Below are 144,179 nucleotides of genomic sequence, written 5' to 3'. Positions count from 1 at the left end.
CAAAACAAAAAAAACCTGCAAAGAAACAGCAATACTAAATGAACCACTATATCAGATGGACTTAATGGATATCTTCAGAACATTTCAGCCCAAAGCTACAGAATATAAATACTTCTCAAGTGCATATGGGAAATTTTCAAAGATAGACCACATAGTAGGACACAGGGAAAGTCTCTTCAAATTCAAGAAGATTGAAATTATATGAAGAATTTTCTCAGATCACAATGGCATATTATGAGAACTAAATCACAATAAAGACAATAAAAAAATCAAACACCTGTAGGCTAAATAGCATGTTATTAAACATGATTGGGTTACCAAAGAGATCAAAGAAGAAACAAAAAGCATCCTGGAAACAAATGACAATGAAAACACAACAATCCAAAATCTATGGGACACAGTAAAAGCTTTCCTGAGAGGGAAGTTCATTGCATTGCAGGCCTACATAAAAAAAAGAAAATATGGTAATAAATTATCAAACTCTACAACGTAAAGAATAGAAACAGAGCAACAAAAAAGCCTAGAGTAAGCAGAAGGAAGGAAATAATAAAGATCAGAGTGGAAATAAGTGATATAGAGATAAACACACACACACACACACACACACACACACACACACACACAAGATCAATATAACCAAGAGTTGGTTCTTTGAAAGGATAAACTGGAATGATGTTGGCTGTAGCCAGGCTCACCAAGAAGCAAAGAGAGAGGACCCAAATAAAAACAGAAATGAAAGAGGTGAAATAACAACAAACCCCACAGAAATACAAAGGATTATTTTTTTAAAATACTATGAACAACTGTATAGAAACAAACTAGTCAATCTAGAAGAAATGGACATATTCCTAGAAAAATATGACTTCTAAAGCTCAATCAGGAAGAATAAAAAAATCTAAATAGGCTGTTAACTGTGGAGGATATTGAAGCAGTAATAAAAAAATCTTCCAGCAAACAAAAGCCCTGGGCAAGTCAGCTTCCCAGGGGAGTTTTACCACATTTTAAAAGAAGAACTAAAACCTATCCTCCACAGACTATTGCAAAAATTTCAAGAGGAAGGAACACTTTCCATCTCTTTTTATGAAGCCAGCATTACCCTAATCCCCAAACCATATAAACACACTACAGAGAAAGAGAATTACAAGCCAATAACCCTGATGAACATAGATGCTAAAATCCTCAACAAAATCCTAGCAAACTGGATCAAACATTACATTAGAAAGATCATACACCATGACCACGTGGGATTTATTCCAGGAATGCAAAGTTGGAACAATATCTGCAAATCAATAAATGTGATACATCACATAAACAAATTGAGAGTAAAAAATTACATAATCTTATCAATTGATGCAGAAAAGTCATTTGACACAATTCAATACCCTTTCTAGATAAAACTCTCAGAAAAGTGGGAATAGCAGGATCATACCTCAACATAATAAAAGCCTTATATGACAAATCTACAGCCAACATCATACTCAATGGGCAAAAACTAAAGCCATTTCCCCTAAGAACAAGAACAAGACAAGGATGTTCACTCTCATCACTCCTGTTCGTCATAGTACTGGAAGTGCTAGCCATAGTGATCTGACAAAAATAAGAAATAAAAGGCATCCAAATTGGAAAAGACATAAAACTGTCATTATTTTCAGATGACATGATATTATACATAGAAAACCTTAAAAACTCCGTAAAAAAACCCTACTAGACTTAAAAAATGAATTCAGCAATGAAGAGGGTACAAAATTAACACCCAGAAATCTATGGCTTTTTATAGATCAACTAGAGGCCCGATGCATGCATTTGTGCATGGGTGGGGATCAGCTGACCCACCCCGATGGGGCCCCATTGGGTTGGACATGCAAGGGAGGAGGGGCCACAATTGGCTGTCTGGCCCCACCCCAGTTCAGGGTTTTGGGGGCCGATCTGGGACTGGATCAGGCTGGTTGGCTGCTACAGTGCGCATCATAGCCACTGGTCATTCTGGTTGTTCTGGTCCTTCTGCCATTCCAGTCACTGGGCTTTTATATATATATAGATAATGAACTCACAGCAAGAGGATTTAAAAAACACACACACACACAATCTGATTTACCATTGCACCAAAAAGATTAAGATACCTAGGAGTAAACTTAACTAAGGAGGTAAAAGACCAGTACTCGGAAAATTACAGGACATTGAAAAAAGAGATAGAGAAAGAAATAAACAAATGGGAGAATATACCATGTTCATGGATTGTAAGAATCAACATCATTAAGATGTCCATACTACCCAAAGCAATCCATAGATTTAACACAATCCTCATTAAAATACCAATGGCATATTTCACAAACCTAGATCAAACTCTTCAAAAATTTATCTGGAATTAAAAAAAAGACCCCAAATAAACACAGCAATCCTGAGAAAAACCAAAGTTGGAGGAATCACAATACGAGATATCAAGCTATATTACAATGCCACTAATCTGAAAACTGCACGGTGCAATTATGTTCAATTACTATCTGACAAAGGAGGCAAGAGCATACAATGGAGTCAAGACAGTCTCTTCAATAAATGGTGTTGGGAAAATTGAAAAGATACATGCAAAAAAAAAAATGAAGCTAGACCATCAACTTACACCATTCACAAAAGTAAACTCAAAATGAATAAAGGACTTCAACATAAGACAGGAAAACATGAAAATCTTAGAAGTCTTCATAGGCAGCAAAATATTAGATATATGTCATACCAATATCTTCACAGATACAGCTCCTAGGGCAATGAAAACTAAGGAGGAAATAAACAAATGGGATTAGATAAAAATAAAAAGCTTCTGCACAGCAAAAGAAACCATCAACAAAACAATAAGAAATCCCACTGCACTGGAGAACATATTTGCTGATGTTATATCTGATAAGGGCCTAATTTCCAAAATTTATAAGGAACTCATAAATCTTAACAAAAGGAATATAAACAATCCAATCAAAAAATGGGCAAAGGACTTAAATAGATACTTTTTAAAAGTGGACACACAGAACGCCAAGAGACACATGAAAACATACTCATTGATCTATTCCAACTTTGCTGGAAATTTTTATAATAAAGGGGTGTTGGATTTTGTCAAATGTTTTTTTCTGCATATTGATATGATCATGTGATTTTTGTCTTTCACTTTGTTTGTGGTAGGTATATTTATTGATTTGTGAATATTGTACTAGCCTTGCTACCTTGGAATAAATCTTGCTGGATCTGTTTTGCTAATATTTTGTTGAGGATTTTAGTATGTATATTCATCAAGTTTATTGCCCTGTAGTTCTCTTTCACTGTAATGTCTTAATTGGTATTTGAAATTAGACTAATGCTGGCCTCATAAAAAGAGCTTGGAAGTGTTCCCTCCTTTTAGATTTTTTGGGAATAGTTTGAGGAGTATAGGTATTAGTTCTTCTTTGAATGTTTGGTAAAACTGCCCTGTGAAGACATTAGGACCAGGGCTTTTGTTTGCTGGGAGTTTTTTTTTATTTTTTATTACTGCTTCAATTTCATCAGTAGATGCAGGACTATTCAGGTTTTCTGATTCTTCCTGATTCAATTTTGGAAGATTGTATTATTTTAGGAATTTGTCCATTTCATCCATATTGTCCAGATTGTTGACTTATAGTTTCTTAGCATTTTCTTACTTTCCTTTGTATTTCTGTGGTGTTAGTTGTTACTTCAACTTTTTCATTTCTGGAGGCTAAACAGCATGTTATTAAACAATGAATAGATTACCAATGAAATCAAGGAAGAAACAAAAACCTTTCTGGAAACATCAAAAAGGAACACACTACAACCAAAAATCTATGGAACACAGCAAAAGCAGTTCTTAGAGGAAAGTTCACATAGCATTACAGATCTACCTCAAGAAACAAGAAATATCTCTAATAAACTATATAACACTACAGCTTAAAGAATTAGAAAGAGAAAAATAATAAAATCCCAGAGTAAGTAGAAAAAAAGGAACTAATAAAAACCAGAGCAGAAATAAATGACATAGAGACTAAAAAAATATACAAAAGATTAATGAATTAAAGAGCTGTTTTTTGGAAAAGATAAAAAATATTGATGAACATTTCAACAGACTCATCAAGAAACAAAGAAAGAGAATCCAAATACATAAAATCAGAAATGAACTAGGCAAAGTAACAACTGAAGTACACAGTACAAAGGATTATAAGTAAATACTATGAACAAGTATATGGCATATACAGTGGTCGGCAAACTCATTAGTCAACAGAGCAAAATATCAACAGTACAACAACTGAAATTTCTTTTGAGAGCCAAATTTTTTAAACTTAAAGTATATAAGTAGGTACATTGTTTTTAACTTAATTAGGGTACTCCTAAGGCTTAGGAAGAGCCACACTCAAGGGGCCAAAGAGCCGCATGTGGCTCGCAAGCCACAGTTTGCCAACCACGGGTATATGTCAATGAGCTGGATAATGTGGATGAAATAGACAAATTACTAGAAAAATACAACCTTCCAAAACTGAATAAGAAAACCTGAATAGGATAATAACAACTGATGAAACTGAAGCACTAATTTAAAAAGCTCTTAGCAAACAAAAAAAGGCCGAAACCGGTTTGGCTCAATGGATAGAGTGTCGACCTGTGGACTGAAAGGTCCCAGGTTCGATTCCGGTCAAGGGCATGTACCTGGGTTGCGGGCACATCCCCAGTGGGAGATGTGCAGGAGGCAACTGATCAGTGTTTCTAACTCTCTATCTCTCTCCCTTCCTCTCTGTAAAAAATCAATAAAATATATTAAAAAAATTAAAAAAAAAGGCCTGGCACTGATGGCTTCACAGGGGAGTTTAACCAAACATTCAAAGAACTAACACCTATCTTCCTCGAATTATTCCAAAAAGTCCTAGGGGAAGGAAGACTTCCAACCTCTTATCATTTATTTATTTAGTTAGCTAGTTATTTAATTTTTTATTGTTTAAAGTATTACAAATACTAGTACATATGTCTCTTTATTCCCCCATTGTCCTCCCCACATCCTCCCCAATCCCCAGCACATGCCCTCACTATCCCCCGGCCCGTCTCAGTGTCTGTGGCCATTGGTTATGCTTATATACATGCACACAAGTCCTTTTGTTGACCTCTTACCCCCCACAACCCTCCCCTGACTTCCCACTGTAGTTTGACAGTCTGTTTTATGCTTCTTTGTCTCTGTACCTATTTTTGTTCATCAGTTTATGATGTTCTTTATATTCGACAAATGAGTGAGATCATGTGATATTTATCTTTTGCTTAGCATATTGCTCTCTAGTTCCATCCATGCTGTTGCAAATGGTAAGAACTCATTCTCTTTCCATTGTGTAGATGTACCACAGTTTTCTAATCCACTCATCTGCTAATGGGCATTTAGGCTGTTTCCAAATCTTAGACATTGTAAATTGTGCTGGTATGAACATAGGGGTGCATATATCATATCTGATTGGTGTTTCTGTTTTCTTGGGATATATACCTAGAAGTGGTATTACGGGGTCAAATGGCAGTGCCATTTTACGTTTTGTGAGGAAATGCCATACTATTTTCTACAGTGGCTGCAACAGTCTTCATCCCCACCAGCAGTACAAGAGGGTTCCTTTTGCTCCACATCCTCCCCAGCACATGTTGTTAGTTGATTTGTTGATGATAATCATTCTGACAGGTGTGAGATGGTACCTCATTGTTGTTTTGATTTGCATCTCTTGAATGATTAGTGACTTTGAGCATGTTTTCATATGTCTCTTGGCCTTCTGTATGTCCTCTTTTAAAAAGTGTCTATTTAGGTCTTTTGCCCATTTTTTGATTGGATTTTTTATCTTCCTTTTGTTAAGTTGTATGAGTTCCCAGTAAATTTTAGAGATTAAACCCTTATTGGAGATAACATTGGCAAATATGTTCTCACATGCAGTGGGCTTTTTTGTTGTTTTGTTGATGATTTCTTTTGCTGTGTAGAAGCTATTTGTTTTGATGTAGTTCCATTTGTTTCTTTTCTCTTTAGTTTCCATTGCCCTTGGAGCTGTATTGGTAAAGATATTGCTATGACAATATCTGATATTTTGCTGCATATGGTATCTTCTAAAATTTTTATGGTTTCCAGCCTTATGTTTAAGTCCTTTATCTATTTTGAATTTATTTCTGTGAATGGTGTAACTAAGTGGTCTAGTTCCATTTTTGTGCACATATCTAGTCAAATTTCCCAACACCATTTATTGAAGAGACTGTGTTGACTCCATTGTATGCCCTTGCCTCCTTTGTAAAATATTAATTGAGCACAATGGCTTTTGTCAATTTCTGGGTTCTCTCTTCTGTTTCAGTGGTCTATATGTCTGTTCTTGTGCCAGTAACAGGCAGTTTTGAGACCTGTGGCTTCGTAATATAGCTTGATATCTGGTATTGTGATCCCTCCAACATTGTTCTTCTTTCTCAGGATTGCTGTGGCAATTCAGGGTCTTTTTTTGTTCCCAATGAATTTTTTGAGAGTTTATTCTAGGTCTTTGAAATATGCCATTGGTATTTTAATAGGGATGGCATTGAATCTATAGATTGCTCTAGGTATCTTAATTTTTTTGGTGCAATGGTAAATTGGATTGTTTTTTCAGTTTCTCTTTTTGTGAGCTCATTATTTGTGTATAAAAAGGCCATAGATTTCTGGGTGTTAATTTTGTATCCTGCTACATTGCTGAATTCATTTATTAGGTCTAGTAGTTTTTTTGATGATGTCTTTTGGGCTATGTATAGTATCATGTCATCTGAGAATAAGGGCAGTTTAACTTCTCTTTTCCAATTTGAATGCCTTTTATTTCTTCTTCTTGTCTGACCATCATGGCCTTCTTTATGTCCTCTTTTAAAAAGTGTCTATTTAGGTCCTTTGCCCATTTTTGATTGGATCATTTATCTTCTTTTTGTTAAGTTGTATGAGGTCTCTGTAAATTTTGGAGATTAACCCTTATCCGAAATAGCATTGGTGAATATGTTCTCTCAAGCAGTGGGCTTTCTTGTTGTTTTGTTGATGGTTTCTTTTGCTGTGCAGAAACTTTTTATTTTGATGTAGTCCCATTTGTTAATTTTCCTTTAGTATCCATTGCCCTAGGAGCTGTGTTGTTAAATATATTGCTATGACATATGTCTGCTATTTTGGTGCTAATGAAGTCTTGTTGGATTTTTATGCTTTCCTGTCTTACATTTAAGTCCTTTAGCTATTTTGATTTTGTTTTTACGTATGGTGTATGTTGGTGATCTAGTTTCATTTTTTTGCATATATCTGACCAAATTTCCCAGCACCATTTATTGAATAGACTGTCTTGACTCCACTGTATGCTTTTGCCTCCTTTGTCAAATATAAATTTAACATAATGGCTTGGGTCAATTTCTGGGTTCTCTGTTTTGTTCCATAGGTCTACATGTCTGTTCTTGTGCCAGTACCAGGCAGTTTTGAGAACCGTGGCTTTGTCATAAATCTTGATATCTGGTATTGTCATTTTTCCAACTTTGTTCTTCTTTCTCAGAATTGCTCTGGCTATTTGGGGTCTATTTTTATTCCAGATGAATTTTTGGAGAGTTTTTCTAGATCTTTGAAGCATGCCATTGGTATGTTAATGGGGATTGCATCGAATCTGTAGATTGCTTTGGGTAGTAGGAACATTTTAATGATGCTGATTCTACCAATCCTTGAACATGGTATATTCTTCCATTTGTTTATGACTTCCTCTATCTCTTTTTTCAATGTCTTTTAGTTTTCTGAGGACATGTGCTTTACCTCCTTGGTTAAGTTTATTCCTAGTTATCTTATTTTTTTTTTCTTTTTGGTGCAATGGTAAATAGGATTGCTTTTTCAGTTTCTCTTTCTGTGAGTTCATTATTCATGTATAAAAAGGCCATAGGATTTTGGGTGTTAATTTTGTATCCTGCTATATTGCCAAATTCATTTATTAGTTCTAGTAGTTTTTTGATGGAGTCTTTGGGGTTTCCTATGAATAATATCATGTCATGTGCAAATAAGGACAGTTTTACTTCTTTTCCAATTTGGATGCCATTTATTTCTTCTTCTCGTCTTATCACTGTGGCTAAAACATCCAGTACTATATTGAACAGGAGTGGTGAAAGAGGGCTTCCCAGTCTTGTTCCCATTTTTAGGAGAAATGAGTTCATCTTTTGCTCATTGAGTATGATGCTGGCTGTAGGTTTGTCACATAAGGCTTTTATTATGTTGAGGTATGATCTCTAGTCTCACTTTGCTAAGAGTTTTTTGTTTGTTTTTTTATCAAGAAAGGGTGTTGGATTTTGTCAAAGGCTTTTTCTGCATTGATTGATATGATGATGTGATTTTTGTCTCTCAATTTGCTTATGTGATGTATCACATTTATTGATATGTAGATATTGTATCATCTTTGCATCCCCAGAATACATCCCACTTGGTCATGATGTATTATCTTTCTAAAGTTATGCTGGATCTGATTTGCTAGAATTTTGTGAGCACTTTAGCATCTATGTTTATCTATGTTTTTTTGTGGTGTCTTTATCTGTTTTTGGAATTAGGGTAATGCTGACTTCATAGAAAGAGTTTGGAAGTGTGCTTTCCTCTTGAATTTTTTGGAATAGTCTGAAGAGGATAGGTTTTATTTCTTCTTTGAATGTTTGGTAGAACTCCCCTGTAAAGCTGTCTTCACCAAGGTCTTTGTTGGCTGGAAGATTTTTTGACCACTGCTTCAATTTCTTTGGTGGTTATTGGCCTATTCACGTTTTTTTTAGTCTTCCTGATTGACTTATGGGAGCTTGTATTTTTCTAAAAATATGTCCATTTCATCTAGGTTGTCCATTTTGTTGGAATAGAGTTATTCGTAGTATTTTTTCATAATAATTTGTATTTCTGTAGGATCAGTAGTTACCTCATGTCTTTCATTTCTGATTTTGTTTATTTGGGTTCTCTCTCTTTGCTTTTCAGTGAGCCCGACTAGAGGTTCATCAATATTGTTTATCCTTTCAAAGCACTAGCTTTTGGTTTTGTTGATCTTTTGTATTGTTTTATTTATGTATTTATGTATGTATGTATGTAAGTATTTATTTATTTTTGTTATCTATGTCATTTATTTCCATTCGTATCTTTATTATTTCATTGCTTCTGCATACCTGGGATTTCCTGTTGCTCTCTTTCTAACTCTTTAAGTTGTTCAGTTATATGATTTATTACCATTTTTTCTTGTTTTTGGAGGTAGACCTGTAGAGCTATGAACTTCTCTCTCAAGACTGCTTTCACTGTGTCCAAAATTTTGGATTTTTGTGTTTTATATGTTGTTTGTTGCCATGATGCTTTTTATTTCTTCTTTGATCTCTTTTGTAACCCAATCATTGCTTAATAGCATGCTATTTAGTTTCCAGGTGTTTGATTTTTTTCATTGTTTTTATTGTAGTTGATTTCTAATTTTATGCCATTGTGATATGAGAAGATGTTTGGTATGATTTCTATCTTCTTGAGTTTGAAGAGACTTTGCCTATCCCCTAGTATGTGGTCTATCTTTGAAAATGAGCCATGTGCACTTGAGAAGAATGTGTATTCTGCAGCTTTGGGGTGCAATGTTCTGAAGATGTCAATTTATTCCGTCTGACCTAGTTAGTCATTTAGGATTGATGTTTCTTTGCTGATTTTTTGTTTAGAGTATTTATCCAGTGGTGTTAGTGGGGTATTAAAGTCCCCTACTATGACTGTATTACTGCCAATCTCTCCCTTGATATCCTCCAGAAGTTTTTTATTTTTATGTATTTGGGTGGTCTTGTATTGGGTGCATATATGTTTACCAGAGTTATGTCTTCTTGTTGAATTGCTCCCTTTAGTATTATGAGTGGAAGAATACCGTGCAAGGAAAAATATCCTGTAACTAATTACATCTAAAAAAAAAAATTTTCCTTCATTTGTAATGCTAACAGCAAGACACCCATGAAAAACATATGTGGTGTCAAAATAAGCCAAAGGAAAATCATTTGGGCAAATATAAAAAGGATTCCCCAAGTAAAATTTCCTTTATTAACCTTTGGTCGAGAATACATTTGTATATTTTCAGAGAACAACGCCAAGACCATCTGGATTCCTGCAACAAGAGATCCCAGAGAGAAACTGACCAGATTGCTCAAGCCACAAAGACAGGAGAGACAGTTCAGAGATGGAGATGGTGAAGACGCCTTGCCATGCTAGCAGTCAGCAGCTGTGCGGAGCTGCAGGGTGCCCAGGACAAAACCAGAGAGGACCGGACCTGCATTTGTCCACCATCCAGAACCAGCGTTTCATTGCTGGCATGTACACATGAACTGTCGGACATTGAAACTTGGACTCAGAACTGTTGGACATTGATTTTGGGACTTAAACATTTTTTGTTCTTATATGTTTATTTCTGTTTTTTTAAGGAAAAAATAAGGGGGAGATGTGGGAAACTGTTTATTGCCTTCACTATCTGATAGGCATAGATAGAGAACCCCCCGAAATATGGGTGCCTTTGAAGCCCTAGCAAAGATTGGAGCTAGGCGCCACCTCTGTTTGTCCAGACAGTGGTGGCTGAGACTACTCCCCCATTTATTATTATGTAAATCTTTGCTGATGGGCTAGTCTGCTTATTACTAGGTGGTCACCTGCCTAAGGACTATGCTATGGGTGCATCCCAGAATCAATTAAAGCTTGGTGAGGCCTGAGCACAGGTGATTCTATTAATGGAGAATTAAACATTTCAGGATTAGGACATGGAGGTGGAGGGAGCCATGAAGGCCATTCCTCCCATTTTTTCTTTTCTTTCTGCTCCTCTTAAGGAGCAGAGGGTTCAAGGGGAGGAGATATATCCTCCTTGACCTCTCCTAAAGGCTCTAGCAAATGAAATACCATTTTCCACAAGGGGAAACAATTTTTGGCTAGTTCTGATTAACTTTTTGGCAACTTTTAAGATCTAATGCACCTTTTTCAAGACACAAGGGTTATGTTCTATAATAACATGCAAAAACTATAAGAGATTACCTTCTAAAATTTTAACTCCTTAAGCACGCAAATCAAAAATCTATAATAAAGTTTCTTACTTTTTTAAAAGCCAAATCTACTTTTATATTAAAGGCAAATCCTGCCCCTGGCGAAAGAAAACGTTCCCAGCCTACTTACAGCTCGCGACTTCTGAAGTTGATCCTGGGCATTGCGTGTGGTGAATTTCCCCCACCTTTTTTCAGTGAATTTTTCCACACCTTTTCTCGGTGAATTTTCCACACCTTTTTCGGTGAAACTTCCTTTTTTCGCTCTAGCGAAACCTTTACTTCCAGTTTTCCCGTGGGGTGCCAGATGTTGTGTGTTTCCTTCCCACGTCCCGCATGGGTCAGGGTTCAGGAACTGGAAGCAGAGCCGCACACAAATGAAAATGAAAAGACAAGAGATAATTTGCGAATATTGGGGGCCAGACGAGCAAGCCCAACTCAAGGGGAAGGACTTCCACCTGTGCTCAGGCCTCCCCAAGCTTTTATTGATTCTGGGATGCACCCATAGCATAGCCCTTAGGCAGGTGACCACCTAGTAACAAGCAGACTAGCCCATCAGCAAAGATTTACATAATAATAAATGGGGGAGTAGTCTCAGCCACCACTGTCTGGACAAACAGAGGTGGCGCCTAGCTCCAATCTTTGCTAGGGCTTCAAAGGCACCCAGCCTTTGGGGGGTTCTCTATCTATGCCTATCAGATAGTGAAGGCAATAAACAGTTTCCCACATTATGAAGTGGTCTTCCTTATCTCTTGTTATGGCCTCACTTTGAGGTCTAATTTGTCAGATATAATTATTTCTACCCCAGGTTTTCTTTCATTTTCATTCACCTGAAAAACCTGTTTCCATCCATTCACCATCAGTCTGTGTCAGTCCTTTGTTCTGAGGTGGGACTCCAACCCTTCACTATCAGTATTGTGAGTGCTTTTTTGTCAGGTGAGTCTCTTGCAGACAGCATATATATGGGTCATGTTTTCTTATCCACTCAGCTACCCTATGTCTTTTAATTGGGGTATTTAATTAATTTACAGTTAAAGTTATTTTGGATAAGTACTTGTTTGTTGCCATTTTTATTCTTTATGCAGGTGTTCCTTATTTTCTTCCTATTTCTTCTTTTCACAGCAGACCCTTTAGCATCTCTTGCATTTCTGGTTTGGTGGTAATAAACTTCCTTAGTCCTTTTTTGTCTGTGAAGCTCCGGATTTGTCCCTCAACTTTGATTGATAGTCTTCCTGGGTACAGTATTCTTTTATTCACACCCTTGCTTTGCATGACTTTGTGTATTTCATTCCATTCCCTTCTGGGGTGATGTGTTTCTGTTGAGAAATTAGTCAATAGTCTGATGGGAGATCCCTTATAGGTAACTTTCTGTCTCTCTCTGGTAGCCTTTAAGATACTTACTCTTTCATTGGTGTTTGCCAGTTTAATTATACTGTGTCTTGGTGTCAGTCTTTTTGGGTTTATATTATTTGGGACTCTGTGATCCTCTTGGACTTGTGTGAGTGTTTTCTTCTTCCCAATGTCAGGGAAGTTTTCTGTCATTACTTCTTCAAACAGGTTTATATTCTTTGCTCAATTTCATCTCTTTCTAGCACCCCTATTATGCGGATGTTGTTTCATTTCGTGTTGACCCAAAGTTTCCTTAGGGTCTCCTCCTGATTTTTAAGTTTTTTTTTCCAGTTTCTGCTCTGTTTGGTTATTTTTTTCCTATCTTGTCTTCTTGCTCACTGATGTAGTCCTCCACTTCCTCTAGTCTACTGTTGATGCTTTCTATTGTGTTCTGTCTATTTTTCTGCGGTCATTTTTCATTTCTTTTTGGTTCTTACACATATTGTTGAATTTATCTTCCATCGTTTTTAGCATTCTTATGACCATTGCTCTGAATTCTTTCACTGACATATTGCTTGCCTCCATTTATTTTACTTCCTTTTCCTGTGATTCCTCATTTACTTTAGTACGGGGGCTGTTTCTTTGTCTCCCCATGTTCACCTCTCTCAGGGTGTCTCATTATGTAGCTCTCTCTCTCCTGAGTTGACTTAAAGGCACAAAATACAACATGACAAGACACAATGCACAGGACTATATTACAAAGACACTGTTCTAAAAACTGTGGTACTGGAACAAGAACATACATATAGACCATTGGAAGAGAACAGAGAACCCCCAAATCAACAAAAGCCATTATGCTCAATTAATATTTATCAATGGAGGCAAGAGCATACAATGAAGTCAAGATAGTCTCTTCAATAAATGGTGTTGGGAAAATCGGACAGATAAATGCAAAATAATGAAACCAGATCACTAACTTACACCATACACAAAAATAAACTTAAAATGGATATAGGACTTAAATATAAGACAGAAACCATAAAAATTATAGAAGAATCTATAGGCAGAAAAATAAAAGACATTTGTCATAGCAATATCTTTACTGATGCAGCTCCTAGGGCAATGGAAACTAAGGAGAAAATGTACAAATGGCACTACATCAAAATAAAAACTTCTGCACAGCAAAAAAATCATCAACAAAACATCAAGAAAGACCACTGCACTGGAGAATGTATTAACAATCCAATCAAAAAATGGGCAAAGGACCTAAATAAACACTTTCAAAAGAAGACATACAGAAGGCCAAGAGACATATGAAAGCATGCTCAAAGTCATTAATCATCCAAGAATTGCAATTCAAAACAACAATGAGGTACCATCTCACACCTGTCAGAATGGATAGCATCAACAAACAACAAGTGCTGGAGAGGATGTGGAGAAAAAGAAACCCTCCTTCACTGCTGGTGAGAATGCAGACTGGTGCAGCCACTGTGGAAAACAGTATGGTGATTCCTCAAAAAATTATACTTCCATTTGACCTAGTGATCCCACTTCTAGGAATATATACCAAGAAAACAGAACAACAATTCGAAAGGATATATGCACCCCCATGTTCATAGCAACACAATTTACAATAGCTAAGGTTTGGAAATAGCCTAAGTGCCCATCAGAAGATGAGTGGATAAAAAACTATGGTGCATCTACAGAATGGAATACTCTGCTGCCATAAAAATGTAGGAATTCTTACCATTTTTAATAGTATGAGTGGAACTGTAGAGCATTATGCTAAGTGAAATAAGCCAGTGTGAGAAAAATAAATATCATATGATCTCACTCATTTGTGGAATATAAAGAACATCATAAACCGGTAAACAAAAATAGATATAGACATAAAGAAGCATGAAACAGACTTTCAAACTTTGTGGGAAGGTAGAGGAGGGTTTGTTGTTTTTTGGTGTTTTTTTTTTTGGGGGGGGGGGGTTAAGAGATCTACCAAAAGACTTGTATGCATGTATATAAGCATAACCAATGGACACTGACACTAGTGGGGTGTGGTCATGTGCCAGAGGGTGGGGTAGGTGTGGGGGGAGTAAATGGGGTAAAAAGGAGACTTATGTACTACTATTTGTAATACTTTAAAGAATAAAAAAATGGGAAGATATTCTGTGTTTATGGATTGAAGGAATTAGGGTTGTTAATGTCCATACTACTGTTAAAGATAAAACCACAGGCCCAGCGTTGCATCACTGGAGCTAAAAGCCCATCATGCCAAATATAAATTTCATGCTGGACTTCATGGAAGTTTCAACATCTTCCAGAAGCTTAATTTTAATCAACCAGTCTTGAATTTTCTGGTCAAACACCAGCAATATTATCTGTCACATGGGCCCTCCCCATCCCCCACAGAAAGAAGAGGGAAGCTGTATGATTGAAATCCTTCCCCACCCCTTACCCCAAAGAAAAGATGTAATGGTCCCCAAATAATCATTTCTTTTTATTTTATTTTATTTTATTTTTTTTAATTAAATCTTTATTGTTCAGATTATTACATTTGTTCCTCTTTTTTACCCCCCATAACTCCCCTCCTCCCAGTTCCCGCCCCACCCTCCACCCTCACTCCCCACCCACCGTCCTCATGCATAGGTGCTCGATTTTTGTCCAGTCTCTTCCCGCATCTCCCACACCCCTTTCCCCCCCAAGAATAGTCAGTCCATTCCCTTTCTATGTCCCTGATTCTATTATAATCACCAGTTCATTCTGTTCATCAGATTATTTATTCACTTGATTCTTAGATTCACTTGTTGATAGATGCTTATTTGTTGTTCATAATTTGTATCTTTACCTTTCTCTTCCTCTTCCTCTTCTTAAAGGATACCTTTCAGCATTTTATATAATCCTGGTTTGGTGGTGATGAACTCCTTTAGCTTTTCCTTATCTGTGAAGCTCTTTATCTGACCTTCAATTCTGAATGATAGCTTTGCTGGATAAAGTAACCTTGGTTGTAGGTTCTTGGTATTCATCACTTTAAATATTTCTTGCCACTCCCTTCTGGCCTGCAAAGTTTCTGTTGAGAAATCAGCTGACAGTCGTATGGGTATTCCCTTGTAGGTAACTGAGTTTCGTTCTCTTGCTGTTTTTAAGATTCTCTCTTTATCTTTTGCTCTTGGCATTTTAATTATGATGTGTCTTGGTGTGGTCCTCTTTGGATTCCTTTTGTTTGGGATTCTCCGCGCTTCTTGGACCTGTAAGTCCATTTCTTTCACCAGGTGGGGGAAGTTTTCTGTCATTATTTCTTCAAATAGGTTTTCAATATCTTGCTCTCTCTCATCTTCTGGCACCCCTATAATTCTGATGTTGGTACGCTTGAAACTGTCCCAGAGGCTCCTTACACTATCCTCGCATTTTTGGATTCTTTTTTCATTTTGCTTTTCCGGTTGGGTGTTTTTTGCTTCCTCGCATTTCAAATCATTGACTTGATTCTTGCGCTCCTCTGGTCTGCTGTCGGGAGTCTGTATAATATTCGTTATTTCAGTCCGTGTATGCTTAATTTCTAGGTGGTTCCCCAATATAACATCGAGGGCCTCATTAGTTTTCTTGTAGATCTCATTAAGTTTATCGGTGGCTTCTAAACAGTTCTTGAGAGACCTTAAAAGTGTGGTTCTGAACTCTATATCTTCCATTGACAATTTTGTCCTGTTTCTTTGTCTCCGCATTTTGTTATGCTTCCTTGGTGCACCCCCTAGTGGTCTTTGTGTGCAGTCTTATAGTTAAACCTTGATTGTTGTAGCTAATACCAGGGAGGGTTTGACCTCCAGGCCAAGTGGCTATGAGAATCAGCTGTGTCTGCAGTGAGAGAACTTCTGTCCTCTAGGGAGGTGCTAATCTAGCCTTTGCCTGAGGCTATCTGGCAAATGCCTCTGTTCAGGGCTTGGGCAGGGCAGGTCGCACAGGATCAACAGGGTGGGCCAGAGAGAGCAGTTATGGCGGCTCTCAGTCCTGTCCCCAGGGGCTCTGCCTCTCTGAGTCCCAGCACCCGCTGCAAACCTCGGAGAGAAAGCTGCACTCGCTCTGACCGAAGCCAGACAGTCCCGCTTCTCCCGTTTGAGTCTGGGTCCCTAAAGACTCGCCTGTATCTGGAGCTCAGAGTCTGCGACTCCCTCCCGATTGAAAAAGCCAACCGTGCCCTCCGCTGCCAGCCCGCTCAGCTCACTCCACACCTCAGAATTTTACTTCATCCCTGCGCCTCCTCTGAGTGTCCGTATGCGTTTCTCTTTCCTCCTAGTTGTAGGACTTCCACTCAGCCAGCGTTCCTGTGGTTCTGGGTGATGTCCGTTCCGTTTTTTAGTTTCACTTTTGAAGTAGTTGTTCAAGGCAGCAAACTCCGGCGTTAACCTATGCCGCCATTTTGGTTCTCTCTCTCTTTTTTTTTTTTTTGTATGTTAATAGCTCTTGGTCCTTCTTCCTATAAAAAAGTTCTATTTTCTATATCCCTGAGGAGCTCCCTTTTAGTTGCCAGATAGGATGCTGCCTGATTCATGAATCACTTAATAAAGGTAATTAGATCTTTAAATTTACTTGGTTGAATTTTGTTTTTTAACATACCCAAAGTGCTAAACAGATTCAATTCAATCTCTATCAAAATTCCAATGTCATTTTTCACAAAAATAGAACAAACCTAACATTTGTGTGGAACCACATAAGACCCTGATTATCCAAAGCAATCCTGAGAAAGCCAAAGTTGGAGGCAACCCACTCCCTGATTTCAAACTATATTATAAAGCTATAATAATTAAAGCAGTATAGTACTGGCATAAAAACAGACACATAGATCAATGAAAAAGAATAGAGAGCCAAGAAATAAACCCACACATATAAGGTCATAAATTTAGGAGAAAGGAACCAAGAATGTTAAATGAGGAAAGTACAGTATCTATATACTAGAGGCCTGATGCAAAAATTCATGCAAGAGTAGGCCTTTGCAGCCAAGGCTGCCTCGATCCCTCCCTTGCAGCCATGGATGGCTGCCTGGATCCCTCCCTTGCAACTGCAGCAGGTGCCTCGATCCCACAGCTGCAGTCCAGCTTTGTCCCGGAAGGATGTCCAGTCTAATTAGTATATTATGCTTTTATTATTATAGATTATATATATAAAAGCCTAAGCTACTGTTAAGACCGAATGACTGGAATGACCGGAATGACTGGTAGAACATTCACTATGATGCACACTGACCACCAGGTGGCAGATGCTCAACCCAGGAGCTGCCTCCTGGTGATCAGTGGGTTTCCACAGCCAACCTCCCACAACCCCTCCCATGCACTCCCCTGGCCAACCAACCTCCTGTGGTCCCTCGCCCAGGCCTGACAACCTCCCAGGGTCCATCCCCCCAGCCAGCTGGCCCTCCAATAGGCCTCGATCGCTGGCCAAGCTGAGGGACCCCACCCATGCACAAATTCATGCACCAGGCCTCTAGTCTCCAATAAACTGTGCTGGGGAAACTGAGTAGCCACATGCAAAAGAATGAAACTGGGTCACTATTGTAAGGGTTCAGAATGAGTCACCCCAAGACTTGTTATTTTTTAAAAATATATTTTTTCATTGATTTCAGAGAGGAAGGAAGAGGTAGAGTGAGATAGAAACATCAATGATGAGAGAGAATCATTGATTGGCTGCCTCCTTCCCCTCCCCACTGGGGATCAAGTCCGCAACCCAAGCACGTGCCCTTGACCGGAATTGAACCTGGGACCCTTCAGTCCGCAGGCCGATGCTGTATCCACTGAGCCAAACTGGCTAGGGCAAGACTTGTTATTTTTGAACTGAAGGCAACTGAGATCCTCGGAGTCCATAGGAAACATTTATCTTCCTTAAAGAATTTATATTTTGGTCCTTTCCCATTATAAGAATTATCATCAGAAATAAAATTTTATGACCTATATATAGGGCAGGGAAAAATTCTAATTACTGAACATCTGCTCTTATTGTCTTGTAATGTCCTTCTTCCTTTCTGAAGTGTCAAGAGTTTTACTTCACCTTTAGCTCAGAATGCCATATATACGGTACTTCACTGCTCTTCCTTTCTCTGAACCAATCACATATGTTTCAAAGTAGACTCCCCTGGGAGATAGATAATCAAGTTTTGCCAGTAACTATGGTAGCTTTTCTGGATGCTCAGCTAAATACAAAATTGAAAGCTGGAAATTAGGTATAAAATACAGTAGCATGTTTGATTAAGCTTTTGTTTCAAATACATCCATCACAAATAATCATATTGCTAGATGCATGGCACAGCTACTACATAAGCACTGATGTAGCTCTTACCCATGAAGTTCCCCTTTTATTTTTAATTTGATTTAATTATTTTATTTTGGAACTTGAAATATGTGCAATTTTATTTTTAATTAGAAGCATTTTTCAATACAAACAAAAGGAGAAAGTCACATTAGATAATGCATATATCTAGGGAGCAAAGTTCATTTGGAATTACATACAGGAACATACACAGAATTTTTGTGATATTTACACAATAATTAACATGTTATAAAATTCCTCTTTTAGAAAACTCCTAGTAAGCTAGACAACTGACCACATGAATAACCTTGCTTTTCCTTCCCCTGCCCTAATTCCTGCTCTTATGTTTTAAATAAAAAGTATACACAAAATATACAAAGTACTCATACAACTCAACAAAAGGAAGACAAACAAAAAATGGGCAGAAGACCTGAATAGACACTTCTTCAAAGAGGACTCAAAAATTGCCAAGAGTTATATGAAAAAATCCTCAACATCACTAATCATCAGATGCAAATTAAACCACAATGAGGTGCTTCCTCATACCCGCCTTAATGGCTACTATCAATAAATCAACTAACAAAAAGTGCTTGCAAGGATGTGAATAAAAGCGAACCCTAGTACACTGCTGGTCGGAATGCAGACTGATAGAGCCACTATGGAAATCAGTGAGGAGTTTACTAAAAAAATTATCAGTAGAATAATATGAATGAATTAATGTTATCCACATGTTCTATGACTTGTTTACAATGTTATTATTTAAGCCATGTTTTGTTTTGTTTTTTAAAAGACCACCACTTAGAATTACCATAGTTAAGATTAAATCTTGCTTAGATGACGGGTCTTCCCACTCTGGCATTTAAGCCATTTATTTCTAAAACGAAGTTATTTCATTTCTTGTCATCTCATAGCCATGAAAATTACAGGCAGTCAGAAGTTAGCAATGACTGCTTCACAGACCCATAGCAATACGTAGTAACAGATTTTTAAAGCAGTTCAAAGAGCTCAGTTTTCATCTGTGTTTGGTGAAGGGTGCACAAACCTTGAGGCCATCTGAAAACTCAGCTTCATCTCTAACACTTGGAATAACAAAGGTGTTATTTTTCAAAGCTGCATTCTCCCCTCTTGGGGTGGCTGTGCCCATTCAATTGAGAAAAAGTGGGAAACTTCAGAGCAGGTATTCTGCTTCTAGACTGTGTGGAGTTCCTTTGAGCATATCACAAGGGTGGCATCCTGAATATGCGTTATTGTCAATAGAGGCCCAAAATTAATGAACCTTATAGAAAAATCCTTTCTGGTTTTCTGAGCAAAATATCCACATAGAACCATCATCTCCTTTCTTCCAGGTTAGGGTTGCTACTTAATCAGGAGACGGTAGAGGGTGCTCTCTACTCACATTACACTGAAGAATGCAGCATGAATACAAAACTCCATTTATTTCAGCTGCATTTCTAAAACTAAAGAAATTGTTTTAGTCACTGTTGGTCAGTGCACATAGGAAAGGGATGGTTGGATATCTTACCTGTGGTTTGTTACAAATAAGTGTAAGATTTCAATAGCATATGTATTTTTTTTTTCTACTTACTTAAAAAAACTCATGTATTGCCTCACACATTTTTATATAGTGTCATTATAAAGACTACCTAACATAAATTACATAAATGCACAATTAACTGGATAATAATGGAAATACAGATATGTGTGATTTGCTATCTTTTTGTGATACATTTCTATCATTCTAATGAAGATGGAAAAGTCAAAAGCAATGTGAGCAGTTCACTCAGAAATGCTCTTTAATTTTTTGACTTAATGAGTTACTCTGATATCTCAAAAATTTATAAAACATGATGTTCTAAAATCCTTTTAGCTAATTCAAAACCACACCAAATTATTCTTCCATTTACTCTAAATTCCATTACTATGTGGGTAGTTTTATTTGAAAATATGTTACCTAAAAAATATAAATCTTCCATAAAAGTTACTGATTAATAGAGCATAACATAAGTTTATAAGAACGAAAACATGTATTTTAAAAGGTTGACAAAAAAGCACATTGTAATGTGATAAAAGTGAGATTCAGTGATTTAGGTAATATAACATATAGAAAGACTAGAGGCCTGTTGCACGAAGAGATTCGTGCAATAGGCCTTCCCTTCCCTTGGTTGCTGGCATCAGTTTTCCTCTGGCATCCGGAACCCAGGCCTTTGCTCTGGCTGGGATCCAGCCAGAGCCCCCCGCCAACCATCAGGCCTCATGGCTCCGCTGATCCTGGGGCTGTCAGGCTTCACGGCTCCCCTGATCCCAGGGATGTGAGGCCTCGCGGCTCCACTGATTCTGGGGCCGTGAGGCCTCACTGCTCGGCAGGCTTCGGGTAAGTTTGGCTTCGCTCCACTGCTTGGAGCCTCATATGCAAATTAACCACCGTCTTTGTTGGCAGTTAATTTGTATATTGCCCTGATTAGCCAATGGGAAACATAGCAAAGGTATGGTCAATTACCCTTTTTGTCTTTTATTAGATAGGATGATGTCCTTGTTATATCACAATTTTCTTATTTTTAAAAATACTTCATATGTAAAAACACTTAATAAACAAAAGTTTACTTCTTTATTATAATAAAGTAAAATAAATAACCAAAATTCTCAGTTAGTGAAAAAATGTGCTTCTGACATCACAATGAAAAGAAATTATTTTGATACTAGAGGCCCAGTGCACAAAATTCATGCACTCGGGAGGGGGGGGCGGGTGTCCCTCAGCCCGACCTGTGCCTTCTTGCAGTCCAGGAGCCTTCAGGGGAATATTTGACTGATGGCATAGGCCCGCTCCCCAGACATCCTTAGCAGACATCCTTATCGCTGCCATGGCACTCCCCCTGTGGGAGCACACTGACTATCAGGGGGCAGCTCCTGCATTGAGCATCTGCCCCCTGATGGTCAATGTGCTTCATAGCAACCAGTTGTTCTGCTGTTTGGTTGGTTTGCATATTAGCCTTTTATTATATAGGCTATTAAATTAATTGGCCTGTGGGATTGGGCAAAAACCGGCTCTCCAACATCCCATGAGGGGTCCTGGATTGTGAGAGGGTGCAGGCCAGGCTGAGGGACCCCACTGGTGCACGATCGGGGCCAGGGAGGGATGCAGGAGGTTGGCCAGCCGGGGAGGGACTGTGGGAGGGCTCCAGGATGTGTATGGCCTGTCTCACCCAGTCCCCATCAGCCAGACCCCAGCAGCAAGCTAACCTACGGGTCAGAGCATCTGACCCTGTTGGTCAGTGCACATCATAGTGAGCAGTTGAGTGGCCTTAGCATATCATTAGCGTATTATGTTTTGGTTTGTTGAACGGCAGACCAGATAACCACGCACTTAGTATCTTAGTATATTAGGCTTTTATTATATAAGATGTCAAAGCATTCTGTCTGAAGTTAAAGAAGAGATCTTTCATAACATTTTAAGTTAATTAAGATGGAATATATATATATATATATATATATATATATATATATATATCATTATCAAGCAGTGGGCTTCTTCTTTTGGGGGGAAGTTGGAATAGAGAGGAATTCAGCATGGCTCTACTGCTTCCTGTCAAGTTTCCAATAATATCCCCACTCACCCTAAGGTTGGGTAGAAACAGCAATAGTCCTAAGTATGGAAGGCAGAGAACAAGACTGCTGTGTCTAGAGAACAAATATGAAAGAGAATATAATGGCCAATGCATTGCTGCTGTTTTTGCCTGTGAAGCTTGCTTTCCTGTCTTACCAATTCTTCACTATCAATGTTTGTACAAAGAACAGTAAAATAAAGTAGAAAGCCATGGCATAAAAGAAGTCACAAACATATACATACATAAAAAAAATGGGCCACAATAAAACAATGCAAGATAAAGTACCTAAAAGCTGTTGATATATTGTGTATATAATCATCTTCAAGGTAGACATGCCTTCTCTCTCATCACTTACAGTTTAGTTAGGATGGAAACATTAAAAAAATAATAGTGTTGAGTATAGTAATAGTAGAAATAGTAAGGGAGCACATAGAAAGAGCACCAATCTAAAGACATTTGGGCAATGTAATTATAGAAAATGGATTGTCATTGGAGAGTCCAATTTTTTAATTTCAATCTAAGCTAGACCAGTTGATTTGAAGGTATCATTTTTCTACTTGCTGGATATTTTTTTATATCCCACATTTCTGAGACCTATTTTCTTAAAATTATGATCTCTGCTCATAAACCATTTTTATTTAATCATTCTGACAGTAAAGACAATTAAGAATTTACTTCAGTAATACTCTTAGGTAACTCATATTTATAACCTCTTATGAATTGTGACCTTGATTAGGGTAAAGGTTGTTGCTTAATTTTTTGCCTCTGTAGCTCCTGGTAAAAATTATGAATATATTCATGAATCAATCAATAAATCAATTAACATTGGAATTTTAGAGATGGAATTTTCATTTGCTTAACTTTGCAAAGATTCAGAAAAGTAAAGTGCTGCCAGGAGTGAAGCAAAGTGACAACCAAGGTCACAGAGGGAGTTTTGAAAGTGATCCAATTAAAACCTAAAGTTCTAAACTAACTGAGTTTTAAGGTAGTAGGCATGTATAAATTTTCATGGAATGATGCTTCAACCCAAGAACATAGACAAGATCAGTTGAAATTAGTTTTGATCTGTAGCACCTTCTATCAGGTTATGCACACAGCTTACTGACAAACCCATTTGTAAATATGGCCGGTTGATTTTCTTTCACTGATGCAATTTTTCTGTAGCTATGGTTCTCAACACTTGACCATTTAGAAATAGTGAAGACTTTTTATTTATCTCAATGACTGGAGTATGCTACTGGAACTTGGTAAAAGAGAACCAGAAATGCTACAATTCCTGGTAGTCCAGCCCAAAGTGCACATGTTTCTCTAGAAAATATTTTTAAAGTCTTTTTTCACTTTACTAGCAGAGTTCAATAATTTTTATTTATTTGCTATATTTTTTACATTATAATGCATATTTAATGCCACAGATCTATAAACATTACCCCATATAAAATCTATGGCATATTTTTTGTAAGCTCAAGTTTTATGCTTATGAGTTATTTTTTCCCAGTTGCAAAGATACTGCATTTCATAATAAAAATGTACAAATAATAAAATTAAAAGCAAATGCAATTTCTCCTCCAGAAATTCACTCTATTAACATATTTATCCTTTCAGGCATGTATGTTTGTGTATATGCATTTAAAATATTATTAAATTATATATATTGCTTATAGTATGTATTTAACTACAATATAAGTCAAGAATATTTTTCAAACCATAAGCATAGCATTTCATCATGTAATTATATCACATTTTTTCATGTTAAAAATCATGTTGAGTATATCATTATATCTAAGTCACTGAGCTTGCCTCATTTATATTCAAAGGGTAAATTCTAGAAGTAAAATTTGTGAAATTTCACAACAAGTTAATGGCAATTGTAAATTATTTTTGCCTTCTCATGCACTTTTATACAAATTAAATCCCAAATATTTTCAATAGCACACTTGATGTCAGTAATGAACTATGGCCAAAGCAAAATGATGAACAAGTGATAGAGAGAGAAGGGAGGAAGACAGTAAGAGAGGTAGAGAAGGAAGAATAAGGAGGGAGAAGAGGGAGGGAAGGGGAGAGAGGGAAGGGGAGGGAGAGAGAGAGAACAAGTTTTTCTCTTTGTTGGAGACTAATTGAAGTAAAAAGTATTCTGTTTTGTTTTTATTTGTCACAGTAATCTTTGATTTGTAATATTTAAACATTTAATCATTAACTCAAATAAAGATAGAGTGATGTTTGAAAAATGTGGAAAAATATTATGACTAAGAATTGAAAAAAAGAGCTGAAGAGTGGGGTGGTAAGGTTATTGGTTCAGGCTAAAGATCCGCAGATCCACTCATCTTTTCTTCTGTGGGGGAATACAACTCAAGATAGATTGAGGAATTTGACAAAAGATCAGTGACAGAAGCAGAGTTAGAACGAAGGTTTCCTGGTTTCATGTTTCAGGTTGCTCCCACTCTCAGCATATACTGGCTCTTTGGCTCATCACTTATAAGAACAAGTTTTTGGAGAGCAGCCACTATCTCTCTTATTTATTCTTTTTTTTCTAAATATATTTTATTGATTTTAGAGAGGAAGGGAGAGGAAGAGAGAGATAGAAACATAAATGATGAGAGAGAATCACTGATTGGCTGCATCCTGCACGCCCCCTACTGGGGATCGAGCCGGCAACCCAGGCATGTGCCGTTGGCCAGAATCGAACCTGGTCTCTTATTTATTCTTAATTCTTGGGATTATGTAATTAAAGACACACAAATTATTGCTGCATGGAGAAATACACACATAAATAAAAAGGTGATTGTACTATGTAAGTGTAAGAGGAAGCTTGAAGAAACCAAATGTAGAATTTATATTGTGTATAAATCTTGGCTGGGTCAACGACTAGAGTGCGCCTGAGTTTTGAACCGCATGCCAGAGGTTGGAGGGTGCTTCGCCTGGTTGCCTGGATTGCAGATAGGGATGACCATCCCCTCCCTCGAGGAGCTGGAATCATTCAAATACAGTGACTTGCAGAACTTGTCCAAGAGTCTGGCCCTCCGGGCTAACCTGAGGGTAGACAAGCTGCTAAAAGCCTTGAAAGCCCACCTGAAATGGGAAGCAAAAAAGAAAATGGAAATCAGGATGAAAGCCAAACTTCTGCATCCTCTTGTGATGAGACTGAGCTGCAAATCAGCAGTCAGAAACAAGCTGAGTGGGAACCAGCTGGCCATGTCACCAAGAAAAGGAGAAGGCGCAGGACTGTCCACAGCAATCCTGACTCCCATCAGGATCATTCAGAGATAAAAACAAGTGATCCCACTGAGTTCCAGAATCAAGAAAAGCAGGAAAACCAGGCTCTCAGACCTGTTGCAGAAGTTCCATCTCCACCAGATGAGAGACAAGGAAACGAGAATGCAGTGTCCTCGGGAAATAGTGGAATAAATGGTAATGAAGATTCAAAGGTACCTTCAGAAAGAAAGAAGTCTGCCTACACAGATGGGTTTTCTAAATCTGGAAAAAATAAAAGAATTGCAACCAGTACTCCAAACTTTAAGAAGCTTCATGAGTCCCATTTCAAGGAAATGGAGTCCATTGATCAATATATTAAGAGAAAAAAGAAAAATTTTGAACAACACAATTCACTTAATGAACTGAAGAAGCGGTCCATAACTAAGGAAGTGGTGGCAACTCCAGTGGGTCTCCAAAGAAGATTTTCTATGGCTTGTACTCCCTGAAGCCAGCAGCCCTCACAAGGACGGGCCCAGGGTGCTGCAGATCTGAGCACCTTGTATATGAAGGGGTTGGTCAAGCATTCCACTCTCTCAGCAACTAAAATGAATGTCAGGTTTTCAGCTGCTACTAAAGATAATGAATACAAGCGTTCACTGACCAAGACTCCAGCCAGAAAGTCTCCACATGTGTTCATATCTGGGAACACCCCAAAAGGCCAGGCTGTGCTTGGGACAAACAAGTTGAAGGCCACAAAGAGGGATTCTGCTACAGTTATTACCCCATTCAAGTTTTCAGCTGAAGCAGCACGGACTCCAGTCTTCAACAAGAAACCAGTTTTTGATCTCAAAGAAAGTTTGTCTCATCCCCTCAACTATGAGCCACACAAAGGAAAACTGAAACCATGGGGACAATCTAAAGAAAATAAGTGTCTGAATGAGCATGTAAGCAGGGTTAGCTTCCACAAGAAAACATACAAACAACCTCGTCTTCAGACCAGGGAGGAGCAACGGAAGAAACATGAGCAACAACGAAAGGAGAAGAAAGCAGAGGTGTTGGGAACTTGAAGGGGCCTTATTATGGCTGCAGATTAAGAGTTTAACATTCTGTAAATATTCCTTTATTCTGAACCTTTTTTGTAAATATTTTTATACTGTCCTTCCTACTTTAGTCAAAAGATCTTTTTCTGCTCTTAACTTTGTTCCTAAGTCCTTGTACAACTCAGTATTTTAATGAGATCTATCCTATACTTTTTTTCCCCATCCTATAGATTTTTTACCTAGATTTTTTTTTTAAATATATTTTATTGATTTTTTACAGAGAGGAAGGGAGAGAGATAGAGAGTTAGAAACATCGATGAGAGAGAAACATCGATCAGCTGCCTCCTGCACATCTCCCACCGGGGATTGTGCCCGCAACCCAGGTACATGCCCTTGACCGGAATCGAACCTGGGACCTTTCAGTCCGCAAGCCGATGCTCTATCCACTGAGCCAAACCGGTTTTGGCTTTTACCTAGATTTTTCATGTCAATTCCCCCCGCCTGGCTCTAATATTAACAGAATTGCAATCCTCTTCTAGGCAAGAGCATTTACCTAAAGGTAGCTTATTATAACACAAGCTTTAGTAGAAATTGAACAGTAATAACTTATGGATAGGGTAAGCTGGGAGAAGTCCCCTTTTTATCCTCCAGAGAATCTAGTCATCTTAATAAAACAAGGGGCCATATGGATTGGTTATGGCATCAAAATTTTACCCATGTGGTTTATTTCAAGCTTACACACCTTTTGTTCAACTCAGTTCTTGTAATTGTCATCTCACTCAATATATTCTTAAAAACAAAAACTCTGTAGCTCCTTCTAGCCTTGCTTATTTAACAATATACAAGGCCATGTTGAAATTTCAGGATTGTTGCTTTAAGGATTACTGTGCTGTCAAACTTAAATTTTATTCAACTTATGGAAAAACTAGAGTTTCTTAGCATCATATCCATGTTTGTTGCACCTAAGTGGAACTTCTGAGTTTTGTACTGCTTCAGATTTGAAATTTAAAAAATTTAAAAAAAGAAACCAAATGTACAAGTCTAATCCAAGTATGACACCTTACTGGGCACTCAAATTTTATTTCCTGTCTGTCAGAGTAACTGGGTGATTTAATTATTTGATTTTTTCCCTTATATACCTGTTTTAGGAAATGACCAAATGAATGTAAACTCTTACAATAATGATAGAAAAAGACAAATTTTTATGCATTGTGATTCTAGATAGTCTAGACCATCATTCCTACTAATGCTGAAATTTTGTATATTTCCAGATAGACAATGAACTAATCTTCTAAGGAGATACAGTACTGTGCAGTGAAAAAGATTACTAGATGAGAAATCAAGAGTTGGATGCTAATCCCATGTCTACCACTAAATTACTGTGTGACACAGAATAAGTTTCTCTTTTTTTCTGAATTTAAATTTCCTCAGTACTTAAGTAAGCAGATTAAATAGATTCTTCTAATTTTTAAAATCCCCTGAATATAATAGTTAAAAATAACAACATGAACAGTTTGGATTTTCCACTTTTCCTCCTTGAGAACCTTATTGCTTGATGCTCTTCAAAAATATCTCTACAAGCAAAAACTGAATCTCTCTGTTAATTAAAGAATCCATATTTCTAGTATTATCTAATTCCATTGGAAGCAATTAAGGAGTTATTGAAACACCTAACACCATGCTCACCTATCTATAACTGTCTCTGTCAGAGACAAATTATGCTCATTAAATATCCATGTACTGCTCTATATTGTCTAGCATGTGTTGCAACTGGATTATGTACATGTGATTGTGTTCTAGGAAACCAAAAGATAAGTGGAAATGAAGAGTTACTCCTGATATGTACCTGTTTCAGACCATGTTTCTCCTTGGTCTTTCTTTTTCCTGCCTGAGCAACATAGGAGACCACAGATTGGGATTGCAAATTTCAGACTACCATGAGAGTTGTCTGGATAGCTATATCCTCAGAAGGGGGACATTTTCTGTTTACCCACAATGGACTTTGTGTGAGTGAGAAAATAATTTTAGCTGTGCTAAGCAACTGAGAAGAGTATATTTTATGATAGTGTAAACTAGTTCATCTTGATGCATATAACTTCTATATTATAACATTCCTAGTATATAATCCTTTGGAAAATTGACAAAAAATTAACAAGGACAATATAAAATATAGATAGCTAGAGAAGTATTAAAAATGCTAATTTTTTGTATAGTTTCTTAGGGTTATCCTATTAATCTTTCTTTGTTAAATTTATTCTATTTTTCCCATCACGTTTATCCCCTCTATGACCTCTTTTACCTCCTCAATCCCTCTCCTTCTGCAATCACCACACTATTGTCCATGAGTTCTCTCTCTCTTTTTAAAAAATTTTCACTCAATCCCTCCATACCCTCCTCCCAACCAGAGCTGTCTGCCTGCTCTCTATCTATGAGTCTGTCTCTATTTTGCTTGGCAGTTAACTGATCATGGTTTCTGGGACTTTTACTTTCCTCAAGAATATTAGTCTCCTAATTGCTTACGTATTTCCTTGAGCACTCATGAAGTTATTGATCTGTGGAACAGGACTTAACATAATGCCATTTTATTTTATTATTTGAGAGAGAGGGGGAGAGAGAAAGAGAGAGACACAGAGAGAGAAAGGGTGGGGGAGAGAGAGAAACATCTATTAATTGCCTCCCATGCCCATCATAATTGGGGATCAAACCTGCAATCTCGATATGTACCCTGACCAGAAATCGAACCCAGAATCCTTTATTGCACAGGACAACATTTCAACCAACTGAGCCATATTGGCCAGGGCATAATGCCATTTTAAAGAAAGGAAAACTCTAGTTAAATATAAACTTTTAAAACATTTTTCTGCTTGAAATAATATAGCAACTGTTTGCCATGAATGACTTAAACATGGTGATTTATAGAGAGTATTTTATATGAAAAACATTTGTAAGTGAGCATTTAATTCCAACTAAATATTTTTCTAATATCCATCTATATATATAAAAGCCTAAGCGACTAGATGACTGGATGACTGGATGACCAGATGACTGACCAGTAGCTATGATGTACACTGACCACCAGGGGGCAGACGTTCCATGCAGGAGCTTTCCCCTAGTGGTCAGTGAGCTCCCACAGTAGGAATGCAGCTCAGTTGATCAATGGGCAGCAGACATCCGGCTCATGGCTGGCTGGAAAGTGCAGCTGCGGGGGCGAGAGCTTCACCCATGGACACTCCCCCTACACGCCCCTCCCCAATATGGACCGGGACCGGGATCAGGACCTAATTCCGGACAGACTGGGCATGAGCCTGCGGCTCCTTCTCTAGTGCCTGCACGAGGAACGAGGTTGCAATGATAAGAGGCGGCTGTGTGATCATGGGTGTGCCGGTATCACCCTAGGATGGGCACAGTGGGGCCAGGATGAGCGGGAGTGGTGTGGCACCCGGCCAGGGCTCAGGCTCCTCCCCAGCTGCCTGTTGCTTCCTGCACTACTTCATGCTGTGCAGATCGAAGCGGACAGCAGGCTGGAGTCTGATGATCCGGTGGGTAAGGCCAGGCTGTGGCAGTGCGGAGGTCCACTGATCCCCGCAGGCCAGGCAAAGGGACCCAACAGAATTCATGCACTGGGCCCTAGTCTAATCTAATAAAAGAGAAACGTGCAAATTGACTGCACCTCTGCTATGCCCCAAGCCATGCCCACCAGCCAATCACAGTGACTATATGCAAATTAACCCAACCAAGATAGTATCTGGCAGCCACAGAGCTAGAGAAAGCAGGAGGCTTGGTTGCCCTGGTGATGGAGGAAGCCAAGCTTCCCACCTGCCCTGGCCGACTGTGGTCTCCATGCAAGGCAACAAAGTTTCAATAATAGAAGATAAATAAATCCCAGATACCTGCTTCCAGCCAGCCTCCACTGGGAGCTTGGGTGGCTGGGGGTTGTGGCCAGCCTGCAAACAGTCATCAGCCCCTCAACCAGGATGGCCACTCCCTCATGGGGTGAGGGTACCCACAGGGTGGCTTGGCCAGCCTGCAACCAGCCATCAGCCCCTCACCCAGGCTGACCAGGCACCCCAGTGGGACCCCCATCCTGATCTGGGACACCCTTCAGGGCAAACCAGTCGGCCCCACCCATGCACCAGGCCTCTATCTTATATAATAAAAGGGTAATATGCAAATTGACCCTAACAGCACAAAGACTGGGAATGACTGGTCACTATGACACACACTGACCACCAGGGGGCAGAGACTCAATGCAGGAGCTGCCCTCTGGTGGTCAGTATGCTCCCACAGGGAGAGCTCTGCTCAGCCACAAGCCAGACTGATGGCTGCCAGTACAGCGGTGGTGGTGGGAGCCTCTCCCGCCTCAGCAGCACTAAGGATGTCCTACTGCAGCTTAGGCCTGCTCCCCGCTGGCAAGTGGAGATCCCCCGAGGGCTTCTGGGCTGCCAGAGGGATGTCTGACTGCCAGCTTAGGCCCAATCCCCCAGGAAGCGGGCCTAAGCCAGCAGATGGACATCCCCCGAGGGGTCCAGACTGCGAGAGGGCACGGGCTGGGCTGAGGGACCCTCTGAGTGCACAAATTTTTGTGCACCGGGCCTCTAGTCTATATAATAAAAGCCTAAGCAACCATACAGTGGAACAAACAGTTCCTATGATGCACACTGACCACCAGGGGGCAGACACTCAACACAAGAGCTGCCCCTTGGTGGTCAGTGTGCTCCCACAGGGGGAGCACTGCTCAGCTAGAAGCCGGGCTCATGGCTGGTGAGTGCAGCAGTGGTGGCGGGAGCCATCTGAGTGCCAAGGAGCAGTGTGCAGGCGGGCAGTAAGAAGCAAGGAGTCCAGGACTGCCAGAGAAATTTCCAACTGCCAGCTTAGGCCTGATCCCCATGGAGAGTGAGCCTAAGCCAGTAGGTGGACATCCCCCATTGGGTCCCAGACTGTGAGATGGTGCAGGCCAGTCTGAGGGATACCCCCACCCCTGTGCATGAATTTCGTGCACCAGGCCTCTAGTATTGTATAAAATTGAAAATAGCCTTATGAGGTCATTCCAACTATATACTGGATATATACCTTTACCTGGATATCCTAAGTTTAAGTGTTTTGAAATCCACCTTTTCATCTTATTTCTTTCATTTTCTCCCTGCACAACCTTGTTCTCTCTTCCTCTTTATCAAGTAGCAAAAGTATTGTTTACAGTCTACCTAAATATCAGTTCTGTTGATTCTACTTCATAATCTCTATACTAATTACTTTAGATACACCTATTAACAACTTCTACTTGGATTGTAGAAATAGTTCATCTTATTTCTACTACTGGATCCATCCTGCATAATTCTGCCTGAATACTTGCATCATAACCTCTTTCCTCTTACTAAAAACTTCCCAGATATCATTGTCATTTTGATAAGAATATTACAGTTTTACAATGATCTATGTGTCACAATCTATGTAGACAGCATTGGTTCTTGTCACTCTTCCCTCTAATACTCAGGCTTCAGTCCCATCCTGTGTTGTGCTAATTTTCTGATACACATGCTTGTTCACAACTCCACACTTTTGCCTATGTCCTCTGCGTAGATGCTATTCACTCCTTGTTTGGCAAAAGTCCTCTTGTCCCATCAAGATGTTGCTCACTGTATCTATGCTAAGTTATCACAAATTCCTTTAGACATTATAGGTTCCTTTTTTGTCTAGACTCCCAAGGTGCATTTCCCATACTTCCATGAAAACATTTAACTTTTAGAAATTAGCTCTTACAATATACTTTACTGTTTTATTATGACTCCTAGAGAGCAGGGTATGCATATTTATCCTTGCACCCCTAGCACCAATCAATAAGAATACTTCACAAAAGAATAAAATGTTATCTTACCCATGTTTTTAACAAGCAACTGACAACTGGAAATTTCAGTTGAGGGAGGATTAGATTTACTTTTGGGAATAGGTATTTTTGTGTAATTTTTATTAGAAATTGTGGCAAAAGGGATTCTGAAATGTCTGTTGGAATTTAAGGATGCAGTAATTATTGATTGGATATTGTTCAAATAGTGTCCAGTGGAATTTGGGGCTCAGCTTATATATTTTATATAAGAATACATTGTGTATTGCAAAAATGACTTTTAACATTAGCTTCTTGGGCAGATAAAATAAATCCTGAAGCCATAACATTTCTGACAACAATCTAAGGGTATAAATGGAATGAAGAGATTCTGGCTAAGAAAATCCTAGAAGCACTAAGCAGCCACGATTACCAAAGTGAACTAATCTAAAATGGGGTATAACATACTGAAAGCTCCATGAGTATATGGCAGTGCTAACATTCTTTGTGAGTAGGGCCAAACTTGGAGGGAACAATGAAATTTGTATTTAAATTGCATCAATTATAGTGGTAGTGTATCTCTGGAGGATTTAGGTATTAGGTCTTCAGACTAATTGAGAATCACTATAATCAAAAACCCTTGAAAATTCCTTATAAAAATGCTACCTTGGAGCCGAAACCGGTTTGGCTCAGTGGATAGAGCATCGGCCTGCGGACTGAAAGGTCCCAGGTTCGATTCCGGTCAAGGGCATGTACCTGGGTTGCGCGCACATCCCCAGTGGGAGATGTGCAGGAGGCAGCTGATCGATGTTTCTCTCTCATCGATGTTTCTAACTTTCTATCTCTCTCCCTTCCTCTCTGTGAAAAATCAATAAAATATATTTTAAAAAAAAATGCTACCTTGGAGCTCAACAAACAATCTATAATTATTTCCGACCTAGTTAATTTTCCCGCATTAGAATATATTGTTGTTTCTTCAGTTGATACTGAATGAAGTATTGGATGTTCATTAGGGGGAATTTTGTATGAAACAAGAGCTGAATTATGCCTTTAATTTTACATTCATAATGGTACACATAATCATTGAATAGAACTGCGAGCTGAATTTTCTTCACTACTTAAATTATTTTTCTTTCCCTTTTTAAGTAAAATATTCATTTTATGACATTCATAATTTATAAAATTTAATGCTTTTCTTATTTGTGTGCATACTACCATTTCTTTACTGTTATGGCAGAGGCCATGATGTCAAACTCTTATAAAATGCATTCTTCCCAGTAACATGAAATTGTTATAATAAAAATTCTTGATAATGAGGGAGTAGAGCAGGGAATTGTCCTCTAATTCAAGTCAAGAGCCATTCTGAAAACACTAGTTCAACCATATCATTGGAATAGAAAAAGGACACTGTAATTATTTAAATATTTTTAATGAGTACTTTTTTCTATTTGGGAATCACAAATTTTCTAAATCAAATTAACCAATGGCATTCAAACTTTAAAAAGAGATAAACCTACCACTTTTAAAAAAAGCACAGTTGACATTTACTAATGATCTTGTTTTAAATATGATCCTTGCCTGAGGCCAACTTACTACTCTCTTTTCTCTAATTAAATTTTAATTCACATTCAGGGGATTTTTACATAACACCACTTTCAGTAAATTATTTGGTTCTTCTTATCTACTCTAGGCAATTGTTTTTGTTCTTTTAATAATATACTCACTAGAAGAGAAGCAGAAAGAAAATAATGAAGTTAGTATTATTATAATGCTTTATTATTTTAAAGAATTAATATATTCCTAATTTATGTAATTAAAGTGGAAACCATATGTGGAAAACCATGTAATACATTAATAAGGTATAAAGTGATTAATATTAATCAAACTTTTAATTTAAAATATTACTTATTTGAATTTAGTATGTTCTTTGTTGGAAAAATGCTGATAATATGACTAATGAATTTTAAAAGAATTTTATATAAACAAATCAAATAATCCTGGGAGGTTAGATGACATATGTGGAATCATCAGAAAGAGGAAAGTGATAATTAGTTCTAGACCAATCCTAATGATTACTTAAAAGAGCTAAAGTCTAAGTTTATTCCTACTCCTGCGATATTATGAGGTCATGTCAGTCACAATTTGACAGGAAAAAATGACCAAGATTTAGTCTGTACAATTGTTAGAAGGGATCTTTCAGAAGCAACAATATATTTCTGAAAGCTTTGAGAAAATTATAATGTTAGGAATTCTATGAAATCAAAAACATTTGGAAAAGATTTAGGGTGGAAATTGAGCTTGTTTTAGATGGGTTATATAACACAGATGGACGCAGTGACAACAGGTAGTAGTTAATATAAATGTGTAATTACATATATTTGCTGCTTGAAGTCATAAATCCTAAGAAGATTTGAGAATTTTGTCCTGAATTCTTCTGCTCTTCCTCATTATCTATACTAGTAATTTCTACTTGAGGTAAAGAAGAAGAGGGCAGTGGGATGAGTGGGGAATAAAGAGGAAGGAGTCAAGGAGAAGGTCCATGATGCATTCATTCACCTTTATGTGATTTCAGTGGAAATCCTATATTTCTAATGATGTAAGGGAATTTATTGTTAATTTATTTAGTTGGAACTAACCTGTCCTTCAAAAGTATATAACTCATATTTTCATTTCTGAAAGTTTGTTGTTGTTGTTAAGTACCAAATAGAAATAAAATATCAATAATATATCTAATATAAATTAATTAATGATAATAAATACATTTATTTATTTTTATATTACCTGGAACCTTTTTGTGTATAACATATTCATAAAGTAATATCTTATATGATTTATAGATAAATAAATTAATAAAATGTGTAGATAGAGGTGGTACTCAAAGACTTTATTGCTAAGGATTCAAATATGAATGAAGTTTTTCTTAAAGATAAATATAATTTACTAGTAGCCTGGTGCATGAAATTCATGCACTGGGGTAGGGGGGAAAAAGGGGGCCCACAGTCTGGCCTTCACCCTCTCCAATCTGAGACCCCTCAGGGAATGTCCAACTACCTGTTTATGCCCACACTTTTAACAGATAACAGCTCCATTGTTGTTTCTTTCTTATGCTTAAAACCATTGGAATTAGTAGGTATTCAAAGTGTGTAAACATTTTGGGGGGACACCCTGTATATCTCTAGTCAGCGGTGAAAGAAACCAACAGCAGATTTGGAAGCCCCAGACAGGGAACCTCGCTCATTTTCCGCCTTCGTGGGCAGCAGGAGAATCAATGTTTTCTCTCATTAATTTGGAAAAGCAAGTCCTGTCACCCACTGCCTGGCAGGAGTGCACTAGGACCCAAGCAAGCGAGACTCAGTCAGGGCAGCCTTCGCTCATGGATTCTAGCACCCAAAGTGCACATTCCTCCTCTACAGTAGCCCCGACTATCCCACTGTTTCACTGAGAGGACGGAATTCCTCTCTGCCTCTGGGTTCTTGATCTTGAACACTGACCAAAGGCACCTCAGCGAGGGCCGCCCGCGCCCACCAGGTGTGTCTGTCTGCACCTGCTCCTGCCTCAGCACCTGCATTAACCCCCCAGAGGTGATCTTGTAGCTGCACTGGCCTCCATGGGAACAGAGCATCACCACTCCGCCCTTTCACTGTCATCTCACAGGCGCCCACCCTCAGCACCCAGAACACCCAGACACACTCCAAAGGACGTGAGCACATCAGAGGGGATGTGTGCACATCCTGTGGGGGTGTTAGGCATGCTGGGTTGATGGAAGTGCCGTGGAGAGGCAGGGGGAACTTGTGCACGCCTTGGTTTCCAACTGTTGCAGGTGTGGGAGGGTGACAGTGTGCTGGAGGATGTTCGCATGCCAGGGGGAGATGTGCACATGGTAGGCCTCTGGCTTTGCAGCTCCGCAAACCCCCGTGGTGTGGCCAGGAGGACGTCAGTCTGACCTCCCACGGTGGCTGTCTCTGCAATCCTGCACCTTCTGAGCCAGGAGGCGGATCTTGCGCAGCCACTCCTGGGCGCTGATGGCCTGTAGGTGCTACTTCAGCTCAGCCTGCAGGCTCCGCTTGGCGCGCTCACAGCTGTCACCACCTCCATGTGGGGAGTACAGGCCGCCCTCCCCCCGCCTACCTCCCCTGTCCAGAGACTCTGCGCTGCTCACCTGCCCAGAGTGACTAGGGCTGGGTGGAAGCCAGGCATCCTGCCCTGCCCAACCCCTGCCGATCCGCCCCTGTGCGAGCTGCCGCCCCGCTGGGAAGGGTCATGGATCTGGGTCCCAGGACCATGGACAGCCTCAAGCGCTGCCCCCCGCCCGGCAGGGTCACAGATCCGGGTTCCGGGACAGCAGACAGCCTCAAGCACTGCCCCCCACCCGCCAGGTCACGGGTTCGGGTCTGGACTGCAGACAGCCTCAAGCAATACTCCCCCGCCCGGCAGAGTCACAGATCTGGGTCCCGGACTGCAGACAGCCTCAAGCACTGCCCCCCACCCGGCAGGGTCACAGATCTGGTCCCAGACCGCGGACAGCCTTGCCTGCTGCCACCCGCCTTCAGTATGCAAATTAGCCGCCATCTTGTTGCTTCAGGGTCGGGGTCTCCACTGGGGTACCTGGCCAGCCTGGATGAGGGGATGATGGGCTGTTTGCAGCTGGTCACACCCCCTTCAGGATGGGGGTCCCCACTGGGGTGCCTGACCAGTCTGGGTGAGGGGCTGAGGGCCGTTTTCAGGCTGGCAGGCAACTGAAGCTTCCAACCTCTCTTTTTTTACTTTTTTTTTTTAAATTCTGGGATTTATTTACCTTCTATGGCTATCACTGGAGCTGAGAGCTAAGGTAAATGGTGAAACCAGAATTCAAATTCAGGTCTCTGAATTCTGAGAATAGAATGTTAGTCATGTAATATACAACATTCTCTAAAGTCCAAGCTCTTAGGATGCCTGACATTTCTTGTCCAGCCAAATGGAACTTCAGAGTGTCATGCGTTTACTCCTGGACTTGAACATGCCATTACTTATGCCTGAAACACATGTTGTGTCCTACCTTCCCCCTCTTATTTCTTGGGTAATTACTTATACATTCTGCAGAATTCAACATCCATGTCACAGCTCTGAGACCTCGGCTGCTGAAAGCAGGTATCTGCGTTTGTTCTATAATTGTAACACTGTTGCGATCCTGCTAGCTGAAGCCCAGCTGGCTGAAGCCGGGCTGGCTGAAAGCAGGTTTCTGGAGCCTGTTTACCTTCTATATTTGCAACATTGTTTCTTAAAGTTGCAGCTCAGAGGGCCCAGCAGCAGGTGGGGAACCTTGGCTTCCTCCATCACTGGAGCAAGCAAGCCTCCTGTTTGCTTCAGTTCCCTGGCTGCCAGCTGCCAGCCACCATCTTGGTTGGCAGTTAATTTGCATATTGCCCTGATTAGCCAATGGGAAGTGTGCCAGAGGTTCGGTTAATTGCCATGTTTGTCTATTATTAGATTGGATAGGTTTACTTGTAGAAGAAACAAAAATGGTGGAGCGAATATGTCACAATGCTAAGGTAAATGGTGAAACCAGAATTCAAATTCAGGTCTCTGAATTCTGAGAATAGAATGTTAGTCATGTAATATACAACATTCTCTAAAGTCCAAGCTCTTAGGATGCCTGACATTTCTTGTCCAGCCAAATGGAACTTCAGAGTGTCATGGGTTTACTCCTGGACTTGAACATGCCATTACTTATGCCTGAAACACATGTTGTGTCCTACCTTCCCCCTCTTATTTCTTGGGTAATTACTTATACATTCTGCAGAATTCAACTTCCATGTCACTTTTCATGTTTCAACCTAAATGTCACTTGCTCAAAGCAATGTTAAACTTGTTTACCCTAAAACCCTTACAAAACACACCCTGCTAGCTGAGATTGAGTGCAACTTCTATAATCCCTAGACCTGGTTACTATCCATATCATACAGGAAGCACTTAACTATATGGCAAACATCCAATTTTTTTTTTAGCTCTACTCTAAGTGCTTTAGAATTGTGTATCTTTTTCATTATACCATTCTTGTGACATAGTGCAGTGTTGGATCTTCAGTATATCTTCAATAAATTCATTTTAAATGAAGAGATAGGAAACAGTATGAGACTGCTCTACTAGATTTCCACATGTCCACCAGACCCCTACCACCCCCCTCTAATTGGCTTAACTGAAGGTGCATTAACTGTGTGTAAATAGCAGACCACTGATGTAACACTGAAAGCAAAGACCATGACTGACTCTAAATTGTAAGTAAAAAGGACACAGTTACTGGTATAAAACCTTGCACCCAAATGTAATTTCCTCTTGGCTCAGATTAGATAAGAAATAGTGAAAGGAAATAGTAGAACTTACAGGAAATATAATCTAGTTAGAAGAAATGTGATGTTTGGGCAATTTTTCTGTCATCCCACTAAGCTGGAAAAGTGGGATGAGAAATAGGGGTTTGGGGAGGGTAAAAGCCATGTGCTCTGTTTTCCACTTACAGGAGCATCCTCAGCTTTGTATCCTAAAGGAAGTGACAGAGCACTAGAAGTGGTCCAGTAATGTTTCTGTGTTTGCTATGAATTTGGAAGAGGTGTTAATGTTTCCACAAATCTAGGACAGACTCAGAGGTGAGCTGGAGATAGGGTCAGTTCAACAGGGCAAGGAGACATCCAATAGCTGGATGCCAAGGATAATCTTTTGTGTGGACTTTCTATATCAGCGTCCTGACACAGGCTTTGAGACAGTTCTAAACAGAGACTCGAAACTGGGCAGGATAGAGGTAAAGAAAACCCTGCAAGTGGGAGAATTTAATCTTGGAAGAGGTCAACTGATTAATCCAGAAATTACAAAATTGGACTGAATATCTGGTATGAACCAGTTTACATGTATGAAACCCAGGTGAAATAGGAACTTGTGAATACATACTACATCCCTGACTTGTGAATTTACTTCTCATTGTAATATGAAGCTTATGTCAATGAGACAACCTAACTAGCTCTGACAAGGAGCCATCATTACCACAGCATTTTAAAGAAAACTGAGTTTGAAAATAGCAGATAATTCAGGATATTCTAATGCTCACATGTACATATATATTACTTTGGTCTTTTAACTTACTGTTATATCATTGATAATACCCTTTCTGGGGAAAATTTTTATGACTGTAAATAACATTGCATTTAAAGTTTTGGTGGAGGAAAACCTGCTTTTCAACCTATATATAATTCTACTCATAAAAATGTATTTGAGGTGGAAATATTTTTTTAAACCTGAAAATTGTGTCTAGGTTATCCACAGGTTAAAAAGTGTAAAAATTAAAAGAGTTAGTCTATCTTCATCTTCAACCAGCTGTTTCTATTGATGCAATATGGAAATAATAAAATACATGTTAAAAGTATCCAATGTGTTCCTAAAGGGTTTTATTTCATTTTGATTATCAAACTTAGAATTCTAATATTGATCCTTTTGAAGCCTATGAGTGAAGATTAAAGCACTCTCATATGCTATCTACAGGTGTGCCTCAGTAAATTCTGATTCTCAGATAATCAAGGGAGTAAAAAAGCTATAGTAAATAAGAAATTGTTAATCAGTACAGTGACACAGAAGATCAATCTTTGATTATTATATTTACAAACCCTGTTTATTTGCTCACATTAGAAAAAACAGTCTAGGATGTTGGAACGGATTTCTAGAAATGATAGATGTCATTGTCAAAACTGCCAATGTCAATGTATAATGTTCATAAAAGAACCAACCCAATTTAAGCACCTTCCATTTATCATTCATGCAGTTTTACCCCAGTTCTTTTATAATGACAACATACAAGGGAGGAAAAACTGCTGTGTTCATTCTTGTGCACTTTTCACTACCATCCACCTTTCTTGGGCAGGATAATTTGTATACAAGTTTCCCTTCTCTGAAGATGTTGGAACTATTAGATGAAATATGGATTTGATAAAGTAAATGAAATAAGGATCTGCATATAATTGCTATGTTACTATGTAGAATGTTTTGAAATTTTAAACCACAATGATCTATATGTTCTGAATCATCACCTACTTACTCTTGGAATACATTCTCAACTTTGACAATACTTTGTTAAAATTTTTAAATATTTATTTATTTATCCTTACCCAATGATATGTTTTATTGATTTTAGAGAGAGAGGAAGATAGAGAGAGAGTAAGAGAAACATCAATGTGATAGAGAAACAACTATCAGTTGTCTCCCATGTGTGCCCCCATTGGGGATTGAACCTACAACCTAAGTATGTGCTCTGACTGGGAATTGAACCCACAACCTTTTGATGTATGGGACAACACTCCAACCAACTAACTCACCTGTCCAGGGTCCCAATGCCAGTATTTTACAGATGGTTTTTTTTATATATATAAAAATTTGCAAGTGGTAAGGTGTTGCGTGTATTTAAATTGGAAAAAACTCAACTGTGTATTACAGACATTGTCAATTGAGAAAAATATAAGGGATTGTCCCTTATTTTGCTTAAATAACTAGTTTTCTATCATAATTAATGAATTTATGAACACTGTCAGATATGCTGCCAAGTCAAATTATACATATGTTATTTCTGTAATTTTACTGAAGCAGCTATTTAAAATTTCTGACTCTTTCTTGGTCTTTAAATTTGACTATTTACAACACTTTCCTAAAAGTGGGCTCATACTTGATATTGCCACTAGAGTGTAAACCCCAGGAGGGTAAGGTTTGGTTATGGCTATATCTCAGATTCCTGAAAGAATTAGTATATTGTTGATACCCTATAATTGTTTATTGAAAGAAGAAGTACAAAGATAAATTTTTTAAAAAAATTATAGAGAGGAAAAAGTAAAATGTATAATTATTGTAAAATATGTAAGTATTAAAATGAATGTGGGGGGTATTACCAAAATTACAAATAATTTATTATGAGATTAGTAGCAGTGAGATGACACTACTCAAGTTTTCCAAAAATAAAACACTCTATTCCTTACATTAGAATAGATATTTATCACTTAAAAAGAAGACATAAGATGATATCAGGAAAGATGCAGCTAACATATCACAAAGAAACAGTACCAACTAAAATTGTATCAGATAACTTTGAAGAACACCTTAGTGGTTCTATTTTCCTCTTGAGGATAAATATATTAAAATATACTTTAAAAATGTTAATAAGACAAAGTGCTTTTACACTTACATGAAAACCACATTACAGACATTGAACCAAGTGATAGTAGAAATGCCAAGATGGGCCTGACACTCTATAAGATGCTCAGAAAAGCATGGCCCTGCCTTTATGTAGTATACAGCTCCAACAGAAAAAGAGAAATGAGAAAAACAATAATGTGTGATAACTGCTATCATAGGCCAATACAAGAAACACATAGCTGAAGGCAAGGGTAATGGTTTTCATAAATTTAACATTAATAAATAATTGAAACTATAAAAAGAAGAACAAATGTCCTGCTTCATTGGCTGACATGATCATAAGGAGATATAACAGCTCTCATTTGTATTACTTATGCTCCATTTTCTCCTTTATAAAACAGGGGTTTAAAAATTCTTTAGGTCAAATGAGAGTATTTGATAATCTGTGAAAACTGTCAAGTGCTACACAAGTTTTAGTCATTATTCTTACAGTTATCTCCAGCACACGCATGTCACATAGTTAATGTGCAATTCTTATATAAGAAAGCTTGAAAATACTTGTTCAGAGGAATTTTTCTATTATATATATTGTATGTCTATACATATTTATGTAATTTTATATATTTATAATATGTGTTTGAGGGGCATTTACATTTTAAAAAAGAAAGATTGAAAAAGGATGATTAAATTATGAGACTATAGTCAATAATTTTTTAAGTAATTTAATTGTAAAGATTTTCTTAGACATTCTAAAATGCTGCACATCCATTTGAAATTGTTTTAAAACTATTGCTTAGGGTTGAGTTAACTTTTACAAGTTAACTTATAACCGTATCTTATCACTGTTATGATGCATTGATATTTCCATATTATAAATAGTGAAAATAGAATTTTTAGTGTCACTTGATCTTATTAGAAATAATCATAAAATTTAAAATGAATTTTATATTGAATTAAATTATTTTTATCACCTCATGCTTGAGATGAAGTATTTATTTATTTACATATTTATGTAGTTAGTTATTTTCATGCTTCTCTTGGTCCTCTATAAGAAATCACTTGATAAAGTCATAGCACAATTATCTTTTAGTTTTATTTTTATCTCTTCCAAAAGAACAGAGGATAGAGTCATATTTGTGCTTGTATTTTTCACCAACCTTATGTCAGCTAATGATGCATATATTACTGTAGAAATCAGTTATACAATTCCAAAGAGAGGTGGAGAATATGAAGAAGAAAGTAAGCTTCAAAGTGTCTGTTCACTACATTAAGAACTCAGCACTTATTGTCAAATCAAAGAGTGATTATACTCAATTTGATGTAGATCTCAACTGCAATATGAAACCTTAAGAAGAAGTTAAGATAACCAGTTCAAGCAAATAGATATTTTCCCATATAAATTACATTATCAGCAATTTTAACTAAGGAACATATACAAAATTCAAATTTTATACGTACATATAATTTTTATTTATATCAATAACATACAAAAAACAAAAGAACATGAAAGTACAAGAAAATAAAATACAAGAATATTTTAGTTTCAAGAAGTAAAACAATTGAGACTTAATTTTATGAAAACTATAAAGAACTTTTCATTTAACTCTGTTATATAATAATTTTTAATACTTTATTTATATTTGAAATATTCAACAATTTAAATGTAAGCCTTAAATATTGGTTTTGCCAATAGTGTTATTCTACTTGAAATCTCTTTTTTTATAGCATTATTTTTTAATATACTTTAATATACTTTAATAATACTTTAATAATAACTAACCACCTATACCTTCCTACATTTCCTCCACCCCACTCCCTCAGGCAATCACCACATTGTTGTCTAAGTCCATGAGTTTTTCTTTTTTGTTTTCTATTTTGCCCCATCCTTCCACCTCCTCTACCCAATACCCACCCCACCTACCAACAGCTGCCAGCCTGCTCTCTGTCTATGAGTCTGTCAATATTTTGAATTTTTTTCAAATACAGTTTACATTCAATATTATTCTGTATAAATTTAAGATGTAAAGCATAGTGGCTAGATAATCATATACTTCACAGTGGTCCTCCTGATAATTCCAGCTCCCTCCTGACACTATACATAGTTATTACAATATTATAGGTGATATTCCTCATGCTTTAATTTATATCTTTATGACTATTCTGTAACTACCAATTTGTACGTCTTAATTTCTTCATTTGAAACCTCTTTAGATTACATAGTTTTAATAAAAAATTAAGAATATATTTCATGGACTAATTTGTGTTTAAATTCATGGACTCCTAATTTGTGCTCTAGGTGAAATCATTCTTTCATATCCATTGTGTTATCTAGATTCACTTCCTTCTCATTTATAGAACTTCTATAACACAAGTGTTATCCTTTCCTTGCTACAAACATAATGTTGTTTTACCATATCCATATATTATGTGCCTCCAAAGAGTACAGTTTAAAGAGATGGAAGAAGAATATATTTGATAAAATTCTAGGAAAGGGAATAGTAAATTGGAAGAATCATTTCTTACTTTTCTAACTCTGGGTCAATGGATTTGAATGCATTTAAATATATACCAATTGTGACAAACTTTGTCACAATGTGTATACATATATTTATTTGGTCTTACCCTAAACATATATATTGTATAACCAATTTATTAATCCACAATTTACCTTTATGGAATCTGATGAAGGACTACCTTATCTGTGCTGAATTTAAGGGAAAGCTAGTGAAACATCTGTCCTTTTCATTAATCTGATAATATTAACTACTGAGGATGGCTTTATTCTCTGTTTCCTGTTGGCAACCTGAAAGGCAGTTCTCACTCTAACTCAGCTCCCAGGGTTGCCATGTGCAATAGATTTTCACCTTTCTGTGGCTTGTGACATCTGACCCTGCCACTTTCTTAGCTTAACACAATTACCTTTGCACATTTAATGACCTTTGTATAGAGTTAAAGAGATGTCAGCACAGAGAAATGTTAGATCCTGATGTGAAAAGTTCCATTGTTTCCATACATCTAATTGACCTTTTACATTATAGAAGACAATAAAAAAATCAATTGGGTTTCTTAGTAGCCAGCCAGCCCAACGCAATCTTTAACATTAATATGCAAATTACATTGCTTTCAAAGCATTGACACCTATACACTGCTAGAAGTATCAAAATGACTTTTCATTAATAACCATTATATTAATCACTGTTGCCAAGAACTAGAATCTGACTGCGAAATCCCTTGGTGGAAATTGCTATAATCGTTCAAGCTACAGGAAAGAACATTTTTCAGTATAATTATTGCTGTCATCTTATTGAAAAATATCCCATTAGATGTCAACTTTTAGTTATGGAAATTGTGTTGATTAATTTTTAATTTCTAGCATTTATATGATGTTGCACAAGTAAAGATCTTTGATAATTTAAATGGTTAGCTGAGCAATTATTAAAATAACTTACAGCAATTCAAACATTCATTTGCTTACTAGAAGTGCAATACATCATTAACTCCTGATTAAAATAAAGTTTGGGAAATGCAAGTACTGAATTGATCACTGAGGTTTGTATTTCAGGGTGTTTTATAAAAATATTCATACTATGTAGGATGCCGCAGCTACAGTGATAAAGCTCTAGTATTAATACTTCAAAGCAAGAGATTCTAAATTGTACTGGTAATATGGCATCCCAGCCATGTGCTCAAGTATATTTGTGCCTCTAGGCCAGCGGTTCTCAACCTGTGGGTCGCGACCGCTTTGGGGGTGGAACGACCCTTTCACAGGGGTTGCCTAAGACCTTCGGAAAACACATATATAATTACATATTGTTTTTGTGATTAATCACTATGCTTTAATTATGTTCTATTTGTAACAATGAAAAGACATCCTGCATATCAGATATTTACATTACGATTCATAACAGTAGCAAAATTATAGTTATGAAGTAGCAGCAAAAGTAATTGTATGGTTGGGGGTCACCACAACATGAGGAACTGTATTAAAGGGTAGTGGCATTAGGAAGGTTGAGAACCACTGCTGTAGGCAGACAATTTAAATGCACTATAACATTGCAATTTTTAGACACTCCAGTATCTATTTTATTTAAAACAAACCAAAAAAAGTTGCAATACTTGCAAGTGAAGAAGGAATTCTCAGTCTTACTTGTGCCTTTTAAGTTTTTTATTGACTTGTTGAATCTTCGTATTAACTGTGAATTCTTATACAACCCTCAGTTTCTTTATCTGTATATTGAAAAAATAACTATACTTACCTCATAATGTTGTACTGTGGGTAACATGACTCAAGGAATATAGAATATCTAGATAGTGTGTTGGATATGTTAAGCAATAATGTATCTCATAAAATAATATTTCATATCATAATCCTATCATAAATATATGGCCATTATATGAAGATAAATGTTTTTATATGCAAATTAAAATGTTTTTTGATCCTTAATATCTCCTAATATTAGTATCCATAATTAACAACAAAGATAAAGGGTTAATATCCAAAATTTGTAAAGAACTCATAAATTCAACAACAAAACAACAATCCAATTAAAAATAGGAAGAACACCTGAACAGACACTTCTCTCAAGAAGACATACAAATGAGATCCAAGATGGCAGCTGATGGAACTGTAGACTGCAAGAGAGTGTGACCGTTGGGGACTGGCAGACCAGGCTCCCCTGACTGGGCAGCCTCTACTAGTGCTGAAATCTCTCCCAGAGCTCCTGGCTCTGTGGCTGTGATTGGAAGCCCAGCCTAACCTACCACCAGGGAACCGCAGATACCTCCTGGGACCCTACAACCACAATGCCCAGGGACCAGTTGCCTCAGCTGAGAACCCACGGACACCAAGACTCCAGCCTCCCTGGCAAAGAGCACATAAAAAGTTTGACCAGGGGGAGAAAAGGTGGTGGCTGAATATGCGGTTGGGTCCTGCAGCTCTCACAGAGCGATAGAAGGAACAGCTGAATCGAATAACACCCATCCGGAATTGGCAAATTAAACACAGCTGGTGAGGCAATCCATGGACAGAAAGGTCAGAGATCGCCTCGAGAGCGAAATAAGCTCTGCCGCTTCAGATTAATTTGGTATTTGTTAATTGGGTGTTTGTTGTTTGCTTTTTTTTGAATTAGTTGTTTTTTGTTATTTGCATTCTTCTCTGGGTGTTTGTTGTTTGCATTTTTTGGATTAGTTGTTGGTTTTCGGGAGTTTTCTTCCCATATACATATATATTTCCCCCATTCTTTTTTCTTCTCTTTCTTTTCTCTCTTACATTTTTTCCTTTTCTCAATATCATTTTTGCACTCTTTTCTATCCCCTAATTCTCTTTTCTCTGGAGGTCACTTTTATCTGGAGTCATTAGTATTGTGAATACATTTGTGTTTGGTTCCCTGTGTGTTGTGTCTTGTAATGTTGTATTTTGTGCCTTTAGTAAATGCAATAGAGAGAGAGAGCTACATAACGAGACACCCTGAGAGGAACAAACATGGGGGGACAAAGTAACAGCCCCCATATGAAAGAAAAGGAGGAACTACCAAAAAAGTAAGTAAACAAAATGGAGGCAAGCAATTTGTCAGAGAAAGAATTCAGAGCAATGGTCATAAGAACCCTAAAAATGATGGAAGACAAATTCAACAATATGTGTAAGAATCAAGAGGAAATGAAGAAGAACCAAGAAGAAATGAAAAATGACATCACTACAATAATGAACACAATAGAAACCATGAACAGTAGACTAAAAGACGAAGAGGACTGCATCAGTGAGTGAGAAGACAAGGTAGGAAAAAATACCCAAACAGAACAGAAACTGGAAAAAAAAACTTAAAAAACAGGAGGAGAGCCTCAGGGAACTTTGAGACAACACAAAATGAAACAGCATCTGCATAATAGGGGTGCCAGAAAGAGAGGAAACTTAGCAAGGAATAGAAAACCTGTTTGAAGAAATAATGACAGAAAAATTCCTTGATATTAAGAAGAAGAAAAAACTCACACAAGTCCAAGAAGCTTACAGAGTCCCAAACAAGATGAATCCAAACAGACCGACACCAAGACACACTATAATTAAACTGGAAAACACCACCAATAAAGTAAGAATCTTAAAGGCTGCCAGAGAGAGACAGAAAGTTACCTACATGGAATCTCCCATCAGACTATCAACTTATTTCTCAACAGAAACACATCAGCCCAGAAGGGAATGGAATGAAATATACAAAGTCATGCAAACCAAGGGTGTGAATACAAGAATACTGTACCCACCAAGGCTATCAATCAAAGTTGAGGGACAAATCAGGAGCTTCACAGACAAAAAAGGACTAAGGGAGTTTATTACCACCAAACCAGCAATACAAGAAGTGCTAAAGGGTCTGCTGTAAAAAGAAGAAGTAGGAACAGAAGAAGGAACATAGGCATAAAGAATAAAAATGGTGACAAACAAGTATCTATCAATAATAACTTCAAATGTAAACGGATTAGATGTCCCAATCAAAATACATAGGGTAGCTGAGTGGATAGGAAAACATGACCCATATACCTGCTGTCTACAGGAGACCCACCTCCGAACAAAGGACTCACACAGACTGATGGTAAAGGAATGGAAAAAAGTTTTTCAGGTGAATGAAAATGAAAAAAAAAGTAGGGTAACAATACTTATATCTGACAAAATAGACCTCAAAGTGAAGGCCATAAGCAGAGATAAGGAAGGACACTTCATAATTCTAAAGCGAGGAATTCAACAAGAAGATATAACTCTGATAAATATATAAGCACCCAATACAGGAGCACACAAATACATAAAAAAAATTCTGGAAGATATCAAGGGAGAGATTGACAGCAATGCAGTCATAGTAGTGGAATTTAATACCCACTGACACCACTGGATAAATCCTCTAAACAAAAATCAGTAAAGAAACATCAATACTAAGTAACTCACTAGATCAGATGGAATTAATTGACATCTTCAGAACATTTCACCCCAAAGCTGCAGAATATACATTCTTCTCAAGTGCACATGGGTCATTTTCAAAGATATACCACATATTGTGGTACAGGCAAAGTCTCTCCAAATTCAAGAAGATTGAAATCATATCAAGCATCTTCTCAGATCACAATGGCATAAAATTAGAAATCAACTGCAATAAAAACAATGAAAAAAAATCAAACACCTTGAGGCTAAAAAGCATGCTATTAAACAATGATTGCGTTACCGAAGAGATCAAAGAAGAAATAAAAAGCATCATGGCAACAAACAACAATGAAAACACAACAATCCAAAACCTTGGACACAGTGAAAGCAGTCTTGAAAGGGAAGTTCATAGCTCTACAGGCCTACCTCAAAAAACAAGAAAAAAATGGTAATAAATTAACCCTACAACTCAAAGAGTTAGAAAGAGAGCAACAGGAAAAGCCCAGTGTAAGCAGAAGGAACAATATTATAAAATTCAGAGCAGATATAAATGACACAGATACCCCCCAAAAATATAAAAGACCAACAAAGCCAATTTTGATTTGTCATTCATTTCCAGGATGTTTATAATTTCTTCTTTGATCTCTTTGGTAACCCAATCATTGATTAATAGCAGGCTACTCAGCTTCCAAGTGTTTGAATTTTTTTGATTGTTTTTATTATAGTTTCTTTCTAATATTATGCCATTGTGGTCTGAGAAGATGCTTGATATGATTTCAATCTTCTTGAATTTGGAGAGACTTTGCCTGTGATCCAATATATGTGGTCTATCTTTGAAAATGTCCCATGTGCAGTTGAGAACTTATATTCCCTGGCTTTGGGGTGAAATGTTCTGAAGATGTCAATTAAGTCCATCTGATCTAGTGAGTCATTTAGGATAGCTGTTTCTTTGCTGTTTTTTTTTTTTTTTTTGTCTAGAGGATTTATTCAGTGATGTCAGTGGGGTATTAACGTTCCCTACTATGATTGTATTATTGCTGATCTCTCCCTTGATATCTTCAAAAATTTTTTTATATATATTTGGTTTCTCCTGCATTGGGTGCATATATGTTTACCAGATTTATATCCTCTTGTTGTATTGATCCCTTTAGTATTATGAAGTGTCCTTCCTTATCTCTGCTTATGGCCTTCACTTTGAGATCTATTTTGTCAGATATAAGTATTGCTACCCCAGCTTTTTGTTTTTCATTACCATTTGCCTGAAAGTTATTTTTCCATCCCACTGCTTTCAGTCTGTACAAGTCCCTTAGTTTGAGGTGGGTCTCTTTTAGACAGCTTATATATGGGTCTTGCTTTCTTATGAATTTAGCCACACAATGTCTTTTGATTGGAGCATTTAGTCCATTTACATTTAAAATTATTGATAGGTACGTGTTTGTAGCCATTTTTATTTTTTGTGCTTGTGTTCCTTCTTCCCTTTTTATTTGTTCTTTTTAGACCAGTACCATTAGCATTTCTTGCATTGTTGGCTTGGTTGTAATAGCCTTTTTTTTCTGTAAAGCTCCTTATTTCCCCTTAAATTTTAATGATAACCTTGCTGGATAGAGTATTCTTGGATTTAGTCCCTTGCTTTGCAGCACTTTCTAAACTTCCTTCCATTCCTTTCTTGCCTGATGTGTTTCTGTTCAGAAATTATTTGATAATCAAATGGGAGATCCATATATATAATTTTCTTTCTCTCTCTTGCAGCCTTTAAAATTCTCTCTTTGTCCTAGACATTTATTGTCTTAATTTTGAAGTGTCTTGGTGTTGGTCTTTTCAGGTTCATCTTGTTTGGGACTCTCCATGCTTGTGTGACTTTTTTCTTCCCCACCTCAGGGAAGTTTTCTGACATTATTTTTTCAAATAGGTTTTCTAACTCTTGTTTCACTTCCTGTCCTTCTGGCACCCCTATTATTCATATGTTGCTTCATTTTTTGTTGTGCCAAAACTCCTTTAGGCTCTCCTGCTGTCTTTTAATTTTTTTTTCTCCAATTGCAGTTCACTTTGGGTGTATTTGCTTCCCTGTCTTCTAATTTGCTAATTCGGTTGTCCGCTTCTCCTAGTCTTCTGTTGAAACTTTCCATAGTGTTTTTTATAGCAGCTATAACAGTCTTTATTTCTTCTTGATTCTTACATAAGTTGTTGATTTTTTTCATCCATCTGGTTTATGAACTGTATGATCCTTATTCTGAATTCTTTTCTGACATATTGCATGTTTCTGTTTCTCTTAGCTGCTTTTCTGGTGATTCATCCTTATTTTTGTTTTGAGTGTTTTCTGTCTTCCCATTTTTGCTCTCACCAAATGATCTAGGTGTTGAGTTGTGTGGTATCTGCTCCTCTAGTGGTAGCAGCAGCAGCTGCTCCTCAGTTGTCAACGGCTCCTTTGGTGGGCACTGCTTGCAGCAGTGGTGACTCCTCTAGCTGGTTGGGGCAGGCTCTGTGCGACTGCTGCTCCTTGTACAGGGTCAGGCTACTCACAAGCTGCTGGTCCTTGGACGGGGGCAGATTGCTCATAGGGCTGCTGCTCTTCAGATGGAGACAGTCTGCGTAGAGGGTTGTTTCCCCTTGGATGGGGGCAGAATGCTTATGCAGCTGCTGCTCCTCTGACAAGGGTGCTCTGCATGCAAGGCTGTTGCTCCTCAGATGGGGGAGAGCAGCTCACACAGCTGCTGATCCTCCAACAGGGACGGGCTTCCAACAGGGGTGCTTCTCTTTGGATGGGGGCGGGCTGCTCACAAGGCAGCTGCATCTCAGATGAGGGTGGGCTCTGCATGGCTGCTCCTCCGCTGACCAGGGCTGGTTGCACACAGGACTGCTGCTCCTCGTACAGGGGCAGGCTGCTCACATGGGTGCTGCTCCTCAGATGGAGACAGACTGCTTGCATGGCTGCTGCTCCTCAGACTGTGAGAGGCTGCTTGCGGGGCTGCAGATCCTCAGACTGCAACACAATTTCTTGATAAAAACTCTCAGAAAAGTGGGAATAGAGGGATCATAACTCAACATAATAAAGGCCTTATATGACAAACCTACAGCCAACATCATACTCCATGGGCAAAAACTAAACTTGTTTCCCCTGGAATGGGAACAAGACAGGGATGCCCACTTTAATCACTCCTTTTCAATATAGTAATCAAAGTGCTAGCCATAGTGATCAGACAAGAGGAAAAAAATAAAAGGCTTCCAAATAGGAAAAGAACAAGTAAAACAGTCCTTATTTGAAGATAACATGGTACTGTACTTATAAAACCTAAAGGACTACATCAAAAAACTACTAGACCTAATACATGAATTCAGCAATGTACCAGGATACAAAATTAAGACCCAGAAATCTATGGCCATTTTATACACCAATAATGAACTCACAGAAAGAGAAACTAAAAAAATAAATCCCATTTACAATTGCAACAAAAAAATTGAAATACCTATGAATAAACTTAACTAAGGAGGTAAAAGACTTTACTAGGAAAACTGCAGAACATTAAAAAAAAGCGATAAAGGAAGACATAAACAATGGAAGAACATACCACGTTCATGGATTGGTAGAATCAGCATCATTAAATAGTCCATACTACCCAAAGCAATCTACAGATTCAATGCAATCCCCATTAAAATACCAATGACATATTTCAAAGATCTAGACAGCCGTGGGCAAACTACGGCCCGCGGGCTGGATCCGGCCCATTTGAAATGAATAAAACTATTGAAAAAAAAGACCATACCCTTTTATGTAATGATGTTTACTTTGAATTTATATTAGTTCACACAAACACTCCATCCATGCTTTTGTTCCGGCCCTCCGGTCCAGTTTAAGAACCCATTGTGTCCCTCGAGTCAAAAAGTTTGCCCACCCCTGATCTCCAAAAATTCATTTAAAATAAAAAAAGACTCCAAATTGCCACAGCAATTCTGAGAAAGAAGAACAAAGTTGGAGGGATCATAATACCACATATCAAGCTGTATTACCAAGACATGGTTCTCAAAACTGAATGGTACTGGCACAAGAACAGACACATAGACCAATGGAACAGAACAGACAACCCAGAAATCGACCCAAGCCATTATGCTCAATTAATATTTGACAAAGGAGGTAAGAGTATACAATGGAGTCAAGACAGTCTATTCAATAAATGGTGCTGGGAAATTTGGTCAGATACATGCAAAAAATGAAACTAGATCACCAACTTACATTATACACAAACACAAACTCTAAATGGTTAAAACGTAAGACCAGAAATCATAAAAATCCTACAAGATTCCATAGGCAGCAAAATAGTAGACATATGTCGTAGCAATATCTTTACTGACACAGCTCCTTGGGCAATGGAAACTAAGGAGAAAATAAACAAATGGGACTACATCAAAATAAAAAGCTTCTGCACATCAAAAGAAACCATCAACAAAACAACAAGAAAGCCCACTGCGTGGGAGAACATATTCGCCAATGCTATTTCAGATAAGGGTTTAATCTTCAAAATTTATAGAGAAGTCATATAACTTAACAAAAGGAAGATAAATGAGCCAATCAAAAAATGGGCAAAGGACCTAAATAGACACTTTCAAAAGAGGACTTACAGAAGGCCAAGCGCCATATGAAAACATGCTCAAAGTAACTAATCATCTGAGAGATGCAAATCAAAACCACAATGAGGTACCATCTCACCTTGTCAGAATGGCTGTCATCAACAAATCAACAAATGGCAAGTGCTGGCGAGGGTGTGGAGAAAAAGGAACGCTCGTGTACTGCTGGTGTGAATACAGACTTGCGCAGCCACAATGGAAGACAGTATGGAGTTTCCTCAAAAAGTTAAAAATGGAACTCCCATTTGACCCAGTAATCCCACTTTTAGGACAATATCCCAAGAAACCAGAAACACCAATCAGAAAAGATATATGCACCCCTCAGTTCTTAGCAGTACAATTTATAATAGCTAAGATTTGGAAACAGCGTAAGTGCCCATCAGCAGATGAGAGGATTACAAAACTGTTGTACATCTACACAATGGAATACTATGCCACTATAAAAAAGAAGGAACTTTTACCATTTGCAACAGCATGGATGGAACTTCAGAGCATTATCCTAAGCAAAATAAGCCAGTCAGAGAAATATAAATATCACACGATCTCACTCATACGTGGATGTGGGATTTGATGAACAAAAATAGATCCCAAGACAAATAGAGGGGAGGTTGCGGGGGGGGGGGTGGGGGGGGGTTAAAGTGCAACCAAAGGATGTCTATGCATGCATATTAGCTTAACGAATGCACACAGATACTTGGGTGGTGGGGGCTTGCCTGGGGTGGGAATGGTTGGGCGGGGATAATTGGGGAAAAAGGAGACATATGTAAAACTTTAGACAATAAAAAAAAACATACAAATGATCAATAAATATATGAAAAGATGTTTAATTTTTTCCCCATAACTAGTAGTTAGGTAAATGCAAATGAAAACTATGAGATATCACCTCATACCTGTTAGAATGGCTGTTACCCACAAGACAAGTAATAAGTGTTGGAGAAGTTGTGGAGAAAAAATAAACCTTCTTGACTGCTGGTGGGAATGTAAACTGGTATAACCACTATGGAAAATGGTATGGCAGTTCCTCAAAATTTAGGAATAAAGGCATGGAGACGGAAGATGGCGGCGATGTAGGCAGATGCGTCCCAGGTCGTGTCCCAGAACAAATGGAGTGAGCAGCTGAAACTAATAACACCCACCCCGAATTGGCGAAATTGCTCAGCTGGTGAGACGGTTTGTAGCCAGGAAGGACAGAACTCCCCTGGAAAGGTAAAAAAAAAAAAAAAAAAAAAAACAGGGATTTCGGCAGGAAAGTTTGCCAGACCTCTGAGCCCAGAGGGTCGGAGGGAGACCGCGTGGCAGACAGCCGTGTCCCTTGGACTGAGCCTAAACTGGGCAGCCTGAAGAGCTGACCAGACCATGCAGTGCCTGTAAGAGAAGAGCTTACAGAAACCAAGCCTTCCCCGTTTCCGCGGCTGGTGTTTGTTTGTTTGGTTGTTTTCACTGAATCTGTTCATGGGACATTTCGGATACGGACACTCACCTGTGCTGAAGAGAGGGAGAGGGTGCGGAGGAGTGGAATCTGGGGAGAGACTGAGGAGAGAAGGGGGGCCGGGAGAGGTGGCAGCAAATTGAGCGCTGAGACACCCCTGAGCCCAGGACTGGGACAGCCATTCTCTCTGGAGAGTGAGACTCTTCACCCCAGCCCCCAGGAAAGGAGCACAGCCACACCCAGATTCCACCCTGAATGAGATCAAGGATTAAAATAATCTGATCAGTCCCTGGGAGTTAACAGGGTCTGGCCTATAGAGGGATTTTCAATCCCAGCAACAACACAGAGCGGGTAACTATTAAGGAACCAGCTCTGGATAGTTGACCTCCCCAAATCAGTTTTAAGTGCGATAGAGAAGCCTTATAGCCACAGAGGCCAACCCCAGAACACTGCCACCCAGAGGCTGAGCCACAAACTGTCTCTTTGCTAAACACAAAATAAGGCAGTCTGGGAAACAAATACGGCCTGCTTTAAAATAAGGACTATGGTTTACAACACAGAGGAACAGTGTATCACAGGGAAACTCAAAACTCAACACTCTCCTGAATACGTGGCAGGACTAAGGCGAGCCAGACTGAAGAATAAAAGAACCAAAGGACCTTCACTACTGAAAATTTTTTTTTCTTTTTTCACCTTTTAACTAAGAAACCAATTTTTTTCCTTCTTTTTTTTTCTTTTTTTCTTTTTTTTTTCTTTATCCATCACCTGATTTTACCCTTATAATTACTACCTTCTTATTTTTAACCAGTATTATTACTGCTACCATTTTACCATTTTTTAAAGTGCCATTTTATTTTCTCTTTATTTTATTTTGGGATTAGTGTTCTCCATTCTATTTTCATCATTATATTATTGGTTGTTTCTAGTTGCATTCATCTCCAGGGAGCTGTTGCTGGAATTTGTTGGGATTAGTGGCGGTTCTACAGGAGTATTCTCCTCATATAAAAAGTCTCTTCCCCTCTTCCACTTCATTCTCTCTTTTTGCTCTTTTTTTTTCTTTTCTTTTCTCGCTTTTATTTTCCCCCCTCCTTTTCCCCAATTTCATGTTTGCACTCCTTTTTTGGTCCCTACTTTTCTTTTCTTTTTTCTATTTTATCTTTTTCTCTTCCTTCTTCATTGTCCCCTAATTCTCTTAATTCTGGTGGTCACCTTTATTTGGGGTTATTAGTATCATGAATATATTTGTGTGTAGTGCCTGGTATGTGGTGCCTTGTTGTGTTGTATTTTGTGCCTTTAAATCAACGCAGCAGATCCAACCATCAGCAGCCTCCTGAGCACCACACCCTCTGCTGAGGAACAGCAGCTGTACGTGAAACCATCCCACCAGCCAGAAGAGCCACCACAGCTGTGAACAGCACCCACCAGAGGAGCTGCTTCCAACTGAAGAGCAGCTGCTACCGCAACTGCCCGAAGAGCAACCACAGCCCAAGGAGTCACTGCCACCCAGGGAGCAGCCACTGAACGACTCAACATCTAGATATGTCAGTGAGATCAAACATGGGTAGACAAAGAAACCCCCAAAGGAAAGAGAAGGAGGGCTCTCCAGAAAAGCAGCTAAGTAATACAGAGGCATGCAACATGACAGAAAAAGAATTCAGAATAAGGGTCCTAGAGTGCATAAACATGATGGAGGGAAAAATCAACAACTTCTGCAAGAAGCAAGAAGAAACAGATGAAAAAGTCAACTACCTATGCAAGAAGTAAGAAGAAACAGATGAAAAAATCAATAACATATGGAAGAAGCTAGAAGAATCAGATGAAAAAAATCAACAACTTAAGTAAGACCCAAGAAGAAATGAAGAGTGATATAACTGCAATAAAAAACACCATTGAAGCCGAAACCAGTATGGCTCAGTGGATGGAGCGTCGGCCTGTGGACTGAAGGGTCCCAGGTTCGATTCCGGTCAAGGGCATGTACCTGGGTTGCGGGCACATCCCAAGTGGGAGATGTGCTGGAGGCAGCTGATCGATGTTCCTCTCATCGATGTTTCTTTCTGTCTCTCACCCTTCCTCTCTGTAAAAAATCAATAAAATATATATATATATATATATATATATATATATATATATATTTACATGTATATATATATATATATATATAAAAAAACACCATTGAAAGTGTCAACAGTAGACTAGGAGAAGTGGAGGACCGAATTAGTAAATTAGAAGACAAGGAAGCAAAACACACCCAAAATGTACTGCAATTGGAGAAAAAATTAAAAGACAGGAGGAGAGCCTAAGGGAGCTTTGGGACAACATGAAACAAAACAACACACGAATAACAGGGGTGCCAGAACAACAGAAAGATGAACAAGGATTAGAAAACCTATTAGAAGAAATAATATCAGAAAACTTCCCTGAGGTGGGGAAGAAAAAAGTCACACAAGCCCAGAGAGTCCCAAACAAGGTGAACCCGAAAAGACCCACACCAAGACACATCATAATTACCATGGCAAATGTTCAGGACAAAGAGAGAATCTTACAGGCTTCAAGAGAGAGACGGAAAGTTACATACAAGGGATCTCCCATTAGATTATCAAATGATTTCTCAACAGAAACACATCAGGCCAGAAAAGAATGGATGGAAATTTACAAAGTGATGCAAGGCAAAGGACTGAATCCAAGAATACTCTATCCAGCCAGGCTATCATTCAAAATTAAAGGGGAAATAAGAAGCTTCACAGACAAAAAAAAGGCTAAGGGAGTTTATCTCCACCAAGCCAGCAATGCAAGAAATGCTAAAGGGACTGGTATAAAAAGAAGAAATAAAAAGCTCAGAAAGAAAACAGCTACACAAAAAAAGAAATGGCTACAAACAAGTACCTTTCAATAATAACTTTAAACGTAAATGGACTAAATGCTCCAACCAAAAGACATAGAGTGGCTGAATGCATAAAAAAACGTGTCCCATACATCTGCTGTCTACAAGAAACGCACCTCATTAGAAGGGACTCACACAGACTGAAAGTGAAAGGATGGAAAAATATCTTTCAGGCAAATGGAAAGGAAAAGAAAGCGGGGGAAGCAATACCTATATCGTACAAAATAAACCTCAAAGTGAATGCCATAACAAGAGATAAGGAAGGCCACTACATAATACTAAAGGGATCAATACAACAAGAAGATATAACCCTGGCAAACATTCATGCACCCAATGCAGGAGCACCCAAATTCATAAAAAAAAATCCTGGAAAATATGAAAGGAGAGATCGACAACAATACAATCATAGTAGGGGACTTTAATACACCCCTGGCAGCACTGGATAAGTACTCTAGACAAACAATCAGCAAAGATACAGCAATTCTAAATGACTCACTAGATCAGATGGACTTAATAGACATCTTCAGAACACTTCACCCCAAAGTCTGGGAATATACATTCTACTCCAGTGCTCACAAGACATATTCAAAAATAGACCATATGTTGGGTCACAAGCAAAGTATCGCCAAATTCAAGAAGAGTGAAATCATAAAAAGCATCTTCTCAGCCCATGATGGCAAAATATTAGAAATAAACTACAATAAAAACAACCCAAAACACTCAAACACCTGGAAGCTGAATAGCATGCTATTAAATATTGATTGGGTTACCAATGAGATCAAAGAAGGAATTAAAAACACCCTGGAAACTAATGACAATGAAAACACAACAATCCAAAACCTATGGGACACAGTGAAAGCAGTCCTGAGAAGGAAGTTTATAGCTCTACAGGCCTATCTCAAAAAACAAGAAAAAATGGTAGTAAATCATCTAACTCTACAACTCAAAGAATTAGAAAGAGAGCAACAAGAAAACCCCAGAGTGAGTAGAAGGAAGGAGATAATAAAGATTAGAGCAGAAATAAATGTCATAGAGACAAAAGAAACAATACAGAAAATCAATGAAACCAAGAACTGGTTCTTTGAAAGGATAAACAAGATTGACAAACGTCTAGCCAGACTCATCAAGAAGCAAAGGGAGAGGACCCAAATAAACAACATCAGAAACGATAGAGGCGAAATAACAGCAGACCATACAGAAATACAAATGATTGTTAAAAAATACTATGGACAGCTCTACTCCAACAAACTAGACAACCTGGAGGAAATGGACAAATTCCTAGAAAAATACAACATTCCAAAACTCAATCAGGAAGAATCTAAAAATCTCAACAGGCCAATAACTATGGAAGAAATTGAAGCAGTCATCAAAAAGCTTCCAGCAAACAAAAGCCCAGGACCAGATGGCTTCACAGGGGAGTTTTACCAAACATTCAAGGAAGAACTAAAACCTATCCTCCTCAGACTACTACAAAAAATTCAAGAGGAAGGAACACTTCCAAGCTCATTCTATGAAACTAGCATCACCCTAATACCAAAACCAGGTAAAGACAACACAGTGAAAGAGAATTACAGGCCAATATCCCTCATGAACATAGATGCCAAAATATTTAACAGAATCTTAGCAAATCGGATCCAGCAGTACATCAGAAAGATCATACACCATGACCAAGTAGGATTTATCCCAACGATGCAAGGATGGTACAATATCCGCAAATCAATAAACGTGATACATCACATAAGCAAATTGAAAGAAAAAAACCACATGGTCATATCAATTGATGCAGAAAAAGCATTTGACAAAATTCAACACCCATTTTTGATTAAAAACTCTCAGTAAGGCGGGAGTAGAAGGATCATACTTCAACAGAATAATCGCCATATATGACAGGCCCACAGTCAACATCATACTCAATGGACAAAAACTAACACCATTTCCCCTAAGAACAGGAACAAGACAGAGATGTCCACTCTCACCACTCCTGTTCAACATAGTACTGGAAGTGTTAGCCATTGCAATTAGGCAAGAAGAAGAAATAAAAGGCATCCAAATTGGAAAAGAGGAAGTAAAACTGTCCTTATTTGCAGACGACATGATATTATACATACAAAACCCTAGAGACTCCATCAAAAAGCTACTAGACTTAATACATGAATTTGGCAATGTAGCAGGATACAAAATTAACCCCAAGAAATCTGAGGCATTTCTATACACCAATAGTGAACTTTCAGAAAGAGAGATTATAAAAACAATCCCGTTTACCATCGCACCAAAAAAATTAAGCTACCTAGGAATAAACTTAACTAAAGAGGTAAAAGACCTCTACTCAGAAAACTACAGGACGTTGAAAAAAGATATAGAGGAAGACATAAACACATGGAAGAACATACCATGTTCTTGGATTGGTAGAATCAACATCATTAAAATGTCCATACTACCCAAAGCAATCTATAAATTCAACGCTCTTCCCATTAAAATACCAACGTCATACTTCACACATATAGAACAAACTCTCCAAAAATTCATCTGGAATAAAAAATGACCCTGAATAGCTGCAGCAATCCTGAAAAAGAACAAAGTAGGTGGGATCTCAATACCAGATATCAAGTTGTATTAAAAAGCCACTGTTCTCAAAACTGCCTGGTACTGGCACAAGAAGAGGCATACAGATCAATGGAATAGAATAGAGAGCCCAGAAATCGGCCCGAACCAATATGCTCAATTAATATTTGACAAAGGAGGCAAGAACATACAATGGAGCCAAGATAGCCTCTTCAATAAATGGTGTTGGGAAAATTGGATGGATATATGCAAGAAAATGAAACTAGACCACCAACTTACACCATACACAAAAATAAACTCAAAATGGATAAAGGACTTAAATGTACGACAGGAAACCATAAAAATTCTAGAAGAATCCAAAGGCAACAAAATCTCAGACATATGCCGAAGCAATTTCTTCACTGATACAGCTCCTAGGGCACTTGAAACTAAAGAGAAAATGAGCAAATGGGACTTCATCAAAATAAAAAGCTTCTTCACAGCAAGAGAAACCATCAACAAAACAACTAGAAAATGCACTGTGTGGGAAAACATATTTGCCAATGTCATATCTGATAAGGGCCTAATCTCCAAAATTTATAGGGAACTCATGTAACTTAACAAATGGAAGATAAACAATCCAATCAAAAAATGGGCAAAGGACCTAAATAGACACCTTTCAAAAGAGGACATTCAGAAAGCCAAGAGACATATGAAAACATGCTCAAAGTCACTAATCATCCGAGAGATGCAAATCAAAACAACAATGAGGTACCATCTCACACCTGTCAGACTGGCTGTCATCAACAAATCAACAAATGACAAGTGCTGGAGAGGATGTGGAGAAAAAGGAACACTTTTGCACTGCTGGTGGGAATGCAGACTGGTGCAGCCACTATGGAAGACAGTATGGAGTTTCCTCAAAAAACTTCAAATGGAACTCCCATTTGACCCATTGATCCCACTTCTAGGAATATATCCCAAGAAACCAGAAACACCAAACAGAAAGGTTATATGCACCCCTATGTTAATAGCAGCACAATTCACCATAGCTAAGATTTGGAAACAGCCTAAGTGCCCATCAGTAGATGAATGGATTAGAAAACAGTGGTACATCTACACGATGGAATACTATGCTGCTGTAAAAAGGAAGGAACTCTTACCATTTGCAAGGTCATGGATGGAACTGGAGAGCATTATGCTAAGTGAAATAAGCCAGTCAATGAAGGAAAAATACCACATGATCTCACTCATTCATGGATAATAGAGACCATTATAAACTTTTGAACAATAATAGATTCAGAGGCAGAGCTTCCTCAAACAGATTGTCAAACTGCAGCGGGAAGGCCGGGGAAGGTTGGGGGGCAGGAGGTATGGGGGTAAGATATCAACGGAAGGACTTGTATGCATGCATATAAGCATAACCAATAGACATAAGACACTGGGGGATAGGGGTGGCTAGGGGACTGTCTAGGGAGGAGGGGAAAAATGGACACATATGTAATACCCTTTGTAACACTTTAAGCAATAAACAAACAAACAAACAAACAAAATAGGAATAAAGTTATCATAAGACCCAGAAACCAATCTCCTGGATATCTACTTGTACAATTTGAAAACTTTTATTTGTAAAGATAATGTACCCCTATGTTCACAGCGGCATTATTCATGGTGGCCAAGATATGGAAACAAGCATAATGTCCTTCAATATGTGATTGGATAAAGAAGATGTGGTAAATATATAAAATGACATTTGTGACAGCATGGATGGATCTGGAGAATATGCTAAGCAGGATAAAAGTAAGATGGAAAAAGTCAAGAATCATATGATTTCACTCACATATTATATAATAAAGAGCTAATATGGAAATGGTTGTCATGTCCTCACCTCATCATGCCCTCATGCCATCACACCGTAACTGCTCAGATACTCAACACTGGGGAGAGAGAAAGGGGGACCTGTCAAGCTGTGACCTGGGAGAGAGATAAGTCACCCGCCCCATGACCCCAGGAGCCAGCAGCTGCACCTGCACCTGCACCTGCAGCCTGGGAGAGGGACAATCCTCATGCCCCACAGTCCCCACAGTTCTGGGCACCAGTAGTGTGCCTGCAGCCCTGGAGAGGGACAAGCCACCCACCCCATGGTCCCAAGCACCTCTAGCTGCGGCCCGGGCGAAACCGCCCACCCATGGTCCCCTGTGGCTGCGGCCATCCTGAGTGAAGCCAGCCTGGGTGTTAGGTGCCTGTGGTCAGCCAGAGGGAGTGAAGCCTGGGACCCGGGTATCTGCAACCGGCCAGAGGAGGGAATCCTGCGTCCCGGGTACGGGCCAAGGCAGAGGTGGTTAGGGGCAATCAGGCCAGCAGGGGAGCAGTTAGGAACAACCAGGTAGGCAGACAGAGGGGTTAGGGTTTATCAGGCAGGCAGGCAAGCTCTTAGGAACCAGCGGTCCCGGATTGCAAGAGGCAGTTGGACATCCCCCAAGAGGTTCCAGATTGGAGAGACTGCAGGCCAGGCTGAGGGATACCCACCCCCCCCGCATGCACCAGGCCTCTTGTTGGAATATAATACTGAATCCAACAAATGTACAAATAAAAGCTTATAGACACAAATAACAGTATTGTGGTCACCAGAAGGAAGGTGGTATGGGGCAAAATAGTAAATGGTAAAAGGGGTCAAATATGTGGGGATGAAAGGAGATTTTATTTGAGTGGTAAACATACAATGGAATATGCAAATGTCATATTATAGAATTGTACACTTGAAACATATAATTTTATTAATCAATACCACTTCAATAAGTTAAAACAAAAATACTCATGCACTTGGTGTTGAGTTGCCTGCCAATTCTTATGGTTTAAGTAAACAGAATAAAGAACGAAAAATGACTATATATAAGAAACCACAGTTTTTCACCACTAATAAGTAAGTACCCTTGGAACTGCAGAGAAACTTGAAGGAAAAATTAAGTCCAATATATTACAATATTCCAAAATCTAAAATTTGTACTTTGAGTTGTTATTTGGAAGCTTGTGTAAGTGCTCCAAAAAACATAGAAAGTTTTTATAGTTGAGCAATTTAGGGGGAATTGGCAGGGACAGAACTACAGACTCTCCCCCCAAAATGTATACACACTTTAATAGCTGATATCTCAATTTTGCAAATTAAATGTATTTTAATAAATACTGCCTTAATAGTCATTCAAAGTCTGTGCATACATTTGGGGACCATATATTTATCATATTTTATTATCCAAAAATTAGAAAAAAATACCTACACTTTGTATACCAATCTTATATAATAAAGAGGTAATATGCAAATTAACCCTCACACCCTCACAAGATGGCTGCCTATGACCAGGCCAGCAGGGGGATTAGTGAGGGACAACCAAACAACTGAACAAGCAGTCGCATGGCGTGACCAGGTCGGCAGGGGGGTTAGTGAGGAATGACCAAATAACTAAACAGCAGGCTGCGTGGGGCGACCAGGCCAGTGGGGGAGGAGGCATCAGGGGTGACCAGACTGGCAGGGGGGCACAGTTGGGGGCAACCAGGCCAGCATGGGGGGCAGTTGAGGGAGGCCAGGCCGGCAGGAGGGGGCAGTTTGGGGCAACCAGGCTGTCAGGGGGTCAGTTAGGGCTGATCAGGCTGGCGGGGGGGGGGCAGTTAGGGGCAACCAGGCAGGCAGGCACATGAGCGATTAGGAGCCAGAGCTCCAGGATTGTGAGAGGGATCCCGGATTGGAGAGCGTTCAGGCTGGGCTGAGGGGACCCCCCCCCTCCTGCGCATGAATTTCATGCACTGGGCCTCTAGTCTCTAATAAGCTTTTATAAAACAAATCCTCACAAATGTCAAGAAGTTGTCTTCATAGTTTTTCCCCTGAAAATATTCATAGCTCAGTTGGAGAAGAAAGATGGGACCAATAATTGCAATGCAAGTGCTAAAATATATACAAAATTAATATCTTAAATGAAGAGGAAGAAAGTTTTTAACTGAGTTCAGAGGTGCTTTATAAACCTTCTAGCGCAGAGACAGTTCACTAGGTCTTGAAGGATAAGAATTTGCAAGAATGTTTGGGAAAAAATTGTTCTAAGAAAAAGAAACATAGTGTACAAGTGAATGGAATGATAAGGGTGCATATGAGCTCATATATTTAGTTCCTGGAAGATTCTAGGTACTCAATATTTGTTGAGTGAATCCATGAATGAAAGAAAGTGGGAGAAAGGTCCAGAGAGGATAAAGAAAAGTATCCTAAGAAGGGAAGATAAAGATCTATGACTTTATAATTTTGCCTGTTTTCCTCTACATTCTTGTGATTTTTTTTTTTTTATTCCACAAGCTCTGTTTTACGCTTTTGATTCTTTCAAAAATGTAATTCATATGTGCTTCCTGAGTCCATTCCTCTTTGAATACCCGGATGTTAAGTTCATATCTGATATTTCTTTGTGTTTGGCCCTGGACCTACGTGCCCAAATGTGTCCTTCACCTCTCTCTGGCCCTGCTCTGTATTACAGAGCTGTGAAGTGTGGTTACTAGGCTCACATGTAAGTTACATTCTGGCTGAGTTCAGCTAAGGGGTGACACTGGGGGAGATCAGAGAGCAAGAAGATGAGAGAAGCCAGAGTGTGTCTCACCCTCTGTGTTTGAAGGAGTTATGCTGCCACCATATTTCATATGCTGCTAGATAGGTTCATCATGTTTCTATCTTCCATGTAGTGACTCTAACCTGAACTCCAATAACACTATTTCCTCCACTTGTCTCCTTTGGAGAATCTTGAGATTATTTTTGGAGATTTAAATGTAAATACTTAGTATCTAGTTCAATTATCATGTATGAGGTGAAATTATAGGTAAGACATATTAAATTAATTCCTTAAAATTTAATATCTTAATAGATATTAAGAAAGTAAAACAAACTCCTTGATTTCCTATGCAGTATCCTTTTGACAATACTATAGTATCATCTCATGTGTTAAGAGTAACTAGATAGACATGAGCCTGAGCCAGGATAGATGGCTAACATCAAGGGGAAGATGTGGGAGACATGACAAACAAAAATTAACCAAGAGTTAGCATACCCCAAAGTGAGGAATGTGGGGGAGACTTTAAACCTCCTCCAGGATGTGGTTTAACAGATAGTTTAATATCTGGGTAGGGTAGCCTTGAAATCAGAGGAGGTTTTTTGTTTGTTTGTTTGTTTTTCACAACCCAACACCAGAGTATAAAATTTTAAATGCCCAAATGTGTGGGGCACTTGGTTTAGCTGTGGCCTGGCCAGCTAAGCTGCTCACTCAAACTATATCTGAGTGTATTTCTTTTCTTATATTTTTTCCAAAAAAAACTCTTACATGCTTTGCTGTTATTTGGTACTGTCTCTTGTTTGGATTCCTTCATACAAGCAAGGTAAGAACTGGGGGATGAAAGACCGCCTCCAACAACTGAATATATTTGAGAAAGAAATTACATATTACAAGTAATTAATGTGAAAAGATAAGAGTGTTGTGCCCAAAAGGAATGCTTTTGACTTTGCATAACAGAAAACTAACCATGGATTTTAGCAAACAGGAATCTGTTTTCCTCACACATGACCCAATCAGAGGTAGGCAGTTACTATCTTTGGCCCAATTGCTTCACTGACTGGTGGTAGCATCTCAGTGATTCTCTTGCTGTTTTCTCCATGGAATGTACAACTCCAAGTATTATGACCATGTTTAAAAAAGGAAGAAAGGGATAAGAGCCTCTCACATTGAATGCATCCCTTTTTATCTTGAAAGTAAAAGCTTTCCTAAGGTTCTCAGTAGGCTTCATTTAAATCTTATTAGCTAAAAGTGTGCCTGGTGACCACACAGTTACAGTGGAGACTTAGAAAGTAAATGTTTAGATTTTCAGCCACTTTATAAAGCTGCAACTGAAAGGAAGTTAAGAATAAGTGACACATTAGCTGGACAACAGGGGGAGAGAAAAAAAAAACCCATTTTAATTACAGATGAGTGAGTGTTTTGAGAGAAGTAAATGGTCATGTTAAAAGACTTCATATTAGCCGAAACTGGTTTGGCTCAGTGGATAGAGCGTCGGCCTGTGGACTGAAGGGTCCCGGGTTCGATTCCGGTCAAGGGCATGTACCTGGGTTGCGGGCATATCCCCAGTGGGGGATGTGCAGGAGGCAGCTGATCGATGTTTCTCTCTCATCGATGTTTCTAACTCTCTATCTCTCTCTCTCTTCCTCTCTGTAAAAAATCAATAAAATATATTAAAAAAAAGACTTCATATTAATAAAATATATTGGCTAGGGTCCTGGTTTGAGACAAATACAATTGAAAAGTAATGAACAAAACACAAGTTATCACTGATATTTTCATATGTATAAACTGCGGCTCAAAGATGAATAAATTGTCCAAGTTAAAGCACCTGCTAAAAGGCAATGCCAAATTTCAGAACTTTGTTTTAACTCCAATGCCTTCAAACTTTCTACTATCCAGGTATGGTTTGTTAGCTGCTACCAAAGAATTCCTGAAGTTCATATATGCACATAATTAATTATGTACTTTGTATCATCCCCCACCATCACAGAACTCATGATGGTTTTTGTACTTTAAAATTGTTCCGTGTGCCGAAACCTGTTTGGCTCAGTGGATAGAGCGTTGGCCTGCGGACTGAAAGGTCCCAGGTTCGATTCCGGTCAAGGGCATGTACCTGGGTTGCAGGCACATCCCCAGTAGAAGATGTGCAGGAGGCAGCTGATTGTTGTTTCTCTCTCATCGATGTTTCTAACTCTCTATCTCTCTCCCTTCCTCTCTGTAAAAAATCAATAAAATATATATTTTTTTAAAAAAAGCTACGTATAAAATTGTTCCCTGCACTTTAAAAAAAATAGGATGTTATTTCTATGAAATGTTTATAGAAAGCAAAATAATAATAGTTCAATTTTTCCTAGGACCCAGATCTATTAGGAATGATACTGAGTGATACAATCTAAGAAAATAGATTTAATGACAGGCAAATTTCAAGACAATTTAATGATAACATACTAGTAGTCTGTGTTCACACTTTGATTCACTGTTGCTCTCAAAATATTTTTTTTGCAATAAATTGGTATAGTTTATGCCTTCTAAGTGCATTAAACATAGTTCTGATGATTTCTAATAATGTCTGCCATTGAATATCATAGAAGATGTAACTAATATTTTGTTAATTCTGCCTAGTTGAATGTTACCTAAATATTTGTGTGTTTTTTTCAACTTGGCATTCCCTACAGTGTTCAGTCTGGTATTCAACACAGAACAGAGGCTCACTTACCATTCTTTTAATGATTCTTTTCCTTAGTCCAGGTTGACATTTTTTTCCTCCAACATATCTCCCTGATGACCAACAACACATGTTTTCTATGTACTTATCTCCTTTTAGTACATTTTATTTATGGAGGCAAGCTAAATACACTTTATTTAAGAATCATTGAAAGTTTAAATTGTAAAAAAATTATACGCTATATCAATTTCTCATTCTTTTTTTTTGTTATTGTTAATCTTTACCCAAGGATATTTGTATTTTTTTCACTGATTTTTTAGAGATAATGGAAGAGAAAGGAAGAGACCAAGAGAAACACCAGTGTGAGAGAGACACATTGACTAATTGCCTCCCTCACGTGCCCAGACCTGGGATCAAGTCTGCAACTGAGGTATGTGCTCTAGACCTGAATGGAACCTGAGATTCTTCAGTTCACAGGGCTGGCGATCTAACCACTGAGCAAAACTGGCGAGGACCAATTTCTCATTCTTTGATTAATGTTGCCTACTACATTATGGAAAGTTGACGCTCCATTTTTGCTTGAATGCCCAAGTGAGAAGAGGAGCATTGGCTATTCTATCTGTGAATTTTCTTTTTTTTTATAATTTTTTTAAAAATATTTTTTATTGATTTTTTACAGAGAGAAAGGGAGAGGAATAGAGAGTTAGAAACATCGATGAGAGAGAGACATCGATCAGCTGCCTCCTGCCTACCCCCTACTGGGGATGTGCCCGCAACCAAGGTACATTGCCCTTGACCAGAATCGAACCTGGGACCCTCGAGTCCACAGGCCAACACTCTACCCACTAAGCCAAACCGGTCAGGGCCTATCTGTGGGTTTTCAATTGTGGATGCCTCTCTATGAAAACTTTTTCCCTGAACTTCTTCCTATTGGAATTGGTTCTTCATTTGACTAGGCTTTTGTCCAAATGACACTGTGACTTAAAGATATCACAAATCTATTTATTTACCTGTTTAATGTTAAGTGAAGAGATTTGGCTATATGCTCTTTGAGGCTAATACAGTTCTAGTATTTGGTGTTTACGTAATCTTTTTGTTGACTATTCAGCAATATACTTTAGCTATTCCATCCATGATTAGTCTCTAGATCCTTTATCACTGAAGTAAGAGGTAATCCTATCTAATAAAGAGGGAATATGATAATTGAATGCTCCACCCTCAAAGATGCCAGCGCCCACAGCCACAAGGTGACTGGCAGGGGAGGGCAGTTGTGGGTGATCAGGCCAGCAAGGGAAGGCTGCTGGGGGTGACCAGGCCTGCAGGGGAGAGCAGTTGGGGGCGACCAGGCTGGCAGGGGAGGGCAGTTAGGGGCAATCGGGCCGGCAGGGGAGTGGTTAGGGGGTGATCAGGCTGGCAGGCAGGCGACAGGTTGGGAGCCAGCAGTCCCGTATTGTGAGAGGGATGTCCGACTGCAGGTAGTCAGACATCCCACGAGGGGTCCCAGATTAGAGAGGGTGCAGCTGGGCTGAGGGACACCCACCTCCACAGTGCATGAATTTCATGCACTGGGCCTCTAGTCTATCATAATTCTCAAAACAAAATATAAAAAATGACAAACAAGTGTGTGTATTTTTCTTTTTTGTTTGTTTGTTTGTTTGTTTTAATTTTGATCATGTGGTTTGACCACTCAGTGAGCTGGAGCAATGTTTCTTCCCAGAGTATCAGCAAGAGAGCAGTTTGACAAGGTCAGACCCAAACAGGATCTCCACAGGATTGTCCTGTGTGACATATACACAAATTTATTTACCTACATATTTATTTTTTCAAGTAAGATGTATACACAGTTTAAAAATAAAATTCTATATTAAGAACAAAGTTTATTTAGTTATTTTCTGCACCACTCCTCCTTTCTCAAGGTCCTCTTCCTATAACAATGATTTGCAAATACTTTAGCAGTTACTTTTGATTCTTCTAAAATATAGCTTCCATGAGAGCAGAAACTTTTTATGTGTTGTTCTAGCATGCTGGAAGTTCCTGGGCATGTTGGGAGCTTTTTGAAAATGTCTGGCTATTCTTGCTTGTGCTTTCATATTTAAGAATTATACAAGAAGACACTGACTGAAATCTCATATGGGGCATATTTAAAGACTAGAATTTTAATGCTCAGTGTTTTAGAGTGAAATAAATTGTTTTATTTTTTCTAATTTTATAGAGATATAATTGACATATAACACTGTCTTAATTTAGTTATACAAGATAATTATTTAATATAGGTATATATTACAAAATTTAGCACAGTAAATTTAGTTAACATCCATCACTTCACATAGTTATGTAATCTTTCCCATGATGAGAACTTTTAAGATGCATTCTCTTAACAACTTTCAAATATGCAATAGAGTACTGTTAACTATAGTCACCATGCTGTACATTATCCTATATAATAAAAAGCCAGCCACCATAAGTGTAACGACTGAATGACCAGAGACCAGAACCACCATGGCCCCACCCAGGCTGCCCTCCCCACTAAGCAAGCAGTTAGGGGTGATAAGGCAGGCAGGCAGAGCGGTTAGGGGTGATCAGGTAGCCAGACCGGTGTTTAGAGGTGATCAGGTAGGCAGGCCAGCAGTTAGGGGCAATCAAGTAGGCAGACTGCCCCTCATTGTTCTGGCCCCGCCCCCAAGCAAAGAAAGAAGGAGGCCCAGGCCAGCCAAGCCATCACACCCCATGCCTTTTGCCTGCAGAGGTAGGCCACCAGTGGCAGGGGAGGGGGGCAGCACTGCACAGATGGCAAGCAGTGTAAGAGGGGAGGATGGGGCCAGCTGCCTGTAGCTGGGGGAAGGAAAGCTCTGATAGGCCCTGATCTCAGGCCAGGCATAGGGACCCTACCTGAGGGGTCCCAGATTGTGAGAGGGTGCAGGCTGGGCTGAGGGACTCCTCGAGTGCATGAATTTTTGTGCACTGGGCCTTTAGTGTCCTCATAATTTATTTATCCTATAACTGAAAATTGGTATGTTTAACCACCTTTGCCTCCTTTCTCCACCTCTTAACCACGTCTCTAGCAACCCCTAATCTGTTCTCTATATCTATGATTTGATTTTGTTTAGATTCCACATATAAGTGAGATTATACAGTATTTGTCTTTCTCTGTTTTATTTATTTAACTTAGCATAATGCCCTCAAGTTGCATTCATGTGGTAGCAATGGCAGACTTTCATCTTTTTGTGGCTGAATAATATTCTATTGTGTATTCCAATTACCACATTTTAAAAAATTCATTCAACTATTGATTAATATTCTGTTATTTCCACATTTTGGCTATTGTAAATAATACTATAGTGAACAGGGGGTGCAGATATCTCTTTGAGATAGTGATTTTATTTCCTACAGATATCTACCCAGAAATGAAATTGTGGGGAATGTAAATTGGTACAGCCACTGTGCAAAACAGTATAGAGATTCCTCAAAAATTTAAAAATAGAAATACCGTATGATCAAATCAACTGTTAATATTCCCTTAAGTGAGAGGAGATATAGGATTTAATCTCTAAGTAGGTGGTATATGTTGGATATATCCACTAAACATTCATTTATTTTTTATTTTATTTTTTTAAATATATTTTATTGATTTTTTTATAGAGAGGAAGGGAGAGGGATAGAGAGTTAGAAACATTGATGAGAGAGAAACACCGATCAGCTGCCTCCTGCACACTCCCTACTGGGTATGTGCCCGCAACCAAGGTACATGCCCTTGACTGGAATCAAACCTGGGACCCTTGAGTCCGCAGGCTGACGCTCTATCCACTGAGCCAAACCAGTTAGGGCTACACAAAACATTTAATTCAATAGAGTAGACCCATTCTGTAATTGGTTTTGGTGGAAGATGGGGACAAACATACTTTATACCAGATGTCATTCTCTGAGAGTAGGGAAAGGTAGAGGGCTCAGTTGTTCAATGCTGGTGTCATATAGCTCCAGGCCTTACTCCTATTCTCAGAAAATATTCAGTTTCCAGATCTATTGAAATCCCAGACTGTCAGGGATTCCATAGGTTTTGGTTTCCTTCCTAGCTGAATTCCTTCCCATCAGGCATTCTCTAGGCTGCTGTTTTATCTTTCCTATAGATGTAGATGGCTTTCTCCATTTGTTTCATGACATCCAGGTTGTTTGTAATTAGAAATATATTTGTTTTCTTTCTTTTCCTCTCCGTCTTCTTTCTTTTTTTAAAAACTGTCATTTAAGATAATAATATGGATCTTAGAAGAGAGACAGGATTAAAAAACATGTGGTAGGTCTGTCACTTTTGTAGTTAGTTTCATGAAATTTTTTGATATGACTCATACTTTGGGTTTCAGCCTCTCTAGGGCTGCGATTTTAAGAGACCATTTTCTGAACCATCAGCTTACGTTCAGTCTCTAATAAACAGGGAGGGGCATTAGGGTTCTCTACAATACTATCTTTAAAAATGTAAAATAAAGGGTGTTCAACAATTAGTAGTTGCATTGCTAGTGCTTAAAATACAAGACAGAGAAGACAGAGGGAGCAGTAGGACCCTGAAGGGCTGTTTCTGCTGGTTCAAGGAGCTGATGCTTTACATGTAGGCATTACTGAAATCTGAAAAAGAAGCTGATTACTTTTAACAAGGTTTTATTTTACAATTCCATTAAATAGATAACCAACCAAACAAAAATAAGTGATAAAAATAAAAATGTAAATGTGAAAATGTGGTAACAGATTATAAGAAATAGTTTATGCAGCGTATTTCTTATTTTCTAGCTGAGTCTAAAATACAAAGTATATAGTTATTTTTAAAAAGTGCTACACAATAAAACTACAGATAAAGACAATGAAATAGAATAAATAAGCATGACATTCAATATGGTAATGTTTTGGTAGAGAATAGGCTGGGCTCTGAGCAGTTAGTAAACAAAAGAAGGCATGTTCATCTTCACACTTTCCAATCAAAAGTAGAGTATCATGCCAATTATGCAAGGTAGCTATATTTTTAATTTTCCTGGACTTTATTTTTCAATTATTCTGATGTCAAAAAATTTTTACCTGTGAATCAATAATTCTGAGAGTAATATAGTAGGGTTTAGAGGAAAGAAAGCATTTGGGAGTGAGATAAATTTGGTCTTGGCACTGCCACATGTTACCTCTACTGTCCTTAGGAGACTCTCAAAATCATAATTTTTCATCTTTACCTTGTAGAGATTTAATTGTATCCTATCCCTCTGACACACAGAATTCAGTAAAGTCTAGCTAAGTTTTTAAAAATTGAAATATACCACCACTACTATCATTTTTCTGTCTCCCTCCACAATCTCATACTTGTAATTGTTCAGTTTTTCTCAAAATCTGTATTCTTTATCCTTAACTTTGATTGCAGATGACCATTTTAGATTGGTGGGTTAAGGAGCTACAGAAGGTCTTTTTGAGTTATCTTGCTGGAAGTGGGAGTGGCCACAAGTTCTCTTTTAGTGTTCACAAATACCAGCAATGTAGCATATCTTTCTTGTATGTCATATTTAATAATCTTGTTTCAATTAAGAAAATAAGAAACTTATCAATGGGAATTGCCCATTTTTATGAACACATGATCTGAGCACATTGACTTGGTTTTCATGTACAGATATTGCTTGTATAGAATACAGATAGAAGGAATAATGACTTCTTTCAAGGAACCCTTGAAAGTAATTATTCCCATGTGCTCTTTCTGTTCTTTCTCTCCTTGGTTGTCCTTAGACATTTTTTTCAATAGCACCAGAATTTGTAGGAGTAAGAAGGAGTAGACAGGAAGATTATGTCTACAGTTACAGATATGCCTTTTGTAGTTTAATTTTTGAAACTACAACCTTTGCTTCTTTGAATGTATTTACACAGATGTTGGGGAAGACAGCTGGTAATCATCTACCACTGGCCTTATAGTCACCTTTGCCTTAAAGCAATCTCTGGGAGGTACATTAAAAAATATTGTATTAGAGGCCCATTCCTAAGATACCATGTTTTTATTCTAATTTTCTCTTTTGGAAAGTAACTTAACACATACCCTTTAGACAAAACATATTTACTTAGTATTATATGATTAGTTCCTTTGGAGACCTATGGTTTTCTCATGCTAATATCAGTAATATGCAATGTATATGGGGCAAGCTAACATATACCTTTTATGTTACTTAAACAATTATCTCAAATATATTGAAATTAAATTTTGACATAATGTCAACAATGAGAAGTAAAGAAAAAATAATCTTTCCTGATTTTAGTTTTCAAATTTTGATGTCAAGGAAAATATTTTCAGAAGGTCATATTAAATAAAACACTGACTGAAATATAAAAATGTTTAAAAATAGATAATTAGAGCAAGATCATTAAAATTGACAAGATATTTTATTAAGGCACATTTTGAGAATGCAATGGTACCTTTAATATTGAATTTAAGACCTTTCTCTCTTTTTTTCTAAATATGGAACTAAATGGTCACATCTTTCCTGATTCTTTTTTTCTGGGGTGCTTTCTGTTCCTTCAGATTTTGCAGGTGCTCATGTCCTACTGAGATGCCAAATACTTCTTGCCACCAGGAGTTTTTACCTAGTCAGGTGTCATTGCTGCCAAGCTGAAGGAAGAAAACAAAGTCCACCATCAGGGAGATGTGCATAGTATAGTTCCAACCCACCAAATTGGCAATGTTACATGTGTGATGGCACTGAGGAGCCCACAAGAGTAGACAGTTTCTCTACTTTAGCAAACTCTGATTGTGCTCATTAACTGGTCATATGGACCTCTTGCTGCTATGCCTAATAACTGCAGCTTAGATGCCTATCTATTTCTTTGCCTTTTTACCAGGAAGGAAGCATTGTCTTTGATTGTCCATAGGAACTAATCCTTTCTCAGCATGATACTTGTTAGCATAATTATGGAGAAAGGACCAAAAAAGTGTATTAGGGGTTGTTCCTTTTAAAAAAGATATATGCAATTTGGATGAAAAAGGCACTGAATGTATTTCATTAATTCTAGTAGATAAGGTATCTTTCATTTTCATATTTTAACCTTTATATTTACATTATTTGTATGTACTATAAATCCTACTAAACTAAAAAAATCCTTCATAATAATCTCTATTAACATTATCACAACACAGAGAAATTTCTAGCTAATAATTTTTGAAGACTCTCAGCCCCTAGAGAACATGAATTATGAATAATTCCGGTTACTTTTGAATCACCTTTGGTCATACAATTGACCTGTTCATGACTTGTACAAAAATAGAATGGAAGAACTTAGTTTTGAGAACTCTTTTCAAAAGAGCTGTGAAATCACTAAAATCCTTTTTACTCAGTCTTCAGAAAATAATCTGAGAGACAAAGGTGTACATGTCCATAAAGGGCAGCCCAGAGATCAAGATAAAATGAGCAGCAAATTATGCTTTCATGAGTATAATTTCTATTTAATAAAATAGTAATATAAAAAATAATAGACTTAAACTTTTAAAAAACAGAAAAGGCTTTAAAGTTTTTATTGATAGAAGGGAAAAAACATAATTGATATCTCTGTTTGAAAAATATAACAAGTTTAATGCCTATGTTCAAAGTAAAAAACAAATATTGATAAAGAAATTGTAGGAATGGAGACTCAAAATATACATTTATCCACATATTATTACTATTTCTTTGCAATCCTATACTGATATTTACTTTTAATTCACAAGGTTCATAAACAGGCACAATGTCAGGAAAGTGATTGAAGTTGTATGAGGCTTTGACACAACTTGTCAGTAAAAAAAAAAAATGGCTTTTAAAAAGGATGTTAAAAGCTGTAATTGGCACCTACGACACATTTTCACAAATGTAATATATATATATATATATATATATATATATATATATATATATATTTAAGATTCCCCAAATATTATTCATGTGAAAAGTTTCTACTTCTTTTTCATATTCTAATAAAAATTGTGGCGTATCTTTTAGTAATATCACCCTACTTTTGCTAAACTTTTTGTGTTGTTAACTTCTAATAGTATCATCTGGCTCTTAAACTTTGAAGACATCATTTTCATGGTCTTATTTTAAAACAACTGTTGTTCTGAAGAGGAGAACTCTTGATGCAAACATTCTCTGGTTCATTTTGCACAGTGTTTACCATATAGCATAATGAACATGACACCACATAGAGTAAAAATTCTGAGGAGGTTCTGGTTTAGACTATCATCTTAACATAAAAACCAACAAAATTCACATTTGTTTATCCCAAGTTAAGTAACAAATTATTTGTAATTTGCCTTGTTATGTGGCTCACTCTCTACCACATTGACCAAAGAGCACAAAATACAACTTGACAAGACATGACACAAAGGGAACAAAACACAAATGTACTCATGACACTGATAACCCAATATAAGTGACCACCAGAGAAAAGTGAATTAGGGGAGAGAAAAGAGAGCGAAAGTGATATCAAGGAAAGAACAAATGGTAAGAGAGAAAAGATAAAAAAGAAAAAGAAAGAATAAGAATATATTTGTGTGTATATATATACATATATAGATACATATAAAAACATTATATATATATATATATATCCTATCTAATAAAAGAGAAACATGGTAATTAGCTGTACGACCGCTACCCTTCCCATTGGCTAATCAGCGAGATATGCAAATTAATTGACAGCCAAGATGGTGGCTACTTTGCATATGTCAGCCCCAAGCCTCGGACTGAGGCTTTAGGCTGGGGCCTGGGCGGAGCCAGCCAGCGATCGGCTGCGGGGAGCTGGGGGTGCCCCGGCCCAGGCCTAACGCCTTGGCCAGAGGCTTTAGGCTTGGACCAGAGAGGAGCCAGCCAGCAATCGGTGGTGGGAAGTTGGGGGTGCCCTGGCCCCGGCCTAAAGCCTCTGCCAGAGGCTTTAGGCTTGGGCCGGGTGAGCCAGCCAGGGATCCTTGATGGCAGTTGTGGCGGGGAACTGGGGCGGGGCCAGCCAGTGATTGGTGGCAGGGAGCTGGGGGTGCCCCGGTCCAGGCCTAAAGCCTTGGCCAGAGGTTTTAGGCTTGAGCTGGGGAGGAGCCAGCCAGCGATCATGAGCCAGTGATTATTGATGGTGGCGGCTGCAGGGAGCTGGGGGTGCCCCGGCCCAGGCCTAAACCCTTGGCCTGAGGCATTAGGCCTGGGTCAGGGAAGAGCCAGCCAGCGATAGTTGATGGCGGGGAGCATGGGGGGGGGAGGGGTCTGGCCCAGGCCTAACACCTCAGCCAGAGGCTTTAGGCTTGGGCCAGGGAAGAGCCAGCCAGGGATCATTGATGGCTGCAGCGGCGGGGAACCGGGGCGGAGCCAGCCAGCGATCCTTGATGGTGGTGGCAGCGGCTGTGGGGAGCTGGAGGTGCCCTGGCCCAGGCCTAACACCTTGGCCTGAGGCTTTAAGCTTGGGCCGGGGAGGAGCCAGCCAGCGATTGTTGATGGTGGCAGCTATGGGGAACCGGGTCAGAGCCAGCCAGCGATCCTTGATGGCAGTGGTGGCAGGGAGCTGGGGGTGCCCCAGCCCAGGCCTAAAATCTCGGCCTGAGGCTTTAGGTTTGGGCCAGGGAGGAGCCATCCAGCGATCATTGAGCCAGGGATCACTGATGGCGGCCCAGGCCTAACACCTCGGCCTAAGGCTTTAAGCTTGGGCCAAGGAGGAGCCAGCCAGCGATCGTTGATGGTGGCAGTGGCAGGGAGCTGGGGGTACCCCAGCCCAGGGCTAATGACTCGCCAGAGGCATTAGGCCCAGGCAGGGGCCATACCAGCAATTGGTGTGAACTACAGAGGAAACACCTTTTCTGACTGCTGATTGGCTAAGCTCCCTGTATGCCACTGGTAATATTCTTAGTAACTTGGGTAATGAGAGTCCAAATAGGTGATCTAGGGTTTTTTTACTACACTCCTGGAGAAAAAAAGGAAGGTCTGCTGCTGGAGGGTTAAGAAATGTCTTATCCTGCCCTAGCTGGTTTGGCTCAGTGGGTAATGCCTCGACCTGCCCAACGCAGATTCTGGGTTCAATTCTGACCAAGGGCATGTACCTAGGTTGCAGGTTCCTCCCTGGCCCGGGCCCAGGTCAGGGCTCATGCAGGCGGCAACCAATCAAAGTGTTCCTCTCACTTTGATGTTTCTCTCTGTCTTTCCCTTTCTCTTCCACATTCTCTAAAACTCAATGGAAACATATCCTCAGGTGACGAGAAGAAGGAGGGAAGGAAGGAAGGAAGGAAGGAAGGAAGGAAGGAAGGAAGGAAGGAAGGAAGGAAGAAAAGTCATATTCTATGAAAGACACTTCTTGAAAATGCCTAAAGAAAGTTATCATTTTTTCATGGCAAAGGGACTGGAGTCCGTGTTGATGAAAACACCTGGTGCCTGCCGTGACTGGCAGTGGCTGCAACAGTGCGGTGACGGGGCTGCGGCCTTCCCCTGATCAGCCCGGTCGACTCCCACAAAGGGAGGCCAGACTGTGGCTTAGGCCCACTCCCCAAGGGGAGCAGGGAGCAGGGAGTAGGACATCCCCTAGGGCTCCCAATATGTGATAGGGGGCAAGCTGGGCTGAGGGGACCCCCCCCCCTCCAATGTACAAATTTTTTTGCACCAGGCCTCTAGTATATATATATATATATATATATATATATATATATATATATATATATTTGTTTTGTTTTGTTTTTTTGCTGTGTACAAAAAAGCCCCACCTCAGAACAATGGACTCATACAGACTGATAGGATGGAAAAAATTTCTTTAGGCAAATGGAAGTGAAAATAAAGCTGGGGTAGCAATACTTGTATGTGACAAAATAGACCTCAAAATACAGGCCATACCAAGAGATAAGGAGGGCTACTACATAATACTAAAAGTAATAATTCAACAAGAGGGTATAACTCTGGTAAATATGTATGCACCAAATACAGGAGCACCAAAATACATAAAAAACTTCTGGAAGCTATCAAGGGAGAGATTGACAGCAATATAGAGAATGACAGTCATAGTAGGGGACTTTAATTCCCCATTGAAACCACTGGAAAAATCCTCAAAACAAAAAATCAGCAAAGAAACAGCAATCGTAAATGTCTCACTAGATCAGATGAACTTAACTGACATCTACATAATATTTCACCCCAAAGCTACAGCATACATTATTCTCAAGTACACAGGACATTTTCAAATATAGACCACATATTAGAACACAGGCAAAGTCTCTGAAAATTCAAGAAGATATAAATCATATCACGCATCTTTGAAGATCACAATGGCACAAAATTAGAAATCAACTAAAATAAAAACAAGGGAAAAAAAGTAAAGCACTTGGATGCTAAATAGCATGCTATTAAACAATGATTGCATTACCAAAGAGGTCAAAGAAGAAATAAAAACATCCTGGTAACAAATTACAATGAAAACAGAACAATACAAAATCTTTAGGACACAGTGAAAGCAGTATTGAGAGGCTAGTTCATAGCTCTACAGGCCTAACTAAAAAATAAGAAAAAATGGTAATAAATTATCTAACACTGTGAATCCAAGACTTAGAAATAGAGCAACAAGGAAAGCCAAGCGTAAGCAGAATGAAGGAAATAATAAAGATCAGAAGGGAAATAAAGGACTGAGAGACCAAAACAAACAAAACAAAACAACAACAACACAAAAGTTCAACAAAGGATAAACAAGATTGATGAACCTCCAGCTAAAGTCACCAAGAGGCAAAGAGAGAGGACCCAAATAAACAGAAACCAAAGAGGTGAAGTAACAATCAAACCGACAGAAATACAAAAGAGTATGAAAAAATGCTATGAACAACTCTACTCCAACAAACTGGACAACCTAAAAGAAATGGATATATTCTTAAAGAAATACAAGCTTCCAATACTCAATCAGGAAGACTAAAAAAACCTCAATATACCAATAACTACTGAAGAAATTGAAGCAGTAATCAAAAATCTTCCAGCCAACAAAAGCCCTAAAAGGATGGCTTTACAGGGGAGTTCTACCAAACATTCAAAGAAGAACTAAAACCTATCCTCCTCAGACTATTCCAAAAAATTTAAGAGGAAGGCACACTTCCAAGCTCTTTCTATTAAGCCAGCATTACCCTAATTCCAAAACCTAATTCCAAAACCACAAATAAAGAAAACTACAGACCAATATTCTTGATGAACATAGATGCCAAAATCCTCAACAAAATTCTAGCAAATCAGATCTAGAATTACATTTGAAAGATTATACACCATGACCAAATAGTATTTTTCTGGGGATGCAAGGATGGTCCAATATCCACAAACCAATAAATGTGATATATCACATAAACAAATTGAGAGACAAAAATTATATAATCATATTAATCAATGCAGAAAGCATTTGAAAATATTCAAAACTCTTTCTTAATAACTCTCAGTAAAGAGGAAATAGAGGGATCAAAACTCATCATAATAAAAGCCTTATATGACAAACCTACAGCCGACATCATACTCAATGGAAAAAACAAAAACCATTTCCACTAAGAACAGAAACGAGACAAGGATGCCCACTTTTACCACTCCTGATCAATATAGTACTGGAAGTGCTAGCTATAGCGATCAGACAAGAACAAGAAATAAATGGCATCCAAATTGGAAAAGAATAAGTAAAACTGTCCTTATTTGCAGAGGACATAATACGGTACAGAGAAAACCCCAAAGGCTCCATCAAAAAACTACTAGACTTAATAAATGAATTCAGCAATGTAGCAGGATACAAAATTAACACCTAAAAATCTATGGCTTTTTAATACACCAGTAATGAACTCACAGAAAGAGAAACTATAAAAAAAATTCCATTTATTATTGGAACAAAAAGTGAAGAAACCTAAAAATAAACTTAACTAAAGAGGTACTTGGAAAACTATAGGACATTAAAAAAAGAGATAGAGGAAGACATAAACAAATGGAAGAACATACCATGTTCATGGATTGGTAGAATCAACATCATTAAAATGTCCATAGTACCGAAAGCAATGTACAGATTCAATGCAATCCTCATTAAAATACCAACAGCATGCTTCAAAGACCTAGAACAAACTCTACAAAAACTCATCTGGAATTTAAAAAAAGACCGTGAATAGCCACAGCAATTCTGAGAAAGAAGAACAAAATTGGAGGGATCACAATACCAGATATCAAGCTATATTACCAAGCCACGGTTCTCAAAACTACCTAGTACTGGCACAAGAGCAGACATATAGACCAATGGAACTGAACAGACAACCCAGAAATCAACCCAAGCCATTATGCTAAATTAATATTTGACAAGGACGCAAAAGCATACAATGGAGTCAAGACAGTATCTTCAACAAATGGTGCTGAGAAATTTCGTCAGACACACGCAAAAAAAAAAAAAAATGAAACTAGATCACCAACTTACACCATATAAAAAAACAAACTCAAAATGGCTAAAGGACTTAAATGTAAGATGGGAAATCATAAAAATCTTAGAAGACTCCATAGGCAGAAAAATATTAGACATATGTCGTAGCAATATCTTTACCAATTCAGCTTCTTGGGCAATGGATACTAAGGAGAAAATAAACAAATGGGACTACATCAAAATAAAAAGCTTTTTCACAGCAAAAGAAACCATCAACAAAACAACAAGAAAGCCCACTGCATGAAAGAACATATTTACCAATCCTATTTCAGATAAAGGTTTAATGTCCAAAATTTACAGAGATCTCACACAACTTAACAAAAGGAAGATAAACAATCCAATCAAAAAACAGGCAAAGACCTAAATAGACACTTTTCAAAAGAGGACATACAGATAGTTGAGAGACCTATGAAAACATGCTCAGTCACTAATCATCTGAGAGATGCAAATGAAAACAACAATGAGGTACCATCTCACACCTGTCAGAATGACTATCTTTGATGAATCAACAAATGACAAAAGTGTTAGTGAGGATGTGGAGAAAAAGGAACCCTTGTGCAGACTGGTGCAGCCACTGCAGAAAATGGTATGGTGTTTCCTCAAGAAATTAAAAATGGGATTCCCATTTGACCTAGTAATCCCACTTCTTGGAATATATCCCAAGAAAAAAGAAATACTAATCAGAAAGGATATACGCACCCCTGTATTCATTGCAGCACAATTCACAATAGCTAAGATTTAGAAACAGCCTAAGTGCCCATCAGCAGATGAATGGGTTACAAAACTGTGGTACATCTACACAATGGAATACTATGCTGCTGTAAAAAAGAAGGAATCCTTACCATTTGCAACTGCATGGATGGAACTGGAGAGCATTATGATAAGCGCAATAAGTCAGTGGGCGAAAGATAAATACCACATGATCTCACTCATATGTGGGATAAAATGATCAACAAAAAGTGCCAGAGACAAATTGCAGGGGAGTGGGGGTTAGGGATCAACCAAAGGACTTGTATGCATGCATATTAGCATAACCAATGGACACAGAGAGTGGAGCAGTGGGGGCTTGCCCTCCGGGGTGGGAGTGACAGTGGGGGATCAATCAGGAAAAACGGAGACATATGTAACACTTTAAACAATGAAAAAAAAATGAATTTGGCAATGTAGCAGGATAGAAAATTAACACCCAGAAATCTATGGCTTTTTTATACACCAATATTGAGCTCCCAGAAAGAGAAACTAAAAAGAAAAAGTAAATCCCAATTACCATTGCACCAAAAAAATTAAGATACCTAGGAAAAAGCTTACCTATGGAGGTAAAAGACCTGTACTCAGAAAACTACAGGATATTGGAAAAAGAGATAGAGGAAGACATAAACAAATGGAAGAACATACTGTGTTTATGGAATGGTAGAATCAACATCATTAAAATGTCCATACTACCAAAAGCAATTTATAGATTCAATGTAATCCCCATTAAAATACCAATGGCATGTTTCAAAGACCTAGACCCTACAAAAATTCATCTGGGATAAAAAAAAGACCCCAATTAGCCAAAGCAATCCTTGGAAAGAAGTACAAAGTTAGAGGGATTACAATACTAGATATCAAGCTATATTACAAAGCCACTGTTCTCAAAACTACCTGGTACTGACATAAAAACAGATATATAGACCAATGGGACAGAACAGACAACCCAGAAATCGACCCAAGCCATTATGCTCAATTAATATTTGACAAGGAGGCAAGATCATACAATGGAGTCAAGATAGTCTCTTCAATAAATCGTGCTGGGAAAATTGGTCAGATACATACAAAAAAATGAAACTAGATCACACACTTACACTATATCCTATCTAATAAAAGAGAAATATGGTAATTAGACGTACATCCACTACCCTTCCCATTGGCTAATCAGGGCGATATGCAAATTAACTGCCAGCCAAGATGGCAGCCAGCAGCCAGGCTACTAACACGAACAGGAGGCTTGCTTGCTTCAGTGACGGAGGACTCCAACGTTCCCTGCCTGCTGCTGCTGGGCTCTGAGCTGCTAAGAAACATTGTTACAAATATAGAAGCTAAACAAAACCCCAGAAACCTGTTTTGAGTCAGCCGGGACCTCAGAGCTGGAGTCGCAACAAAGTTTCAAATACAGAAAGTAAACAAAGCCAAAAACCTGCTTTCAGCAGCGAGGTCTCACAACTAAAGCCGGCTCTCAGCTCCAGTGACAGCCATAAATCCAAGAATAAAAAAAAAAAGAAAAAAAGGAGCTGTTGGGAGCTTCAGTCACCCGCCAGCCTGAAAACGGCCCTCAGCCCCTCACCCAGGCTGGCCAGGCACCCCAGCGGGACCCCCGCCACCCTGAAGGGGCTGTGGCCAGGCTGCAAATGGCCTTCAGCCCCGCACCTAGGCTGGCCAGGCAACCCAGCCGTACCCCCAAACCCTGAAGGGGCTGTAGCCAGCCTTCAAACAGCCCTAAACCCCTTACCAAAGCTGGCCACACCCCCATGGGTGAGGATCCCTACTAGGGGGCTTGACCAGCCTGCAAAGAGCCATCAGCCCCTCACCTAGGCTGGCCAGGCACCCCAGTGGGTACCCCCATCCTGAAGTGGTGTGGCCAGCCTGAAAACGGCCCTCAGCCCCTCACCCAGGCTGACCAGGCACCCCAGCGGGACCCCCATCCTGATCTGGGACACCCTTCAGGGCAAACCAGCGGGCCCCACCTGTACACCAGGCCTCTATCTCATATAATAAAAGAGTAATATGCAAATTGACCTAACAGCAGAAAGACTGGGAATGACTGGTCACTATGACACACACTGACCACCAGGGGCAGACACTCAATGCAGGAGCTGCCCCCTGGTGATCAGTGCGCTCCCACAGGGGGAACTCTGCTCAGCCACAAGCCCGGCTGATGGCTGCCAGTAGAGTGGTGGTGGTGGGAGCTTCTCCCACCTCCTCAGCAGCACTAAGGATGTCTGACTACAGCTTAGGCCTGCTCCTCGCTTGCAAATGGACATCCCCCGAGGGCTCCCAGGTTGCCAGAGGGATGCCTCACTGCCAGCTTAGGCCCTATCTCCTGGGGAGCAGGCCAAAGCCAGCAGGTAGGCATCCCCCAAGGGGTCCCAGACTGCGAGAGGGCACACACCAGGCTGAGGGACCCCTCTGAGTGCACAAAGTTTTGTGCACTGGGCCTCTAGTCTATACTAATAAAAGCTTAGGTGGTCCTTGCGCCTTTGTGTGACACCCTCACGTTGTCACAATGTGGTCTCTAAAAGATGGCCACCACAAGATGGCTGGCAAGGGAGGGAATTTGGGGGCAACCAGGCCAGCAAGGGAGGGAAGTTAGGGGTGACCAGGTTGGCAGGGGAGGGAAGTTGGGGGTGATCGGGCAGGCAGAGGTGGGCAGTTGGGGGCGATTGGGCCAGCAGGGGAGTGATTAGGGGGTGATCAGGCTGGCAGACAGAAATGGTTAGGGGCAATCAGGTAGGCAGGCAGGCGAGCGGTTAGGAGCCAGTGGTCCTGGATTGTTAGGGATGTCCAACTGCCGGCTTAGGCCCGATCCCACAGGTTCAGGCCTAAACTGGCAGTCAGACATCCCCTAAGGGGTCCTAGATTGGAAAGAGCGCAGGCCAGGCTGAGGGACAACCACCCATGCACAAATTTTGTGTACCAGGCCTCTATTGCTAGAATAAAAAGTAAACTATCTTCTTCTCATCCCCTTCTTCCCAGATCAGTTGCCTTAATTTTTTCAATTGTGGATATATATGTGTGTATTTGTATATATATATTCCAGCTATTCAGCCTTTTATGCGAGTCAAAAATTTGTCAATTTGCAATTTAGCAAAGAGTAGGGATTCTGTTTCTAAATACTTTTCTTGGCAATGTAAAATATTTGGTTATGCATTCATTTTGTTATTGGTGGAGAAAACTCCTGGTCCCCACCTCTTGCCAGGGGAGGTGAGATGCTTGGGATGCCACTGGAATAATAATTTCCAGAGGCCCCCTCACAAGATGAGATATTTTTGAGAACTTCATTTCTTTAGAATTACACCTCTGAATTTCCAAAGTCCCATTTCCCTTCATCCAACCATAGAAGAAGTGTTAACTGTGGCTTCAGCAGAGCTAGGACCAAAGCCAAGCCAATTTTAAGAGTTTCCACTCCATGTTGGAGCACAGATCCAGTCCAGCATCAGGATAGCTTAGTTTGTGTTCCCTACTATAGTCCATTGTGTGTGGGGTCCACAGAGCCACATGGCTGTGGAGGGAACATGGGCAAATGCAAGAGAGCCACAAGAGCACCAAGAGGCAAGAGTCAAGAGAGCCAAGAAAGAGAGAATTCCTTTGTCTGAGGGATTATGTATTCCCAATTTTCACAGACTTGCAGTGGCTCTGCCCTCTCGAGGCAATGATTTCTCTTCCCAGGTTTGACTGATAGGCACCTTCCCTGCATCACCCTGATTTCACTATGCATGTGTCCATCTTCCCCTTTGTCCAGTCCCTTCCCCCACTAGTCTGAAGGGAATGAGCTGATGGTTCCTGAGGAGTATGAACATCAATCTTCCTAGTGAAGGTGCCCAGATGACATGTCTATGATGTCTGACCTTCCCTTTGCTCCTTTTTATTATTAATAACTAGCTAAGTAAAAGAGAATCACTGTGGCACTTAATGCTTATCTCTTGCTATAAAATAGCAGTAATGAATTATCATAAAGAGAAACTAAAAAACAATCCCATTTACCATTGCAACAACAACAACAACAACAGCAAAAAGATAACTTGGAATAAACTTAATCAAGGAAGTGAAAGACTATACTTAGAAAACTACAGGGCACTGAAAAGAGAAATAGAGGAATCTACAAAGAAATAAAAGAATATACTGTGTTCATGGATTTGAAGAATTAACATGATTGAAATGCCCATACTATGTAAAGCAAACCTATAGACTAAACACATTTTCTATTAAAATACAAAGTGCATATTTTACTGATCTAGAAAAAATAGTCCAAAGATTATATGGAACCAAAAAATACCCAAATACCTGCAGCAATCTTTAGAAAAAGAACAAATTTGGAGGGATCACAATATCAGATATCAAATAATAAGAACCTATTGTAATAAAAAAACAGCCTAGTACTGGCACAAGCACAGTCATATAGAATAATGGAACATAACAGAGGACTCAGAAATAGATCCACACCATTACGGTTAATTAATATTTAACAAAGAAGGCAAGAACATACAATTGAGTCAAGACAGTCTCTTCAGTAAATAGTATTGGGAAAATTAGACAGGTATAAGCAAAAAAAAAAAAGAAAAAGAAAAAAATGAAACTAGACCACCAACTTACACCATATACAAGAATAAACTCAAGCTGGATTAAAGATTTAAAAATAAATCATGAAACCATAAAATTCCTAGAAGAAACCAAAGGCAGCAAAATCTCAGACTCTGAACTAGCAGTATTTTTGACAATACATCTCTTAGGGCAAGGGAAACAAAGGAAAAAATAAACAAATGTGACTACATAAAAATAAAAAGCTTTTGCACAGCAGAAAAAAAATCATCAACAAAATGAAAAAAGAGATATCACCATATGGGAGAACATATTTGCCAATGATACATCTCATAAGGGTTTAATTTCCAAAATATATAAAGCACTCAAATAACTTGACAAAAAGAAGACAAACAATCCAATTTAAAAAATGGCCAAAGGAACTGAATAAACACTTCTCAGGACATACAAATGGCCAAGAGACATATGAAAAAATGCTCAAAGTCACTAATCATCATAGAGATACAAATTAAAACCACAATGAGGTATCACCTCACATCTGCTATAATGGCTACCATCAACAAATCAACAAACAAGTGCTGGCAAGAATGTGGAGAAAAGGGAACCCTACACTGCTGGTAGGAATGCAGACTGGTGTAGCTACTATGGAAAACAGTGTTGAGTTTCCTCAAAAAATTAAAAATGGAACTGCCATTTGACCCATTGATTCCACTTCTTGGAATATATCCTAAGAAACCTGAAACAACACTGAGAAAGAATGTATGCATGCCTTTGTTCATAGCAATGCAATTTACAATAGCTAAAATCAGTGCCCCTTCATAGATGAGTGGGTAAAAAAGCTGTGGTAGATTTACAACATGGGATACTATGCAGCAGTAAAAAATGACATAGCTCTTACTCTTTGAGATAGCATGGAGGGACCTGGAGAGTATTATGTTAAGCTAAATAAGCCAGTCAGAGAAAGACAGGTATCACATGATCTCACGTATATGTGGAATCTAATGAACAAAATTGATCCAGAGACATGAAAGCATGCATCAGACTGAGGAATGTCAGAGGGAAGATGGGGGACAGAAAGAGGTTAACCATGGACACAGATAATAATGTGGTGAAGACTTGGGGAAAGGGCAGGAGCAAAATGTAGGGGGTCAATGGGGAAAAATGTGGGACATGTGTAATACTTCCAACAATGAAGAAAAATGTAAAGAATCTATCTATATATCTATATATATAAAAGCCAAGCAACCAGAACTATGGAATGACCAGAATGACTGGAAGGATCAGTCACTATGACGTGCACTGCAGCAGCCAACTGGCCTGATCAGGGCACCAATCGGCCTCCCCAAACTGCCTGAGGCCCCTCCCCCACAGCCAGCCCCACCCCTGGTCAGCCCCCTGTCCCTAATCAGGGGTGGGGCCTGCTGGCCAACTGCCAGAGGATCTTCCCCTCAGCTGGCCTTGCCCCCAATCAGCCCCCTCTACCCTGATCAGGGGTGGGGCTAGCTGGCCAACTGCCCACAGCCCCTCCCCATGGCTGGCACCCTGCACCTTGATCAGGGGTGGGGCCAGTTGGTCAACCTCCCATGGCCCCTCCCCCCAACTGACCCTGGCATGCATTGCCCCTCCCCACCCCAATCAGGGGGTGGGGCCGATCAGGACGGGCTGGCCGGACCCCACCCATGCACAAATTCATGCACTGGGCCTCTAGTAAAAAAATAACAACCCTAATTGGTTTGACTCTCTATATAGAGGGTGGGCCTGCAGACTGAAGGGTCCCAGGTTAGATTCCTGTCAAGGGCACATACCTCGGTAATCAATGGATGTGACACATCCATGTTTCTGTGTCCTTCCCTTCCCTTCTCTCAAAAAAAAAATCAATGGAAAATTATCCTCAGGTTAGGATTAACCAAGAGGGGAAAAAAATGACAACTGTTGAGGGATGTTTAATGAACCAAAGACACAGAGGTAAGACAAGCACACAGGATGATTGGTGCTGGACAGAGTTCTACAGCTTGCTCAGGAATGTAGCAAACTCTGCACTCTCACCATCGGTTTTAGTGGGGTTTGGTACAAGGTTAGTGTGTCAGCAGTTATGCCGGAAGCCGGTCCAACCTTGCTGCTTGACACAGTCGCTGCAGGAAAGAAACATCTGCACAGCATATGTTTCAAGGGACCTGGCGTATATAGCATAATGTTCTTAATATGTTTGCTCCCCTTAGCGCTGTGTGTTTTAACCAAGGTCACCTCTCCAAGAAAGGTTGTTTCCCCAGGTAGGAATTTTTCCCTGAAGTCAGGGAGGGGATGCCTCTCCTAGAAAGGTTGTTTCCCCAGGTAGGGATTTTTCCCTGAAGTTAGGGAGGGAAAGAAACTCCTTAACTAAGTGCCAGGCGGGTAGTTAATCACTTTAACTACAAACAATCATGCTTAAGCTACATAATCTTTACTCCCTGGAATGGAGATAAGAAACGCCCTAACCTTTGTAATAGAAATTGACAGGATTAAAATCAACTGGTATAAATAGGGATGTAACAAGACAATAAACAGAAGAACCTCTCTGGAGATCCAGACCAGAACTTGGCTGGAGATCCTGGCTGGAGATCCTGGCTAGGCTGCTGATCAACTGAACACTGTCTCCGTGTCATTCCTTCTTCGCCAACTCCGTCTACGCCATTGGGAACCCCTGGACCTGCTGGGGTTGGACCCCGGCACAGTTAATCAACTAAATCTTGTTTTGTTTTATATTATTACAATAGCGTATTGAAGACAGCTTGAAACTGTCCCCTCCCTTTCTGCTCTACACCCATGACTATTTAATCTTAGCCTTTCTCAGGGAGGTAAATGTTCCTGGAACTCAAGATTGTGTGCAATCTTGACCCAGCTTGACTCACTTACAAGTCACGCTGTGTTCCTGATACAACATTCACTTCTTGGCAGGACTTCATATCCTTGTTTACAAATGTCCAGCTACAACAACCAACACAAAAATAGCCATTCAGTGTGAATGAATCAAAATTATACCCATTTATTTCTAAGATATATATATCCTATCTAATAAAAGAGAAACATGGTAATTAGCCGTACATCCACTACCCTTCCCATTGGCTAATCAGGGCAATATACAAATTAACTGCCAGCCAAGATGGCGGCCAGCAGCCAGGCAGCTTGAAGAGAACATGAGGCTTGCTTGCTTCAGTGACGGAGGACTCCAAAGTTCCCCTCCTGCTGCTGCCAGCCTCTGAGCTTTCAGTTTGAAACATTGTTACAAATATAGAAGCTAAACAAAACCCCAGAAACCTGCTTTTAGCCAGCCAGGATCTCAGAGCTGGAGTTGAAACAGTGTTTCGATTATAGAACCCAAACAAACCAGATACCTGCTTTCAGCAGCGGAGGCCTAAGAGCTGGAGCCAAGCCTCAGAGCTAAAGCTGGCCCAGAATAAAACAAGAAAAGAAAAAAAGGAGTGGTTGGGAGCTTCAGTCACCCGCCAGCCTGAAAACAGCCCTCAGCCCCTCACCCAGGCTGGCCAGGCACTCCAGGGGGGACCCCCACCCTGAAGGGTGTGTGACCAGCTGCAAACATCCATCATCCCCTCATCCAGGCTGGCCAGGCACCCCAGTGGAGACCCCCACCCTGATCCAAGATACCCTTCAGGGCAAACCAGCTGGCCCCCACCGGTGCACCAGGCCTCTGTCCTATATAGTAAAAGGGTAATATGCCTCCCAGCAACTGGATCAGCGGAGCTGAGAGGCCTCTCAGCACCAGGATCAGCATGACAGGGGGCAGCGCCCAAACCCCCTGATCCCCCTGCGGCTCTATGTGTGACAGGGGGCGGGGCAACAACCTCCCTATCCGCCCTGCTCTGTTCGTGACAGGGTGAACCAGAACTTATAATAGATAGCATCATGCCAAGAAGTGATTGACAGAGTAGTCAGTAGTTGTTTCCCCTGTCAATCTAAATGACTAGATACATTAGTTTCCTGTGTTTATTATAACAAAGTGCCTCATTTGGAATGACTTAAAACAATAGAAATGGATTCACTCACAGTTCTAGAGGCCAGAAGTCCAAAATCAGTACCACTGTGCCAAAATTAAGGCGTCAACAGGGCCACACTCTGTGTGGAGGCTCTAGAAGAAAATCACATTCTTTGCCTTTTCCAACTCCAGGTGTCTATCAACATTCCTCCGTTTGTGGCCACATCATTCCAATATTCAAGCCCAGCCTCTTTAAATCTCTCTCTGCTTTATCATTATATCACATTCTCCTCTGTGTGATTAAAATTTTCCTTTGCTTCCCTCTTATGATACATGTAATTGCATTTAAAGACTCAACCAATAATCCAGGTTTATCCCCTCATATTACATGCTTCACTTAATCCCATCTGCAAAATCTCTTTTTATGTGGGGATTAGGAAGTGGGCAAATCTTTGGGGATCATTATTTAGCCTGCCACACTGAGTATATTCTCAGCACTTCTAAATTCCCTAATAATCAGACATTGTTTATTTTTCATCTGTGTATTTTTTACTATTTTTATAATTTTCAACCTGTGTTACTTCTCAGGATAAATAATTATACGTATTCTATCAAATTAATCCCAAAAGGATTTTAACTATCACAAACATTTTATGAATAATTTCATGAATAGCTATCATCTGTCTGAGATGTTAAATATTACTGTTTTGCCTCTGAAAAGTGAAGTATACTGCTAGAGGATAAGGGGAGGAAACATATTTTTATCACATTTCATGGGCCATTTTTGTATTAGGGATGGAAGTATACAATACATTCTGTCCAAATACATAGCATGAATGAAACTCCTCTCTACACAGGTATGTCTCATATGGGGTCCTGGCTGGCTTTGTACCTTGTTGTGCAGAACTATTACAGAGGACATGATCATCATTCATCACAACATCCCAGTACCCAGAACTTCCTGGCACATAGATACTTTCAATGGGAGGGAAAAAAGTGATCACTAGATAGATACTTTCAATGGGAGGAGAAAAGTTTCCCTGGCTCTTCTGATGTGGTTGGATTAAAGCAAATATGTGTGGACTAAAGACACTGTTAACTGAAAAGACAGCATATGGCTATAATGAAAACCACAGAGCAAGCAAGGACTGGCATGTGAGCAAGCCCACCCACAGTCAAAAGATTTGAAACTTGGATTTGAGTTCTCTTTAGGGATGAATGAATGAAGTTTAAAGAAATGCTATGGGTTAAAGATTCATGATTACATAACAGACATTTGGGTCTGCATCATTTCAGTGTGAAAATTTCTACATCCTCAAAAGTATAGGGAAATTAGCCCTGGCCGAAGGCACAAACCTGGGTTGCAGATTCGATCTTGGCCCTGTTTGGGGTGAATGCAGGAGGCAACCAATGGATGTGTCTCTTTTATATTGATGTTTCTCTCTCTCTCTCTCTCTCTCTCTCTCTCTCTCTCTCTCTCTCTCTCTCATATATATATATATATATATATATATATATATATATATATCCCTCCTGTCCCTTCATTCTCAGGTGAGGATTAACAACAACAACAACAGAAAAATGTATAGGGGGATCTTAGTAGTGGTGACATTTCATGGTGAGATGGGGGATAAGGAGGGGAACTTTGAGTGCCAGTCTGTACCAGCACCTTATATTATAATACAACAGCAGCAGCAACTGTTTTTTTGTTTGTTTGTTTGTTGTTGTTGTTGTTATTGTCTAAAGTTTTACATATGTCTCCTTTTTACCCAATTGACCTCCCACCCTTGGCCATTCCAACCCCAGGCAAGGCCCCACTGCCCCACTGTCTGAGTCCATTGGTTATACTAATATGCATACATGCAAGTTCTTTGGTTGCTCTCTAACCCACCCACCTCCCCTGCCAATTGTCTCTAGATCTATTTATGTTAACCAAATCATGTTGATCATTATATCCAACATATGAGTGCGATCATGTGATATTTATCTTTCTCCGACTGGCTTATTTCACTTAGCGTAATGCTCTCCAGTTCCATCCATGCTGTTGCAAATGGTAAAAGTTCCTTCTTTTTTACATTCCATTGTGTAGATGTACCACAGTTATTTTATTTTATTTTTTATTTATTTTTTTATCAAGGATTATATTTTAATTAGAAAATTAAACTGTTTCCTCAAATTTATAAAAAATATTCAATAATTTTAAAATTATGCCGCAGTCATTATTTAACATTATTATTCAGAGTTGAAAAAAGATTTAAACATGGAGCAGGAACACAAAGACAAGGTACCTGCTGGCATTACTTGTGGAAGTGTACCCATTATTGGAGGTGGCTGCAGAGCTGAAAATGCTGTCTAGTTCTGCCAGAGCTGCATATTTGTCTGAAGACACACTTGACTGACTGGGAAGTGAAACCACAGAACTAACAGGAGCTTTACCTGTGGTCCCAAAGCCACTCCCCTGATTACCACCTTATCCAGCACTGAAGATATTGTCTAAATTAGCAAGTGCTGCATATTTGTCTGCAGCCTGAAGACCAGCTTTATTTGTTGCAACTTTACTAACAGTTGTTGCTGTTTGATGACTCTGGGAAGTACTGAAGGTTCTATAATCAGCACTGGAGGATTTGGGGAAGTTATCAAAATGAGCAAAATTAGCTTTTACTGATCCAGCACTTGCACCTGTAGTTTGAGACTGAAAAGGAGAGTGACTTGCTGTGGGGAAACTTCCAAAATTACTCGAACCACTAGACTGTCCAAATGCAACAAAGTTTGCAAAATCTGCATTTGCAGAACACTGGGCTGCATGACTGTTGAAATGTGCAAAGTTAGCAAAATCAGCTGTAGCTGATGACTGAGAAGCTGGAGCAGCAAATATGTCTGAGCCAAGATCACTTAAAAGGTCAAACTTCATTTCCTGATGCTGTCCTTGAGAGTGACCTATAACAGGGGACATACCTCAGAATCATTCTTGTGGAGGGTAGACGCTGTAATGTCACATAGTAACAGATTTGTCACAGCTCAGTCAACTAACTAGGTGTGCCCTTATTTAGGTGCAGGGCTGGCACTGAATCTCCTAAAAGAGATTTTAGTGGTTTGACCTCAGGTGTACTGCTTTTGCTACTGGCAGAGGAGCCTAAAATAGATGCATGAACAGATGCCACTACTTTGGCTTGTTCTGGTGGGACATACCATCTTTTCTTTTCATATTTTTCTTGTAGGAACTCTTTCACTTTTTGTGGATCCCTGAAGTCTGGAATTGCTGAAGATCTACCATCAAATAATCCTAGCCAAATCTGTTTACAGAATCCTTTTCCTATCATATACCAACCATGGTTCTGTACCACAGTTTTTTAATCCACTCATTTGCTGATGGGCACTTAGGCTGTTTCCAAATCTTAACAACTATTGTAAATTGTGCTGCTATGAACATAGGGGTGCATATATCCTTTCTGATTGGTGTTTCTGTTTTCTTGGGATATATACCTAGAAGAGGGATTACTGGGTCAAATAGGAGGTCCATTTTTTAATTTTTGAGGAAATGCCATACTGTTTTCTACAGTGGCTGCACTGGTCAGCAGTGCACAAGGGTCTCTTTTTCTCCACATCCTTGCCAGCAATTGTTTGTTGATTTGTTAAAGATAGTTATTCTGAAAGGTATAAGGTGATAACTAATTGTCATTTGATTTGCATCGCTCAGATAATTAGTGACTTTGAGAATGTTTTCATGTGTCTCTGGCCTTCTGTATGTCCACTTTCAAAAAGGGTCCTTTGCCCATTTTTTGATTGTATTGTTTTCTGCCTTTTGTTAAGTTGTATGAGTTCCCTATAAATTTTGGAGATTAGATCTTTATCAGAGATAATATTGGCAAATATGTTTTCCCATGCAGTGACCTCTTTTATTGTTTTGTTGATGGTTTCTTTTGCTGTGCAAAAGCTTTTAATTATGATGTAGTCCCATTTGTTTATTTTCTCCTTAGTTTCTATTATCCTAGGATCTGTATTGGTTAACGATATTGCTAAGACATATTTTGCTACCTAGGGAGTCTTCTAAGATTTTCATGGTTTCCCGTCTTAAGTTGAAGTCCATTATCCATTTTGAGTTTGTTTTTGTGTATGGTGTAATTTGGTGGTCTAGTTTCATTTGTTTTGCCGTATCTGTCCAACTTCCCAGTACCATTTATTGAAGAGACTGTCTTGACTCCATTATATGCTCTTGCTTTCTTTGTCAAATATTAATTCAGCATAATGGCTTGGGTTGATTTCTAGATTCTCTTTTCTGTTCCATTATTCTATATGCCTTTTCTTGTGTAAGTACAAGACAGTTTTGAGAACAGTGGCTTTCTAATATTGCTGGATATCTGGTATTGTAATGCCTGCAAATTTGTTCTTCTTTCTCAGGATTGCTGTGGCTATTCAGGGTCATTTTTTATTCCACGTGAATTTTTTTTTCTTAATTAAATCTTTATTGTTCAGATTATTACATTTGTTCCTCTTTTTTCCCCCCCATAACTCCCCTCCTCCCAGATACCACCCGACCATCTGCCCTCACTCCCCACCCACTGTCCTCATCCATAGGTGTACGATTTTTGTCCAGTCTCTTCCTGCATCTCCCACACCCCTTTCCCCCCCAAAAATAGTCAGTCCATTCCCTTTCTATGTCCCTGATTCTATTATGATCACCAGATTATTTATTCACTTCATTCTTAGATTCACTTGTTGATAGATGCATGTTTGTTGTTCATAATTTGTATCTTTACCTTTTTTCTTCTTCTTCCTCTTCTTAAAGGATACCTTTCAGCATTTCATATAATACTGGTTTGGTGGTGATGAACTCCTTTAGCTTTTCCTTATCTGTGAAGCTCTTTATCTGACCTTCAGTTCTGAATGATAGCTTTGCTGGATAAAGTAATCTTGGTTGTAGGTTCTTGCTATTCATCACTTTGAATATTTCTTGCCATTCCCTTCTGGCCTGCAAACTTTCTGTTGAGGAATCAGCTGATAGTCGTATGGGTACTCCCTTGTAGGTAACTGACTGTCTTTCTCTTGCTGCTTTTAAGATTCTCTCTTTGTCTTTTGCTCTTGGCATTTTAATTATGATGTGTCTTGGTGTGGTCCTCTTTGGATTCCTTTTGTTTGGGGTTCTCCATGCTTCCTGGACTTGTAAGTCTATTTCTTTCACCAGGTAGGGGAAGTTTTCTGTCATTGTTTCTTCAAATAGGTTTTCAATATCTTGGTCTCTCTCATCTTCTGGCACCCCTATAATTCTGATGTTGGTACGCTTGAAGCTGTCCCAGAGGCTCCTTACACTATCTTCGTATTTTCGGATTCTTTTTTCATTTTGCTTTTCCGGTTGGGTGTTTTTAGCTTCTTCGCATTTCAAATGTTTGCCTTGATTCTTGCACTCCTCTGGTCTGCTGTTGGGAGTCTGTATAATATTAGTTATTTCAGTCCGTGTATGTTTAATTTCTAGTTGGTTCTTTATCATAACATTGAGGGTCTCATTAGATTTGTTGAGGATCTCATTAAGTTTATCAGCGGCTTCTGAACAGTTCTTGAGAGACCTTAAAAGTGTGGTTCTGAACTGAATATCCTCCATTGACAGTTTTGTCCTGTTTCTTTGTCTCAGCATTTTTTATGCTTTCTTGGTGCACCCCCTAGTGGTCTTTGTGTGCAGTCCTCCTGTTGTTAAGCCTTGATTGTTGTAGTTAATACTAGGGGGATTTGACCTCCAGGCCAGCTGGCTGTCCCACGTGAATTTTTGGAGGGTTTGTTCTAAGTCTGTGAAATATGCCATCGGTATTTTAATGGGAATTGAATTGAATTTATAGATTGCTTTGGGTAATAGGGACATTTTAATAATTTTGATTCTACCAAAACATGAACACAGTATATTCTTCCATTTGTTTATGTCTTCTTCTATCTCTTTTTTTCAACATCCTGTAGTTCCGAGTACAGGTCTTTTACCTCCTCAGTTAAGTTTATTCCTAGGTATCTTAATCTTTTTGTTGCAATGGTAAATGGGATTTTTTTTTTTTTTTTTAGTTTCTCTTTCTGTGAGTTCATTATTGGTGTATAAAAAAGCCATCAATTTCTGGATTTTAATTTGTATCCTGCTACATTCCCAAATTCATTTATAAAGTCTAGCAGTTTTGGGGTTTTTTTACGGAGTCTTTAGGGTTTTATAGGTACAATATCACGTCATCTGAAAATAATGACAGTTTTACTCCTTCTTTTCCAATTTGGATTCCTTTTATTTCTTTTTCTTGTCTGATCACTATTGCTAGCGTTTCTAGTACTATATTGAACAGGAGTGGTGAAAGTGGCCATCCCCGTCTTGTTTCTGTTCTTAGGGGAAATAGTTTTAGTTTTTGCTCATTGAGTATGATGTTGACTATAGGTTTGTCATATAAGGTTTTTATTATGTTGCGGTATGATCCCTCTATTCCCACTTTGCTGGGAGTTTTCATCAAGAATGGGTGTCGGGTTTATTCAAATGCTTTTCTGCATCAATTGATATGATTATGTGATTTTTGTCTCTCAATTTATTTATGTGGTGTATCACATTTATTGATTTGCGGATACTGTACCATTCTTGAGTACCCGGAATAAATCTGACTTGGTCATGGTGTGTGATCTTTTTAATGTAATGCTGGATCTAATTTGCTAGAATTTTGTTTAGGATTTTAGCATCTATGTTCATCAGGGATATTGGCCTGTAATTCTCTTTCTTTGTAGTGTTTTTATCTGGTTTCAGGATTAGGGTAATACTGGCTTCACAGAAAGAACTTGAAATGTTTCTTCTTCCTGAATTTTTTTGGAATAATCTGAGGAGGGTAAGTTTTAGTTCTTCTTTAAATGTTTGGTAAAACTCCCCTGTGAAGCTGTCCAGCCCAGGGCTTTTGTTTGCTGGAAAGTTTGAGATTACTGCTTCATTTTTCTCAGTAATTATCAGCCTGTTCAGATTTTTTTATTCTTCCTGATTGAGTTTAGGAAGATTGTATTTTTCTAGAAATATGTCCACTTCATCTAGGTTATCCAGTTTTTGGAATAGAGTGGTTCAAAGTATGTTTTTAAATCGTTTCTTTTTCTGTGTAATTGGTTGTTACTTCACCTCTTTCATTTCTGATTTTGTTTATTTGGGTCCTCTCTCTCTGCTTCTTGGTGAGCCTGACTAGAGGTTTATCAATCTCACTTTTTTTTTCAAAGAACCATCTCTTGGTTTTATTGATCTTTTGTTTTTTTTTTGTTTTTTTTTTTTTTGTCTCAATGCCATTGATTTCTGCTCTGATTTTTATTATTTCCTTCCTTCTGCTTACTGTGGGCTTTTCTTATTGCTCTCTTTCTATTCTTTAAGTTGTTAGGTTAGATAATGTTATCACTAGTTTTTGTTTGTTTGTTTGTTTGTTTGTTTAGGGAGGCCTGTAATGCTATGAATTTCTTTTACAGACCTGCTTTCACTCTGTCCCATTTTTGGGATTGTTGTGTTTTCATTGTAATTTTTTTTCCAGGATGTTTTTTATTTCTTTTTTGATCTTTTTGGGAACCCAGTCATTGTGTAGTAGCATGCTATTTAGCCTCCAGATGTTTTATTTTTTAAAATTGTTTTATTGTAGTTCATTTCTAATTTTATGCCATTGTGATCTGAGAAGATGCTTCATATGACTTCAATCTTCTGTATTTTAGAGACTTAGCGTGTATCCTAATATGTGGTTTATCTTTGAAAATGTTCCATGTGAACTTGGGGAGAATGTATATTTCACAGCTTTAGAGTGAAATGTTTTGAAGACATGAATTAATTCTATATGATCTAGTGCAGTGGTTCTCAACCTTCCTAATTCTGCGACCCTTTAATACAGTTCCTCATGTTGTGGTGACCCTCAACCATAAAATTATTTTTGTTGCTACTTCATAATTGTAATTTTGCTACTTTTATGAATCGTAATGTAAATATCCGATGGTCTTAGGTGACACCTGTGAACGGGTTGTTCGACCCCCAAAGGGGTCGCGACCCACAGGTTGAGAACCGCTGATCTAGTGAGTCATTTAGAATTTCTGTTCCTTTGTTGACTTTTTGTTTAGAATATTTATCCAGTGATGTCAGTGAAGTATTGAAGTCATATCATGATCTTATTGCTGTTGAACTCTCCCTTGATATCTTTCAGAAGTTTTTTTTTGTTTGTTTTTTGTTTTTGTTTTTGTTTTTTTTTACATATTTGGGTGCTCCTGTATTGGGTGTATATATGTTTACCAGAGTTATATATTTTTGTTGTATTGATCCTTTTAGTATTATAAAGTAGCCTTCCTTATCTCTTGTTATGGCCTTCTCTTTGAGGTGTATTTTGTCAGATATAAGTATTTCTATCCCAGCTTATTTTTCATTTCCATTTGCCTGAAAATTTTTATTACCATCTCTTCACTTTCAGTCTGTGTGAGTTCCTTTTTCTAAGGTGGGTCTTTTGTAGACAGCATATATATGGATCATGTTTTATTATCTATTCAGCCACCCTATGTCTTTTGATAGGAGCATTTAATCCATTTACATTTCAGGTTATTATTGATAGGTATTTGTTTGTACCCATTTTTATTCTTTATGCCAGTGTTCCTTCCTCCATTTCTAAATTATTTTTTTTACAACAGTCCTTTTAGTGTTTCTTGCATTGCTGGCTTGCATGTCTGCAAAGCTCCTGATTTCCCCTTCAATTTTGAATGATAGCCTTGCTAGTTAGAGTATTCTTGGATTCAGTCCCTTGCTTTGCATCACTTTGTATACTTCATCCCACTCTCTTCTAGACTGATATGTTTCCGTTGAGAAATCATTTGATAATCTAATGGAAGATCCCTTTGAGGTAACTCTCTATTTCTCTCTTGCAGCCCTTAAGATCCCTCTTTGTTGTCAATGTTTGCCATTGTAATTACGATATGTCTTGGTGTGGGTCTTTTTGGGTTCATCTTGTTTGGGATTCTCTGTGCTCGTGTGACATTTTTCTTACCCGAATCATGGAAATTTTCTGTCATTATTTCATTAAATAGGTTTTCTAATCCTTGCTCCTCTTATTGTCTTTCTGGCACTCCTATTTTATGGATGTTGCTTCATTTCATGTTGTCCCAAAGCTCCCCTAATCTCTCCTACTGCTTTCTAATATCAATTGTTCAGATTAGGTGTATTTTTACCTTGTCTTCTAACTCACTGATTTGGTCGTCTGCTTCTTTTAGTCTACTGTTCAAACCTTGCGTTGTGTTTTTGATTGTAGCTATATCATTTTTCATTTCCTCAGTTCTTACATTAGTCAGTAATTTTGTAGTCCAGCCAGTTTAGCAACTATGTGGCCCTTACTCTGAATTCTTTCTCTGACATATTGCTTTCCTCCATTTCATTTAGTTCCTTTTCTGGGGATTACTCCTTTCCTTTGCAGGTTGTTTCTTTTTCTCCCCATTTTTGCTGTCTCCTTATAGCCCTGGGCTCCCTGCCTGGGTCTGAGGATTTGAAGCCCCTACTGTACAATGATCTGGTATTTTCTAGACTGGAGGCTGGGTCTGCCTTTAGTTTAACACCTTTATTATCTCTGCTTTGAGTTGTACCACCTTCTCTCATGGTTCAGGTCCCTCAATTGTCTGGTTCAGACTCTCAGGGTAAGTGGGAGTGCGAGCACAGTTCCTCTGGTATGGAACTCTCTGTGAGGGCCCAGAGCCCTCTGCATTCAATTCATTGTGCAGCCCTGGCACCCAAGGCAGGATGATGCCCTACCAAACCATGAACACGGTATGTTTTTCCATCTGTTTACGTCTTAGTTTATCTCTTTTTTCAACGTCCTGTAGTTTTCTGAGTAGAGGTCTTTTACCTCTTTAGTTAAGTTTATTCCTAGGTAGCTTAATGTTTTGGTGCGATGGTAAATGCGATTGTTTTTTTAGTCTCTCTTTCTGAAAGTTCACTATTGGTGTATAGAAATGCCTCAGATTTTTTGGGGTTAATTTTCTATCCTGCTACATTGCCAAATTCATGTATTAAGTCTAGTAGCTTTTTGATGGAGTCTCTAGGGTTTTGTATGTATAATATCATGTCATCTGCAAATAAGGACAGTTTTACTTCTTCTTTTCCAATCTGGATGCCTTTTATTTCTTCTTCTTGCCTAATTGCAATGGCTAACACTTCCAGTACTATGTTGAACAGGAGTGGTGAGAGGGGGCATCCCTGTCTTGTTCCTGTTCTTAGGGGAAATGGTGTTAGTTTTTATCCATTGAGTATGATGTTGGCTGTGGGTTTGTCATATATGGCTTTTATTATGTTGAGGTATGATCCTTCTACTCCCGCGTTGCTGAGAGTTTTTATCAAAAATGGGTGTTGAATTTTGTCAAGTGCTTTTTCTGCATCAATTGATATGACCATGTGGTGTTTTTCTTTCAATTTGTTTATGTGATGTATCACGTTTATTGATTTGTGGATATTGTACCATCCTTGCATCCCTGGGATAAATCCTACTTTGTCATGGTGTATGATCTTCCTGATGTACTGCTGGATCCGATTTGCTAAGATTTGCTAACATGCTATTCAGCTTACAAGTGTTTGAGTATTTTGGGTTGTCTTTATTTTAGTTTATTTCTAATATTATGCTATCATGGTCTGAGATGATGCTTGGTATGATTTCAATCTTCTTGAATTTGGGAAGACTTTGTGACCCAATGTGTGATCTATTTTTGAATGTGTCTTATGAGCACTTGAGTAGAATGTATAATCCATGGCTTGGGGGTGAAGTGTTCTGAAGATGTCAATTAAGTCCATCTGATCTAGTGAGCCATTTAGAATTGCTGTTTCTTTGCTGAGTGTTTGTTTAGAGTTTATATCCAGTGATGTCAGTGGTGTATTAAAGTCCCCTACTATGATTGTATTGTTGTCGATCTCTTCTTTGATATCTTCCAGTATTTTTATGTATTTGCGTGCTCCTGCATTGGGTGTATATATGTTTACCAGGGTTATATCTTCTTGTTGTATTGATCCCTTTAGTATTATGAGGTGGCCTTCCTTATCTCTTGTTATGCCCTTCACTTTGAGGTCTATTTTGTCTGATATAAGTATTGCTTCCCCCGCTTTCTTTTCCTTTCCATTTGCCTGAAAGATATTTTTCCATCTCTTCACTTTCAGCCTGTCTCACGAGTCCCTTCTAATGAGGTGGGTCTCTTGTAGACAGCAAATATATGGGTCATGTTTTTTTATCCATTCAGCCACTCAATGTCTTTTTGTTGGAACATTTGGTCCATTTACGTTTAAAGTTATTATTGAAAGGGACTTGTTTGTAGCCATTTTTTTTTGTGTGTGGCTGTTTTCTTTCTGAGCTTTTTAGTTCTTCTTTTTATAGCAGTCCTTTTAGCATTTCTTGCATTGCTGGCTTGGTGGTGATAAACTCCCTTAGCCTTTTTTTTGTCTGTGAAGCTTCTTATTTCCCCTTCAAGTTTGAATGATTGCCTTGCTGGATAGAGTATTCTTGGATTCAATCCTTTGCTTTGCATCACTTTGTAAATTTCCGTTCATTCTTTTCTGGCCTGATGAGTTTCTGCTGAGAAATCATTTGATAATCTAATGGGAGATCCCTTGTATGTACCTTTCCATCTGTCTCTTGCAACCTGTAAGATTCTCTGTTTGTCCTGAAAATTTGCCATAGAAAATATGATGTGTCTTGGTGTGGGTCTTTTCAGGTTCACCTTGTTTGGGACTCTCTGGGCTTTTGTGACTTTTTTCTTCCCCACCTCAGGGAAGTTTTCTGATATTATTTCTTCTAATAGGTTTTCTATTCCTTGTTCCTCTTTCTATTGTTCTGGCACCCATATTATTCGTATGTTGTTTCATTTCATGTTGTCCCAAGATCCCTTAGGCTCTCCTCCTGTCTTTTAATTTTTTCTCCAATTGCAGTACATTTTGGGTGTGTTTTGCTTCCTTGTCTTCTAATTCACTAATTCGGTCCTTGGTTATCCTAGTCTACTGTTGATACTTTCAATGGTGTTTTTTATTGCAGCTATATCACTCTTCATTTCTTCTTGGGTCTTACTTAAGTTGTTGATTTTTTCATCTGTTTCTTCTAGCTCTTGCATATGTTATTGATTTTTTCATCTGTTTCTTCTTGCTTTTTGTATATGTTGTTGATTTTTTCCTCCATCTGGTTTATACATTCTAGGACCCTTATTCTGAATTCTTTTTCTGTCATGTTGCATGCCTCTGTATCACTTAGCTGCTTTTCTGGAGAGTCCTCCTTTTCTTTCCTTTGGGGTTTTCTTTGTCTACCCATGTTTGATCTCACTGACATATCTAGATGTTTAGTTGTTCAGTGGCTGCTCCCTGGGTGGCAGAGGTTCCTTGGGCTGTGGTTGCTCCTCGGGCAGTTTTGGTAGCAGCTGCTCCTCAGTTGGCAGAAGCTCTTCTGGTGCGTGCTGTTCACAGCTTTGGTGGCTCTTCTGGCTGGTAGGGGGAGGCTTCACATACAGCTTATGATCCTCAGTGGGTGTGGTGATCAGGAGGCTGCTGTTGCTTGGATCTTCTGCGTTGATTTAAGGGCACATAATACCACACAACAAGGCACAACATACCAGGCACTGAACACATATATATTCATGATATTAATAACCCTAAATAAAGGTGACTGCCCGAATTAAGAGGATTGGGGGATACAGAAGAAAGAAGAGAAAAAGATAAAAGAGAAAAAAACAAAAGAAAACAAAAGTAAGGAAAAAACGGAGTGCAAAAATGAAATTGGGAAAAAGGAGGGGGGAAAAAAAAGAGTGAAAAGAGAGAATGAAGTGAAAGAGCAGAAGAGACTATTCATATGAGGAGAAAACTCCGATAGAACCACCACTAAACCCAACAAATTCCAGCAACAGATACCTGGAGATGAATGCAAACTACAAATAACCAATAATATCAAGAGAGGCAAGGGAAAACAGAAGCACAAAAATAACTGGAGGGGCGGGGGTGGAGGGAGGCGAAAAACCAGTAGAAAAAAAAATAAAAACAAAAAGCAAAACAACCTCATAACCAGTCCTAAAACACACACACACACACACACACACACACACACACACACAAAAAAAAAAAACAACCAATATACTCAACAATGATGCAAACAGCAACAGAACAATAGAAAGATAAAAGAAGAGAGATAAAAATTTTGGATAGTGTACCACAGTTTTCTAATCCACTCATCTGCTGATGGGCACTTAGGCTGTTTCCAGATCTTAGCTATGGTGAATTTTGTTGCTATGAACATAGGGGTGCATATATCCTTTCTGATTGGTGTTTCTGGTTTCTTGGGATATATTCCTAAAAGTGGGATCACAGTGTCAAATGGGAGTTCCATTTTTAGTTTTTTGAGGAAACTCCATACTGTTCTCCACAGTGGCTGCACCAGTCTGCATTCCCACCACCAGTGCACAAGTGTTCCTTTTGAAGAAAGATAAAGGATAGGTGTATAATGATTTAGAGCAGTGTATTGGAAATAGGATATATAAGTAGGGTGAAATTTTGACAGGGGGAAAAAGAAGGAATCGGGAAAATCTGAAGCAGGAATAGGGTAGGAGAAACAGGACAACAAAAGGGGAAAAGTGAGGGAGAGGGTTTTAGCATAGAGGTAAAATTGAGGTAGGGAAAATTGATGCTAAAGGAACAATGAAAATAGAATGGAGAACACTAATCCCAAAATAAAATAGAGAAAATAAAATGGCACTTTAGAAAGTTGTAAAATGGTAGCAGTAATAATACTGGTTAAAAATAAGAATGTAGTAATTAAAAGGGTAAAATAAGGTGATGGAACAAGAAGAAAAAATATTGATTTCTTAGTTAAAAGGTGAAAAAAAAATTGCAGTTGTGAAGTTTCTTCGGTTCTTCTACTCTTCAGTCTGGCTTGCCTTGGTCTTGCCAGGAGAGTGTTGAATTTCCCTGCGATACACTGTTCCTCCGTGTTGTAAACCACAGTCCTGATTTTAAAGCAGGCCGTATTTTTGTCCAGACTGCCTTAATTTGTATTTAGCTAAGAGTCAGTTTGTGGCTCAGCCTCTTGGTGGCAGTATTTTTTAGTTGGCCTCTGAGGCTATACTGCTTCTCTATCCAATAGCAATTGTTTATTTTCTCTATTGCACTTAAAACTTCTTTGGGTTAAAAAGACATTTAAAAAAGAACAGAATATCCAAGAACTGTGAGACAATGATAAAAGTTGTAAAAGGTGTAGTGAACACATAATGTAAATACCAGTAATAATAAAAAGAGATAATTACAGAGACAATGTTAGAATAAATATTGACTAAATTTTCCAAAAAGTAATGTATCAAGTATCAAGCAGGATAAATGCCCAAAACAAGCAAACGGACACAACAAAACCCACTGCACCTAGAAAAATCAAATTGAGAGCTCAGAAAATCAAAGATAAAGATAAATTCTGAAATATGCTAGAGGACAAAACACCTTTACTATACAGAAGCAAGGATAAACATTATATCTGACTTCTAGAAATCATGCAAGCAAGAATAAAATGGAGTGATATATTTAAAATGTTTAGAGAGAGAAAAAAACACCACCCACAAATTCTGTACCCTTCAAAAATTATCTCTCAAAAATAGAAGGAAATAATACTTTCTCAGATGAACAAAAATTGAGGGAATTTGTTGCTAGTAGGCCAGTTTTTCAAGAAATCCTATCTAATAAAAGAGAAACATGGTAATAAGCGTACGACCGCTACCCTTCCCATTGGCTAATCAGGGCAATATGCAAATTAACTGCTAGCCAAGATGGCAGCCGGCAGCTGCTGGGGTCCAACCCCAGCAGGTCCAGGGGTCCCCAAAGGTGTGGACGGAGTCAGCGAAGAAGGAATAACACGGAGACAGTGTTCAGTTGATCCGCAGCCTAGCCAGGATCTCTAACCAAGTTCTGGTCAGGATCTCCAGAGAGGTTCTGCTTAGGATCTCCAACCAGGTTCTGTGTCCATGTTTTCTTGCTAGGTTCTCCAGGTTCTCCAGCCAGGTTCTGTAGCCATGTTCCCTTGTTAGGTTCTCCAGCCAGGTTCTGTCCAGGTTCTCTTGCCAATTTCTGTAGTCAGGTTCAGTCCAGGATCTTTTGCCATGTTCTCTCCAGCGAAGTTCTTCTGTCTCTAGAGAACGTTCTGTGTAGGTTCTGTGCCTAGGTTCTGTCTCTCTCTCTGTCTCTTGCTGTCTTGTTACATCTGTATTTATACCAGTTGATTCCAATCCTATCAATCTCTATTACAAAGGTTAGGGCGTTTCTTATCTCCATTCCAGGGAGTAAAGATTATGTAGCTTAAGCATGATTGTTCATAGTTAAAGTGATTAATTACCCACCTGGCACTTAGTTAAGAGGTTTTATTCCCTCCCTAACTTCAGGGTAAAATCCCTACCTGGGGAAACAACCTTTCTCAGAGACCTTGGTTAAAACACATAGTGCCAAGAAGGTGAGCAAACATATTAAGAACAGTATGCCATATATGCCAGGTCCCTTGAAACAGCAAGCATGGACTGGCTCCCGGCAGGCAGCCAGGCAGCTTAAAGTGAACATGAGGCTTGCTTGCTTCAGTGACGGAGGACTCCAACGTTCCCCACCTGCAGCTGCCGGCCTCTGAGCTGCAATTCTAAGCAATTATGTTACAAATATAGAAGCTAAACAAAACCCCAGAAACCTGCTTTAGTCTGTCAGACTTCAGCCAGCAGGATCGCAACATTGTTTCAAATACAGAAGGTAAACAAAGGCCAGAACCCTTCTTTCAGCAGCGGAGGCCTAAGAGCTGGAGCCAAGCGTCAAAGCTAAAGCTGGCCCAGAGTAAAAAAAAAAAAAAAAAAGAAAAGAAAAAAAGGAGCGGTTGGGAGCTTCAGTCACCCGCTAGCCTGAAAACAGCCTTCAGCCCCTCACCCAGACTGGTCAGGAACCCCAGTGGGGACCCCCACCCTGAAGGGGGTGTGACCAGCTGCAAGCAGCCATCATCCCCTCACCCAGGCTGGCCAGGCACCCCAGTGGGGACCCCCACCCTGATCCAGGACACCCTTCAGGGCAAACCAACCAGCACCCACCTGTGCACCAGGCCTCTATCCTATATAGTAAAAGGGTAATATGCCTCCCAGCAACAGGATCAACGGAGCCCCGTGGCCTCCTGGCACCAGGATCAGTGAGACAGGGAGCAGTGCCCAAACCCCATGATCGCCCTGTGGCTCTGTGTGTGACAGGGGGCGGGGCAACAACCTCCCTATCCGCCCTGCTCTGTTCATGACAGGGGAAGGCGCCCCAACCTCCTAATCAGCCCTGCTCTGCGCCTGATAGGGGGAGCTCCCCAACCCCCTGATCGCCCTGCGGCTCTGTGTGTGACATGGTGCAGCACCCCAACTCCCTGATCAGCCCTGCTCTGTGTGTGACAGGGTGCGGCACCCTAACCCCCCCAACCCCCACGGGCCCTGCTCTGTGTGTGACGGCGTAGAGCCATAACCTCCCCATCGGCCCTGCCCTGAGTGTGACAGTGGTGGCGCCCCAACCCCCTGATCCGCCCTGCTCTGTGTGTGACAGCGGGCGGTGCCCCAACTCCCCGATCGGCCCTACCCTGAGCATGACTGAGGGTGGCATTGCAACCTCCCAATCTGCCCTGCTCTATGCATGATAGGGGGCAGTGCCCCAACTCCCCAATTGGCCCTGCTCTGAGCCCGACCAGGGGCTGCACCTAGGGATTGGGCCTGCCCTCTGCCACCCGAGAGCAGGCCTAAGCCAGCAGGTCGTTATCTCCCGAGGGGTCCCAGACTGTGAGAGGGCACAGGCTGGGCTGAGGTGTCCCCCACCCCCCCGAGTGTACAAATTTTTGTGCACCGGGCCTCTAGTTTTAAAATAACTTCTTTAGAGGCGTAGATGTTTAGTGAGACAGAGGCAGAGTGAGCTTGAAGTAAGTTCCAGTGGAGCAAAGAGACAAAAAAGAGAAAGAACCCTAGGAGAACAGCTGCCTGAATTTTTTATGGAAGGGGACACCTCTTCCAAAAAATAATATCCATACAGCCAACCCTCTTCTCCATATTCAGTCATCAATAGCTGTTAACATTAATAGATCTACATCCTGATTCAAATTAGTCAATTAGACAGAGTTTTTAACCAGTGGTCTTGTGCTTCTTTTTTGTTTGCTTATTTCTTATTTTGTTTGTTGTGTTTGGTTTTGTTATGTTAGCACCTGCACAACATTTCACATGATATGGTTGAGGATGAGCCTCACAGTCAGCTAGCCTGAGAGGAGTTCCCACCCATGAGAAAGACAACAATCACAACCCAATTACAAAGGACATTCCTAGATCGTCCAGCTCAGCAGATCATATAGCCTGCACCACTGAGTCCCAGACAACACTTATTGTATAAGGCCACCCCACAAATACTAGGAGCATAGCCATATGATTTAATAAATGGAAACAAATACAAGGGGAGAGCAAAAAAGGGAAGACAAATAAACAACCCAAAATGAAATAAAAGGAGGAAACTCCAGAAGAGCTAAACAAAATGGAGGGAACAATTTATCAGATATATAGTTCAAAATAATGGTCATAAGGATGCTCAATTAAAGCTGGAATAAAACAAATGGACATCACTGAAACCTATAATTATAGGAAGTCCTGAATAACATGTATATTGACTATAAACCACAATGCCACTTTGCAACACTGCTCCCTTAGATAACAGTGTTTTCACCCATAGAACACTCTTTTGTGATATGGGTTCCTGTACTCTGTGAGTGGCTTTAGTAAGATTGATAGTTTTGTGTCAGCAGTTACAGTAACTAGAGAAGAAGTATTGTTTCCTTAACTTTGTGGCTCTGTCTGCCCACAGAAAAAATAGATAAAAAAAATCAAAGCCAGATGAAAATGCCTCTAATCCTTTGGCTGTTGTTAAGACACCCTGAGTAGAACTCTTTTATCAGTTCTTTTAGCTCTGCTTTACTGGCCCATCTGTTCCACAGATTTCCTATAAGAGTTCTTGTGGCTTCAGTTAACTTGAAATGAGCAGCAATGTACCTTGTTGGCTACATAATGCCTAATAAAAATAACTTTAGGGGGAATAATTAAAGAAAGAGCAGACATGCAATATATTGAATAGGTACATAGACTAAAAACTCAGCTAAAACCAAAGAGAAACATTTAAGACAAATTGATAGATCGTCTTGAAGTAAGCAGAACTGCCTTGTATTTCTTCATTAGAAGTCATCTATTGGTAATAGGAAATCTAGAAAAGTTCTGAAAATTAATTTCCCTCACCAGTAACCTCCAGGAAATAATTTTTAAATAATTGTGCTCAACCATTTGCATGCAAGTGGGAAGGCATGAGGCTGACAATCTGTTTATGACCTACAAATTGCTTAGTTTTAATAAGGTTCATAGCATTGTTAAGAAATGATCACATCTGTAAGCTCAGTGGCATGTCAGTAAACTAGATTCCTAAGAGGAGGAAAAGCCCTAATTCATATATATGCTTTACAGTTTCATCATGTAAACTGTGGCTCTTTTCAAGTTACCCATGTTTTAAGAACAGGCTTGCAAAGTACTTGAATATTTAAAATTTAGCTCTCAGAGCCACAATTAAGTGAGCACCAACTCATCTCTGGGCTAGTTGCAAATAACCAGCACAGACATGGTTTACTAGTATAGCAGGTGTGTTTTGAGATGGGACAAGTTTCTTGCAAAGTCATGATGAGAAGGAATCTAATATATACCATAATCATGACATTCCATGAAATGGTCTTGCAAACACAAATACAAAAAATAGAGTTTGGTTCAAAGGTTTATTATTTCTTTTTACAAGCTAGCAAGAACATCATTAGATCATGTTGCATAGGAATTTTCCTACACAATTTCAGAATTATGATAGCTTAAAGGAGGCTAAATTCGATCATAGGAGTGGTGGTCAGTTTTAATGAACAATACAAGGTAAAAATGCACTGAGTATTCCTAATAAAAATTATAGTAGGAAACTAGGTAATTTCAGCTTTTAAATAGTTATCTCTCCCTCTAAATTCAGCTGTTGCCCTTACAGACAATGCTTCTAATTTTAATGCCACTTAAAACTAAACGTATAGATAGCTATGCACTTTTGGAGTTTTGGGCATCTGATTGCCTAGATTAATATAAAAATTGACAAGAAATGTAAATTATAAAGCACCTGAAAATTTTCAGATTCTATAGATGAGAACAGAAGATTATGATTATGAAGATTATTGGTATTTCACTTCTTACAAAGTTTTATGAAAACTATCATCCAAGAAAATAATAAGCCAAAAACAATGATAAAAATCAATATCTTAATACTATCATGTTGTGTTGACAAATGTAGGACCTGTTCTCCAATAGTACAAACCTTATATTAAAAAATAACTAAGAAAAAATATGTGTAGTTATGGAAAGCAGTGGTTAGATTTAAGATGCTCATGCTATTTTCATACTTTTGTGTTTTAAAAAGAAGGGTTTATTTTATTACATGATGGGATAGCATACAATCAGAAACATTACATAAAATATGACTTGGAGTCATATGAAGAGTTTGATTTGAAGTCAGTGTAAAGTACATGAATACATTTTGACATAAATCAGTTTGATAAAATAAGTTTAATAAGTTTTTAATTAAATATTGATATGTTTTGCATTTTAAGAATATATATATATATATATTTTTTTTCTTTTCTTTTCAGTAACTCAATGAAATCACCATTTGTCTTATAAAACAATGACTAGCTGAATCAGAACAATTGTACTCTGGTACCAGATTACCTGAGTTGAAATCCAAGTTTCTTGGGCAGGCTTTTTATCCCTTAAAGCTTATTTGTACTTCATTAACCACACCTGTAAAAAACAAGTTATAATATTTAGTGTCTATTCAATATGGTTGTAATGGGGATTAAGTGGATATATATTTAGTTTACCCTTGTTTTTAACAAGGGTAAACTAAACACTAACAGGATATATATACAAAAATAATGCCATACAAAAAATACTCTTCTGAAATTTGCTTTTCTGACTTTGTAATATTGTATAGTTCATTTTCCCTGACATCCTGATTCTTTGTATTAACTTCCAAATGATATGTATTTGATGTAAATTTTCCAAACATTCCTATTATGAACAATGCTGGCATGATTATTATAACTTAGTTTAAATATTCTGTACTTCAAATTCTAATAGTTACTTATATAGCTAGAGGCAACATTCAATTTATATATGTATATTTAAAAATTATCAATAAGAAAGGGCTTTTACTTAATGGTTAATACTATACTTGCATTTTTAACTAGAAATTTAAGGTTTATAAAATATCTTATTTTACAAAAACAGATAACCACTATTTTGATTATGTTAATTTGGATGTGTTTGGAATGCAGTGTGTAGTCAGGTTTTCCCTGTTTCTTGTAAATGTGATCTAAACCATGTAAAAGAGTTGTGTCACTCACTGATCTATGGGTCTATAAATGGAATAAGTGAAATGTATCCATCTTGAGTGGCCTTTATTCTTGCCAGAGGCAATGCCACTGAGGCAGTATCTCCTCTCCCCCACACACAATCTTATGGATCTACATTCCTAGCAAACCATGCCAGAATTTTAGAACCATGACTCCTAGAAGGATCCCTTGTCCTGAAGTCTAGGAACCTTAGTTTCTGTCCTTTCTATGAATTATGTTGTCAATTAGTTGGTGAAGGTCCTCTATTCAGTGGTGGTATCTGCTGAATGGTTCTGTAAAGAAAAACTAATAAACCTTCCTGGATAAAGAGTATAAGAAAAAAGAAGATTCCTAAAAGGTTTGTTTTTAACAAGGGTAAACTAAGCACTAACAGGTGAATATGTTGAAAGCAAATGCAGAACCTCTTTGTGGTTTCACAGGAAAAAGTGGGAACCCAAACTCAGCATGATAGCAATTATGCATAAAGAATAATGCATTCTCAACTCCAGTGTGATAGTGTTTATATTTTTAGGTACAGTGTGATTTTTAACTTTTTTGGATTGGTAATTAAAATAAAGGTAAGTGCATGAATAATTCATGATGAATAAAAACAGCTTATGTAAAAAATAATAATATTAGTTAGGTATTTAGGAATTTTTTTTTTTAAAAAAGTGTTCATTTCTTTCAGAGAATAATTACCTCCAATGAAAAGTATGAAGAACACACTTTTTAAAGCAAAAGTAAATCTGTCTCTTGAAATATTTCAGTGCATTTGGAATTCATTGATTCATTAATGACTCCTAATGGGGAAATCATTATTGAATCACAAATCAAAATGAAATTGTAAGTAATTTTATTTATGTCAACATTAAGAAGAATTTCAGAGGTGCTTATAGTTATTTATATGCCTATTAAACATTTTAACAAACTATATTTTAATTTTTTGTAACATTAAAGAATTTTTGGATTCAATTTGAAATCTCTAATAACAGTGAATATATCCATTTAGAGCAATGGTTCTCAACATGTGGGTCGCGACCCCTTTGGGGGTCAAACAACCTTTTCATAGGGGTCGACTAAATACATCCTCCATACCAGATATTTACATTACAATTCATAACAGTAGCAAAATTACAGTTATGAAATAGCAACGAAAATAATTTTATGGTTGAGGGTCACCACAACATGAGGAACTGTATTAAAAGGTTGCGGTATTAGGAAGGTTGAGAACCACTGATTTAGAGTAAGGACAGCTAAATTTAAGGTAAAATTTGAAACATCAAATCAGTGTAGCCAGCTCTTTATCATGGTTGTACTGTCTGAACAGTGTATACATGGGGGTAAATCTTTTCTTTGATAGGAAAATATCAATTCGTGAATGAAATAGAAATGCCAAGGAAGATACCTCTCCTGGTCACTGATACTATAAAACTCAACCTTTGTAATTTTCTTATTAATAGTTATTATTTGGGTTCATCAGTCTTTAACTCTTCAAACAGGCAAATGACCTTGGACAGTATATTACTTCATCCTTTCACTAGCACATATCATGATTTACTTAAGAATTATAGGAAGAGAGAACCAAGATGGTGGCATAGATAAACACCTGTACTTGCTGCCTCTCACAACCACATAAAAACTACAACAAAAAGACAAAACATTGATCATCCAAAACCACAGGAAAACTGGCTGAGTGGGAATTCTACAACTAGAAGGAAAGAAAAAAGCGCATTGAGACTGGTAGGAGATGAGGAAGTGTGGAGGTGCAGAGGCGTGTGCAAAACAAGCTGGCAATAGGGTATGTGGTTTTTGTTTTTTTCAATCAGGAGGGAGATACACTCTGCCAATTGCTCTGAACTCCAGTTGTGAGAAAGACTCTGAGGACCCAGACTCATACAAGGAGAAACTGGGCTGTCTGGCATCCAGCAGAACATGAGGGCAGCTTTCTCTCAGAGGGGCTCACAGCAATCATTGTTCCTGTGCAGGGACCTCTCTGATGCAGGGCTGACTGGCAGCCATTGATGTTTGCTCCACCCTCATGATTCCTGGAGACACCATCCCACCCAATTTACAAACCCACGCAAGCTGTGCGCAGAGGCTTTTGCATATGATTGGCCCACACTTTCCCAGCATAAAACCTAACAAACTGCAGCTGGGTCAGAGAGCTCAAAAGCTTCCAAAAGAAGACCCAGGGCTCAGCAGCAGCAGTCGACCTTGCTGCACAGCTGGGCCTCATCTGGGCACTTCCAAACCCCAAACAAAGAGGAGGAATCTGAAGATCTCTCTGTAGCTCCTGCTGGGTGGACTCAGGCAGTGGCTGACTTTGCACCTCCTTGGAGATCCAAGAGTCAGTGTACATAGTGGTCAGAATGAAACCAACTGGATTACTACAACTCTTCACATCCATAAGCGACACACTCAAGGGGCAGACACAGTGAGTACCAAAGCCCCACTGAAGCAAGTCCTGCCCCATAAGGGTGTCTCCAGCACAGTAGTCCTTCCATTGTAAACACAGCTGGTCCTCACAGCTAATTGGCCTGGAGGTCAAATACTCCCAATGATACCAACAGCAATCAAGGCTTAACTACAACAGGACTGTGCACCCAGCCCACAAAGGGGTGTACCAATAGTGTCCACCTCACGTGATTGGGGAGGTTGAGCCACTGAGCCCTATAGGACACTTAGCACACAAGGCCACTCTATCAACACAGGGAAGCAGCCAAAATGTGGAGACAAGAAACAAGTCACAAATGAAAGAAATGGAAGGAAGCAACATACTGGATATAGAGTTCAAAACCACGGTTATAAGGTTACTCAAGAATCTTCTAGAAACCTCCAAGAAATTTAGTGAGACGCTCAAGGATATGAAAAAGAACCAATCAGAAATTAAGCATACACTGACTGAAATAAAGAATAATATACAGAGATCCAACAGCAGACTAGAGGATTCTAAGAATCAAGGCAAAGTTTTGAAATATGAAGAAACAAAAAACACCCAACTGGAAAAGCAAAAAGAAAAAGAATCCAAAAATATGAAGAGAGAGTAAGGAGCCTCTGGGGCAAATTCAAGCATACCAACATCTGAATTATGGGGGTGCCAGAAGAGGAGAGAGAGCAAGATATTGAAAACCTATTTGAAGAAATAATGACAGAAAACTTCCCCTACCTGGTGAAAGAAATAGACTTACAAGTCCAGGAAGCACAGAGAACCCCAAACAAAAGGAATCCAAAGAGGACCACACCAAGACACATCCTAATCAAAATGCCAAGGGCAAAAGACAAAGAGAGAATCTTAAAAGCAGCAAGAGAAACAGTTACTTACAAGGGAGTACCCATAAGACTTCCAGCTGATTTCTCAATAGAAACTATGCAGGCCAGATGGGAGTGGCAAGAAATATTCAAAGTGATGAATAGCAAGAACCTACAACCAAGATTACTCTACTCAGCAAAGCTATCATTTAATAAAGAGCTTCACAGACAAGAAAAAGCTAAAGGAGTTCATCACCACCAAACCAGTATTATATGAAATGCTGAAGGGTATTCTTTAAGACGAGGAAGAAGAAGAAAAAGGTAAAGATAAAAATTTGAACAACAAAGTGGCAACAAATACGTATCTACCTATCATCTATTGATCTATCATCTATCTATCTATCTATCTAGCTAGCTAGCTAGCTAGCTAGCTATCATCTATCTATCTATCTATTTATCTATCTAGTCAGGTATCTAACAAGTGAATCTAAAAATCAAGTGAATAAAATATCTGATGAACAGAATAAACTGGTGAATATAATAGAATCAGGGGCATAGAAAGGGAGTGGACTGATAGTTCTCGGGGGGGTGGGGAGGGGGTGTGGGGAGTGCAGGAAGAGATTGGACAAAAATCTTACACCTATGGACAAGGACAGTTGGGGGGTAAAGGCATGGGGGGGAAGCAGGTAGAGAGGAGCTATGGAGGGAAAAAGAGGAACATCTAAAATAATCAGAATAATAAATATTTATTTTAAAAAAAGAATTATAGGAAGATAGATATAATTCCATCTACCCATCCACTACTGAGAGGGAGGAAAACAGAGGGAGATACAGAGAGAAGAAACAGAGACAGGGAAATAAATGATTAATTCTATCTAGCATTAAGTAATCTTCAAAAACAGGGATTGTTTCTGTACCTTGAAGACATAAAAATTTAATGATATTGAGGGCAGAAGTTTAGTCACATCATAAGCAGAGGAAAGAGAATGTTCAAATCTATGGAGCATACTGGAAAAGAGAGGAAAAGTGGTAAAAATAGAAAATACATAAGAGCATGTGTGGACTAAGCCAGGGCCATAGAGCTGTGGAAGTAGGGAATGTAGGTGATACCATTGGTAAAAATTTATAGCGGGAATGAACATATTTTGGAACTTTAAAATTAGACATTTATTCAATTGATGTGTAGTTTTTAGAAAGGGAGGTGAAAGTTGATTTTATATCTTTTTATAAACAAATTTTGTTGTTAATGTGAAAAAGAAATAGTGGTAAGAAACATAGAGACAGAGAGGCCAGTTAGGAAGATGAGAGATAATTACAGTATTTTAGATGAGACATGGCACTTTGGAACCCTAGTGGAGGCTGTGAAGATGGAGAGAGGGATAAATATAAGACATCCCAGAAGGCTGTAGGAATTCTAGGACTTAGTAGCAACCTGATTTTGCCTGCTTCCTTGCTGTAGTCCCCACTCCAATATTAATATCCAGACCCAGATTTCTACCCTTTGAGATCCTTTACCATAGGGAAGGAAAGAAAAATGTGGAGAAATTACATCAATCAATCCTGAGAAAAACTGAAGTTAATTTTTAATTTTATAAATAGAGGCCCAGTGCACAGAATTCATGCACTTGGCATGGATCCTTCAGCCTGGATTGTGAGAGGGTGCCGGCCAGCCCAAAGGAACCCACTGGTGCATGATCAGGGCCGGGGAGGTTGGCCAGCTGGGGAGGGACCATTTGAGAGCTCCAGGGCATGTCCAGCCTTTTTTGCTCAGTCCCAAGTGGCCAGACCCAGCAGCAAGCTAACCTACCAGTCAAAGCATCTGCCCCCTACTGGTCAGTGCACATCATAGCGAGCAGTTGAGTGGCCTTAGCATATCATTAGAATATTACGCTTTGATTGGTTGAATGGCCAACCAGACGACCAGACATTTAGCATATTAGGCTTTTATTATATAGGATTAATGCAGTCCTGGTTCACTAGACCTTATATAAGGAACCTACCAACTATTTTTAAAGAATGTTAGCACTTTAATTATTGATCAACAAATATATGATAATTACATACAAATTTGACCCATTAGTTGGCCAAGCTCAGGAGGGCTTCCTTGAAAATATTGTTAGCTGGTCAATTACTCAATATATTTGAGAGAAAAATAAATTAAATTTATTAAAAATGTATTGTACATGGACACAGACAATAGTGTGGGGGCCTGGGGAGGGGTACAGGTGCAGGTTTGTAGGAGTCAATGGGGAAAAGAAGGGGACACCCAGTCAGTGTTGCTCAGTGGTTGAGCATTGACCCATGCACCAGGAGGTCACGGTTCAATTCCTTGTCAGGTCAGGGCACATGCCTAAGTTGCAGGCACAATCCCTAGTCGAGGGCATGCATGAGGCAGCCAATCAATGATTCTCATCATTGATGTTTCTATTTCTTTCCCTCTCCCTTCCTCTCTCTGAAATAAATAAAAACATATATTTTAAATTGGGGGGGGCGCATGTGTAATACTTTCAACAATAAAGTTAACATTTTAAAAATATATTGTGGAGAAAGGGGTGAGTATAGTTGTAAGAATGTATAGGGGGAATAAATGGTAATGGAAAAATAATATAAAGAGATAAAATAAAAAAGAAAACTGACAGTGCAGACTGTATTCTTTTTTCATTTAGATGTTTCATAAACTCATTTTTAATGTATAAGATAATTGGATATACAACGATATTATCATTCACCAATAAATAGGCAAGGAAGATACATCTTAGAAGGAAAAGGACTATATCCTACCAAGTATAGTTCTGAGAGTGTTTTATTCTTGCATTGTACTAGAACTGTTGTTACATTCATCTTCTTAATGTCTTCTCAGCTTGTTAAAGTAAAATTTAAGAAGCTCCTGGAGGATTAATAGGCTAAATATAATGGACTATGGAGTGAAAATTTCAGTTCTATAGTCTTAATTAGTTTCAATGTTTTTGTTTTTTTTTTGTAATCTCATCATGAGTCTCTAACAGAAAATAATACTGACCATATATATGGTACACTGGTTGCTGGCATTTTATTTTATTTTAAAAATTTTTATGTTTTATTGATTTCAGAGAGGAAGGGAGAGGGAGAGATAGAAACATCAATGATGAAAGAGAATCATTGATCGGCTTCCTCCTGCATGCTTCTCACTGGAGATTGAGCCCAGAACCCAGGCATGTTCCCTTGACTGAAATTGAACCTGAGACCCTTCAGTCCAAAGGCTGACGCTCTATCCACCAGCTAGGGAGGTTGCTGGCATTTTAGATTACTCTTGAGGGGGACTCACTAAATTATATTTGCTGATTCAACTTGAACTTCACCTCCAGAGTGATCTTAAATTTAATGAGTAAGTAGCACCTTATGTACCTTATAGACTTATTGTTAGAATTAAGTGAAATAAAATACATAGCATAAAGTCTGTGAAGAAATAATCTGACACTTTGCCCTGCTCTATTTACAAAATAAGCATTCATATCATATTCTATATTAGGGAAAGAAAAAAAATACTTTGCACTTTGAGATAAACAGAAACAAAACAAGTAAAAAATGACAATAACAACTGACAAAACAGAATCATTCCATCTATCTTTATTCCCCAAATTAACCCATATCTTGAACTTTCTTATAAGTTACTGGTCCCCTAACAAAAATAATTTTATACTGACCTTTGTAATGTGATGCTGCACATAGGTGACAATCTTTATTAATAGGATAATCATGTAAGGATAATACTTAATAGGATAATTAAGTATTATCCATTAATAGGATAATACTGACTAATTTAGATACACTGAGGGTTTTAATAATTCTGAAGATTCTAGACACACTTAGATGACTCAGACTGGCCACTCCAGGTAAGACATAATGACTGACTGAGATAAGTAACCCTAGAAACTGACAATTAATTCTAAACAATAAACTAACCTGGCAATAAAGACTATCTCACCAGCAGCCTAGGAGAACCTGGCCTTACCCACACCATTATAGAGAAGAATGTGACTAAGTTGAGATATCAAACAATCTTCTACTTTATATGTATGTAAAATGCTTATCTATGTTTTCTCAAAGTTTAGTGGGCTGTGGGTTCACGTAATTAATCCCAATGAGCACTTAGGCATCTTGTATTTGGTGAGAACTCTGCTATCTATACTAATAAAAGGGTAATATGCAAATAGGTCATGATGCCCTCACAGTCACAACTGGACAGGCTATTAATCACAACCAGTATGCAAACTGACCATCACTCCAACACAATAATAAGAGAGGAATATGCTAATTAGCCCTTATATGCTAATTATTCACAACCAGTATGCAAATTGACCATAACTCCAAAACACAAGATGGCCACCACCATGTGGTCAAAGATGGTCACCCCCATCCCCATGTGGTCAAAGATGGCCACTCTCATGTGGCCACAAGATGGCCTGCAGAGGAGGGCAGTTGTTGGCAAACAGGCCTGCAGGGGAGGGCAGTTGGGGGTGACTGGGCCGGCAGGGGAGGGCAGTTAGGAGTGACCGGGTCAGCAGGGGAAGGCAGTTCGGGGCCACCGGGCTGGCAGGGGAACTGTTAGGCTTCGATCAGGCTGGCAGGCAGAAGCAGTTAGGGGCAATCAGACAGACAGGCAGGTGAGGAGTTGGGAACCAGCAGTACTGGATTGTGAGAGAAATGTCCAACTGCCCATTTTGGCCCAATCTCTGTGATCAGGCCTAAACGGGCAGTCGGACATCCCTTGAGGGGTCCCAGACTGGACAGGGTGCAGGCTGGGCTGAGGGTACCCCCAAGTGCATGAATTTTGTGCACCAGGCCTCTAGTTACTATATAATGTTTTCTCTGGCTAATGAAGGATAGATATTCCTTCCTTTTTTAACTCTAACACATTTTTTAGTATTCCAATCTTTTAAAAATTCAATCGGCATAGTTTATAATGTGTAATATTAATTGTCCCCTCTTTGGAACTTCATATAGAGCAAACTGTAAGAAATGCATTTTTAACTATGTCACAAAGACCAACGTGGACAGAATCTATTTATACTTTCTATAACTTATATTTAGTAACAAAGAATATATGCTAATTCAATATTTTATTATTAAAATGATTATTGTATCTGAAATTAATTAGACTGTGTTTGCAATAAAATATATAAACAAGTAAAAGTTTTTAACTTAAAAAATAAGATTTGTGAGAATAATGTGTTATACTGAATACTGCTAATTTACTAAATATTGTAGTTAGTCTTATTCATTCATCATTCTGTTCAAGAGCAGCTTTTGGAAAATGTTCTACACATTTGGAATATGAAGATCAATATGGTGGTGTAAAATATATGAAAATTATCATGTCTGACACCAAATATATATTCCATTTTGAAAAACAAGCCACACCAAAGTGTGAAATATAGGTATCATATTAAAGCATACAATGTTTTAATGGTTCTTTAAAGTCTAAGCTCTCCTTAAGTTGTCATTTAAATCTCTTAGTAATGGAATTATCACATAATTTTTTATCCTATTTGCCTTTATTTTCTACATTATTTTGCAACTAAGAATTTTTATGACCTGCTCAATGTTTTATACTTCTACCAGAGGCTTGGTGCACAAAAGTTTGTGCACTCGGGGGGGAGGGGTTCCCTCAGCCTGGCCTGTGTCCTCTTGCAGTCTGGGACCCCTCGGGGGATGACCACCTGCTGGCTTAGGCCCACTACCCGGGGGATTGGGCCTAAGATGGCAATCAGACATCCCTCTGGCAGCCTGGCAGCCCTCAGGGGATGTCCACTTGCCAGCAGGGAGCATGCCTAAACTGCAGTCAGACATCCTTAGTGCTGCTGAGGAGGCAGGAGCGGCTCCCACCACCACTGCTGTACTGGCAGCCATCAGCCTGGCTTGTGGCTGAGCAGAGTTCCTCCCTTGTGAGAGTGCCCTGACCACCAGAGGGCAGCTTCTGCATTGAGCGTCTGCCCCCTGGTGGTCAGTGTGTGTCATAGTGATTAGTAATTCCCAGTCCTTCTGCTGTTAGGGTCAGTTTGCATATTTCCTGTTTACTATATAGGATAGAGGCCTGGTGCATGGGTGGGGGCCGGCTGGTTTGCCCTGAAGGGTGTCCGGGATCAGGGTGGGGGTCCTGCTTGGGTACCTGGCCAGCCTGGATGATGGGCTGATGGCTTTTTGCAGCTGGTCACACCCCCTTCATGGTGGAGGTCCCCACTGGGGAGCCTGGCCAGTCTGGTGAGGGGCTGAGGGCTTTTTTCAGGTTGGTGGGTGACTGAAGGTCCCAGCCTCTCCTTTTTTCTTTTACTTTTTTATTCTGGGATTTATTTACCTTCTATAGCTGTCACTGGAGCTGAGAGTCAGCTCCAGCTCTGAGGCCGTTGCTGGCTGAAAGCAGGTATCTGGGTTTGTTTAGCTTCTATAATTGAAACTCATTGCCATCACTGGAGCTCTAAGCTCTGAGACTGCTGGCGGCTGAAAGCAGGTACCTGGGGTTTGTTTAGGTTCTATAATTACAACATTGTTGCATCTGGAGCTCAGAGCTGGGCTGTGGCAGGTGCGGAACCTTGGCTTCCTCCATCACTGGAGCAAGCAAGCCTCATGTTCACATCAGCTGCCTGGCTGCCAGCCGCCATCTTGGCTGGCAGTTAATTTGCATATCTCGCTTATTAGCCAGTGGGAAGAGTAGCGAAGTTATGGTTAATTACCATGTTTCTCTATTATTAGATAGGATACATGGTTTTATTCATGCCAGAGGAAGTAAATTATATAAGAAAAAGATCACAGAGCAAGTGGAACATGAGCTTTGTCCTAAAAGGAAAATGGAACTCCAACAAACTGTAAAAAAGTCTTGACTATCAGGCAAAGGAGCATAGAATTGATTTAATGGATACCTGTTTTCTCTTTCAGTCTATCCGTGTGTGTGTGTGTGTGTGTGTGTGCATGCCATCCATTTTCTATTTTCAGGCTTTGAGATCTTATTGCTTTGGTTTGAGGGCCATTCTGAAATTAAAAAGGAGGTTCAATCTACTAGTTAGCAGATGGATTATGAACAAGAAAATACCAAGGGCTGTTCCTTATTTCCATTTTCATGAAACTAGTTCTGAGAAACTATCTTATTTCCATAAGCCAAAATTAAACCAATGGTTTATAGCAATGGTCAGCAAACTGCGGCTTATGAGCCACATGTGGCTCTTTGGCCCCTTGAGTGTGGCTCTTCCACAAAATACCGACTTCTGCACATGAGCCACGAAGTTTCAATCACACTGTATGTGTGCACCCACACGTGGTATTTTGTGGAAGAGCCAAATAGCAAATTCTTTTTTTGCTATATTTCACATAGCAAATTCTCAGTTAGAATTCCAGAAATAACAAGTTGTTAAATATGTATTTATAATGTCTTCGAGTTTTAAACCTTAGGGACTTGGGGTTTTAAATAATCTAGTGTATATTTATTAGAAGTTTATGCTTTATCCTTGATCAGATTTTGATGCTGACTTTGGAGGAAGATAGACCAAGCTCTGTGTTTCTGAAATTCTTTGGTTTGATGGGGTCTGATATTGGCACACTTAGCTCAAAATAGCTTTCATTTTATTAGATGGCTGGAAGACACTTTCAGCAATGTTGTCTTGCAGAAACATAATGGGCTTTTCCATTTCTGATGAAGTTAGAAAGTTGTGGGCACTTCCATGTCATGGCATAGGAGCTGTATTATCCCTGCTGCAACACTTTTATTTTCAGGAAAGGGATGTTGAAACTAATCACAGCTTTAATGTAAACAGGTTTTATTCCAAATAATCTTTGAAAATGTAATGCAAACATAAAAAATAGGTTTGGCAGCCCTAGCTGGTTTGGCTCAGTGGGTAGAGCACAACTTGCGTACTGAATGGTTTTGGGTTTAATTCCAGTAAAGGGCATGTAGCTCAGTTTCAAACTTGATCCCCAGCCCTGGTTAGGATGCAAGCAGGAGGCAATCAATCAATATGTTTCTCTCATATTGATATTTCTCTCTCTGTCTCTCCCCCTCTCTTCCACTCTCTCAAACATCAATAGAAAAATATCCTCAGGTGAGGATTAAAAAAAAAAAAAAGGTTTGGCAGCAAGGTGCTTATTGGATAAAAAAGTAAATATCTAAATATGTCTTTTAATGTTTATATCATCAAAGACAGACACGTTAGAATGTATCATCCTGTCTCTTGGCAAATGTAACATAACTTTTGCTACTTCACTCTCTACATTTTAAAAAGTCACCATGAATTTAATTTACGTCTGCATACACTAAGCAATTGATTTTTCTATTGACAATATTCTCTTGAGGTTTAGTTTCTAATCATATAAGCCACATAGCTGAAGCATAGTGAACTTTAGATTTTCTTTACAGACATTATTAAAGTTGAGATTTTCAGCTGTCTCACCAAAGATATCAATTTGGAATCAGGATTTAAATGGTGGTATAATTATGAAATGTGTAAAACAGAAATCAAATAATCTAGAGAGCCTTGAAAAATTTGAACCCTGGTCGGTGGGGCTCAGTTGGTTGGAGCATCATCCTGTACACACAAAGGTCATGGATTTGATTCCCTGTCAGGGCCCATATCTAGGTTGTGGGTTCCATCCTCCTTTGGGGCACATGTGGGAGGCAGCTAATGATGTTTTACTCTCACATCCATGTTTCTCTCGCTCCCCCTCTCCCTTCCTCTCTCTCTCTATAACCAATAAAATTATGTCTGAGTATTAAAATTTTTTAAAAAAGCTAACACAAAAAAGAATAATTATTTTCAGTATTTAGAGCTTGATATTTATAGCATTACATATCTCATTTTATCATTGATATCTGTCAAAAGTCACTGTGTTTCCTTCAAATTTGTGATTTTGTGGTACCTCTACAAATCAGATACTCTGATGCTGTAGTTCCCAGCTCATGCAAAGTCACTGGAAGTCTCTTCCTTTATTCTATAAAAACCAAGTTTTCAAATTTAATTTAATATCAGAAAATGCTAATCACTATGTGTTTTCATCCCAAACTCGTATAATTGTTTTAAGCTCCTTACAAAATCTCTCAGTATAAATTATGCCTGTATTTTTCTAAAAAAAATATTTTGGACTTAATTTTGAAATAGTTTAGAAAAAGAATAAGGTTATGAGATTTTATCTAAAAGTTAGAATTAAATATTATAGTGAAAATCAATTAAAATAAATGTTATTGCATATAAATTCAATTGAATTATTGTCTCAGATGCATACTTAACAGTACCAAAACATATTTAAAGCCTGAAACTGTTTTCACACACACACACACACACACACACACACACACACACACTTTAAAAGCATTCAGTTGAAAAAAATAACATTGACAATACTTTAAAAGTTATGAGCCAGATATTTATAAGAAATTTCTCTTTTATTTAAAAAAAAACTATTATTGCATATTTCACAGATTTATAACAGATTTTCCAAAAAGACCTTGAATAGCTGCAGCAATTTTGAGAAAGAACAAAGTTGGAGGGATCACGATACTGTATATCAAGTTATACTACAAACCCATTGTAATCCAAACAGCCCGGTACTGGCATAAGAACAGGCATATAGATTAATGAAACAGAATAGAGAGCCCAAAAATCAACCCAAGCCATTATGCTCAGTTAATATTTGATAAAGGAGGCGTGCAATGGAGAAAGACAGTTTCTTCAATAAATGGTGTTGAGATAATTGGATAATTACATGCAAAAAAAATGAAACTGGAAGAACAACTTACACCATGGATAAAAGACTTAAATATAATCATGAAACCATAAAAATCTTAGAAGAAAACATATGCAGTAAAATCTTAGATATTTCACATAGCAAAATTTTCACTAACACAATGCCTATGGCAAGAGAAACAAAGAAACAAAATAAAGAAATGGTTCTACATAAAAATATAAAGCTTCTTCACAGCAAAAGAAACCAGCATCAAAATGAAAAGGAAGCCCACTTAGGGGAGAACGTATTTGCCAATGATCTATATATATAAAAGCCTGAGTGACCTTTACGACTGGATGACCAGACAACTGGCTGGTAGATATGAGGTGCACTGACCACCAGGGGCAGATGCTCAATGCAGGAGCTGACCCTGGTGGTCAGTGCACTCCCACAGTTAACCTCCTGCAGCCAGCTAACCTCCAACTGTCCCTCCCCCCAGCCAGCTCACCCTAATCAGCCCCGATCGCTGGGCCAGGCTGAGGGACCACACCCATGCACAAATTCGTGCTGGGCTTCTAGTATATTTGACAAGGGGTTAATTTCCAAAATATATAAAGTACTCATGCAATTCAACAAAAGGAAGACAAAAATAAATAAATAAAATAAATAATTACTGAACTAAACTTTTTATATTTTACTAGTGGCCTGGTGCACGAAATTCGTGCATGGGGGGGTCCCTAAGCCCAGTCGGCACCCTCTCCAAAAAGGGACCCCTTGGGGGATGTCCAACCCGTGGTTGGGACCGCTGGCTCCTAAACACTCACCTGGCTGCCTGCCTGATCAGCCCTAACTGCCTTCCCCTACTGGCCTGGTCTCACCCCCAACTGCCTCTGCCTGCCTGATCACCCCTAACTGCCCTCCCTTGCTGGCCTGATCTCACCCCCAACAGCCCTCCCCTGCCAGCCAGATCTCGCTGCCAACTTCCCTCCCCTGTTGGCCTGATTTCCCCTAATGGCCTCTGCCTTGGCCCCCACCACCATGGCTTTGTCTGGAAGGAAGTCGAATGTCAGAAGATGGCTGGTATACTCGGTCTAATTAGCATATTATGCTTTTATTAGTATAGATAGATAATATAGGATAGGATTGCTTAAAGGGGGGGAACCTTTTCAAGCAGGAAGAGATGCTCTTGGCAGACAAAAATACATTATCCCTATATCTGGACTGATAGCCAGCCATATGCACTATACTGCCAAACTGATCATTGAAAAATTGAACCGCTTTCTTACACCTTCCACCAAACAGCTGTTGCCCTTAAAACCCCTACTCTGCTCCCACCTTAGGTTCTGCCTTCTCATTTCACCCAGATTTGGTTCTGATTGGTTGGTTTCTATGCCAGTCAGCATCAAAAGCTCCTCCTCCTAGGCAGCCATTGGCTCCTTACACTTCGCCCAGATTTGGTTCTGATTGCTGAGTTTCTATGCCAGTCAGTGTCTCTGGGCCTACCAACAGGCCTGATGAGAGAGGTGGGGCTGATCAGCAGCCCAGGCAGAGGCCTGAGAGAAAGAGAGGTGTGGCTGCTAGCCAGGCGCCAAGAGAAAGAGAGAGGCAAGGGCTGATCACCAGCTGCCACGGAGGCAATGGATCAGACCCTGTTTCTCTCTCCAGGCCTCTCTTGGAGCCTGATCCTTAGCCCCCTCGGCAGTCAGTGCTGGGTCTCCATGGCAACCCAGCACTGACTGCAGGATTGACTTCCGGTCTGTCGAGACTATGGTTGTTTTGGATGTTACGGACCCTGGGTTTTTATATATTAGGATATTTATTAATCCTATCTAATAATAGACAAACAGGGTAATTGACCATACCTTCGCTACGCCTCCCATTGGCTAATCAGCATGATATGCAAATTAACTGCCAACAAAGATGGTGGTTAATTTGCATATGTAGGTGCCCAGCAGCTATCAGCTATTGGAGCAATCAGAGCTGAGAGGTCCCTTGCCCAGGCCTGATGCTTCGGTTAGAAGTGTCAGGCCTGGGCATGGGCGGAGCTGCGATGGTGGGGAGCAAGAGAGGAACCCGCAATTGCGGGGAGCTGGGGGTCCCCTGCCTAGGCCTAATGCTTCAGTCAGAAAGGTCTGGGCAGGGGCGGAACCAGCCATCTCGGGAGCAGGGACAGAGTCGGAGATCGTGGGGAGCTGGGTGTCCCCTGCCCAGGCCTAACGCCTCAGCCAGAGCATTAGGCCTAGGCAAGGGCTGAGCAGGAGATCGCAGAGAGCTGGGGGTCCCTGCCCAAACCTAACGCCTTGGCCAGAGGCATTAGGCCTGGGCAGGGGTGGAGCCAGAAATCCTGGGAAGCTGGGGGTCCCCTTCCCAGGCCTAATGCCTCGGCCAGAGGCGTTAGGCCTGGGCATGGGCGGAGCCATCGATTGCGGGGAGCAGGGACGGAGTCAGCGATCATAGGGAGCTGGTGGCTCCCCTGCCCAGGCCTAACATCTCAGTCAGAGGTGTTAGGCCTGGGCAGGGGCAGAGCCAGCAATGGCAGGGTGCTGGGTGTCCCCTGCCCAGGCCTAATGCCTTTGCCAGAGGCATTAGACCTGTGCAGGTGAGAATCCTGTGATTTGGGGGAGCAGGGCGTCCCCTGCCCATAGCATTAGGCCTGGGCAGGGCGGAGCCAGCAATCATGGGGAGCTGGGGTTCCCCTGCCCAGGCCTAATGACTTTGCCACAGGTGTTAGGCCTGGGCAGGGGCAGAGCAGGAGATTGCGGAGAGCTGGGGGTCCCCTGCCCAGGCCTAATGCCCCAGCCAGAGGCATTAGGTCTGGGCAGGGGCGGTTCCAGCAATTGGAGGTAGCTGGGGCGGAGCCAGATGGTGGGAGCTGGGGGTCCCCTGCCCAAGCCTAAGGCCTTGGCCAGAGGCGTTAGGCCTGTGCAGGGGCGGAGCCAGCAATTAGGGGAGCAGGGGCAGAGCCAGCCATCATGGGGAGCAGGGGCTGAGCCAACGATTGAGGGAGCTGGAGGTCCCCTGCCCAGGGCTAATGTCTCAGCCAGAGGCATTTGGCCTGGGCAGGGGCCAAGCTGGCAATTGGTGTGAACTACATAGGAAACACCCTTTCTGACCGCTCATTGGCTTAGCTCCCTGTATGCCACTGGTAATATTCTAAGTAACTTGGGTAATAAGAATCCAAATAGGTGATCTAGGGTTTTTTTATCACACTCCTGGAGAAAAAAAGGAAGGTCTGCTGCTGGAGGGTTAAGAAATGTCATATCCTGTCCTAGCTGGTTTTGCTCAGTGGATAATGCCTCAGCCTGCCCACTGCTGGGTCTGGGTTCAATTCTGACTAAGGGCATGTACCTAGGTTGCAGGCTCCTCCCTGGCCTGGGCCCAGGTCAGGGTTCATGTAGGAGGCAACCAATCAAAGTGTTCCTCTCACTTTGATGTTTCTCTCTGTCTTTCCCTTTCTCTTCCACATTCTCTAAAAATCAATGGAAACATATCCTCAGGTGAGGATAAAAAGAGAAAGAGAAAGAAAGAAAGAAAGAAAGAAAGAAAGAAAGAAAGAAAGGTCATATCCTATGAAAGACACATCTTGAAAATGCCTAAAGAAAGTTGTCATCTTTTCATGGTAAAGGGACTAGAGTCCGTGTTGATGAAAACACCTTGGTAGCTGTGGTGACTGACAGTGGCTGCAACAGTGGGGTGATGGGGTTGGTGCCTTCCCCTGATCAGCCAAGTCGCCTCCCACAAAGGGAGGCCAGACTGTGGCTTAGGCACGCTCTCCAAGGGGAGCAGGGAGCAGGGAGCAGGGAGTAAGTAGGACATCCCCTGAGGACTCCCAGTATGTGATAGGGGGCAAGTTGGGTTGAGGGACACCCCCCCTCCAGTGCACAAACTTTTGTGCACTGGGCCTCTAGTACATAAATAAATCATACAATATGTTTTTGTGATATTTTATTAAAACAATATCACTTTGTAGTAGCAATTTACATGTTATATTAAACAATATTTTAATATTAATAAAAATAAAATTGGTTATTAGACATCAACTCTTCTACCTCAAATAGAAAATTTTAAATAACTAAGCTTAAATATTTAAAACATGAACTCATTCTTATTAGTAAGACATAATTTTTATTTTACTTTTTTGAGAAATTATCTAAATAATCATTTAGAAATGAAGATTATAATTAAAACAGTATGCAATTTAATGTTAATCAGAAATATAATGTACAGTGGCAGATAAAAAGATTCAAATGAGTTCCAAATAACACAAGTAAAGCTGAGAACAGTCTTTTAATAAAGGCCATTTTTCTTGGTAGGAAAAGATTGTTAGTTGTAAAAAGAAACCTTTTAAACTAATATAATGGGGAGTGCATGTAAAAATTAATATTATGCTTTAATGTTCTCTCTAGTGAGTAGCCTAGGTTGATTTATTCATTTAGGTAATTATGTTCAGCAATATTAGTAATTCACTGTTAAATTGAATTTGGAGAACACACAATAAATTGAAACTGTAATCATATTTCTTTCTTGCTGTTTAACAAACAGAGATGTATTGATGTAAGTTCTGAATGTATTACATAAGTTAAATTCCCTAGACTGCAATTTGATCAAAAAGCTTTAGCCATTTACTTGAGCTATATTAGGTGGCTGCCATTGGATGGCAGTAAAATTCTACATCAATCACTTTAGAAAAGTGAAGCTGGGAAATAATGGGACTTTTATTATTTAACAGCAGAAAGCTGATTTAAAAGACAAAGCTCAGAGGGTTGTGTATACTGTAACAATACCAACTATTTTTTAAACTGCTTTATTTAATTCTCCCCTCAATTTAAAGGGAGATGTAATTTTGAAAGAATTATTTATAATATTTTACCTCTATAAGAGATTATATTCTTTCTTTTTTTATGTAATACAAAATTTTATATTTTAAAAAAGAAGCCAATAAAAGGAAATTAGAAAATATATATGACTCAAAACCTTCTTTCTGCACATTATCAATGTTTTAAGCCCATTTTTTTATCATTAAAAAGCACATTTTCATTTTTGTTATATTCAGGCCTTGAAGGGCTAATTTATTTTTAAATATTTTAGACATAGATCAAAGTTTTCAAAGCACATACTAAGCATTGCTAAAGGTGATATGGCAGAAGAATTTTTTTCCTTCCAATGAGGCTTTAAATTCTCTGCTGACAGAGAACTCTGAAATTAATCAATAATTTGCCCTTAATATTTTAAAGACAATGTTAAATATTTCAGACTTTATGTTAATTTATTATTATCCAAGAATGATTCACAGAGAGGCAAGTCTATAAAGAAAACCTTTGTTGTCTTAAACCTGCTGTGTTTATGACATGAATTGAGCAGGAATAGATATTGCAGAGCCCAAATCCAATAAGACCTGTCCTAGATGTTCTGTCCCTTCCCCTTCATTTAGATTTTTATTTGATGAGAACTTTGTAAATTCAATTATAATTTGTTTGGCAATAAAACAAACTATTTTTTCCAGAAAATATTCAGGTGGTCTGCCACAATAAAAATAACAACAACTGTTAATCAGAATTTCCTGAGACAAACTACAGACTTCCTTGCTATTAATCCTCTTCCTCACTTTATCTTTAAAGTCTATTAAAAGTTTATATTCTACCAAAGATCATATTAGGCATTAAAATTCAGGAATCTGATTCTTACCACAAAGATTGTTAAAAGAAAGGAAAATAAATGGGTTTTCATAAATCCATTCTCATCAGGAGTGTAAAAAGCACGCACAGTGGAACAATATTCATTTATTTTTATGACAGTGCTTGAGAAGAGAAAAAAGGAAGTGAAATAAACCTGGGGATATGTAATATTATAACTTTCAAGCACAGGGAATTAGGAAGGCTGGAATGAAATACCTCAGCCAGCAGAGAGGGTATATTGAACTTTGTGTGTGAGTGTGTATTTTAGACTGTGATATTTATAAGTCTTGGTTTATATAATTAATGGGTTTATTTCTGGTGTGAGAAAACTGATTTAATATATATTTATTGGGATTTGGCAATATTATAAAAATCCATGCTAAAGAACTTTGGTCAGAATGAAAAAGACATTTACATCTTTTTCTACACATGCCATTCTCAAAGAAGTTATGGCTAAAAAATATTTAAAAAAGAATCTCAATTATTCATAAATATATAGAGTTCTTTATAAAAATATCAAATTTTAAAATTTAGGTATTTTGCATTTTCATTTGCTAAAAACAAAAGCATTTTTCCAACAGAGTATAAAATTGATTAATTTGGTTATTTATGGCTATACTTTGTATTCAAAGAATAAGTTGATTTTACCCAGAAATTTAGTAAAGAAAGTACATAAATGGATTTTTTTTTGTATTGAGACAGTATCTATCCAAATCCGTTTGATTATTATTTTTTAAAATATATTTTATTGATTTTTTACAGAGAGGAAGGGAGAGGGATAGAGAGTTAGAAACATCGATAAGAGAGAAACATCCATCAGCTGCCTCCTGCACAGCTACCGCTGGGGATGTGCCTGCAACCAATGTGCATGCCCTTGACTGGAATCGAACCTGGGACCCTTCAGTCCACAGGCTGATGCTCTATCCACCGAGCCAAACCGCTTAGGGCTCTGTTTGATTAGTTACATTGATTTAGAAGATAGTGATATAGTAAAATTTATTAAAAAGAAGCAAGGCATGTTGCAAATACTTTCTTAATTTTAATGGTAAAAATCACTGAAAACTACAATTTACTAGTCCACAAAACTACAATTTATTAATCCACAAATATTATACAGCATGTAGAGGCCGGGTGCACTAAATTCGGGCAAGAGTAGGCCTTCCTTCCCCCAGCTGCCAGCACCAGCTTCCCTCTGGCACCCGGGACCTGGGCTTCCCTCACAGCTCTGGCTTCATCTGGAAGGTCGTCCAGTCTAATTAGCATATTACACTTTTATTATTATAGACTAGAGGCCCAGTGCACAAAAATTTGTACACTCGGGGGGAGGTCCCTCAGCCCAGCCTGTGCCCTCTTGCAGTCTGGGACCCCTTAGTGGATGTCCACCTGCTGGCTTAGGCCTGGTCCCCTGGGGAGCGGGCCTAAGCTGACAGTCAGACATCCCTCTGGCAGCCCGGGAGCCCTTGGGGGATGTCCACTTGCCAGTGAGGAGAAGGCCTAAGCTGCAGTCAGACATCCTTAGAGCTGCTGAGGAGGCGGGAGAGGCTCCCGCCACCACTGCTGTGCTGGCAGCTGGCAGCCTGGCTTGTGGCTGAGCAGAGCTCCCCCTGTGGGAGTGCACTGACCACCAGGGGGCAGCTCCTGCATTGAGCGTCAGCCTCCTGGTGGTCAGTGACCAGTCATTCCCAGTCGTTCTGCTGTTAGGGTCAATATGCATATTACCCTTTTATTATATAGGATAGAGGCCTGGTGCATGGGTGGGGGCCAGCTGGTTTGCCCTGAAGGGTGTCCGGGATCATAGTGTGGGTTCACTGGGGTGCCTGGCCAGCCTGGGTGAGGGGCTGAGGACTGTTTTCAGGCTGGTCAAGCCCCCCAGTGGGGACCCTCACCCCATAGGGGTGTGGCCAGCCTGAGTGAGGGGCTGAGGGATGTTTTCAGGCTGGCCACACCCCCTTCAGGGTGGGGGTCCCTACTGGGATGCCCGGCCAGTCTTGGTGAGGGGCTAAGAGCAGTTTTAAGCTGTCCAAACCCCCTTCAGGGGGGTGTCCCCACTGAGGTGCCTGGCCAGCCGGGGTGAAGGGCTGATCACTGTTTGCAGCCTGGCCAAGCCCCCCATTGGGAACCCTCACCCTATGGGGGTGTGGCCAGCCTGGGTGAGGGGCTGATAGCTGTTTTCAGGCTGGCCACGCCCCCTTGGTGAACAAAGCTCCCAGCCTCTCCTTTTTTTCTTTTTTCTTTTTTAATGGCATTTGTTTATCTTCTATAATTGAAACTTTGTAGCCTTGAGCAGAGGCCAGGTCTGGCTGGAAGCCTAGGTTTCCCCTGGCAACCCAGGCTCCCAGCCTCTCCTTGAATGGAGGCCACGGTGGGCTGGAAGCAGGTATCTGAGATTTATTTATCTTCTATAATTGAAACTTTCTAGCCTTGAGTGGAGCCCAGGGTATGCGGGAAGCTTAGCTTCCTCCATTGCTGGGTCAACCCAAGCCTTCTGCTCACTCCAGCTCCATGGCCACCACCATCGTAGTTGGGTTAATTTGCATACTCATTCCTGATTGACTGGTGGGCGTGGCTTGTGGGTGTGTCTTGAGCATAGCAGAGGGATGGTTAATTTGCATGTTTCTCTTTTATTATATAGGACTAGTAGCCCGGTGCACAAAAATTTGTGCACTTGTGGGTGAGGGTAAGGAGTGGGGCCAGACCCCTCAGCCTGACCTGTACCCTCTGTCATGTTCCAGGACCCTGGCCACTCCTGGCCTAGTCACAGGCCTACAGGCTTGGGCAGCCTGGCTCCCAAAGCACCATTTTATCAAGAGAACAAAGTCAGCGTTAGTTACAGCCCTCACAGAACACAGTACACTGCATCTGTGCATACAATTGTCTCGTTCATGTGCCTGCTTTGCCCTACTGAATTACTAACATCTTGAGGACATGGCTCTGTCTTATCCTGCTTCAACTTTAGTGCCTGGCCTGGTGCCATGGACCTGAGAAGGTTTGCTGAGTGAGTGAATGAATGAATGAGCAAGTAAGTGAATGAGCAAGCAGCTAAGGGGCAATGTGGCAGAAGTTACAGCCCCACTCCTGGCTCCCTGAAGCCCAACCCGGGAAAGTTCCCCCCTGCTCCCAGCGTACTGGTGCCTCTCTCCTGGCTGCATACTGAATTCGTAACATCTTGAGGACATAGCTCTGTCTTATCCTGCTTCAACTTCAGTGGCTGGCCTGGTGCCATGGACTTGAGTGGGTTTGCTGAGTGAGTGAATAATGAGTGAGTGAATGAGTGAATGAATGAGCAAGCAGCTACCAGTGGGGATAGTGCTCACTCTGCTCTGAGCTGCCTGACGCAAACCCCAGGAAATTCCTGCCCTGCTCCCAGTGGCCCCACTCCCCTCACCCGGCTGCATAGTTCGTGCAGGGCAAAGGCTGCCCAGGTGTGCATTTTGGCAAATCAGTGCATTAGCACCTGCCAGCCTGGGATCCCAGCGGAGGGCCATTCGTGGGCATGGCTGGTGGCAGATTTTTGCATTAGCACCTGTCAGCCTCATATCCCCTTGGGATGGACGTTTGTGGGTGTGGCTGGTGGCGGATCAGTGCCTTTAGCTGGGGATCCTGTTGGGAGGGCCATTTGTGGGCGTGGCAGGTGGCCGATCACTGGGGTCTCACCGCCAGCCCTGGGTCTGTTCCTATACGGGCCACCTGCCACCCGGGTCTCAAATAGCAGGCCCAGATGGCAGCGGGGCAGGCGGGATGGCGCTGTCCAGCCCTGCCTGCAGTATGCAAATTAGCCGCCATCTTTGTTGGCGGTTAACTGCCATCTTGGCTGGTGATTAATTTGCATATCTTGCTGATTAGCCAATGGGAAGTGTAGCGAAGTTATGGTTAATTACCATGTTTCTCTATTATTAGATAGGATTATTGCAGATCTTTGAAGAAATGGTGTCTTTATTCTCTTCATTCTTATAAATACAGCTTTTTACATTAAATGTTGAAATGGATACACTAAAAGAACTAGCTTAGAAGCTATAATGCTTACTTGAGAAGTCACAGTGTGCTTTACACCCTTCTGATATATATTAATTAAATCAGTGTTATACAGTCTGTATTTAAGGGTAGCATTAAGTACACAGTTGAACTCCTTGGGTCTGAATATTGGTTCTGATACTGATTAGCTGTGTGATCTTGCCCTTGTGGAGTTTACCTGATCCTTCTGTGCCTTCAATTTCTTTCTCTTTAAAATATATGAATTAATGTTACCTATTTCACTGGTTTGTTGTAATGAGCAGATGAAGAAAAATACATACAACTGGGGTCCCAGTGCACAAATTCATGCACTTTGAGAGAAACTGTGGGCCACAAGGCTGCGGTGGGCACAGGGGCAGGTCTCAGCCCATCCTCCATGCCCCTGCCCAACTCCTCCTGCCATATCCCCCAGTCTCCTGTCTGCCAGCAGCCCCACTCCTGCGGTCACTGCTCCCCCACACTGATGGCCCACTTGCACCCACTGACAGCATGGAGCAATTGCGGCCAGCACAAGCAGTGGGTGCGAATGGGGCCAGCACCATCAGCGGGTGTGAGCAGGGCCCTCACTGGCAGCGGTGTGAGAGGCAGCTGCTGACCCAGATTGACCTTTAGGAGCAGGAGGAGCTAGAGAAGACCTGAGGGGTGATTGGGGCCAGCAGCCACTGCTCACACCCACTGATGGCACGTAGCGATCAGGGTCAGCGCCAGGTGCCGGTCATGGGTGTAAGTACTGGGTGGGACCGCGGTGGACAGGAGCAAAGAATTTTCAGAACCACCAGAGGCTTGCCCCAATGACAGTGACCAGTGGCCTGCCTTTGTCTGGCGCCCCCGCTCACCGGCTAAACCATCCTGCCACGGCTGATGCCCACCATGTACTGTGCTCTGCCACTTGCTCCTGACACCCACCATGTTCCACACTCACCCCCTAGTGGTTAGCACATGTCATAGTGACCGGTTGTTCAGTTGTTCCACCGTTCAGTCTATTTGCATATTAGCCTTTTATTATATAGGATTATTTCCTAGGAAAGTGATGGTATGAATACTTCAATTATCACTACTATGTGTCAGAAAAGCAAAGGAAAATTCCTAGGGTACCTGCCCTCATGGAGCTCATAAAATAAATGAGTGTTTTTGAGATATTAGCACATACTAGGATTTGGAGATAAAAAGATATGCACTTCAAGATACTGTCAGGCAGGGGTAGAAGATTTAACACAATGCACTAAATGAGGTAATAGAGTTATGCTTTCTTTAGAATACAACACATTGAAGGGGATGCCAATCTAGTCTGCAGGTTGCACAGAAAATTGAGGTTGATTCCAAAGATGGCGGCAATATAGGCAGACACGTCCCAGGTCATGTCCCGGAGCAAATGGAGTAAGCAGCTGAAACTAATAACACCCACCACGAATTGGTGAAATTACTCACCTGGTGAGATGGTTTGCAGCCAGGAAGGGCAGAACTCCCCTGGAAAGGTAAAAAAACCCAGGGATCTGGGCAGGAGAGTTTGCCAGACCTCTGAGCCCAGAGGGTTGCAGGGAGGCTGCGTAGCAGACAGCCACGACCCTTGGGACAGGCACAGCCTCTGACTGGGGTAAGGAGATCCATGGGATTCCTGGTGCCAGGGGATTTGAGATCTGGGTTCTGCGATCACGGAGGACTGAGCCTAAAGGGGGCAGCCTGAAGAGCTGACCAGAGCATGCAGTGCCACTAAGAGAAGAGCTTACAGAGACTCAGCCTTCCCTGTTTCCGCAGCCGGCTTTTGTTTGTTTGTTTTCACTGAATCCTGTTCATAAGACATTTCGGATACAGACACTAACCTGTGCTGAAGAGAGGGAGAAGGTGAGGACGAGTGGAATCTGGGGAGAGGCTGAAGAGAGAGGGGGGCCGGGAGATGTGGCAGTGAATTGAGTGCTGAGACACCCCTGGGCCCAGGATCATGGCAGCCATTCTCTCCAGAGGGTGGTACTCCTCTACCTAGCCCCCAGAAAAGGAGCACAGCCACACCCAGATTCCACCCTGAATGAGATCAAGGATTAAAATAATCTGATCAGTCCCTGGGAGTAAACAGGGTCTGGCCTACAGAGGGATTTTCAATCCCAGCAACAACAAAGAGCGGGTAATGATTAAGGAACCAGCTCTGGGCAGTGGACTTCCCCAAACCAGTTTTAAGTGCAATAGAGGCGCTAAACCCAAGCTACTGGACAGAGAGGCCCTATAGCCTCAGAGGCCAACCCAAAAACACTGCCACCCAGAGGCTGAGCCACAAACTGACTCTTAGCTAAATACAAATTAAGGCAGTCTGGGACACAAATATGGCCTGCTTTAAAATCCGGACTGTGGTTTACAACACGGAGGAACAGTGTATCGCAGGGGAATTCAACACTCTCCTGAATACCTGGCAGGACTAAGGCGAGCCAGACTGACAAGTAGAAGAACTGAAGGACCTTCACTACTGCAAATTTTTTTTTTGTTTTTTCACCTTTTAACTAAGAAATCAATTTTTTTTCTTCTTGTTCCATCACCTGATTTTACCCTTTTAATTAATACATTCTTATTTTTAACCACTATTATTACTGCTACCATTTTACCATTTTTTAAAGTGCAATTTTATTTTCTCTTTATTTTATTTCAGGATTAGTGTTTTCCATTCTATTTTCATCGTTCCTTTAGCATCAATTTTCCCTACCTCAATTTTACCTCTATGCTAAAACCCTCTCCCTCACTTTTCCCCTATTGTTATCCTGTTTCTCTTACCCTATTCCTGCTTTAGATTTTCCCTATTCCTTCTGTTTACATCCTGTCAAAATTTCACCCTACCTATATATCCTCTTTCCAAACCACTGTTCTAAATCCTTATACACATATCCCTTCTCTTTCTTCACTATCCAAAATTTTTCTCTCCTTTAATCTTTCTATTGTTTTATTGCTGTTTGCTTGATTTTTTAGTATATTGTTTTGTTGTTTGTTTGTTTGTTTTTGTGTCTGTGTTTGTGTGTGTGTGTGTTTTAGGACTGGTTGTGAGGCAGTTTTGCTTTTTCTTTTTATTATTTCTGCCGGTTTTTCCCCTCCCTCCACATCCCCCACCCCGGTTATTTTTGTGCTTCTGTTTTCCCTTGCCTCTCTTGATATTATTGGTTGTTTCGAGTTTGCATTCATCTCCAGGGAGCTGTTGCTGGAATTTGTTGGGATTAGTGGTGGTTCTACAGGAGTTTTCTCCTCATATACATAGTCTCTTACCCTCTTCTACTTCATTCTCTCTTTTCGCTCTATTTTTTTTCTTTCCCCCTCCTCTGTCCCAATTTCATTTTTGCACTTTTTTCCCCTCTTTTCTTTTCTTTTCTTTTCTTTTCTTTTCTTTTCTTTCTTTTTTTTTCTTTTCTTTCTTTTCTTTTCTTTCCTTTTTTCTCTTTTATCCTTTTTGCTTCATTCTTCCTTATCCCGTAATTCTCTTAATTCAGGTGGTCACCTTTATTTGGGGTTATTAATATCATGAATATATTTGTGTTTAGTGCCTGGTACGTGGTGTTTTGTTGTGTTGTATCTTGTGCCTTTAAATCAACGCAGCAGATCCAGGCAACAGTGTCCTCCTGAGCACCATGCCCTCTGTCTGAGGAACAGCAGCTGTATGTGAAGCCTCCCCCCACCAGCCAGAAGAGCCACCACAGCTATGAACAGCAACCACCAGAGGAGCTGCTGCCAACTGAGGAGCAGGTGATACCGCAACCATCCGAGGACCAACCACAGCCCAAAGAGCCACTGCCACCCAGGGAGCAGCCACTGAACAACTCAACATCTAGATATGTCAGTGAGATCAAACATGGGTAGACAAAGAAACGCCCAAAGGAAAGAAACAGAGGACTCTCCAGAAAAGTAGCTAAGTAATACAGAGGCATGCACCATGACAGAAAAAGAATTCAGAATAAGGGTCCTAGAGTGCATAAACCTGATGGAGGAAAAAGTCAACAACTTCTGCAAGAAGCAAGAAGATACAGATGAAAAAGTCAACTACCTATACAAGAAGCAAGAAGAAACAGATGAAAAAATCAATAACATATGCAAGAAGCTAGAAGAAACAGATGAAAAAAATCAACAACTTAAGTAAGACCCAAGAAAAAATGAAGAGCGATATAGCTGCAATAAAAAACACCATTGAAAGTATCAACAGTAGACTAGGAGAAGTGGAGGACCAAATTAGTGAATTAGAAGACAAGGGATTAAAACACACCCAAAATGTACAGCAATTGGAGAAAAAAAATAAAATACACGAGGAGAGCCTAAGGGAGCTTTGGGACAACATGAAATGAAACAACATACAAATAATAGGGGTGCCAGAACATCAGAAAGATGAATAAGGATTAGAAAAACTATTCGAAGAAATTATATCAGAAAACTTCCCTGAGGTGGGGAAGAAAAAAGTCACAAAAGCCCAGAGAGTCTGAAACAAGGTCAACCTGAAAAGACCCACACCTAGACACATCATAATTACCATGGAAAATGTTCAGGACAAAGAGAGAATATTACAGGCTGCAAGAGAGAGACAGAAAGTTACATACAAGGGATCTTCCATTAGATTATCAAATGATTTCTCAACGGAAACACATCAGGCCAGAAAAGAATGGATGGAAATTTACAAAGTGATGCAAAGGAAAGGACTAATCCAAGAATACTCTATCCAGCGAGGCTATCATTCAAACTTGAAGGGAAAATAAGAAGGTTCACAGACAAAAAAAGAATAAGGCCCTTTATCACCACCAAGCCAGCAATGCAAGAAATGCTAAACGGACTGGTATAAAAAGAAGAAATAAAAAGCTCAGAAAGAAAACAGCCATGCACAAGAAAAAAATGGAAACAAAGAAGGACCATTCAATAATAACTTTAAATGTAAACGGACTAAATGGTCCAAACAAAAGACATCGAGTGGCTGAATGGATAAAAGAAAAACATGACTCATACATCTGCTGTCTATAGGAAACGCACCTCATTAGAAGGGACTCACACGGACTGAAAGTGAAAGGATGGAAAAATATCTTTCAGGCAAATGGAAAGGAAAAGAAACTGGGGTAGCAATACCTATATCAGACAAAGTAGATCTCAAAGTGAAGGGCATAACAAGAGATAAGGAAGGCCACCTCATAATACTAAAGGGATCAAAATAACAAGAAGATATAACCCTGGTAAACATATATGCACCCAATGCAGGAGCACCCAAATTCATAAAAAAACTCCTGGAAAATATCAAAGGAGAGATTGACAACATTGCAATCATTGTAGGGGACTTTAATACACCACTGACAGCACTGGATAAGTCCTCTAGACAAACAAACAGCAAATAAACAGCAATTCTAAATGACTCACTAGATCAGATGGATTCAATTGACATCTTCAGAACACTTCACCGCAAAGCCACGGAATATACATTCAACTCAAGTGATCATGGGACAGATTCAAAAATAGACCACATATTGGGTCACAAACAAAGTCTCCCCAAATTCAAGAAGATTGAAATCATAAAAAGCATCTTCTCAGACCACGATGGCATAATATTAGAAATAACTACAATAAAAACAACCCAAAATACTCAAACACTTGGAAGCTGAATAGCATGCTATTAAATATTGATTGGGTTACCAATGAGATCAAAGAAGAAATTAAAAACATCCTGGAAACTAATGACAATGAAAACACAACAATCCAAAACCTATGGGACACAGTGAAAGCAGTCCTGAGAGGGAAGTTTATAGCTCTACAGGCCTATCTCAAAAAAACAAGAAAAAATGGTAGTAAATCATCTAACTCTACAACTCAAAGAATTAGAAAGAGAGCAACAAGAAAACCCCAGAGTGAGCAGAAGGAAGGAGATAATAAAGAGTAGAGCAGAAAGAAATGACATAGAGACCAAAAAAACAATACAGAAAATCAATGAAACCAAGAGCTGGTTCTTTGAAAGGATAAACAAGATTGACATACCTCTAGCCAGACTCACCAAGAAGCAAAGAGAGAAGACCCAAATAAACAAAATCAGAAACGATAGAGTCGAAATAACAACAGACCCCACTGAAATACAAATGATTGTTAAAAAATACTATGGACAACTCTACTCCAACAAACTAGACAACCTGGAGGAAATGGACAAATTCCTAGAAAAATACAACATTCCAAAACTCAATCAGGAAGAATCTAAAAATCTCAACAGGCCAATAACTATGGAAGAAATTGAAGCAGTCATCAAAAAGCTTCCATCAAACAAAAGCCCAGGACCATACGGCTTCACGGGGGAGTTTTACGAAACATACAAGGAAGAACTAAAACCTATCATCCTCAGACTATTCCAAAAAATTCAAGAGGAAGGAACACTTCCAAGCTCATTCTATGAAGCCAGCATCACCCTAATACCAAAACCAGGTAAAGACAACATTATGAAAAAGAATTACAGGACAATATCCCTCATGAACATAGATGCCAAAATCCTCAACAAAATCTTAGCAAATCAGATCCAGCAGTACATCAGAAAGATCATACACCATGACCAAGTAGGATTTATCCCAACGATGCAAGGATGGTACAATATCTGCAAATCAATAAACATGATACATCACATAAACAAATTGAAAGAAAAAAAACCACATGGTCATATCAATTGATGCAGAAAAAGCACTTGACAAAATCCAACACCCATTTTTGATAAAAACTCTCAGCAAGGTGGGAGTAGAAGGATCATACCTCAACATAATAAAAGCCATATATGACAAACCCACAGCCAACATCATACTCAATGGACAAAAACTAACACCATTTCCCCTAAGAACAGGAACAAGACAGGGATGCCCCCTCTCACCACTCCTGTTCAACATAGTACTGGAATTGTTAGCCATTGCAATTAGGCAAGAAGAAGAAATAAAAGGCATCCAAATTGGAAAAGAGGAAGTAAAACTGTCCTTATTTGCAGATGACATGATATTATACATACAAAACCCTAGAGACTCCATCAAAAAACTACTAGACTTAATACATGAATTTGGCAATGTAGCAGGATACAAAATTAACCCCAAGAAATCGGAGGCATTTCTATACACCAATAGTGAACTTTCAGAAAGAGAGACTAAAAAAACAATCCCATTTACCATCGCACCAAAAAAATTAAGCTACCTAGGAATAAACTTAACTAAAGAGGTAAAAGACCTCTACTCAGAAAACTACAGGACATTGAAAAAATAGATAGAGGAAGACATAAACAGATGGAAGAACATACCGTGTTCATGGATTGGTAGAATCAACATCATTAAACTGTCCATACCACCCAAAGCAATCTATAAATTCAACGCTCTTCCCATTAAAATACCAATGGCATACTTCACAGATCTAGAACGAACTCTCCAAAAATTCATCTGGAATAAAAAAAGACCCTGAATAGCTGCAGCAATCCTGAGAAAGAACAAAGTAGGTGAGATCTCAATACCAGATATCAAGATGTATTACAAAGCCACTGTTCTCAAAACTGCCTGGTACTGGCACAAGAACAGGCATATAGATCAACGGAATAGAATAGAAAACCCAGAAATCGGCCCGAACCAATATACTCAATTAATATTTGACAAAGGAAGCAAGAACATACAATGGAGCGAATATAGTTTCTTTAATAAATGGTCTTGGGAAAATTGGACAGATATATGCAAAACAATGTAACTAGACCACCAACTTACACCATACACAAAAATAAACTCAAAATGGGTAAAGGACTTAAATGAAAGACGGGAAACCATAAAAATTCTAGAAGAATCCAAAGGCAATAAAATCTCATACATATGCCGAAGCTATTTGTTCACTGATAAAGCTCCTAGGGCACTTGAAACTAAAGAGAAAATGAACAAATGGGACTACATCAAAATAAAAAGCTTCTTCACAGCAAGAGAAACCATCAACAAAACAATAAGAAAACCCACTGCATGGAAAACATATTTGCCAATGTCATATCTGATAAGGGCCTAATCTCCAAAATTCATAGGGAACTCATACAACTTAACAAAAGGAAGATAAACAATCCAATCAAAAGATGGGCAAAGGACCTAAATAGACACCTTTCAAAAGAGGACATTCAGAAAGCCAAGAGACATAAGAAAACATGCTCAAAGTCACTAATTATCTGAGAGATGCAAATCAAAACAACAATGAGGTACCATCTCACACCTGTCAGACTGGCTATCATCAACAAATCAACAAACGACAAGTGCTGGAGAGGATGTGGAGAAGAAGCAACACTCGTGCACTGCTGGTGGGAATGCAGACTGGTGCAGCCACTATGGAAGACAGTATGGAGTTTCCTCAAAAAACTTCAAATGGAACTCCCATTTGACCCTGTGATCCCACTTTTAGGAATATATCCCAAGAAACCAGAAACACCAATCAGAAAGGATATATGCACCCATATGTTCATAGCAGCACAACTCACCATAGCTAAGATCTGGAAGCAGCCTAAGTGCCCATCAGTAGATGGATAGGTTAGAAAACTGTGGTACATCTACACGATGGAATACTATGCTGCTGCAAAAAAGAAGGAACTCTTGCCTTTTTCAATAGCATGGATGGAACTGGAGAGCATTATGCTAAGTGAAATAAGCCAGTCAATGAAGGGAAAATACCACATGATCTCACTCATTCATGGATAATAGAGACCATTATAAACTTTTGAACAATAATAGATACAGAGGCAGAGCTGCCTCAAACAGATTGTCAAACTGCAGCGGGAAGTCTGGGGAGGGTTGGGGGGCAGGAGGTAGGGGGATAAGAGATCAACGGAAGGACTTGTATGCATGCATATAAGCATAACCAATGGACATAAGACACTGGGGGATAGGGGAGGCCAGGGGACTGTCAAGGGCGGGGGAAAAAAGGACACACATGTAATATCCTTTGTAATACTTTAAGCAATAAAAATAAAGAAAATTGAGGTTGAGCTATAGACAACCAATGCCAGGAAGAGGCACATCTTTTTTTTTTTTTAATTAAATTTATTGCGGTAACATTAGTTCATAGGATCATATAGGTTTCAAGTGTACATTTCTATGATATAAGATATGTATATTGCACTGTGTGTCCACCACCCAGAGTCAAATGATCTTTTGTCACTATATATTAGCCCCCTTTTACCCCCCAACCTCACTTTCCCATCCTCGTCTCTCTGGAAACTACCACACTGCTGTTTTTATCCAAGAGTTTTCATTTTATATTCCATATATGAGTGAAATCATTTGGTTTTTAACTTTTTTCTGACTGACCTATTTCACTTAGCTTAATATTGTCAAGGTCCATCCATGTTGTCTCAAATGGCAGTATATCATCTTTTCTTATGGCTGACTAGTAATCCATTGTGTATATGTACCACATATTCTTTATTCAGTCCTCTATCACAGGATCTTTGGTTGTCTCCATGTCTTGGCCACAGTGTATAATGCTGCAGTGAATATAGGGGTGAACCTTTGTGAATGATTCCTCAAAAAAATTAAGAATAAAGTTATCATATGACCCAGGTATGTACCCAAAACACTTGAAAACATGTAACTGATAGCTTAAAATCCAAATTACCTTCAATTCTTTCCACTCCCTTCTGGCCTGCATCGTTTCTGTTGAGAAATCAGCTGACAGTCATATGGGCATTTCTTAGAATTAAAGGTCAGATAAAGAGCTTCACAGACAAGAAAAAGCTGAAGGAGTTCATCACCACCAAACCAGCATTATATGAAATGTTGAAGGGTATTTTTGAAGAAGAAGAAGAAAAAGAAGAAGAAGAAGAAGAAGAAGAAGAAGAAGAAGAAGAAGAAGAAGAGAAGGAGAAGGAGAAGGAGAAGGAGAAGGAGAAGGAGAAGGAGAAGGAGAAGGAGAAGGAGAAGGAGAAGGAGAAGGAGAAGGAGAAGGAGAAGGAGAAGGAGAAGGAGAAGGAGAAGGAGAAGGAGAAGGAGAAGGAGAAGGAGAAGGAGAAGGAGAAGGAGGAGGAGGAGGAGGAGGAGGAGGAGGAGGAGGAGGAGGAGGAGGAGGAGGAGGAGGAGGAGGAGAAGGAGAAGGAGAAGAAGGAGGAGGAGGAGGAGGAGGAGGAGGAGGAGGAGGAGGAGGAGGAGGAGAAAGAAAGAAAGAAAGAAAAAGATAAAAAATATGAACAACACAAGAAACCAGAAACACCAATCAGAAAGGATATGTGCACCCCTATGTTCATAGCAGCACAATTCACCATAGCTAAGATCTGGAAACAGCCTAAGTGCCCATCAGTAGATGAATGGATTAGAAAACTGTGGTACATCTACAAGATGGAATACTATGCTGCTCTAAAAAGGAAGGAACACTTACCATTTGCAATGTCATGGATGGAACTGGAGAGCATTATGCTAAGTGAAATAATCCAGTCAATGAAGGGAAAATACCACATGATCTCACTCATTCATGGATAATAGAGACCATTATAAACTTTTGAACAATAATAGATACAGAGGCAGAGCTGCCTCAAACAGATTGTCAAACTGCAGCGGGAAGTCTGGGGAGGGTTGGGGGGCAGGAGGTAGGGGGGTAAGAGATCAACCAAAGGACTTGTATGCATGCATATAAGCATAACCAATAGACATAAGACACTGGGGAATAGGGGAGGCTAGGGGACTGTCTAGGGCGGGGGGATAAAATGGACACATATGTAATACCCTTTGTAATACTTTAAGCAATAAATTTAAAAAAAAACAAAAAAAATATGAACAACAAAATGGGAACAAATACATACCTATAAATGAATCTAAAAATCAAAATATACAAGTAAGAAATATAATGAACAGAATAAACTGGTGAATAAAATAGAGTCAAAGGCATGGAAATGGAATGACAATTTTCAGAGGGAAGAGGGGTGGGGGAAAGCGATTAAACAAATATCTTATCTGCATATATGCATTACCTATGGACACAGACAATAGTATGGCGAAGGCTTGGGGTGGCGGGAACTGGGCGAAGTGGGGCAATGGGGGATAAAAAAGAGGGACATCTGTAATAATCTCAACAATACAGTTTTTTTTTTTTAAATAAAACATGTAACTTAGTTTGGAAGAATATGAATCAGCCTGAAGAGGAGTCAGATCTAAGCAGAAGAATCATCATATGAGAAACCATCAAACACAGAAAAATGTGAAATGTTTGATGAACTCTCAGTATGTCATCCATGATATAGGTAGAAGATACATATGAAAACTTAAAAATTATTCTTTTTCTTATATATATTTAAATTTCACAAGAAAAAGCAAAGTAATACTTTTTATATTCATGATCTTATTCTGTAGTAGAATTTCACTCCTGTCATTTAATTTGATATTTAGATTATCCAATGAGAAAAATAGGGCTGGACTTATGTCATAGATTACATCTGCACTTTATTTATATTTATCTATATATTTAATTA

General features: G+C 39.4%; 1 protein-coding gene and 1 pseudogene across 2 annotated transcripts; one reads left to right on the top strand and one right to left on the bottom strand.

Annotated features, from left to right (window-relative positions):
- Nucleotides 1-25,166: 25,166 nt before the first annotated feature.
- On the top strand, nt 25,167-26,509 carry LOC308516373 (nucleolar and spindle-associated protein 1-like; annotated as a pseudogene). Its single transcript has one exon. The product of its transcript is annotated as a nucleolar and spindle-associated protein 1-like (transcript).
- A 24,209-nt stretch (nt 26,510-50,718) lies between these two features.
- Nucleotides 50,719-93,023, bottom strand: LOC308515449 (arf-GAP domain and FG repeat-containing protein 1-like; the record flags this gene model as incomplete). The annotated part of the gene is given in 4 exon segments (XM_081086029.1): nt 50,719-50,989; nt 91,992-92,173; nt 92,177-92,658; nt 92,735-93,023. Coding segments are annotated over 4 exon segments (1,224 nt in total).
- Between the last annotated feature and the right edge of the window lie 51,156 nt (nt 93,024-144,179).

This window comes from Myotis nattereri (genome assembly GCF_964212035.1).
Source record: "Myotis nattereri genome assembly, chromosome: 3".
Taxonomy (NCBI): Eukaryota; Metazoa; Chordata; class Mammalia; order Chiroptera; family Vespertilionidae; genus Myotis; species Myotis nattereri.
The sequence above is the reverse complement of the archived record's forward strand: the minus strand, read 5'-3'. Positions and strand labels throughout refer to the sequence as shown.